A 143,303-nucleotide genomic window follows, 5' to 3' on the forward strand; every position below is an offset into this window, starting at 1 on the left:
AGAGAGAGAGAGAGAGATACCTTTATTATCTTTATACATAACTCAACGTGGTGAACATACCTAATCCTCTTTCCTCTTATTTTTCCCACAACAAGCATACTATGAGATGTTTTATCTTTGAAATAGGCAAACTGTTCTAGCCATCTTTAATCTCTAGCAAACAGACCTAAATGTTTATGTAAATAAAAACGTCGCTGGTGGGGAACCAAATCATCTGTGCCTCCTCCTGGCCCCTCTAAGCTTTCCAGCCCCTCCGCCCAGCATCCCTCCCTTCATTCCTTCGCCTTGCTCCCGATTTCTCTTTCCCCTGCTCCTGCTCCGGGAAAGAGGAAGAGGGAGGGGCCGCCGTCTAAGGCAGAAGCGAGGAAAGAGGAACCCCCGTTTCCCGCAAGAGGGAGAGGGAGGTCAACGAGGGGCAGCGCACGTCGTGCGGAGGCTCTTCCGCTTCTTTTCCCGATTCTATCCCCTCTAGGAATCCATCTGCTCGGTGGTTTGAATCCGCAGGAAACCGAGCCGCGCGAGCTGTACGGGAGGCGGCTTCCCTTGCGGTAAATAGCTCAGGCGCTGAATGCAGGAATTTTGCCGGAAAAGGGTCTTTCCGTGCAAAAGTGCATGGTGGCCAGGAGCAAAACTCCTAACTGAATAATGAGTAGTGGATGGAAGTGAAGCAAACAAGGGATGCTGCAATGGCATTTGGGGGGAAAGGAAGAAGAAATCAGTAAAAAAAAAAATAATAAAGTGGGGGGAGGGGGGGGTGCGGGCAGAAAGCGCAGTGAAATGGCCCAGAATTCTGGTTGCCTCCGAAGCCAGGACTTTTCCTTTGAACATTGATGGATAAATAGGGGGGGGGAAGCCGTGGAAGATTATTCCAACATATTTATTTATTTATTTATTTTATTACATTTATATACCGCCCTTTCCCGGAGGACTCAGGGCGGTTTACAGGGTAATTAAAAACCAAAAAGTACAAAAGTTAAGACCAAGTTTTAAAAAGATGGTTACTGCTGTGGGATTTATGCCCAGTGAATCAGAATAGAATAGAGCTGGAATGGATTTTGGAGGTCTTCTAGTCCAGCTTCTCCCCCCCCTCCTCTTAAGCAGGTGAAACTATACCATTTCAGACAGGTAGCTGTCTGTTGTTGTTAGTTGCGAAGTCGTGTCCGACCCATCGCGACCCTATGGACAATGTTCCTCCAGGCCTTCCTGTCCTGTACCATCTTCTGGAGTCCATCTATGCTCACGCCAACTGCTTCAGTGACTCCATCCGGCCACCTCATTCTCTGTCGTCCCCTTGTTCTATTGCCCTTGATCTTTCCCAGCATTAGGCTCTTCTCCAGTGAGTCCAGGTAGCTGTCTCGTCTCTTCTTTAAAAAACCTCCAGTGACAGAGAGCACACGATTTCTGAAGGCAAAGCTGTTCCACCCACTGTGGAGAAATAATGGATGATTTTTTCTTGATGAAATCGATTAATTTCTTTTATCTACATTTATTGGGGACTGGAAACCCTTTATGGAGGTTTTGTGTAAAAATGAAAAAAAATTGTGATTTATGGTTTTGACGATTAGGCAGGATAAATTGTAGAAAGAAGAGTCACGTAACTTTAGAAAGAGATTAATATGTATTTGTTCGTATAACTGCTGTGAATAATAGTGGGAGCTTTAAATCTTTGTATCTTGCCTTTTTCTACTTTTTCTATTCTTATTGTACTTTGCCTTTTTCTGTTATTTCTCTTTCAATTTTTTTGTTTGAATTTAGTTTGTATTCTTACTGCTTCTCTATATAAATACATAAATACATACATATACATATATACATATACATACACATACACACAAACACACATATATATAGGGACGCGGTGGCTCAGTGGGTTAGGAGGCTGAGCTTGTCGATCAGAAGGTCGGCAGTTTGGTGGGTTGAATCCTGACTGCGGTGTAACAGAGTGAGTGCCTGTTAATCGTCCCAGCTTCTGCCAACCTAGCAGTTCAAAAGCACGTAAAAATGCAAGTAGAAAAATAGGGACCACTACAGTGGGAAGGTAACAGTGTTCCGTGCGCCTTTGGCGTCTAGTCATGCCGGCCACATGACCACGGAGACGTCCTCGGACAAGCACTGGCTGTTTGGCTTTGAAACAGAGATGAGCACTGGCCCCTAGAGTTGGAAACGACTAGCACGCATGTGCGGGGGAAAGTTTACCTTTACCTTATATGTGTGTGTGTATATATATATGTGTGTGTGTGTGTGTGTGTGTGTATACCTATATAAAATGGTTGCCTCATGGTTTTGGACAGGCATCTCTCTTATCATGTTTACTTATGAGTTAATTTCTTTCATAAGTTCAGAGGTTCTGTTTAGCCATGTTGGTTTATGGTTACTCAAACCCATGCCAGATTAAATTAGCTCAATTCTGGACTCATGCCACAGTGCAAACAATGGCACAATGAACCTGGAGTAGGCTTTCATAAAACTGACCCAACGGCTTGCCAACTGAATTTCAGCTAAGTGATGGGAACTGATCTGAAGATAACAAACATTTATGCTTGATTGTCAAGGTCAGTGATGGCGAACCTTTTAGAGACTGAGTGCCCAATCTGCAACCCAAAACCCACTTATTTATTGCAAAGTGCCAACACGGCAACTTAACCTGAATAACTGAAGCTTTAGTTTAGAAAAAAAAACACCAACTCCTACATTAACATCTTTTGTCCTGAAAGAAAAACACAATAACAAAGCTTTCAGTGATATAAAGAACTTTTTATTGAAAGGTAAAAGTTTGCAGTTGGCATGCTTTTGAACAATTAATGTGATTTTTTGTTGTTGTATGCATGCTGATAATTTGTCTAACCTTGGCTCATATTTTGTAAGTTTGAGAGCAACACGTGTAGCACTCAGGTCATGGGTTAGTCTCTTTCTGGTGTCAGATTTGCTATAATTCAAAATCAGAAAACAGCTGCTCACAAGCATAAGATGATCCAAACAAAGTAAGGAAAGCAATCCCAAGTGCTTAATTTGACTTAAAATTATTTGGCAGAGAATTCCACACTTTTAAGGATTTCATTTTCAGAACTAACTGTGCTGTCCTTTGGCATCCTTTTTTTTTTCACAGGATTGCTCTCAATAAGAGCGAGGTGCACTTTGGCTCCATTTTTGCCAGGAAGTGGCTTGAGAAATCGCTTTTTCCTGCAAAAACCTAGCCAAAGAGCAAGGTGCGCGTGCCCACAGAGATGGCTCTGAGTGCCCGCCTCTGGCACGCGTGCCATAGGTTCGCCACCACTGGTCAAGGTCAATGTTTTTTTTCCTCTGTGGTGGTATGAGGGTAAAGTGGAAAGCTTGGAGGCACAAACAGTAGAAATATTTAAAAGTGGCAGCAGAAAAAGACCTAGTGGTCCATCGAGTCTGCTTTTTAAAAAAAAAAAACTTTTTTTTTGGTTGGATGATGGATGTTTAGCCCAAGCATGTTTAAATTCAGTTGTTGATAGTTGACCCACTACCTCTGCTGGAAGTTGGTTCCAAGCTTTCATTACTCTTTCTGTGAAGTGACGCTTTCTAACACCAACAAGTGGCACAAAATTAAAGTTAAGGAAGATTCTATCGCAAATTAGAAAGGACACATCAACAGTGGATGTAGGTATATTTACCTTAAACAGTGATTTGTTGAGCGACTGTTCGATGCCATTGAAAAAAGTGGCTTGTAATTTTTCACACCTAACGACTGTTGCGGCATCCCCGTGTTTACGTGATCAAAATTTGGACGCTTGGCAACTGGCACGTATTTAGGATGGTTGTGATGGACCGGGATCATGGGATCAGGAATCTGATTTAAAAAGAGGCATTAAGGCAAAACGAATTAACCGTGAGGAGCCTAGTGGAACAGACCAGCTTCCTAAACACCGAAATACCTTGGCTTGTGATCTGATAAATTATTTAAAAGGGCAAACATGAAATTTGGACTTACTGCCTGAAAAATATGTTATAGGCTATATAATCCATATCCTCTATGTCAGAGCTTTTCAACCAGTGGTACGGGTACCACCTGTGGGACATTGGCACCTGGCAGGTGGTACGCGACCATCCAGAAAAGTAGCGGGGGAGGGGAATGAGCTGAACTGGTGGCTGCACCGCACAAGCCTGAGTGAGAGACGGCTGGAGCTGCAGGGCTGTCAGGGCTCAGCGGAAGCGCCAGGATCAGCGCCAGGCTCCAGCTGGAGCTCGGCACTGATCCCGGCGCTTCTGCTGAGCCCAGAAGAAGTGCCGATCAGCTGGAATGTTGCAGCATCTCCAGGGTCTTTGATTTACATTCAGATGCTTGGCAACTGATTCATATTTATGATGGTCACAGCGTCCCAGGGTCATGTGAAGTTGACCAAAACCTGCTGCAACCACCCAGAAGATGGTGGGGGGAAATAAAAACCAAACTCCACCCCACCCCACCCCAGCTGCCAATCTTCAACAGAAATGCTCACAACAATGAAAACCTCGGACAGGGGGAAGAGGGCCACCAGGCAGGCAGGTGTCTTCCTCGGCTGTGGCTTGGGGGGGCACTTTTTTCAGTGCCATTGTAACTTCAAACAGTCACTAAGCTAACTGTTGAAAGTCGAGGACTACCTGTACTTCATCACTTTTTCCTTTTTCTTTTTTTTTGGTCATCAACTTTTTGACACCTTGCTAGGCGACTGGTGGTACTCGGATGTTATCATATCCTAAAAGTGGTACGATGGGTGACAAGGTTGAAAAGCCCTGCTCTATGTGGTTGCTAAGAATTGACAACAGGTGGGAGGGCACAAAACTAATTTGTATGTTTATGAAATGGACAAAGAAATGGAGACATCCATAGACATTCCACAGCTGTCTGCGGAGAACAAGTGTATTGTCCAGCGTGTGGAGTCGCGGTTTTTTTCTGATCTGGTTTACCTCAAAAGGTGTTAAAGGTAGTCCTCAACTTACACCCATTCATTTAGTGACCATTTGAAGTTACAAAGGCGTTGAAAAAAGAGTTGTCATGGTTCTGACAGATGAAACTCTTCAAAAGAACTTCAAGGCATTTTTTACCTTAAAGGATCTTCAAGTAGCATAATAGGGGCACTACATAATCGAAGCCAAAAACTGAATTCCCTTCCCCTGGGCACATAGTATCAAAGCACAATTCCCTCCTCTAATTAACAGTCATAAATCACATTCCCCAATTAGCTTGAAGCACGGGCTTCCTCTCGAACTCTCCAGCCCGCCAATTCTTTGTTAGCTCTGGACTCAATAACCTTGATTCTCACGTTACGTTTAGTGTTGTTATGTCTAGCTGGACTCTCATCCACATCCCCCCCCTCCCAGCGTCATCTAACTCTAAAAAGTGAAAGGGAAAAGATGGCTACATTTCCATCTGTTGTCAATGCAAAAACATCCAATGTTAGCAGCATTAATAAGTGTCTTTTGACCATTTTTTCACACTTATGAAATTGCAGCATCCCGTGATCACGTACTCAAAATTTGGACACTTGGCAACTGGCATGTATTTAGGACAGTTGCAATGTCCTGCGGTCACGTCAGTGGTGGGATTTAGCCTATTCGCACCACTTCAGCAGAACCAGTAGCAAATCTTTTGTTGCCCAGGCCCAGAGTGGACTTCCGGAAGCGGCATCCACACAGAGAACCGGTTGCTCACATAATTGAATCCCACCGCTGGGCCACGTACTCACTTTGCGACCTTCTGACGAACAAAGTTTCACAGATTCACTCATGTTACTAATGACAAGCAAAGTCAATGGGGAAGCCAGATTCACTTAGCAAACCGTGTTACTAACTGCAAACTTAACTGCAATGATTTGATTAATTTGTGTGACAATGGTCGTAGAATGGGGCAAAACTCATCTTAACCTAGCAATGAAAATTTGGGACTCAACTGTGGTCCTAAGTTGAGGACTCCTTGCACCTCAACCTTTGTATGCAGACCAGGCTATGTTGTTGGTTGACAGCCGAAATGATTTGCAGCTCAGGTTAGCCAACGCTAATTGGGTTTTGTTCACAGATTCTTTTTGCTTTTCAATTAGCAGAGCAGGAACAGCTTGTGAAAACAAACAGGACTTATACAATGCATAAATCCTCTTTGACAAAGTAGTTGGAGCACAATAATGACAAGAACACAAAGGGGTTTCCATAGCCAGGGAAGGAACAGGAAGCGTCATCTGTGTCGCAATCCAGGAAAAGCAATAATTGACCCATCAGCCTTTCTACACTATTGACTTTGATTTCTGCGCCAAAAAAAAAATCAGTTTTGTAACACATCAGCTCTTTGCTGAAGACACGTCCAGACTAAACAGAGATATTTCCAGGATCCTTGAACCTGTTGGGTCCATTTGATCTGGCGAATCAGAGAACCAGACCAGAATGGGTAGAGCAGAGCTTACAGTCTTAGCACACTGAAAATAATACTCCCAGATTGAAGACAAAGAAAGAAAAAAACAATAGAGCGCAAATATGAAGTACAGTGAACAAAACCATCAATCAGAAGTTATCAGATGTCGTGAGCTGACCTGGGACTTCCAAGCACATAAAACACATTTCTCAAGATCTCTTATCAGAGCCCTTGGGCGCCTTCTCATGATCTTTCACTTCCTTCCCCATAATGGCATCCCCAACTTTCTCCGCTTCTTTTTCTCTTCAACATTTTGCAAATGTCAAATAGCAAGGTCAAGTGCCGTGGCATCATGGCGGCTGTCTTGCTCTTTTTTTTTCATGCATCTCGTACACCAGGGGTGTCAAACTCAATTTCAGTGAGGGCCGCATCAGCATTGCGGTTGCCCTCAGGGGGCCGGGTGGGTGTGGCCAGGGTGGGCGTGGCCTACTGGGTGGGCGTGGGTAGAGTGCGTATGGCCTACTGGGTGGGCGTGGCCAGCTCTACATCATTCGCATCAAGGGTGCCTATGGGGGCCTGGGCAGGAGTGGGACAGATCTGAGGGTCTCTGGCAGGAGGAGGGTCTCTGGGCCAGGGCCAAGGCAGTGGGGGCCGTTCCCTCACTGTTTCCAGGATGGCTTCGCGGGCCGCATGAAACCACTTCGCAGGCCGGATCCGGCCCCCGGGCCTTGTGTTTGACATGTCTATCGTGCACCCAAAGGCCAGACAAGGAATAACGGATGGAAAATGATCAAGGAGAGATGCAACCTAGAAATAAAGGGAGAATTTTTCTGACAGTGAAAAGAACCAATGGAACAACTTGCCCTCAGAACTTGTGGGTGCTTCATCGCTGGAGGCTTTCAAGAAGAGACAGCATAGCCACTTGTCGGAAATGGTGTCGGTCAGGATCTTCTGCTTGAGCAGGGGGTTGGACTAGATGACCTACAACAGGCATGTCAAACTCGTGACGTCGCGCGACGTATCGGAGCTTTTTTCCATTGCCGGCAATGGGGTGGGTGTGGTTTCGTTGTGACGTGTCCGGCCCGTGGGCCGGCAGTTTGACACCCCTGACCTACAAGGTCTCTTGTTATTCTTGTCAGATATTGTAATCTGTATAGATCCTGGGACATCTGTATTTTGCTGAATAGAGACAAGGTGTCACTTTCAGTGTCAGAAAGAATGAACACTAACAGCACTTATTGAAGTTATTTATTTTATTTATTTATTTTAATTCCATTTATATCCCGCCCTTCTCCGAAGACTCAGGGCGGCTTACAAGCTTAGCAGTAGCCTTCATTCTATGTATATGCCTGCTTATTAGGGTTTTCACACACACCCCAAGCGGCATTATTACAAAGTCAGCTTAATTGCCCCCAACAATCTGGGTCCTCATTTTACCTACCTCGGAAGGATGGAAGGCTGAGTCAACCTTGATTGAAAGTTGAGCTTTCAATCTGTTCGTCACTTGCATGTTGTTACCTGCTGTCTGAAGGAGAGACTGTACTTCAGATACTGGTTAGACAGCTTGTTCTTTGTCCTTTGCCACTTGAATGCATAAGTGCATGCCTTCTGCATGTCTCCTTAAAGTCATTCAATAAACCCTCTTTGCTGGTGACCATGACTGACGCACAAAGACAGCAATTTACAATTGGATGCTGAACAAATTGTCAGGCATTGCTATGCTCTTCAACCTGACTATCAGCCTAGACAAGACTGATCCAGCCCGTGCCAAGCACCAAGTCCGTAGAACCAAAAAAAATTATTGTTGATGACACCCAACTGACAAACAGTTTCAAATACTTGGGAAGCGGCACCTCAACTGATGGGTCCTTGGACAAAGGCATAGACACCAGGATCACCGAGGCCAGCTGGATACATGCATGTGGCTACATAGCACCGGAGTGCCTAATCAAGACAACATCTGTATCTCTACAAAGGTGAAAGTTTACAGAGCCCCAGTTATCTATCCCTTCTCTCCTATAGGGATGTGAGTTCCCAACTCTGTACCAAAGGCGCATCAAACAACTGGATAAATTTCACAGGCACGTTCTCTGCTCCATCCTTGGTATTTGTTGGCAAGACGGTGTCTCCAGCCTAGAGGTCTAGGATCGTGCGGAGGTAACCAGCAGTGAGTCCCTGATTATCAGAGCCCAGATGAGATGGATGGGACACATGCATCATCAGATGAAGGCCTTATGCCTGAAGTTTGAGAAGATACCTCAAGGTTGACCGCATAAGCGCTACAAAGATAACTGTGACATCCAGCCAAGGGTGCTGGAAGTGGCAGGTGCTGAGAGGACCTGCTGGCAAGCCCTTTACTATGAAGCCTTCACTGACTTTGAAGACGGGCGCGGCCAAAAACTGAGGGCACGACACGAAGCAATGGGTGGTGGAAGCCAGTCAGAGAAAGACCGTCCTTATCTGTGGAGAAACCTCCTGACAGTGAGAACTTGGACAATGGAATATGGAATAGCCTTCCTCCTGGTGTTGTCAAGTGATCCATCGCTGGAGGTTTTTTTTTAAAAAAAAGATTGGACAATCCATTTATCTAGGATCGAATAAGGACACCTGCCTTGGGTATGGGGTTGGATTAGAACAGAGTTCCCCAATGTTTCCAGCTTTGCAGACCAACGGGGAGAGGGGCTGGTTTTGTGCGAGCGGCTGGCAGGCGTGTGTGCACATGTGTGCGTGCAGCTCCATTTGTGCAAGCAGCACCCGCACGCGCCTGCTGCTCAGTTAAATGGAGCAGGTGTGAGCGTGCTCACCTGCTGCTCACACAGGTGAGGATTTGTGTGCGTGGATGCATGCTCGCCGGCCATTTCTGCAAACCCCTCCCAGCCCACAGGTTGGGGACCTCTCTTCTAGCAGACCTCCAAGCTTCTTTCTAGCCCTATGATTCCATGATAATCAATGATAGAAAACTCCGAATGACATCACAGAGTCACTGTCGACATCCAGCTTGAGAATCTAAATAAAGCTCCAGGTTCATTCTGTTTCTGAAAATCTTACTGCTTATTGAAGACACTGCATGATTATGTCAAAACAAAACTAACTCTGAGGTTCCAACCCCAATTCCTAGACTTAAACGATCATTTTCCCAGCCAAACCCACAACGTCTTACATAGTCCATATCAACAAGCTCACTTTGTTATGGGAGCTGTCTGCTTCAAATCAAACACCTGTTCTGGTGTCCTTGAAAAGGCTTCAGGCTCTCACAGTCTTCAGCTGAATCGTAGAGGTTTCGTTTCTCCATCTAACCCACTTGAAAGTAATATCTCCCCACATTCATCTAAAGGCAAATTGAAACGCAGAGACACATAGCTGCCAAAGTTTCATCCTTGACAGTAACACCCACAGTTATTGTAATAATGGACTTTAGCCCTCATTGTCTAAACTCTGCAGAATCACCTCCGTGGCCATAGATGAACTGCAGAACAGCCTGTCTTCAAACCAAAAGGACTATACAGAAGACAGTACCCATCAGTTCAAATTTTCTCTCTTTTTTCCATTTCCTTGGATGAACATCAGAACCATTAAATTCCAAACAAGTTGGCAGGGGTGAGCCAATAGTGTCCCCTAAACAGCCATCTCTCTTTCTTCGAGCACTTTTGTCTCCATCTTTGGACTAGCTGTTTTTCTTGCTGTAGTGGGGCAGTGGTTAGGATGCAGTTGTTGTTAGTTGCAAAGTTGTGTCCGACCCATCGCAACCCCATGGACAATGTTCCTCCAGGCCTTCCTGTCCTCTACCATCTTCTGGAGTCCATTTAGGCTCATGCCTACTGCTTCAGTGACTCCATCCAGCCACCTCATTCTCTGTCATCCCCTTCTTCTCTTGCCCTCAACCTTTCCCAGCATTAGGCTCTTCTCCAGTGAGTCCTTCCTTCTCATTAGGTGGTCAAAGTATATTTGAGTTTCACCTTCAGGATCTGGCCTTCTAAAGAGCAGTCAGCGTTGAACTCCTCTAGGACTGACCAGTTTGATCGCCTTGCAGTCCAAGGGACTCGCAATACTGCCAGTAGTTCGATCCCGACTGGCTCAAGGTTGACTCAGCCTGTCCATCCTTCCGAGGTTGGTAAAATGAGGACCCAGATTGTTGGGTTGTCTCTGTAAACCGCTTAGAGAAGGCTGTAAAGCACTGTGAAGCAGTATATAAGTATAAATGCTATTGCTATTGCTATGAGAGGGCTTGAAGATCCAGCATTATCAATAATCATTATGGAGTATGAGGATTTCTGGGAATCCACAGAAACTTAAAAGTTGGATGCAACACAGAGAGGAAGCCAGCTCCTGACCTTCATGCAAAGTCACAGCTCCAAGTGCAGCATGACTTGGTCAGTGTCTTTCTGCAAAGCCCTTATGCCCAATTGCATAACGTAGGGAAATATTTGTTACTATTGCTTAAGGATAAAGAAGGAAGCCAACAGAGAGTCTTAGAAGAGACTCATATCCAGCCCTAGGTAAATTATGTAAATTAAGTCAGACTAATGAATGAGGAAAAAGAATCGTCCCAAAGCAAACAAACTGTGCAAATCAAAGAAGGCCCAATGATGTCATGTCTTGCCTCAGCTATTCCCTCAAGAAAGCAGAGCTCTTGAATCAAAGCAGCCTTTTGAAAAGGCCTTTTATCGAGACAAAGTGATTGCAAGAGGAAACAGGCAGGATCGAAAGTTCCCACACAAAAACGTTAGGTTTAACCCCGTGGTTCAAAACCCTTCCCAGCTACCCAGTCCATCGAGAGCCAATCCAGAGGTGTGAAGGTGTTGTGACAACTCCGAGCCGAGAAGGCCCGATAACAAGTTGTTCTCAGGCCCCGCGACCTTGATTCTCCCGGGGATGAGACAAAGCCGATAAACCCAGGCTCACCCCTCCTCCTTCCCAATTCCCAGGAAGATACATCAAAGAAAAAACGGAACAAAGCAAAATGGATGCCATCATAGAAAAGGTTTCTCCCCCCCCCCACTCCCACCAGAATGGTAGTGTCCTGTTAGGGATTTATGGGAACCTGACAAATGGCTTCTGTTTCTCAGTCATCGGAGAACATCTCTCCTTCTTCCGTGGCTCCACAGAGCTTGCTAGGCCCTTGAGGAAGGACACTCTCTTGTTTGCTGGACTTAACTTGGCTGATCGTCCAAAAAGGTGCTTTTTCAAGAAGCAACTGGACTTTCTTTTTCTTTTTGGACTTTCTTTCTGCAAAGCAAGTCTAGTTGCCTCTTGAAAAAGCACCTCTGGGACAACCATGATCCTGGATGACTGAGACTCTCCATACTGTTAGATATTTGGTTGATCAAATGAGCCTCCAAAGATGGCTTCTCCCACAGTGCTGATTTCAGTTCTCTCAGTTTTGTGTGTGTTTTTTTAAATAGTTTCCCCAGGGCAGCTTACAGAACAGGCCCTTTATCTATCTCCTGTTTCCTCAACCTTGGCGACTTGAAGATGTGGACTTCACCTCCCAGAATTCCCCACTCAGCAAGGGTGTCAACATCCAGCTCGAGAATCCAAATAAAACTCCAGGTTCATTCTGTCTCTGAAAATCTTACTGTTTATTGAATCCTCCGCATGGTTATGTCGAAGCAAAGCTACTGTAACTCTGAGGTTCCAACACCAATTCGTAGACTTAAACCATGATTTTCCCAGCCAAATCCCCCAACATCTTATGTAGTCCATATAAAGAAGTTCACTTAGTTATGGGAACCATCAGCTTCAAATTGACACCTGTTCTGGTGTCCTTGAAAAGGTTTCAGGCTCTCCCGATCTTCAGCAGAATCGTAGAAGTTTCATTTCTAAAACTAACTCACTTGAAACTAACACTCCCCCCCACACCTTGCTTGAAAGGCAAGTTGAAACGCAGAGGCACGTAGCTGCCAAAGTTTCATCCTTGGCATGCCGAGACTCTGATATCCACATATTTTCAAGTTGCTACGTTTGAGACACCCAGATCTGTCTGTGACCAACCTACATCCAACCATGGAACTTCTAAAATGCTCTGGCACTTAGCCAAGTCTGGATGCAACAGTGGTCCCCAACCTTTGCAGCTTGGTGGCCCAGCTGGGGAGGGGGCAGAGAGGAACATATATTGTTAAGTGAGACATTTGTTACATGAGTTTTGCCCCATTTTACGACATTTCTAGCCACAGTTGTTAAGTGAATTGCTGCAGTTGATAAGAGTAGTCTTGTTGTTAAGTAAATCTGGCTTCCCCATTGACTTTGCAAGGTCGCGAAAGGTGATGATATGACCTTGGGACACAGCAAGGGTCATAAGTGTGAACCAGTGGCCAAGCATTTGAATTTTGATCACGTGATCATGGGGAGGCTGCAAAGAGCGTAAGTGTGAAAAACAGTCATAGGTCACTTTTCCCAGTGCCGTTGTAACTTTGAACGGTCACTGAATGAACTCTTGTAAGTCGAGGACTACCTGTATTTTCCCCACACTATGACACGTGACAGCACTCCATTGCAGATTTGTTAAACTATTTCAATATTAAAATTACCTAGGAGAGGCACATTACTTTTAATACTATTTTTATGATGAGGTCCCAAAGGTGCTTTTTCAGGAGGAAACTGGACTTTCTTGTTTTTCTTTGAAGACTTCAAAGACTTCATCCAAGAAGCTTCTCCAGCTCTGACTGGATGGTGGGGGAAATGGAAGGATTTATACGCCTTGCAGATAGCTGGTCATAGCTGGTAAGGTTCTACATTTAGGCAGGAAAAATCAAATGCATAGGTATAGTATAGGTGGTACCTTGCTCAATAGTAGTAACTGTGAGAGGGATCTCGGAGTCCTAGTAGACAATCACTTCAATATGAGCCAGCAGTGTGCTGCAGCTGCCAAAAAAGCCAACACAGTGCTAGGCTGCATTAACAGAGGGATAGAATCAAGATCAAGTGAAGTACTAATACCACTTTACAATGCTTTGGTAAGGCCACACCTGGAATACTGCATCCAGTTTTGGTCACCACGATGTAAAAAAGATGTCGAGACTCTAGAAAGGGTACAGAGAAGAGCAACCAAGATGATTAAGGGGCTGGAGGCTAAAACATATAGGGAACGGTTGCTGGAATTGGGGATGTGTAGTTTAATGAAGAGAAGGATGAGGGGTGACATGATAGCAGTGTTCCAATATCTCAGGGGCTACCACAAAGAAGAGGGAGTCAAGCTATTCTGCAAAGCACCTGAAAGCAGGACAAGAAGCAACGGATGGAAACTAGTCAAGGAGAGAAGCAACCTAGAACTAAGGAGAAACTTCCTGACAGTTAGAACAATTAACCAGTGGAACAACCTGCCTCCAGAGGTGGTGAATGTTCCAACACTGGAAGTTTTTAAGAAGAGACTGGACAGCCATTTGCCTGAAATGGTATAGGGTTTCCTGCCTGAGCAGGGGGTTGGACTAGATGACCTCCAAGGTCCCTTCCAACTTTATATTATTATTATTATTATTATTATTATTATTATTATTATTATTATTATTATTATTATTATTATTATTATTATTATTATTATTTGCATCCTTTTAGTAAGTTGTTGAGGCCACTTGGAGGTTTGATTGTATCCTCAGGGTCACCTGAGTAGTGCAAATGGGTGTGGAGCCTTCTTGGAACTGCTGAAAGGACTCTGTTGTAGATTGGAGATAGATGATGTTGTATCCCCCCCCCCGCCCCCCGTTGAGAGAAAGCAGTTCAGTTTTGACATAGGTGGCCTCTTTGACCCCTCTTTCAAACTGGTGGTCCTCTCTGTCCAAAATGTGGCCTTCGAAAGGGTGGCTTTTATCTTTTAAACGCAAGACAAGAGTGTTGAATCTTGTGGTGATGGGTTTGTTCTCCTCTGTCTGCAAGGAGTATAAATCTTTCCATTCCCCACCGTCCAGTCAGAGCTGAAGGAGCTTCTTGGAGGAGAAGAGAAAAGTCTTCAGAGAAAAACAAGAAAATCCAGTTGCCTCTTGGAAAAAAAGCGCCTTTGGGACAAACCCTGACCTGGATGACTGAGAACCTCCATTGTCATTTGTAGTGAGGGATTGTGTCAACCCTTTAACCTGAATGTCCAGTTCCTCCTCGTACGCTGTATCTGTCATCTCCACTTCTGATTCAAACCCTTGACAAATTTTGAGCTCTTAAACCCCTGGAGGGTTTGACTCTGACCAGGGCTGACCAGGCCAAATGGAGTTTCAAGGAGCAGTTGGCAATGGCACCGGAAGTGGGGGGGGGAGAAGTGTGTCCCCTTCTTGTCAGGTGTGGGGAATGAGGCTGCTCCGTTCTGGTCCTGCTCTGGTTCTGCTTTCACGCCAACAGAGCCGATCTAATCCAGCGAATAGATTTTGTCACTGAATCAAATGAACAAGAGGTCACGACCGCTTCAAGGTCCGGCTGAGGCTTTCCCAGAAAATCCTAATTGCTCAGTCCCCTCCTGAAGTTCCCGAAACAGTTTTTACGTTTCGTTTGGCCAGAGGCGTTTAATACCCTTCCCTCGGTCAGTAAAATACTGTGCAGGTAGTCCTGGACTTACGACCGCAGTTCAGCCCAAACTTTCGGTTGCTGAGTGAGGCAGTTGTTACACTTTACACGGATGGAAAGTGAATCTGGCTTCCCCCCCCCAGACGGTTGCAAAAATGGATCACGGGACCCTGGGACGCTGCAGCTGTCATACATATAGGTAGTCCTCGACTCCCAACAGGCCACACCTGGAATACTGCATCCAGTTTTGGTCACCACGATGTAAAAAAGATGTCGAGACTCTAGAACAGGGGTGTCAAACTCAATTTCATTGAGGGCCGCATCAGCATTGCAGTTGCCCTCAGGGGGCCAGGTGGGTATGGCTAGGGTGGGTATGGCCTACTGGGTGGGCATGGCCTACTGGGTGGGCGTGGCTAGAGTGCGTATGGCCTACTGGGTGGACGTGGCCAGCTCTACATCGTTCGCATCAAGGGTGCCTATGGGGGCCTGGGCAGGAGTGGAACAGATCTGAGGGTCTCTGGCAGAAGGAGGGTCTCTGGGCCAGGGCCAAGGCAGTGGGGGCCATTCCCTCACTGTTTCCAGCATGGCTTCGGAGGCCACATGAAACCACTTCGCGGGCTGGATCCGTCCCCCGGGCCTTGTGTTTGACATGTCTGCTCTAGAAAGAGTACAGAGAAGAGCAACAAAGATGATTGGGGGACTGGAGGCTAAAACATATAGGGAACAGTTGCTGGAATTGGGTATGTGTAGTTTAATGAAGGGAAGGGTGAGGGGTGACATGATAGCAGTGTTCCAATATCTCAGGGGCTGCCACAAAGAGGATGGAGTCAAGCTCTTCTCCAAAGCACCTGAAAGCAGGACAAGAAGCAACGGATGGAAACTAGTCAAGGAGAGAAGCAACCTAGAACTAAGGAGAAACTTCCTGACAGTTAGAACAACTCACCGGTGGAAGGAACAACCTGCCTCCAGAGGTGGTGAATGCTCCAACACTGGAAGTTTTTAAGAAGAGACTGGCCAGCCATTTGTCTGAAATGGTATAGGGTTTCCTGCCTGAGCAGGGGGTTGGACTAGATGACCCCCAAGGTCCCTTCCAACTTATTATTATTATTATTATAGTTCATTTAGTGACAGCTCAAAGTTACAACGGCACTGAAAAAAGTGGCTTATGACCGTTTTTCACACTGTTGTTGAATCTTGCCCCATTTTATGAGCTTTCTTGCCTCCGTTGTTAAGTGAATCACTGCAGTTAAGTTAATAACATGGTTGTAAAGTGAATCTGACTTCCCCTATTGCCTTGGCTTGTCAGACGGTCGCAAAAATGGATCACATGACCCTGGGACACTGCAACTCTCATAAATACAGGTAGTCCTCGGCTTACAACCGTTACAACGGCACTGGGAAAAGTGGCTTATGACCGTTTTTCACATGACCATTGCAATATCCCCATAGTCATGTGATCAAACTTCAGATGCTTGGCAACTGGCTCATCTTTATGACGGTTGTAGCATCCCGGAGTCATGTGATCCTCTTTTACAACCTTCTGACAAGAAAAGACAGTGGGGAAGCCAGATTCCTTAACAGCCATGTCACTAATTAAACCACTGCAGTGATTCACTAAACAACTGTGGCAAGAAAGGTCGTAAAATGGGGCAAAATTCACTTAAGAAATGTTTCACTTAGCAACAAAAAAATTGGGTTCAATTGTGGTCATAAGTTGAGGACTACCTGTACATGCCAGTTGCCAAGTGTCTGAATTGTGATCATACAATTATGGGGATGCTGCAAGGGTGATGTGTGAAAAACCGTCGTAAGAGCACTTTTTTCAGTGCTGTTGTAACTTTGGATGGTCACTAAACGAACCATTGTAATTTGAGGACTACCTACATTTGCAGCATTTTCTCTCTTTTTTTAACCATGGAAGCATTTTGTCCTGCTCAAAAGTACTGACGTTCATTCATATTTGCAAGGTAATTCTAGGTAAAGGTAAAGGTTCCCCCGCACATGCGTGCTAGTCGTTTCCGACTCTAGGGGCCGGTGCTCATCTCCATTTCAAAGCCGAAGAGCCAGCGCTTGTCCGAGGACATCTCCGTGGTCATGTGGCCGGCATGACTGGATGCCAAAGGCGCACGGAACGCTGTTACCTTCCCACCGTAGTGGTCCCTATTTTTCTACTTGCATTTTTATGTGCTTTCGAACTGCTAGGTTGGCAGAAGCTGGGACGAGTAACAGGCACTCACTCTGTTACGCGGCACTCGGGATTCGACCCGCCAAACTGCCGACCTTCTGATCGACAAGCTCAGCGTCCTAACCCACTGAGCCACCGCGTCCCTAAGGTAATTCTAACTGGACCCTTTATAAAATAAGTGGTGTACAGCTCCTGCAAACACCTTCCTTCATCTCCATTTAGAAGCGACAGAAAATGGATAACAGCGATTGATTTGAAAGTTTCCAAGTTCATCAAAATCAACTCCCAAAGAGGTGTTGGCATGTTGGTTTTGTTGAAAATGCTCCGGCCTTGTCCCAAAGGTGCTTTTTCAAGAGGCAACTGGACTTTCTTGTTTTTCTTTGAAGACGTTTCGCCTCTCATCCAAGATGATTTAGGGGAACGGTTGCTGGAATTGGGTATGTGTAGTTTAATGAAGAGAAGGGTGAGGTGTGACATGATAGCAGTGTTGCAATATCTCAAGGGCTGCCCCAAAGAAGAGGGAGTCAAGCTGTTCTCCAAAGCACCTGAAAGCAGGACAAGAAGCAACGGATGGAAACTAATCAAGGAGAGAAGCAACCTAGAACTAAGGAGAAACTTCCTGACAGTTAATACAATTAACCAGTGGAACAACCTGCCTCCAGAAGTGGTGAATGCTCCAACACTGGAGGTTTTTAAGAAGAGACTGGACAGCCATTTGCCTGAAATGGTATAGGGTTTCCTGCCTGAGCAGGGGGTTGGACTAGATGACCTCCAAGGTCCCTTCCAACTTTATGATGATGATGATGCTTCAGCTCTGACTGGGTGGTGGGGAATGGAAGGATTTATACTCCTCGCAGACAGCCGGTCATTTGCATTCTTTTTAGAGAGTCAAGCTGAGGCCACTGTTCTGTACCAGCCTGCTACCGGCCCTGCAGAAAAGGCAGGGACAACCCCTTTTACCAGAAGGCAAGAGGCTGGAATTAAGCCTGCCAAATTTATTAATACAAAAACAAACGGAAGAAGACACGAACCAAGAAACGGGAGCTTTTCAAGCGGTTGCCTTCAGCAAACCAGCCCTCCCACGCATTCCCCTTTTATACAGTTCAGGGCGTGGCTTCTCTCTGCCTCCTTCCGAGGTGCCCCATTGCCTTCCTCTGTTTACTCCTGATTGACTGCCTCCTGCGTTGGGCGTCCTTGAACAGGGCCAGCTGTGGTTCATCTTCATCCACGCTGTCAGGCTCACACAGCTGGGTCTCCGTCGTGACCAGGTGGGAAGGGCCTGGCTGAGGGCTCTCATCAGCAAGATCTTCAACCCCCTCAGCAAGCTCTTCAACACCCCCCTCCTCCTCTTCCGACCCAACTGACGAACCCACAGGCTGACCCTGAATCACAACAGCCACTTGGAGGTTTTTCAGGTGTCCTCAGGGTCACCTGAGTGGTGCAAATGGGTGTGGAGCCTTCTTGGAACTGTGGAGAGGACTGTGTTGTCGACTTGAGATAGATGAGGTCATACCCCTCCCCCTCTGTAGAGAGAGGGGTGTTCAGTTTTGACCTAGATGGCCTCATTGACTCCTTTTTCAAACCAGCGGTCCCCTCTGTCCAAAATGTGGAGACTTTGCTGTCTTCGAAAATGTGGCCTTTTAATTGCAGATGGACTGCTGAATCTTGTCCTGACGGGTTTGTTCTCCTATGTTGTGCGTTTATGAAGGGGTTGTTTTGTTTCCCCAATTTCTCCCCGTTGGAGAAATGCGGCCCCCCGTAGAGGGGGGGTCCTCCTAGACTCACAGCTCTCTTTAGAAAATCATATAGGAGTTGTGACTAGGGGGGCCTTTGCCCAGGTTCGCCTGGTTCGCCAGTTGCGGCCCTATCTGAACCGGGATGCCTTGCGTACAGTCACTCATGCACTCGTGACCTCTCGTTTGGACTACTGTAATGCTCTCTACATGGGGCTGTCCTTGAGGACCACTCGGAGGCTTCAACTGGTGCAGAATGCAGCCGCGCGAGTTGTGTTGGGAGTCTCCCGATACTCCCATGTTACACCTCTGCTCCGCGAGCTGCATTGGCTGCCGGTTGCCCTCCGGGTGAGATTCAAGGTCTTGGTAATGACCTACAAAGCCCTACATGGCATGGGTCCGGATTACCTACGGCAGCACCTACTGTCGGCGTCAACTTCCCTCTGTCCTGTACGCTCCCACAGAGAGGACCTCCTCAGGGTGCCTCCGATCAGAGAATGTCGACTGGTGGCCCCCGGGGGGAGGGCGTTCTCTGTGGGCGCGTCAGACCTGTGGAACCGCTTGCCGGTTGAGCTCCGGATGGCCCCCGACCTTCGCTCCTTCCGGCGGGATCTAAAAACCTATTTATTTGAGCAGTCCGGCCTGGTCTGATGGGTTTGGGGTTGGGTTTTTAATATGGTTTTAACTATTGTATATATCGGGCATAAATTATTTAATTGTTTTTTAACTTTTGTACTTTGTTTTTTAATATTTATGGCCCTGTACACCGCCCTGAGTCCTTCGGGAGAAGGGCAGTATAAAAATTTAATAAATAAAAATAAAATAAACTTAACAAAGAAACAGTGCATTAAGGAAAATGTTCCTGAGTTGGTCAAATTTAGCCACAGTTATCCACCCTAGCACTGATAAATGTTTCCCAGTTGGGTAATGAAATGCCTGCACAAAAACAACCAAGCTTAGAGACCCCTCATTTCAACCCTGAGCTACAAATATTCTCTTTTATTAGTTATCCACCCGCTTGGTCACATCCCGTCCTGACTATTTCGAGGTGCTCTGCATAGGGTTACTTCTAAAAATAAGTAGAAATTATACTTGGTGCAAAATATGGCAGTTTTCGCTGCTGTCCAGTTCAAGGATCACACCATGTTTATACACACCAGCTTTAAAAGCCTGCTCTAAGTTAGCTGCTTATTGTTAGTTCCCACTTATGACAGTTGCAGTATCCTATGGTCACTTGATCAAAATTCAGTCACTTGGCAAGCGGCTCAGATTACGACGGTTGCAGTGTGATCACGTTTTGTGGTCTTCTGACGAGCAAAGTGTATGGGGAAGCCAGTTTCACTTAACAGCTGTGTGGAACAACTTAACAACTGCAGCTATTCACTTAACAACTGTGGCAAGAAAGGTCGTAAAACGGGGGGGCGGCAAAACTCACTTAGCCAATGTTTTGCTTAGCCACGGAAATTTCGGGCTCAGCGAGCGGTGGTCGTAAGTCGAGGACTGCCTATGCATCCTTTCAGTCCCAGAAGCACCCTTCGGTTAGATGTGTCGGGGCTTCCGACACCAACCCAGACCCCTTCCCTTCAACCTGCTTATAAAGCTGAGTTTGCTGTATCCGCCCTCTTTGCAGGAGCCAGGTTTTAACGACGACGGCAAGGGAGGTCACGGAAGGGTGCAAAAACTCACAACTGTCTCGCTTAGCAACGGAGATGTTGGGCTCCGTTGTGGTCGTAAGTCGAGGGCTACCTGCATGGCAGCCCTTTTTAGGTCTTGAGAAATGGATCGAACCCGGGCCCGGAAGGGCAGCGGGGGGTGGGGGTGGGGTGAAAAAGGAGATAGAGAAGAGCAAAATTTCTATTTGCACACACGGAGTTCTTCCCGGTGCGTTGCTCAAGCCATGCTCCTATTTCTGACCTTGGCACGTTGCCTAGTACAACAGATGACAAAGGTCACACACACACACACATACCTACACAGGTATGCACACACCGGGCGGGCAGGCATCCTAGTTGTGCAAATAGCCAGCATAAGCTCTGCCTCCCTGTCTGAGGGCAATGAGTATAAAATTGCTCACTGGTTAGGGAAGGACCGGAGCAGGAGAGGTGGAGAGCAACAATTGCCATCTCCTCTGACCCACCAGCTTTGACTCCTCCACCAGCTGACCTCTCAACGCTATGGGGAAGAACCGGCTACTTGCAGGACCCTGCCTTTTCCTTCTAGGCCTCTTCCTCCTTCCCGGGGGGACCTCGGCATCGACCCCAAAACCGTAAGCAATCTCCTCTCTGTGTCATCTTTGTTCCCCCACTCCCTCCCTCCTCAAAGTTCATTCTGGTTGTTCAGAAGGGAAAAAGGGGTTTTTCTCTGCTGTGTGTGTGTGTGTGTGTGTGTTTGTGTTTTAATATTATTTTTCCTCACCCTGCTGAAGCTCAAGGCAAGCACGCACAGCCCTCCTTTTTTCCGTCTTTTGTCCTCACTACAGCCCTGCAAGGGAGGCTGGGTTAAAGAAAGAGCAACTTGGCTACCCAGCGTCCTTTGGTGACTGGCCAAGGGGTGGTTTTGAACCCGGGTCTCTTTGTCCTTGGCGCAACATTACCCCATCCTTTTCTTTTTTTGCAAAACTGACTAATACAGGCAGCCCTCGATTTACGGCCACAGTTGAGCCGAACGTTTAGGCCGCTAAGCGAGTTTTGCAGAACTGACTGAGACAGGCAGCCCTCGATTTACGGCCACAGTTGAGCCGAACGTTTAGGCCGCTAAGCGAGTTTTGCAGAACTGACTGAGACAGGCAGCCCTCGATTTACGGCCACAATTGAGCCGAACGTTTAGGCCGCTAAGCGAGTTTTGCAGAACTGACTGAGACAGGCAGCCCTCGATTTACGGCCACAACAGAGCCAAACGTTTAGGCCGCTAAGCGAGTTTTGCAGAACTGACTGATACAGGCAGCCCTCGATTTACGGCCACAGTTGAGCCGAACGTTTAGGCCGCTAAGCGAGTTTTGCAGAACTGACTGAGACAGGCAGCCCTCGATTTACGGCCACAGTTGAGCTGAATGTTTAGGCCGCTAAGTGAGTTTTGCAGAACTGACTGAGACAGGCAGCCCTCGATTTACGGCCACAGTTGAGCCGAACGTTTAGGCTGCTAAGCGAGTTTTGCAGAACTGACTAATACAGGCAGCCCTCGATTTACGGCCACAATAGAGCCGAACGTTTAGGCCGCTAAGCGAGTTTTGCAGAACTGACTGATACAGGCAGCCCTCGATTTACGGCCACAGTTGAGCCGAACGTTTAGGCCGCTAAGCGAGTTTTGCAGAACTGACTAATACAGGCAGCCCTTGATTTACGGCCACAATTGAGCCAAATGTTTACGCCGCTAAGCGAGTTTTGCAGAACTGACTAATACAGGCAGCCCTCGATTTACGGCCACAATTGAGCCAAACGTTTACGTCGCTAAGCAAGTTTTGCAAAACTGACTAAAACAGGCAGCCCTCGACTTATGACCACAACTGGTCCAAAGTCTGTGATGTGTCAGGCCAGGAATTGCTTGGAAAGGAATCTGCAGTCCTGGTGAGGAGTCTGAACTAAGCTTTTAACTCTTTCATGAAAGGAAATAAACTGCTTGCTGACTGGGGAATGCTGGGACTTGAAGTCCATGCATCTTAATATGGCCGAACTTGAGAAACAATGCTTTTAAGTCTTTGCGTTGTTTTCAATTCAAGAACAAATTTTGTATCCCTCCCCACAAAGAATAGGTACGAGTAGTGCTCCATCTACCACCAAAATGGGGCCTACCCATTCCAGTCCTAACTTGTGACAGTCATATGACCGATCCAATATTATGACCTTTTTGGGAGCGGCCACACAGTCATTAAACAAAACTAGCTATGGGCTAGTTTTGCGGAAAAGCAGAAGTAAATGTTGGTTTTTGGCAAAAAGATTGTAAAAACGTGGACGTGGGACTGTAAATGCAACCCAGTTGGTGCCTAAGTGCCCAGAGTGTGGTCATGTGACCGCAGGGGGAGGCTACTGTCGGAACTTCAAATCTGGGCCTGTTGCTAAGCAACTTGTCGTAAGTCGAGAACTACCTGTAACTGATTTGTGACCAACAGAAGTTTTTGTGAGGCGTAGCCCACTGATGATGACAGCAAGAAATATGAAGAAAGGGTGTGTTACATTTTTGCACTGAGTATCTAGTTTACACATACATGATGCGACAAGAAATTTAAGCCAGGAAAAGGGATGAGGAAATCCCCGGGTTAATTTTACTTCCATCTCTTTCACAACGAAACTGTTCTTCGTAATTCCTGTTTCTCAAAAGTATGCATGCCTTGAGGTCAGCATCAGAAAGTCTGGAAGAGCTAAAAGGTTTTCCCCACAACTGGTTTTGCGAGTTTCACTTGCTATTTCAAGCAAGGGGGCGGGTGTGTGTGTGTGCGCGCGCTGGAAAACAAATCTCTGAAAAAAAAACAGAAAATGAGGTTTGTACACCCATGGAAAGACGATACATGAGGCATTTTCAAACACCTGAAGGGCTGTGATGTAGAGAACGAAGCCAGTCAGCTTTCTCTGCGCTAATACGGGTAGTCTTCAACTTACAACAGTTTATTTACCACAGCACAGGAAAAAGTGACTTATGACCATTTTTCCAACTTATGACTGTTGCAGCTTCCCCATGGCCAGCTGATCAAAATTCGGACGCTTGATCACTGACTCCTATTTGTGACCCTTGTAGTGTCCCGGGGTCATGTGTTCACCTTTTGTGACCTTTGGGCAAGCAAAGTCAATGGGGAAGCCAGATTCACTCGACAATTGTGTTCCTAACTTAACAACTGCAGTGATTCACTTAACGACTGTGGTAGGAAAGGTCGTAAAATGGGGGCCAGAGACACTTAACAAATGTCTCACTTAGCAACAGAAATTTTGGGCTCAGTTGTGCTTGTAAATTGAGGATGACCTGTAGCTAGGACTCATACCAGCCCAGAGGATTTCGACTCCAAAAGACTTCACAACTATAGCTAGCACAACATGCTAGCTGGACCCTGTTTGACTTTTCTACACCTGCAGGGAAAATTATACAGGTAGTCCTTGATTTATAACCCACAGCTGAGCCCCAAATTTCCCTTGCTCAGCGAGACAGTTGTTAAACGAGTTTTGTCCCATTTTATGACCTTTCTTGCCACGGCCGTTAAGTGAATCGCTGCATTTGTTAAGTTAGTAACACGACTGTTCAATGAATCTGGCTTCTCCGATGACTTTGCTTGTCGGAAGGCCGCAAAAGGCGATCACGTGACCCCCCGGGAGACTGCAACCGTCATAAATGTGAGTCAGTAGCCAGCGTCCAGCTACAGGGATTGCCGCAATGGTCGTAGATGTGAAAACTGGTCATAAGTCACTTTTTTCAGTGCTGTTGTAACTTTGAACAGTCACTAAGCAAATGTTTATGTTTATGTTTTATTTAATTTATATACCGCCCTTCTCCCTGGGGACTCAGGGCGGTTCACAGGGCATATAAATAAAAATACCATACTATACAAAAGTTAAAACAAAGATTAAATCAGTGCCCAATTAAAAAAACAATAATGCAATCTAAAATAACAATTTAAAACCCAGCTCCCCCATCAGGCCAGACCGGCCAATTCAAACAAATGGGTCTTCAGACCACGACGGAAAGTTCGGAGGTCCGATGCCGTCCGGAGCTCCACCGGCAGTTGGTTCCACAAAGCCGGGGCACCCACAGAGAAGGCTCTCCCCCTGGGGGCCGCCAGTCGGCATTCCCTGACCGGAGGCACCCTGAAGAGGCCCTCTCTGTGGGAACGCACATGGTTGCAAATGGTTGCAAGTCAAAGATTACCTGTGTCAACTTTCAAGTCTCTGGCAATACGATTTGATGAAAAGTGAGATGGGCAAAATTTCCCCTTTTAGTAAGGATAAACTCTTTAGGAGCAAATATATCATTATCTGCAGGGTTGTCTGGGACGCTACACCACTCCTTCACGAACTGTTTTCCTTGTTCCCTTCTGGGAGGAGGGGGCTTTGTGGCATCCGAAGCAGAACATCCAGATTCAGTCACAGTTCATCGATCTTGTGAATTCTCAACCTTCCTTTTTCCACTATGTGTTCAAAACAAAGAGCCTTGGTGGAGCAGTGGGCTAATGCCTCCTTAAGTAACACCGGCTGCCTGCAAGTAGTGCAGGTTCGCATCCCACCAGGTTCAAGGTTGACTCAGCCTTCCATCCTTCCGAGGTAGGTAAAATGAGGACCCAGATTGTTGGGGGCAATAAGCTGACTTTGTAATAATGCCACTTGGGGAGTGGGGGGACGAAAGCCCTAATAAGCAGGCATATACATAGAATGAAGGCTATTGCTAAGCACATTGATTTGTGCTTTAGATTGTAAGCCGCCCTGAGTCTTCGGAGAAGGGCGGGATATAAATTTTATTTTTATTTTATTTTAATTCCATTTATATCCCGCCCTTCTCCGAAGACTCAGGGCGGCTTACAATCTAAAGCACAAATCAATGTGCTTAGCAATAGCCTTCATTCTGGGATTAAATGGGATTAAAAAAAAGGACAGTGATTAACATATATGTATATATGTATATGTATGCATGTATATGCATATTTGTGTGTGTGTGTGTATAAAGTAGGCATATGTGTATAGCATGTGTATATGTGTGCTATATATGTGTATGGGTTGATACATACTTGTTTTTTGAGAGCAGACAACAGAATTTCATTTTTAATGTGTGCCTGTGTGCTCGAGTAAAAATGACAATAAAGGTTACCTTATCTGCCAATTATTTGTCTTCAACCACTAAAAACCTTCCTTCCTTCCTTCCTTCCTTCCTTCCTTCCTTCCTTCCTTCCTTCCTTCCTTCCTTCCTTCCTTTCCTCCTCCCTCCCTCCAACCTGATAGAGGATATTATAAAGTTAAATTTAGTTTAACAGATTTTATGTATGTATGTATGTATGTATGTATGTATGTATGTATGTGTGTGTGTGTATGTATTGCAACCAGAATTGGGATGTGCCAGTCATACAGTATGGTGGGATGGCTGTCTTCGTTCTCTGGTCCTCTGACTGTTTCTGTTTTCTCCTTCCCAGGGAATACCTGGTTTTGGTGCCTGTAGTTGTCCCCACGGAAACCTCCAGGAAGATCTGCGTCCAGCTGAACCACCTGAATGAGTCGGTGACGCTGAGCATCACCCTGGAATACGGGTTGCAGAACAGGAGCCTCCTAAGGGAAGAAGTCTCCAAGAAAGACCTCTTCCAGTGCACCGAGTTCCAGGTGAGAGCCTTTGGCAGCTCTTGTGTTTGTGACTCTGAGTAAGGAGGTTGACGGAGTGTCCCGTGTATAAGTACAGTCCGAAAAGAATCACCAGATTTTTTTTAAAAAATAGTTTAGATGTACTTTTTGGTACAGTGGAAGATGATTTTTTTTCCCCATCGTGATTTTACGTAACGTTACTACAGTATGACTGTGCTACTGGGTTAATTGCAACGTCAACAATACGTAGAGCCATCAAACCAGCAATAGGAGATTTCGTGTTTATTTGGAACTTTGGCAACTGTATTCACCGAGTTGTGTGACTAGATCCTCTCCTCTCCTCTCCTCTCCTCTCCCCTCTCCTCTCCTCTCCTCTCCTCTTGTCTTCTCTCCTCCCCTCCTCCCGTCCTTTCCTCTCCTCTCCTCTCCTCTCCTCTCTCCTCTCTCCTCTCTCCTCTCTCCTCCCCTCCTCATGTCCTCTCCCCTCCCCTCCCCTGCTCTCCTCTCCTCCTCCTGTTCTTTTCTCCCCTTTCCTCTCCTCCTTCCTCTCCTCCCCTCTCCTCTCCTCTCCTCTCCTCTCTTCTCCTGTCCTCCCCTCCTCTCCTCTCCTCTCCTTTCCTCTTGTCTTCTCCCCTCCTCCTCTCCTCTCCTCTCCTCTCCTCTCCTCTCCTCTCTTCTCTCCTCTCCTCTCCTCTCTCTCCTCTCTCTCCTCTCCTCTCCTCCCCTCCTCTCCTCTCCTCTTGTCTTTTCCCCTCCTCCCCTCCTCTCCTCTCCTCTCCCCTCCTCTCCTCTTCTCCCTTCTCCTCCCCTCCTCCTGTTCTTTGTCCTCCCTTCCCCTCCTCTCCTCTCTCCTCTCCTCTCCTCTTTCCTCTCCTCTCCTCCCCTCCTCCTCTCCTCCTCTCCCCTTTCCTCCCCTCTTCCTGTCCTCCCCTCTCCTGTCCTCTCCTCCCCTCCCCTCTCCTGTCCTCTCCTCCTCTCCTCTCCCCAACTTTGTTCTGGCTTGGCCCATTAACAGACACAGTACTCATCTCTAGAAAAGCTAAAGCCCCTCCTTTCTCCTTACTCCAGATCCCCAAATGGGAAAGGTCCTTCAACTCCCACATAGCGCTTTTCACAGTAGAGGTAACAGGAGCAACCCTGAGGTACCTAGATCGGAAAAGAGTATATATTGAAAATCAGGAGAGCCTCACCTTTGTTCAGACTGATAAACCCATCTACAAGCCAGGACACAAAGGTAAGAGCGCATGGCTCCCGAAAGGGGATAACTTTCTGCCGATTGTGTATGATCTCAGTTCAGGATTTTGTGCTCCTTGGGTATCTTAACAGTGGTCCTGCTTTTAGCTGGGATGGGGGTATGTAAACCCATAAGCCATAAGCCCCACGCAGCCCTGGTCCCATGTTCCTGGCCGGGGCGTCCCTTTTGTGGTGCACATTTGAGGCCAAACTGCAGCCTTAATGAGCCAAAAAGTACATTTATATATTAAATGACTTAGCCCTTTATAACTGAGTCACAACTGAAACAGCCAATAACCCCAAACAAGTAAATACTTGGATGGATGGATGGATGGATGGATGGATGGATGGATGGATGGATGGACGGACGGACAGACAGACAGACAGATAAATTTATTAGGTCCCCACTGGCTGACGAATTCTGGGAGGTGGAGCCCCCAAATCTGAAAGCTGCCTGAAACTTGAAAAGTGCTGCCTTAGGTCAACAGTTGATTTTTTATTATTATTATTATTGTGGACCTTCATTACTAAAATAATATTAAGCAGGATTCATGGTTGAGGAAAAAAAAAAGAGTTCATGTGGCAGTGATCCAAAACATTTCAGGTCTCCTTTTCCTGGTGATTTTTTCCCTGAATCTGGAAATAAAAATAATATTATAATAATTGATTGAAGTTGTATGCTGCCCGATGCTCAGTGGCCCTGGGCAGTTTACAACTATTTTTATTTTATTTTGGGCTTACACAAGGAGGTTTTCCACCTCAGAGAAGAGAGTAATTGTGCCGCTGATTTTGAACAAAATTGTTCTGTACCAGCCTGCTACTGGCCCTGCAGAAAAGGCAGGGACAACCCCTTTTACAAAAAGGCAAGAGGCTGGAATTATGCCTGCCAAATTTATTACCACAAAAACAAACGGAACAAGACAAACCAAGAAACAGGAGCTTTAAGAAACATGAACTATCCAAACGGTTGCCTTCAGCAAACCAGCCCTCCCACACATTCCCCTTATATAGAGTTCAGGGCGTGGCTTCTCTGTGCCTCCTTCCGAGGAGCCCCATTGCCTTCCTCTGTTTACTCCTAATTGACTGCCTCCTGCGTCGGGCGTCCTTGAACAGGGCCAGCTGTGGGTCATCTTCATCCACACTGTCAGGCTCACACAGCTGGGTCTCCGTGGTGACCAAGTGGGAGGGGCCTGGCTGAGGGCTCTCATCAGCAAGATCTTCAACCCCCTCAGCAAGGTCTTCAACACCCCCCTCCTCCTCTGAGTCGTCCGACCCAACTGCCGAACCCACAGGCTGACCCTGAATCACAACACAAATAGTGCAAAATAGTGGATTTGGGAAGATATCGGTCTTACCGTATAGAGGAAGAGTGGCATTAAAATATAACCTGATTCAGTATAATACTTTTTATAGCTATGGATATTCTCAATCATCTAAGTCATGGTTGTCACAAAGGTGCTTTTTCCAAAAGGCAACTGGACTTTCTTGGGGCTTTTTTGCTTTAAAGACCTTTCGTTTCTCATCCAAGAAGCTTCTTCAATTCTGAAGAACTTTTATCCCTATTAAAATGGTTTTCTTCTTGCTTTCTCAGTTCTGTTTCGTGTTGTCTCTCTGACCAAGGAATTCATTCCCGTAACCGAGAAGGTAGGTTCCGCTGTGCAGCAATTTTTTTGAGATAGTTGTTCAGTTCATGAGAATATTTGGGGATGATGTGAACGGAGACACTTCTCTTGAAAGCTTGTTAATCGGTAACCTCTGTGTTAAAGTTCTATTTATCCAGTGGGCCTCGGAAACAGAATCCAGGAAACTGGGTCTGTGCCATCATCTAGGGCAGGGGTAGGTCACCTTGGCTCTTTTATGACTCATGGACTTCAACTCCCAGAATTCCTGAGCCAGCATGGGTGAAACTTTGTCCCCCTTCATGACTCACAGACTTCAACTCCCAGAATTCCTGAGCCAGCATGGGTGAAACTTTGGCCCCCTTCATGACTTGCAGACTTCAACTCCCAGAATTCCTGAGCCAGCATGGGGGAAACTTTGCCCCCCTTCATGACTTGCGGACTTCAACTCCCAGAATTCCTGAGCCAGCCATGCTGAGGGGAAAGAGAGAGGTTTCCAAGCTGAGCCATGCTGGCTTAGGAATTCTGGGAGTTGAAGTCCACGAGTCATAAAAGAGCCAAGGTTGACTACCCCTGTTCTAGGGCAAGGTGTAGTGAATATGGTCTACCTCAGCCTCCCCTACTTTGATTCCTTCCAGATGAGTTGGGACTACAGTTCCCAGGACTTCCCAACTCTATTCTATTCTAGGATTATAATCTTGGGATTTTGAAATTTGGAAAAGTAGCAGATTTGAGGGCACTTCCACTTAGGTCAGGGATAAGGAACTAGGGCCCTTTTATGACCTGTGAACTACAACTCCCAGAATTCCGGGCTGGCTCAGGAATTCTGGGAGTTGAAGTCCACATGTCATTAAAGGGGCAGCAGTACCTCACCTTTGACTTAGGTAGACCTGAAGCGCTTCTCTCCCATGGGTCAACGAGACGGGAATTAAACCAATATAAAAAGGTCCCTTTCCAGATTTCAAAACTCCTTTTTATCAGAGATGGGTGGGACCTCTGTCCAGATCACAATCAACGTGGCCACCGGTTGTAGTTTCCCTTGTGGGCTGTCTTCCTTTTCGGGATAGGATATCCCGTTAGTCCTCCTAACCACAGTCAGTGAAACCAGCAACTCTGTTGCTAAGGATTACAGTTTTAAACTGTGTCATTATGTGACCGTGCCGACTTACAGCAGCAATTGAGACAGCCCTCGCTAAGCAGATCCCAGTTGCAGTCATTAGGCTCAAGGTCACATGATCGCCATTTGCAATCTCCTGTTGGCTTCCCAGATAACTTTGCTTGTCAGAAGCGGGCTGTGAGGGTCGCAAAAGGCCATCATGTGACTGTGGGACGCTGCAACTCGTAACTGCGAGTCGGGTGACAAATGCCAGAATGCCTGATTATGTAACTACAGGGACCCGGCAAGAGTTGCAGTTATGGGGTGCAGTCATAAATTTCCTTTTTCAGTCCGGTTGTAACTTCAGACAATCACTGAATCAGCAGTTGTTGAACGAGGTGTCAACGCTGCTAACATCGGATGTTCTTGCTTCGACAAAAGTCGAAGAAGCAGCTATTTTATATTTCTACTTCTGTATCACTTTTAGAGTTAAAGTTAGATGAAGAAGGGAGGGGGAAGGAAGAATGTGCATGGGGGAGTAGTTAGACATAATAACACAGCAGTGGGAGCATTTTCAAGGTTGCATGTAATAACAGGCGATAAGAAGGAACTGGGGATTAAGCTAAGGACGGAAAACTGACCTTTCTTTTTTTATTGAAAAGTTTTTCAATACATTTTATCTTTAACAAGATAAGTTTTTCAATACATTTTATCTTTAACACCCCCTACCCAACCCTCCCCGACCCTCCTCCCCTCCCCTTCCCCCCTCCCCGTCCCCGACTTCCCAGAGCTAAATACAAGGTATAAAAGTAAAAACAATCATAAACAACCATATGCTAACAAAAATAAGCTATTAAGTCTATCGCACTCTAGCTCATATAAAATGACTACAAGCAATACTAGTATCACATCAAAACTTATCCAAATGCTAAATGAAACTTTTTAGTCCCATATTTATTCTGGATGTAATCAATCCATTTTTTCCACTCTGTAATATAACGTTGTTGCGAATGGTCTTTCAAGTACGCCGATATCTTTGCCATTTCCGCCAGGTCAGAAACTTTTAAAGTCCATTCTTCTATAGTCGGCAGTTCCTCCTTCTTCCAATATTGACCTACTAAAAGTCTTGCTGCCGTAATTAAGTTCAACATCAACTTGGTGTCCACAACAGTAGTATCAGTAATTATGCCCAGTAAAAACAATTGCGGACAAAACTTTATCCTTTTCTTAAATATCTTCTGACCTTTCAAACTAATTGGAGAATGTGATTTATGACAGCAACAAAAGGAGGGAACTATGTTTTAATATGGCTTAGGGGAGGGGAATCCAGAATCCGGCTTTAACCAAGCATTGCCGATGTTATATTGCTCTAATAAAAGACTTTTAAGGTAAACAATGCCTCAGAGTTCTTTGAAGAGCTCATCCCTCGGAAACTTGACACAAGGGCTAGATGCGTTTGTTTTGTTTTTTGGAAAAAGCTAACGCTGCTTAAAAGCAAAAGCATCCTAATGCACATATACGTCGGCCGAGACATTCCTAGAAGTCAAGATGGTGCTTGCGACTGGGCGATTGAAGCCGAACTCCTTTTCACGCGCGCCAGTGGCGCACGCGAAAAGGGCAGTGCTTCCGTTGTGCAACATTGACCACACAACTTTGACTTTTCCGATCCCCGCCCGCCCTGTTTGAAAGATGAAAGTTCCTTTCCTGCAGGTGCTAAAGGGATACCTCCTATCACGGATGGCCCTCGGGGAGCATGTCTCGATAACCAATATTTCTTCAGATATTTCCAAATCTGTGGGTGATGAAATTGTGTCACTGGATGAACTCATCTGTGGTTGGGGCAGGGGGGGTGGGGGGAGAAAGGATCCACCCATTGTCCCTTATGGACCTTGGATGTGTCCCCAAGACCTGCTTACTAGTCCTACTGTAGCCACGGTCTGATGCCGTCAAGGACACAGCCTCCTTGACGGCGTGAGACCACGTCACAGAGAAGTACAGGACGGACCAATATATGTCTTGAAGTAATTCTAGCTCAGTGTTTCCATACCTTGTGGACTTCAATTCCCAGAATGCTTAACAGTGGCCGTGCTGGCTGGAGAATTCTGGGAGTTGAAGTTCACTCATCTTGAACTTAATTGATATCCAAATCAGTGTAGTGATTCCCTTAGGTGTGGTCAGGTTGAAAAATCCTGCTCTGATTCATTCCTGTTTCTGATTTTGTTCTAAATGTGTTTTATTCCACAGGTCCCCTTGATCTACATTGAGGTAAGTAACTAAGTCTTCTTCCCACGTAATTGTTAACAGATTAGCCAGTAACGGGACCTTCCAATCAGGTCACTTTTCCAAAGACCTGAACTTTAATTCCCTTATCACTCCAGCAGGGTCATCAAGTTCAAGATGACACCCAGGCCTGGGCATCTGAAGCCCCGCCCCCCTCTCCCTATGTCTTATTTGCATAAATCAATATACAGTTAGAACAATTAACCAGTGGAACAACCTGCCCCCGGAAGCTGTGAATGTAGCAACACTGGAAGTTTTTAAGAAGCGACAGCCATTCGTCTGAAGTGGTGTAGGGTTTCCTGCCTGAGCAAGGGGGTTGGACTAGATCAGGGATCCCGAGCCCCTAATCCATGGACCGCTACCAGTCCATGGTATGCCAGAAACCGGTCCGTGCAAACAAGCGAAGCCCCATCCGCAGGATGCAGGCAGCACGCAAAGCCACGCCCCCTCCGCTCCACGGAAAAAACTCTCCACGGAGCCAGTCCCTCGTGCCCAAAAGGTCGGGGATCTCTGGACTAGATGACCTCCAAGTTCCCTTCCAACCTTATTATTATATAACTTTTATTCATTAAACATGAAACTGAACACTCAAATTGACTGGCACTAATGGCTGCCAGCATCCTAGGTATCAACCAGGTATCTCCTTAAAATGTAAGATCTTCCGAGTAACGCAGTTTTTTGTAGCTTCGCTGGAGTTATTGCAGGAAGCTGCAATTTCTTGATGTATTTTGCAAAGTTTTTGGACATAGTTCCCAGTGCCCCGATGACAATGGGTATCACATTATTATTATTATTATTATTATTATTATTATTATTATTATTATTATTATTATTATTACATCATCATCATCATCATCATCATCATCATCATCATCATCATCATCATCAGGTTGGTCTAGACCAGGGGTCTTCAAACTTGGCCCTTTTATGACTTGTGGACTTCAACTCCCAGAATTCCTCAGCCAGCTATGCTCAGCCCACAGGCCTTAAAGGGAACCCTAGTTGCCCACCCCTGCTCAAAGTTCATCTTTGTTTTCTTGCAATCTTCAAACCACCAAGGCCTTGAACTGCTTGCAACAGGTTCCCCAAATTGGATATTGTCCAGGTGCACCAGAATTCCATTTTCCTGGACTCTAATCTGGTCAGAATGGATTATTTAAAGGGAGAAGGAAATCTGGATGAGATTCGCTTATGCCAAAGGTGGGGGACGAAGGCCTCTTTTATGACTTGTGGACTTCAACTCCCAGAATTCCTCAGCCGTCGTTGCCCACCCCTGGTTTACGCATTCTGATGAACCAAAAAGGCTCCAGGATTCTATAGGAGACAGTCTACTTTTTTCCCTATTCCTCCAGTCATGTCCAATTCTTGGAGACTGACTGACTATACAGAACCTGGCAGTTTTCTTGGCAAGGTTTTTCATTGCCTGCTCTCCAGCTGCCTCGAACTCAGAGCCTCCCCGTCTCTAGTCTGATATTTTAAGCACTACTCCACTGGCTCACTTATTATGCCCTAGAACAGGGGTAGGCCACCTTGGCTCTTTTATGACTCGTGGACTTCAACTCCCAGAATTCCTGAGCCAGCATGGCTCAGCTTGGAAACCTCTCCCTTTCCCATCAGCATGGCCGGCTCAGGAATTCTGGGAGTTGAAGTCCACGAGTCATAAAGCGGCCTAGGCCAGGGGTAGGCAACCTTGGCTCTTTGATGACTCGTGGACTTCAACTCCCAGAATTCCTGAGCCAGCATGGCTCAGCTTGGAAACCTCTCCCTTTCCCCTCAGCATGGCCGGCTCAGGAATTCTGGGAGTTGAAGTCCACGAGTCATAAAGCGGCCTAGGCCAGGGGTAGGCAACCTTGGCTCTTTGATGACTTGTGGACTTCAACTCCCAGAATTCCTGAGCCAGCACGGCTCAGCTTGGAAACCTCTCCCTTTCCCCTCAGCATGGCTGGCTGAGGAATTCTGGGAGTTGAAGTCCACGAGTCATAAAAGAGCCAAGGTGGCCTACTCCTGCGGCCTAGAAGATGGCGTACAGATAGCCCTTGACTCAGAACAGTTCATTTAGTGACCGTTTGAAAAATGACTTACGCTTTTCACACCGATGACTGTTTAACGGAGATGGGCAGTTCAGAAATGTGAAATATAAATGAATAAAGTATCCACATGTACCTGTGGATAAGTTGACCCTCAAATTTGATCAAGCACAGGCAGTCCTCGACTTACCACAGTTCATTTAGTGACTAAAGTTACAACGGCAGTGAAAAAAGTGATTTATGATCCTTTTTCCTCCTTGTGATTGTTGTGGCATCCCCGTGGTCACATGATTGAAATTCAAAAGTAATTGACTCATATTTATGACGGTTGCAGTGTCCCAGGGTCTGGTGATCACCTATTGTGACTTTCTGACATGCAAAGTCAATGGAGAAGCCAGATTCACTTAACAACCGTGTTAGTGACTTAACAACTGCAGTGATTCATTTAACAACTGTGGCAATAAAGGTCGTATAATGGGGCAAAATTCATTGAAACAACTTAGCAACAGAAATGTTGGGCTCAAATGTGGCCCAAATTACCTCACGTCATCTATAACTGTATCCAAAATTGTGTCCATGGAGACAAGTAGTCCTCAACTTATGACGCTAATTGAGCCTAGAATTATGGTCATACGTCGTGCCAGTCATTAAGCAGATCACCCTGTGACTCTGCCCGATTTTTATGACCTTTTTTGCAGAGGTCATTAAATGAATCACCACAGTCACTAAGGGAACATGGCAGTCACTAAGCAAATCCATTGTCCACAATGGCTGGTTTTGTTTATTTTTGCCAGAAACCTGAAGTAAATGCAAAAAGTACAGGCAAAAAAAATTGTAAATTTTGTTGCCAGTCACGCAGAATGCGATCCCGGGATCATTCAGAACTTTGAATCTGAGTCGTAAGCAGCTCTATGGAGGTCTGTCATAACTTTGAATGGCTGCTAAGCAACTGGTCCTAGGTTGAGAACTCTCTGTAGAAGATAATAAAAAGGACTTTTTTTGCCTTTTACTTTAACGACAATTTACCTGATTAGAAAAAAAATGGGCAGACTGAATCAGTCCTGTGAGTTGAAATGAAATTACAATCAATGTTCCCACTTCATTTTGCAGTGCAGTGATATACAAATCAAACTACTGCACTTCTAGAGAAGTGCATAGCAGAAGAAGGCGCGGGTCCCAAATATGCATTAATAAAAATAAGGGAGGGGAATAGGTTTGTCAGCCGTACAATTCAGCGATGTGAATTGCAATTTGAATTTGAAAATGAGAAAGGCTATAGAAAGAAGGTGAAATGTTATTTAAGACTATAGAAATTTAGAAACTCAGCCAAACCAAATTATTTGTATGTGATAGCAAAATGTGGACATCGGCCCCCCGGAAATGTTGGAATTAAATGTTGGAAATGATTTCTGCAATATTTGATCTGCTGCTGCCTGTCTTATTTTAAGAAGCTGCTGGTGCCTCAGATCACCTATCTATGGGCTATCTTAAGTAAACAGATTTTTTATGCTGAGAACAAACAGAAAAGCAAAATGGCATTAAATATTAACCGTAGCAGCCACATTGAACAGAGTTACTTGGCAGTAATTTCTCTTTAACTAAGCCGTGGGCATTTGATGGCAGAAAGCCCAATTTAACCTTTGTTGCATAGATAAGATTTAGAAGTGATGATGCGAAAGTGATGATGACTGAGAGTTTTTCCCCCTCCTTTTTCAAAAGGGAATAAAACTTTTCCTTTTCTTAATTTGGAGTGTTTATCATTAATATCCACTTTCGGAATTTATATACTGATGTCCCAAGGTGAATTACTAGGAGTAGCCAAATCACTAGAATTCGGAAATTTGGATGCTTGGTTATTCACAAAGGCAGGGGTGGGCAACTATGGCCCCTTTAAGACCTGTGGTGGTCAACTCCCAGAATTCCTGAGGCAGCCATGCTGGCTCAGGAATTCTGGGAGTTGAAGTCTACAGATCTTACAGGACTCATAGTTGCCCACCATTGCGAAGATGACATAGTTGAATTTGCTTTAATCATCATCACCTTTAACCATTTGTTTTAGATAGATGGGTTACAAAACTTTTTTATTATTGTTTCAGAAGGAATGATAATTCTGTTTAATTCTGGTGGCTATTAGAAGCTGATTTTAAAGATGAATGAAAAAAGTGGTTCTGATTCATTCATTCTTTAAGAAAAAGATTCATAACCTTTCATGACTGGCATTAGGGGGCTGTCTCATTCATACAACAGAACGAGCACAATCAGCAGACTAAATTGAGAATAAGTCAATAATTAAATGTTTTAAATGTGTCAAGACTGAAGCACGCCTATATTCCACTTCGCTTTCAGCTTGACAATGAAAGGGGAGGGGGAATGAAATCCAAATATCTTTGAGTTCTCTGAGACATTTCTCCCACCTAGCTGGTTCCCATAACACAGGGGTCTTCAAAAACGTGGCCCTTTTATGACTTCTGGACTTCAACTCCCAGAATTCCTCAGCCAAGACCCCTGGCATAACAAAATGAATAAAATTGGAGCTAATGGACTGAGGGTGGCTCGTGGGGAAAGGGGGAAATTAACTGCTTGTTTCTGCATGGGAAACCCAGAGGTGGTTTTGCTTTTTTTTCTTTGCAAATGTAGTATATTCAGTAAAGTTTTGTACTCTTGGGAAAAAATGTTCCAGGAGTTTCTTTTCTCTGGATTCGCCAAATGGACAGCTGACAAAATGCTTTTCAGAATCAAGTGGCACTCCAAGGCAATGGGTCCTTTAAGGCTTGATTAACAGAATTGGGGCCTTGGAGGTCTTCTAGTCCAACCCCCTGCTGAAGTAGGAAAACCTATACCATTTCAGACAAATGGCTGTCCAACCATTTGCTAAGCACATTGATTTGTGCTTAGATTGTAAGCCGCCCTGAGTCTTCGGAGAAGGGCGGGATATAAATGGGATTAAAAAAAATAAAAAATAAAACCTCTTCTTTAAAACTTCCAGAGTTGGAGCATTTACCATTTCTGGAGGCAGGTTGATTAATTGTTCTAACTGTCAGGAAATTTCTCCTTAGTTCCAGGTTGCTTCACTCTTTGGTTAGTTTCCATCCGTTGCTTCTTGTCCTGCCCTCGGGTGCTTTGGAGAACAGCTTGACTCCCTCTTCTTTGGGGCAGCCCCTGAGATATTGGAACACTGCTATCATGTCACCCTGGTCCTTCTCTTAATTAAACTAACCTTGAACAAAACTTTGATCAGCTTTGAACAAATGGGCAGAAAACAGAGCACCTAGGATGGATTAGAGATTTTGGAAATTAGCAAATGACATGGACTTTGTAACTTGTTAGCTAACATAGTTACTTTATATTTTACTTTGTACTTTAAACTTAAGTACTTTGTATGTTGATTTGGCTTAATTTGCTCTCTTTCAAAACAGTGATAAGGTTAGACTGGAATGTAGGAAAGCATCTTATCCTATGGCTGTATGGATTGATTAGATAGCTTCAAACATCCCTAAACTGGAAAGATACAGAAGCATGGCTGGGTACTTCCTGATCAGAAAAAGTTTCTTAGTGTCAACTGGCATTTGGTTATCTTATTTTCCAGCAATCTTTCCGGTTGATTTACTGTGAAAAGGAAGGGCTATTTTTATCTTGTCCCTCAAAACTCTCCTCTTTCATTTTTCCTTTGGTTATGTTAACTATTAAAGGGGATGTAAGCTAAGGATCAAGGGACGCGGTGGCTCAGTGGGTTAGGACGCTGAGCTTGTCAATCAGAAGGTCGGCAGTTTGGCGGGTCGAATCCCGAGTGCCGTGTAACAGAGTGAGCGCCTGTTACTCGTCCCAGCTTCTGCCAACCTAGCAGTTCAAAAGCACGTAAAAATGCAAGTAGAAAAATAGGGACCGCTACGGTGGGAAGGTAACAGCGCTCTGTGCGCCTTTGGCGTCTAGTCATGCCGGCCACATGACCACGGAGACGTCCTCGGACAAGCGCTGGCTCTTCGGCTTTGAAACGGAGATGAGCACCGGCCCTTAAAGTTGGAAACGACTAGCACGCATGTGCGGGGGAACCTTTACCTTTACCTTTTAAGCTAAGGATCGGGGTCCCCTCTTGAATGAGAGGAATCCATTTTGTCTGGATATCCTGATACAACGTAGTCAAATGATCTTCCTGTCTTGGTTTGTCTCATTGAAAAATACGCCTGCCGAGGCATGAGCCTAAAAGAGCCATCTTTGGCCTTCAACTAGCAATGCTTCTTCCTTACGTTTTGTTCCTCTGCTTCCTTGGGATATGCAGGACCCCAAGAGAAACCGGCTTTTCCACTGGAAAGATGTGGAACTGAAGGGGGGCCTTGTCCAGCTTGAATTTCCCCTGTCTTCCGAGCCTGCCTTAGGCACCTACAAAGTGGTGGTTCAGAAGGATTCTGGAAGAACGGTTGAACATCGCTACACGGTGGACGAATATGGTAAGAGGGATTCGATGCCTCTGGTGCCCAGCGCCCTCTTACCCATGCCCAAATGAAATGGGCAGTGGTGGGATTCAAATACCTGAACATCCGGTTCTTTGCGTGGATGCAGACCTGGGCCTCCGAGGCCTAGAATGGGCTTCCTCAAGTGACATTCATGCACTTCCTGTGGGCTGTTTTTTCCTTCTTTCCTTCTTTCCTTCCTTCCTTCCTTCCTTCCTTCCTTCCTTCCTTCCTTCCTCCCTCCCTCCCTCCCTCCCTCCCTCTCTCCCTATTTTCTTTAGCCATCCATTTTCTCAGTCAATGACTCTGGGCAGCTTACAGTCCCAAAATTTAGCTGTCTCTTTGCTCCCCGGTGGTGGGAAGGAGGGTGCAATGAAGTGGAGAGCATTCTGGTTTTGTTTTGTTTGTTTCTTCCTTTTTTTTAAAAAAAAATCTGACTTTATCCTGATACTTGATTCTTCCTTGTAGAGTTGCCCAAGTTTGAGGTTACAGTGAAGTCTACCCCAGTGATAACAATTCTGGACAATAAACTGGACGTAACCGTCTGCGGGAAGTAAGTGGCAGTGATCTGGCTTTCTTTTTTCATCTTTATTCCAAGCTAGGATTTTTTTTTCCTGACAAGATTCTTTGCGTTGGCAATCCCCTTACCCCCATCCCCTTCTGTGCCAGCTGTGATCGTGTGACCATGAATTATGATGCTTATTTGGTAGAAACCAGCATTTATTTCTGGGTTCCAGCAAAAATAAAAAAGCCCATTGAAGACAATCGATTTATTTAACGACCACCATAAAAAAGACGTCAAATTCCAGGCTCTCTATTTGGTCATAAATGGAGGACTATGTGTCCTAATATTTTATGGGTATAGCTTTCGTTTCTACAAAGGCCACCGATGTTTTCATTCTCCCACATTTTTTTTTCATTTTATTAGCATAGCTAAGTTTTGTGTTGTACTTTATCATATCTTCTCTTTGTCAATCTCCAGCTCGAATATCCAAATAAAAGTGTCCAGGATTACTTTCATTTCTGAAAAGCTTAGTTATTATAAAGCTTACTTTACTGAATACATGGCAAGGTATAGGCCAGGCATGTCAAACTCACGATGTCACATGACGTCGTGCAATGTATCGGGGACGATTTTGCCATTGCCGGCAATGGGGTAGGCGTAGCTTCCGCATGACACATCCAGCCTGCGGGCCGGCAGTTTGACACCTGTGGTATAGGCGAAAGAAAACTGACTCTAAAATCCCAAGGCATCAAACTGTAGCATATAATAATGGCACTCCCAGCCAACCCCCCCCCAGAGGTCCACCTAGCTCATGTAATTAAATTCTCTTTGTTATGAGAACCATCTGCTATCTTCTTCACACTTGCTAAAATGTCCTTGAAAGGTTTCCAGACAGCTGTCTCTTAGCAAACTTCTGAAGACAATGGAGAGGTTTCGTTTCCCTAACTCATTTGAAAGCATCATCCTTATTCTAACAACAAGATGAAAACAAATTTTCACTCTTGACACTATTATTCTTACATACATACGTACAATTATATATTAAAATTATATATAACTTTAAAAAAATGATGTAGATGGGGAAAAAAGGAAAAAGAATGTTCCATATGTTGCCTTTGTTTATTACGTTGGTCAATTCCAGGCAGTGAAACATATCTTGTCTCCTATTTTCCCCAGAACAACAACCTTATGAGGTGGGTTACTACGTAGCTACAGCTAGTCCTCAACTTACTTCAGTTCATTTAGTGATCGTTCAAAGTTACAACAGCACTGGAAAAAAACGGCCTTCTTACCATGTTGCACACTTAACAACTGTTGCAGCGTCCCTCCGTGGTCACGTGATCAGAATTCAGAAGCTTGGCAACTGACTCATATTTGTGACGGTTGCCGTGTTCTGGGATCATGTGATCCCCTTTTGCGACCTTCTGGCCAGCAAAGTCAATGGGGAAGGCAGGTTCACTTAAGAACCAGGTCACTAACTGAACAATTGCAACGATTCACTTGAGAACTGTTGCAAGAGAGGTCGTAAAATGGGCTAAAATTCACTCGGCAACTGTGTCACTTAACAACCGAGGTTTTGGGCTCAGCTGGAGTCATAGGTCGAGGACTATCCGTAGCTCAGTGCTTCGGCCTGTTATTCAATCTTGGCCAAAGAAGTGTTGTGATTCAGGGTCAGCCTGTGGGTTCGGCAGTTGGGTTGGACGACTCAGAGGAGGAGGGGGGTGTTGAAGACCTTGCTGAGGGGGTTGAAGATCTTGCTGATGATAGCCCTCAGGCAGGCCCCTCCCACTTGGTCACCATGGAGACCCAGCTGTGTGAGCCTGACAGTGTGGATGAAGATGACCCACAGCTGGCCCTGTTCAAGGACGCCCGACGCAGGAGGCAGTCAATTAGGAGTAAACAGAGGAAGGCTGTGGGGCTTCTCGGAAGGAGGCAGAGAGAGGCCACGCCCTGAACTCTTTATAAAGGGAATGTGTGGGGAGGGCTGGTTTGCTGAAAGCAACCGCTCAGATAGTGTTTCAAAGCTCCTGTATCTTGGTTCGTGTCTTGTTTGTTTTTTGTAGTAATAAATTTGGCAGATGTAATTCCAGCCTCTTGCCGTTTGTAAAGGGGTTGCCTTTTCTGCAGGGCCGGTAGCAGGCTGCTACAGAACAAGAAGCAGCAAATTACTCATTTTGACATTATTTCAAAAACAGGCCAAAGAACGCAGTGCGTTTTTTGAGCTCTGGAGTCTGCCTTTCTCTCCACCTACATAGGATAAGTCTCTTAGCAGAACCCCAGCCAGTGGAATTAATGGCAGCCAGCTGTGGTCTCCATACCACCGTGACACTGTGTAGGATACCAGTAGTAATTAGATTTCCTTTCCTGCCATCCTTTGCCAGGGTGCTGCTGAACAATCATCTCCTTTTTTCTAATGTTCTGGCTGCTTCTGGTTGCAGGTACACCTTTGGAAAGCCAGTTCCTGGGCTCGTGAACATCAGGGTTTGCCGGAAATTTTCCTTTTTTGAAAGCACGTGTTACGGTGAAGAGTCAAAAGCCATCTGTGAGGAATTTCATGGAAAGGTGAGTCCCCAAAGTTGAAGCCGTGACCCCATGACCAGGGCTGGTGAAGATAACCGCTGGAGTCCACACAATCAGGGTCAAGATTTGTCTAAAGGGAGTGCCTAGAGCAGTGTTTCTCCACCTCAGCAACCTGAAGTTGTGTGGACTTCAATCCCCAGAATTCCCCAGCCAGCAATGTCCTCAGGTTTCAAACCTTGCTGGCTGGGGAATTCTGGGAACTGAAGTCCACACATCTTCGAGTACCAATAGGAGAGAACAATTGTAGCTCAGGGTTGAACTGCTAGTTTAACCCCATTCCCTCCTAGCACCGATGAGGTTACCTCAGTGAAGGTGAACCTTTTACAGACCGAGTGCCCAAACTGCAACCCAAAACCTACTTATGTATCGTCAGGTGCCGGGTGGGCGTGGCCCATTGGGTGAGTTGGGCAATTGGATGGGCATGGCCCATTGGGTGGGCGTGGCTGTGTTGGTAACGGCACACAGGGCAGGACTAAAAAGTTCAATCAATCAATTCCAACTTGGCGAGATCTTTTTTTTTCCCCGAGAGAAGTTGAAATTGATTGAACCTTGGTTTTTTTGTTTATTTTTTTGCACTTGGTGGAGGCCTAAAGAGAAAAGGTTTTATAAAACCCAGCTGAAGGCCTAGGAGTGGGGAAATGGCGCACGTGCCCACAGAGAGGGCTCTGCGTGCCACCTGTGGCACGCGTGCCATAGGTTCGCCACAACGGGCCTAGAGCAGTGTTTCTCCACCTCAGCAACCTGAAAATGTGTGGACTTCAACCCCCAGAACTCCCCAGCCAGCAGTGTCCTCAGGTTTCAAACCATGCTGGCTGGGGAATTCTGGGAACTGAAGTCCACACATCTTTGAGTACCAATAGGAGAGAACAATTGTAGCTCAGGGTTGAACTGCTAGCTTAACCCTATTCCCTCCTAGCACTGATGAGGTTACCTAGTTGGGTAATGAAAAGTCTGTAAAAAAACAACGAGGCTCAGAGAGCACCAAGGACCCCAGACCTTCAGGTTGCTGGGGTTGAGAAACACTGGTATTGAGGAATTAAAAAGATAACACTGAAGAAGAAATTCAAAAGCCATTCTATCAACACCGGCGTATTTGCTTATTCGTTTATTTAAAATATACTGAGTGATACACAATTTATATTTTATTTATTTATTTATTTATTAATTTAATTTATATACCGCCCTTCTCCCGGAGGACTCAGGGCAGTGAACAGGGCAATACATAAAAACTAGATACAAAAATTAAAAATTATTAAAACGTGATTAAACAATGCCCATAATAAATTAATACAGATTAAAAATTGAAGTCCATTTATAAAAATCCCACCCCGTCCCATCAGGCCAGGCCAGCTTGTTTAAAGAGATGGGTTTTAAGATCGCGCCGGAAGGAGCGGAGATCGGGCGCCATCCGGAGCTCGACCGGAAGATGGTTCCATAAATCCGGTGCACCCACAGAGAATGCCCTCCCCCTGGGGGCCACCAGTCGGCATTCTTTGACCGGTGGCACCCTGAGGAGGCCCTCTCTGTGGGAGCGTACTGGGCGGAGGGAAGTTGACGCCGGCTGCAGGTGCTCCCCAAGGTATTCCGGACCCATGCCATGAAGGGCTTTGTAGGTCATTACTAACACCTTGAACCTCACTCGGAGGTTGCCACCCATTTCATAATTGTGACATTAGGTTGTGAAAGAGGATTAAAACCAGCGCTTAGGCTTGGAAGGGAAGAAACTGTGAGGAGGAAACTCAGGTTTGTCCCAATTTGATTCTCTTTGGTATAAGAAGAAGGGAAGGGAAAACACAGGCTTTCAAAGTTCTTGTCAGTGCTGCAAACATTGACATGTTCTTGCGCTGACAATATAAGAGGCAGCCTTTTGCTTTAGCTGTTGGGTTTTGAATCACTAAAACGCGGGAGGAATGCAATCCGGATGTTTTGACCAGATAAGGGAGCCGCCTCAGAAGGGTAGTGAAACTTGGTATGTTGAATTAATTGGTAAATGTGATTCATGACGTGTAAAAATGGGAGGGGAAATTCTGTATGATGTGGGGGTCAAGGGGAGGAGAATTCAGATTCTGGCATCCATCCATGAGTGCCGATGCTTCGTTCTCATTATTATAGACTTTTTAGATAAAACAATGCCTGAATGTTGTTTGAACTGTCTCATTAATCGGAACCGTGACAGTTCTGTTATTATACTCTTTAAAAATAAAGCTGCAGTAGTTCTTACAGAATGTGTTTCCTGGCCTGGCCTCAAAGGGCTGCCAGTGGGAATAGAAGAACTGTGGGACAGTGATAAATATTAGATTAGAAACCAGGAGAGACCCAGACCAGCCATAGTTTCATTGCAACGTTGCTGGCCACTCTCTCAGCCCAGCCTATCTTATTGGATGCTTGTAAACATAATATTAGAGGGACGCAGTGGCTCAGTGGGTTAGGACGCTGAGCTTGTCGATCAGAAGGTCGGCAGTTTGGCGGGTCGAATCCCGAGTGCCGCGTAACAGAGTGAGCGCCTGTTACTCATCCCAGCTTCTGCCAACCTAGCAGTTCGAAAGCATGTAAAAATGCAAGTAGAAAAATAGGGACCACTACGGTGGGAAGGCAACAGCGTTCCGTGCGCCTTTGGTGTCTAGTCATGCCGGCCACATGACCACGGAGACGTCCTTGGACAAGTGCTGGCTCTTCGGCTTTGAAACGGAGATGAGCACCGGCCCCTACAGTTGGAAACGACTAGCACGCATGTGCGGGGGAACCTTTACCTTTACTTTTACCTAAAGATAATATTAAGAGAGGTTTCCATGGGTCCCCTTTGAGCACCCGGTGGAAAAGTGGGAGATGAAGGTTATAAGTGAATCATAGGGCCAAGGTTTCTCAGGGGTATCCTGAAAAGGATTAAAAAAAAATCAAGATGGCAGCCACAATTGAAGTCCACCCCCTTTTACCTGCATCATGACACACATTAAAAAGGGGCAGGGCCTCAGTCATGTGGTCCTGGCTACCATTTTGACTTTTTTTGACCCCATATGGACACTCCTGGTCCAGGATAATGGGTGAGGAAGCCTAACATGTTCTACGCAGCTTGAGGCTGACCTTGGATAACATTAGATCAAGGGGGAAAGTGCTGTAATGTAAAATTACTTAAGCCTCTTTCAGCTCACGGGCTGGAATCAAGTGGAAAGCAACATGGACAGGGAAATAAATGGCAGAAGAATCTCTCGCCGGGCGTGTTTGTCATGTGGTTAGGTGCAAACATGGACACCCCCCTCAGTTAGTCTTGATGGTCAAAATGGCTTCTTTGCTAGAGTCTGAAAACTTAAGTCAAGGGTGAAGGTGAGCCCCCAAGTTCTCCATTGTTCCGCAGTCTTAGTAAACCATATGGGCCAATTTGCAGAGCATGAGAGGTGCCTGCCGGCTACAGGCTGAGAAGGCTTAGCCTAGAAAAATTATTGAGGAAAACAGGAAGAATTTAAAAAGAATTTGCCGCTGCAGCTTGTTACTCTCTGATTTCGAGATGGACAGCATTTAATAATTACTTCATATGTCGTAGTTTTCAATGCTGTCTACATGGGGCTGCCCTTGAGGACCACTCGGAGGCTTCAGCTCGTGCAGAATGCAGCCACGCGAGTTGTGTTGGGTGTCTCCCGATACTCCCATGTTACACCTCTGCTCCGCGAGCTGCATTAGTTTCCAGTTGCCCTCCGGGTGAGATTCAAGGTGCTGGTGATGACCTATAAAGCCCTAAATGGCATGGGTCCAGATTACGTACGGGAGCACCTGCTGCCGGCGTCAACTTCCCTTCGTCTAGTGCGCTCCCACAGAGAGGGCCTCCTCAGGGTGCCGCCGGTCAGAGAATGTTGACTGGTGACCCCCAGGGGGAGGGCATTCTCTGTGGGCGCGCCAGACCTTTTGAACCGCTTACCGGTTGAGCTCCGGATGGCTCCCGACCTTCGCTCCTTCCGCCGTGATCTAAAAACTTATTTATTTGAACAAGCCAGCCTGGTCTGATGGGTTTGGGGTTTTTAATATTGATTTTAATTAATTTTATTGTATCGGGCACAATATTTAATTTTTCTTAACTTTTGTATCTTGTATTTTTAATATATTTATTGCCCTGTACACCGCCCTGAGTCCTTTGGGAGAAGGGCGGTATATAAATCAAATAAATAAATAAATAAATAAATAAATAAATAAATAAATAAATAAATAAATAAATAAATAAATAAATAAATAAATAAATAAATAAATAATATTTGAAGTTACAACTCCCAAAACATCTTAGGGAGATATTTACGCGAGCGAGATTCGAACAGCTTGACACAATGATCAGATATGGGAGATTTCATGCTGTACCCTACAATGAGCATCTCTGCATTTGCAGAGTGGCAGAGGTAGAAGACCTGGCTCACATCCTATTTGACTGTTGCCTGTATAAGAGGGTGAGAGACAGGTATCTTGGTCTATATACCAAATGAATGACCCATTGGGATCCCCGTATCAAAACAGCTTACCTTATGTCCGGCCAGAACTTGAAAATAACATTTAACGTAGCACAGTACTTAAACAAAATAGGGTTCGGTTGAGATCTGCATATGTGGGACTGATTGGGGTAGATTGCAAAGGCGACTCCGAAATATAATTTTATCATATTTTATCTATATCTTAAATTATTGTACACTATTACAATTTCATTTTAGATTGTATTTTATTACCGTTTCATTTTAAATCGTATTTTATTCAAATTTCATTTTAAATTGTATTTTATCAAATTTCATTTTAAATTGCTTTTATCAAATTTTAGTAACAATTTGTTGCTGGAACTTTGCACTTTGATATGGCCCAAGGGCTAATCAATAAAGACTTTATTATTTATTATTTGTTATGTATAGGTAGGGGCGGGTGGGTCTACACATAGGTTGTACATAGTATCTTTAGGTGTGTGTCATGTATGTGTTTCACTTTGAGAGCGGGCAACTAAATCTCATTTTTGACATGCGCCGTTGTGCCCACAGTAAAAAAATGACAATAAAGCTTATCTTATCTTATCTTTTTTTAAAAAAATTCCATTTATATCCCGCCCTTCTCCGAAGACTCAGGGTGGCTTACAAGCTTAGCAGTAGCCTTCATTCTATGTATATGCCTGCTTATTAGGGCTTTCATACACCCCCCAAGCGGCATTATTACAAAATCAGCTTAATTGCCTCCAACAATTTGGGTCCTCATTTTACCTACCTGGGAAGGATGGAAGGCTGAGTCAACCTTGAGCCTGGTGGGACTCGAACCTGCACTAATTGCAGGCAGCTGGTGTTACTTAAGGAGGCATTAGCCCACTGCTCCACCGAGGCTCTATCTTATCTTATCTTATCTTATCTTATCTTATCTTATCTTATCTTATCTTATCTTATCTTATCTTATCTTATCTTCTCATCTTATCTTATCTTATCTTATCTTATCTCATCATTTTCATCTCATCTCATCTCATCTCATCTCATCTCATCTCATCTCATCTCATGCAGGCTGATATTCACGGCTGCTTCTCACAAGAGGTGGATCTGAAAATATTCCAGCTGAAGAGGAATGGATTTCAGATGGAGATTCAAACGGAGGGCACAATCACAGAAGACGGGACAGGTAAATAGTTTGGGGGGGGATGTGATGGGCCTCTTGGCTGGAGGTAGCCTGCTTTTTATTGCAAGGGCTTGCAACTTCCATCTTCAGCTTTTCATCTAAAACGGTTTTTTTTTCAAAGTTAGTGAGTTTAAAATGGGTAGATTTTGACTCCCGGAAGCCCCCCGGCCGTTCACCAAAAATCCACACATCTGAAAGTCACCCAGTTTGAAAAACGCTGATCTAAAAGGTTGCTGAGGATCACCCCGGGATTGGAAAAAACTTGGCCAAAGAGCTTTTTGGGGCCCAGAACACAGGTAGTCCTCCACTTACCACCACAATTGAGTCCAAAATTTCTCTTGCTAGGCGAGACAGTTGCTAAGTGACTTTTACTCCACTTTTAGGACCTTTCTTGCCACCGTTGCTAAATGAATCGCTGCAGTGGTTAAGTGAGTCACACGGTTGTTGAAGTGAATCTGGCTTCCCCCCTTGACTTTGCTTCTCTGAAGGTCGCCAAAGGGGATCACGTGACCCTGGGGGGGACACGGCAACCTTCATAAATATGCCAAGAATCCAAATTTTGATCACATGACCATGGGGGACGCTGTAACGTCCGTTAAGTGTGAAAAATGGTCACAAGTCACTTTTTTCTGGACGCTTGTAACTTGGAACGTTTACTAAAGAAACGTTTAGAAGACGAGGTCTACTTGTATGTCAGACAGCTGGACTAAACGATACAATTGTCTGAATGGTTAACAAAGAAAACTTTGAATTTTTCTCCGAGCCCAAGTAATGAAAATTGCCAAATCAGCTGGTTGGGGAGTTTGGCTCCAGGGATGAAAAAAAGGCATCGAAGGCTGCTGTTGTGTTCCTCCTAAGCTTTGTATGTGTCTGTTTCCTTTTGGCAGAGATTGTGCTGACAGGCTCAGGCACCACACAGATAACTTCGACAATTAGTGTCGTTTCCTTTGAAAATGTGGACGCTTACTACAAACCTGGACTTCCTTTGTCTGGGGAGGTAAGGCAAACTGGTTGATGGCCTCCCTGGTTGAGCATTTTATTCAAACCATGTCTTGCATCAGAGGGTGAGTAAGACAGTCCCACAGGGTCTTCCCACCCTTTAGATGCAGCCCACTCTAAGCCTCAGAGATGTTTCTCCTGAAGCCTTGGAGAAACGTAGATGAGTGGTTCCTCTTCCCCCTCTGACCCGACTCCTGTTCGCACAACTACCCTGGCATAGCATAGCAATTGAATCCGTTCCTAAGCCGGTGTTTGCTTTGTAAATTTAGATCAAGCTTGTGGATGGCCGAAAAAAGCCAATAGCCAACCAGGTCGTTGAGCTTCAAGTATCAGGAGTGAAGAACAGTACCTACCACAACACTGATGATCAGGGACGAGCCCACTTTTCCATAGACACTTCCGACTTCACAAATGATGCCGTTCAGCTCACTGTGAGTATTCTTAGTGATGTGGGTGTTGGCCATAAATCATGGCAAGGTTCTTAGCCTGGTATGTCCTTTGCCAAATAGGATCTGGGGTGGAAAGGTACTTTTTATGTAGGCATAAGAGGGGGCTCAATGGCTCAGCGGTTAAAGACTCTGAGCTTGTCAGCTTTCCAGCTGACAACCAGGGTTCAAGACCCGAGTGCTGCCTGACGGGGTGAGCTCGTGTCACTTGCCCCAGCTCCTGCCAACCTAGCAGTTCGAAAGCATGCAAGTGCGAGTAGATAAATAGGCACCACTTGGGTGGGAAGATAGCAGTGTTCCATGGGCCTCGGCATATAGTCACGCTGGCCTACATGGCCTTGTAAATGTTTTTGGATAATGCTGGCTCCCTCTGCTAAGAAACGGGCATGAGCACTGCCCCCTAGTATTGGACATAAGTGAAAAGATAGTTCTCCCACAAGTGCAAGGAGAAAGGACCCTTGGAAAGAGGAGAAATATGTTTGAACTGTACATAACCATGAGGGTGAAGGTCCGTTCTCCGAGTTTGTGGGTTGGCTTCTGAATGTTTCGTTACCAGGCTAGGTAACGTCTTCAGCGGCCTTTAGGGAAGGTCAGTGTCAGTGTTTGTTTTGTCCCAGCCCACGCGAGTCCTTGTTATGCTCACAAGGAGAAACCCCTCTTCCAATCAAGCAGGCAGGAACCGCAGGAAAAACCCAAACCCCTTTAATTCTTCACAGACCTGAGTCAGTGTCCAAGGCAAACAAACACAGTCCACAGAAACTCGATCCTCAACATGAATGGTTGCCTTCGGCCTTCGGCCTTCAGCAACCAGCACCTCCCACACCTTCCCTTTTATTATGCAGCCAAGGCGTGGCTTTTCTTACACCTGCTCCTTTGCCTTTGGAGCCACCCCATTGCATTCCTCTCTCCTGCTCTCTTTGCTTGCCGGCGCTGTCGCACCTCCTGGATATTTCCCAGCTGTGCTTTGTCACTGTCCAACTCAGGCTCCCAGCATAGCTGTGTCTCAGCCGGAGCGCAGGTAGAGGGGCCAGGCTCCTCATCAGACTGTTGGGGGCAATTAAGCTGACTTTGTAATAATGCCGCTTGGGGGTGTGTGTGTGAAAGCCCTAATAAGCAGGCATATACATAGAATGAAGGCTACTGCTAAGCTTTTAAGCTGCCCTGAGTCTTCGGAGAAGGGCGGGATATAAATGGAATTAAAATAAAAAATAAAAAAAATAAAAAAGTAAGTCTTGGAGCTCTTCAGAGCCATCCTCTGACTCTAATGTCACTTCAGTTCCCTCTTCCTCATCTGAGTCCTCAGACTCAGTGCATCTTCTTCACTGTCCTTCAGATATTCTTCCAATGCCCTTTTTTTTCTTTAACTGTCCAACGTATGTGGTGGCGGTGGTGGTGATTTACAGTTATGATTATGATTGGTATCCTCTTTTTTTTCCAGGCAACCTATAAAAAATTAGATTACTGTTATGATTCGAACTGGGTCTCCCCTCAACACCAAACTGCCTTTGCCTCACTATCGCGTTTCTATTCTCAAAGTCAAAGCTACCTCAAAATTGAAAGGCATCTTGGCTCACTAACTTGCGGGGAACATGCTGTCATCCCAGTCCATTACATTCTCAAGCCAGAACTCATCAAGGACAAAGAAGTTGTCTTTTACTACTTGGTAAGTGTGAACAAAGTACTCTTCAGTTCACTCACAAGGGCTGAAGCAGGAAGGGGGAGGGCGTATCTGAGGAGTAACATTCAGCGTGGTGGTAGTGGCGTATAAGAGGAGCGTGGGGGGAACATATTTGTTCTGTTCCAGCCTACGACCGGCCCTGTTCGAATGTCAGGGACAACCCCTTTTTATAGTCAACAGGCTGGAAAAACCCAACAAAATTTATTTACAAAGAAATCAAAAGTTCAAACAAGAGTTAAACCAAAAGTTCAAACAAGAGTTAAACAGGAATAACAGACCAGGACTCTAGCAGAAGATCTTCAAACGGTTGCCTTCAACAACCAGCACCTCCCACACCTTCCCCTTTTATCAGCAGTCCCAAGGCATGTCTTCTCATTGCCTTCTCCTCCTCTCACCGAGTTGCCTCATTTCCGTTCTCTTTTCTGCTCTGCTGGATTGTCTCCTGCTCCTAGCGTCCCTGAATAGATCCAGCTGTAAATCATCTTCGTCCAATACCTCGTGCTCACACAGCTGAGTCTGATGAGGAACATGATGGGAGGGGCCAGGCTGAGAGTCCTGCAGTGCATCAGAGCCTCCCTCTTGACACCAAAGGCTCTCCAAACCCCTCCTCCTCCTCCTCTTCAGAATCATCAGACTCAGCTGCCGGTATCACAGGCTGACGCTGAATCACAACAATATTCTAGTAACTGTGGTGTCATGGTGGTTAGAATGCAGCATCGCAAGCTTACTCTGCCCACAGCCTTCGAGTTCAATCCTGACCGCCTCAAGGTTGAACTCAGCTTTCCATCCTTCCGAGGTCGGTAAAATGAGGACCCAGGTTGTTGGGGGCACTGACAATAGGCTGACTCTGTAAACCCTTTAGAGAGGGCTGGAAAGCACTATGAAGCAGTATATGAGTCTAAGGCCGTGGTGGCAAACGGGGCTTCTGACACCAACACAGACCCCTTTAATTCAACCTGCTTATGAAGATGTGTGGCTGTATCCAAGTCTTGGCAGGAGCCAGCTTAAGAAAAGCCTCTTCTTTTAAATCAGGGGTCTTCAAACTTGGCCCTTTTATGACTTGTGGACTTCAACTCCCAGAATTCCTCAGCCACGCCTGGCTGAGGAATTCTGGGAGTTGAAGTCCACAAGTCATAAAAGGGCCAGGTTTGAAGACCTCTGTTTTAAATTCTGATGTTTTAAGTGTCCAGGTGATATGCAGTTATATTTCCCCAGCACTATGTATACTGTCCAGAAATTATAGTGACTGAGCCAATTAAGAACAGAAGAGAATATTACATAATGTAATATAACAACAGCACCACAGAACATCAGGAATCTATGCAAGCGGAAAATGTAGACTAATTGATACCCGTGCATAAGATTATAGTCAATTCTCCTGAATTTCATGATACTTTACTAAAGGCTGATTGGTCCTGCCTGTCCCAAGGAACCTTCTTTTCGAAAAATTGCCGGTTGCTTTTTTTGTGCTTAGCTAGAAATCCATTTTTTAAAGTTTTTTTTTTAAAAAAAACTAAAAAAATATAGTTTTTCCACCTACTTTTGTATCTTAGCCTGCTCATTCCCACCCAGTCCAAAACGTCCAGACCTCTTAAACTAGCCAAGTTTATCTACCGGTAAATAGTTCTTCTTTCTCTGATCTTATCCAACTGCAGAGATCTTGACAATGTCCTTTTTTGGGGCTATGGGTTCGATCTCAGAGCTTGGCAATTTGGCTGCAAACGCTTTGTCTTTGTTTGGGGGCGGGGGGGGCATCTTCAGTGGACTATTTATTTATTTATTTATTTATTTATTTATTTATTTATTTATTTTATTACATTTGTATACCGCCCTTCTCCCGAAGGACTCAGGGCGGTGAACAGGGCATATATAAATAGAAAATACAAAAATTAAAAGAAAATTAAACAATTGCCCAATAAAAACGATAACAGTATAAAAACCCATTAAAAACCCTAACGTCCCCCATCAGGCCAGGCCAGCTTGTTCAAATAAATGGGTCTTCAGACCGCGCTGGAAGGAGCGAAGGTCCGGTGCCGTCCGGAGCTCAACCGGCAGCTGATTCCATAAAGCCGGAGCGCCCACAGAGAAGGCCCTCCTCCTGGGGGCCACCAGCCGGCATTCTCTGACCGGTGGCACCCTGAGGAGGCCCTCTCTGTGGGAACGCACAGGGTGGAGGGAAGTTGACGCCGGCAGCAGGTGGTCCCTGAGGTACTCCGGACCCATGCCATGTATGAATTGTGCTCGTCTGTCAGATAAGTAGAAAAATAAATCCTTTTGCTTTTTTTCCATGAAGGTGGTGGCCAGAGGGGATATTGTGAAGACAGGAACTCACCCCTTGAAAGGAAAGGAAAATAAAGGTAAAAAATGTTTTCTCTTCTCTTCCCACTTTCCCTCCCCCCCATATTTCTCCTTTGGAAATGAACGGATGAAAAAAAAATCAGCCTCTTATTCCTTTTTTTTTGCCCAAAATGCTAATGAAAACTCCTCTCTAAAGAAGTCCCCCCCCTGCCATGTTAATTGGAAGAGGGCATTCCAAAATGGGGTGATGGCTGCTATGTCGATGGTAGGAAAATTCATGCAGGCAGGTTCTCTGAACTTTTATTATTTTATTTTATTTTTATTTTCATTCCATTTATATCTCGCCCTTCTCCGAAGACTCAGGGCGGCTTACAAGCTTAGCAGTAGCCTTCATTCTATGTATATGCCTGCTTATTAGGGCTTTCACACACACACACACCCCAAGCGGCATTATTACAAAGTCAGCTTAATTGCCCCCAACAATCTGGGTCCTCATTTTACCTACCTCGGAAGGATGGAAGGCTGAGTCAACCTTGAGCCTGGTGGGACTCGAACCTGCACTAATTGCAGGCAGCTGGTGTTACTTAAGGAGGCATTAGCCCACTGCTCCACCAAGGCTTATTAATCGACACCTCAGCTGCATGAATAGAAATAGAAATAGAGTAGAAGCTGGAAGGGACCTTGGGGGTCTTCTAGTCCAGCCCCCTGCTCAAGCAGGAGAACCTATACCATTTCAGACAAGTGACTGTCCAGTCTCTTCTTAAAAGCCTCCAGTGATGGAGCACCCACAACTTCTGAAGACAAGCTGTTCCACTGGTTGATTGTCATGTCTGATAGGAATAGAATAGAATAGAATAGAATAGAATAGAATAGAATAGAATAGAATAGAATAGAATAGAATAAGGAATAGAATAGAATAGAATATAGAATAGAATAGAATAGAATAGAATAGAATAGAATAGAATAAGGAATAGAATAGAATAGAATAGAATAGAATAGAATAGAATAGAATAGAATAGAATAATAGAATAGAATAGAATATTTATTTATTTATTTATTTATTTATTTAATAATATTTCTATACCGCCCTTCTCCCGCAGGACTCAGGGCGGTGAACAGGGCAAGAATAAAAATACAAATTACAAAAGTTAAAACTAAATTAAATAAATGCCCACATACTAAAATACATATTTAAAACCTAATAAATAGCAATAGCAAACCCACCCCCCGATCCCCTCATCAGGCCAGGCCAGCTTGTTCAAAAAAGTATGTTTTTAGCTCGCGGCGAAAGGAGCGAAGGTCGGGCGCCGTCCGGAGCTCAACCGGGAGCTGATTCCATAGCTCCAGGGCGCCCACAGAGAAGGATCTCCCCCTGGGGGTCACCAATCGACATTCTCTGACCGGAGGCACCCTGAGGAGGCCCTCTCTGTGGGAACGCACAGGGCGGAGGGAAGTCGTTGCCGGCAGCAGGTGTTCCCTCTGGTACTCCGGACCCCTGCCATGTAGGGCTTTGAATACCATTACTAGTACCTTGAATCTCAGAATAGAATAGAATAGAATAGAATAGAATAAGGAATAGAATAGAATAGAATAGAATAGAATAGAATAGGGAATAGAATAAGGAATAGAATAGAATAGAATAGAATAGAATAGAATAGAATAGAATAGAATAGAATAGAATAGGGAATAGAATAGAATAGAATAGAATAGAATAGAATAGAATAGAATAGAATAGAATAAGGAATAGAATAGAATAGAATAGAATAGAATAGAATAGAATAGAATAGAATAGAATAGAATAGAATAGAATGGAATGGAATGGAATGGAATGGAATGGAATGGAATGGAATGGAATGGAATGGAATGGAATGGAATAGAATAGAATAAGGAATAGAATAGAATAGAATAGAATAGAATAGAATAGAATAGAATAGAATAGAATAAGGAATAGAATAGAATAGAATAGAATAGAATAGAATAGGGAATAGAATAGAATAGGATAGAATAGAATAGAACAGAATAGAATAGAATAGAATAGGGAATAGAATAGAAGAATAGAATAGAATAGAATAGAATAGAATAGAATAGAATAGAATAGAATAGAATAGAATAGAATAGAATAGAATAAGGAATAGAATAGAATAGAATAGAATAGAATAGAATAGAATAGAATAGAATAGAATAAGAAATAGAATAGAATAGAATAGAAAAGAATAGAATAGAATAGAATAGAATAGAATAGAATAGAATAGAATAGAATAAGGAATAGAATAGAATAGAATAGAATAGAATAGAATAGAATGGAATGGAATGGAATGGAATGGAATGGAATGGAATGGAATGGAATGGAATGGAATGGAATGGAATAGAATAGAATAGAATAAGGAATAGAATAGAATAGAATAGAATAGAATAGAATAGAATAGAATAGAATAGAATAAGGAATAGAATAGAATAGAATAGAATAGAATAGAATAGAATAGAATAGAATAGAATAGAATAGAATAGGGAATAGAATAGAATAGGATAGAATAGAATAGAACAGAATAGAATAGAATAGAATAGGGAATAGAATAGAAGAATAGAATAGAATAGAATAGAATAGAATAGAATAGAATAGAATAGAATAGAATAAGGAATAGAATAGAATAGAATAGGAATAGAATAGAATAGAATAGAATAGAATAGAATAGAATAGAATAGAATAGAATAAGAAATAGAATAGAATAGAATAGAATAGAATAAGGAATAGAATAGAATAGAATAGAATAGAATAGAATAGAATAGAATAGAATAGAATAAGGAATAGAATAGAATAGAATAGAAAAGAATAGAATAGAATAGAATAGAATAGAATAGAATAGAATAGAATAGAATAGAATAGAATAGAATAGAATAAGGAATAGAATAGAATAGAATAGAATAGAACAGAACAGAACAGAACAGAACAGAATAGAATAGAATAGAATTAGAGTAGAGTAGAGTAGAGTAGAGTAGAGTAGAGTAGAGTAGAGTAGAGTAGAACAGATTAGAACAGAACAGAAGAGAATAGAGCTGGAAGGGACCTTGGAGGTCTTCTAGTCCAGCCCCCTGCTCAAGCTGGAGAACCTATACCATTTCAGACAAGTGACTGTCCAGTCTCTTCTTAAAAGCCTCCAGTAACGGAATGCCCACAATTTCTGAAGGCAAAGCTGCTCCACTGGTTGATCGTCTTCACTGTTAGGAAGTTTCTCCCTAATTCCAGGTTGCTTCTCTCTCTGATCTGTTTCCAACCATTTGTTTCTTGTCCTGCGCTCTGGTGCTTTGGAGAATAGAATGCATTTGAAGAGATCCTTGTTGCGGTTGCAGGGTTGGGCGACGTGCAGACATACCAATAAATGAGGATATTTGTAACTCAGGGTTGAAAGGAGGAGTCCTTGGTGCTCTCTGAGCTTGGTTGCTTTTTGTAAATGTAGACGTTTCACTACCCAAACCAGGTAACATCATCAGTGCTAGTAGGGAGTGGGGCTTACTCTCAGTTTATATTCTAGTGCAGTGATGGCGAACCTATGGCATGTGTGCCAAAGGGGGCACTCGGAGCCCTCTCTGTGGGCACATGGGCCTCACTGTTTGCCTAGGTTTTCGCAGGAAAAATCCATTTCTCAAGCCCCTTCCTAGCCAAAACAAGCCTCCGGAGCGAGCACGCTGTTTTCAGCTTTGAATTATATCAAATCGGACACCAGAAACAGACTAACAGATGACCTGAGTGCTGCATGTGCTGCTTTCAAACTTACAAAGTATAAGTCAAGGTTAGACAAATTGTCAGCATGCATACAACAGCAAAAATCACATGAATTGTTCAAAAGCATGCCAAACTTTTACCTTTCAGTAAATAGTTGTTTGTATCACTGAAAGCTTTGTTATTGTGTTTTTCTTTTAAGACAAAAGATGTTAATGTAGGAGTTGTTTTTTTTCTAAACTAAAACCTCAGTATTCAGATTAAATTGCTGCGTTGGCACTTTGAGATAAATAAGTGGGTTTGGGGTTGCATTTGGGGCATTCGGTCTCTAAAAGGTTCACCATCACTGTTTGAGTGGCTTGCCCTGTCAGTATTTGTGTGTGTGTGTGTGTGTGTGTGTGTGTGTCTTACGGCTACTTTGGTTGAGCTGTTTACTCTCAGCTTGTTTGGCAGTTCCTTGATTGGGGTATTGTTTGCTTGTCTCAAAGGTGCTTTTTCAAGAGGCATCTGGACTTCGTTTGGTTCTGCTGGAAGACGTTTCGCTTCTCATTCTTGGATGGGAAGTGAAACCTCTTTAAGCATAAACGAAGAAAATCCAGTTGCCTCTCGAAAAAGCGCCTCTGGGACCGCCGTGACTGAAAATCTCCATAGACACATATTGCTTACCTCTTAATTGCTGGTCCGCTGTTAATTTTAACTCCAAGATTAAGGTCAGCTCAACCATCCAAAAAAGTAAACGATGTTCCAGACAAGAAACTACCAACCCAAGCCCACAGCAAGCAGCCCAGCCAAAGAACCACGTCTGACAGAAAACAACCAAGCTCAAGAGAGCGTGAAAGGCCCGTCAGACATGATCATTTGGTGCACAAACCTCCCTGGCAAAGAAGGAATAAGATTGATATATAAATCTATGTTAAATCTGCTTAGTTTTTCTGAAGCCAGACAAAGCCACTTGCTACGGCCCATAAATGGCGCCTCGTGGAAAGTCCCATGTACGGGACGATGTTTACATCTTTTTCGATCAGGGGACTTCAAACTTGGCAACTTTATGACTTGTGGACTTCAACTCCCAGAATTCCTCAGCCAGCCAGGGCTGGCTGAGGAATTCTGGGAGTTGAAGTCCACAAGTCATAAAAGGGCCAAGTTTGAAGACCTCTGTTTTAAATTCTGATGTTTTAAGTGTCCAGGTGGTATGCAGTTATATTTCTCCAGCACTATGTATACTGTCCAGAAATTACATTGATCGAGCCAATTAAGAACAGAAGAGAATATTACATAATGTAATATAACAACAGCATCACAGAACATCAGCAATCTATTGCAAGCGGAAAGTGTAGACTAATTGATACCTGTGCATAAGATTATAGTCAATTCTCCTGAATTTCATGATACTGGCTGAGGAATTCTGGGAATTGAAGTCCACAAGTCATAAAAGGGCCAAGTTTGAAGCCCTCTGTTTTAAATTCTGATGTTTTAAGTGTCCAGGTGGTATGCAGTTATATTTCCCCAGCACTATGTATACTGTCCAGAAATTACATTGATTGAGCCAATTAAGAACAGAAGAGAATATTACATAATGTAATATAACAACAGCATCACAGAACATCAGCAATCTATTGCAAGCGGAAAGTGTAGACTAATTGATACCTGTGCATAAGATTATAGTCAATTCTCCTGAATTTCATGATACTGGCTGAGGAATTCTGGGAGTTGAAGTCCACAAGTCATAAAAGGGCCAAGTAGGAAGACCCCTGTCTTCGTTGTTGTTAGTTGCGAAGTCTTGTCCGATCCACCGCCACCCCATGGACAACGTTCCTCCAGGCCTTCCTGTCCTCTACCATCTTCTGGAGTCCCTTTAAGCTCACGCCTACTGCTTCGGTGACTCCATCCAGCCACCTCATTCTCAGATCCATTATATAAAGGCAGTGTTGAATTTTATGTATTTAAATAGTTCGGGTGGCTGGTTGCATCGAAAGGGCAACTTTTAAACGTATCTCGTGATACAGTCAAGAACAAGCACAGTTTTCATTCTATAGGCACGGCTATTTGCCCTTTAGAGCATTTCCTTTATTGCAGGGGTGTCAAACTCAATTTCATTGAGGGCCGCATCAGCATTGCAGTTGCCCTCAGGGGGCCGGGTGGGTATGGCCAGGGTGGGCGTGGCCTACTGGGTGGGCGTGGCCAGAGTGCGCATGGCCTACTGGGTGGGCGTGGCCAGCTCTACATCGTTCGCATCAAGAGTGCCTATGGGGGCCTGGGCAGGAGTGGGACAGATCTGAGGGTCTCTGGCAGAAGTAGGGTCTCTGGGCCAGGGCCAAGGCAGAAGGGGCCGTTCCCTCACTGTTTCCAGGATGGCTTCGCGGGCCGCATGAAACCACTTCGTGGGCCGGATCTGGCCCCCTGGCTTTGTGTTTGACATGTCTGCTTTATTGTATAAAGACAGAGCTAATATTTTGGGATGTGCTTCTTGTCTGGACCAGCTCTTAAGGCTGACAGAATGTCAAAAAAAAAAAAAGTCAAGGTGGCAACTGATTGCACAATGGTCTACGGAGATCCCCCATCATTCAAGCTCGTGGTTGTCCCAAATGTGCTTTTCCAAAAGGCAACTAGACTTTCTTGGGGGGGGGTCTTTTTCTCTCCTTGAAAATGTTTTGCTTCTCATCCAAGCGCTGAGGAAAGCTTCTTTGACGAGAAGCGAAACATTTTCAAGGAAATGAAAAAAAAAAACAAACCCCGAGAAAGTCCAGTTTTGGAAATTAAAAAAAAAAAAACCTTTGGGACATGGTTGCGTAACTGTGGTTTCCTCCTTGGCTATTTTGACATCCTCTGCGGAGGTTCCCCGATAGGGCTACTGATTTATTCCACTTAATCAGGCTCCACGTTTCTTTTCTTTTTTTTTATTGAAAAGTTTTACAATACATTTTTGAATACAACCCCCCCTCCCCCTCCCCTCTCCCCAACCCCCCAACCCTCCCCTCCCCTCCCCCCTCCCCGACTTCCCAGAGCAAAATACAGGGTATAAAAATACAAACAAACATAATCTAAAATATGCAAACAACTATAAAATATTAAACAGGCTCCACATTTCTATGCACCACAAGAAATGTGCTGCTCTACCATTTCCCCCAAAGGGACGCGGTGGCTCAGTGGGTTAGGATGCTGAGCTTGTCGATCAGAAAGTCGGCAGTTTGGCGGGTCGAATCCCGAGTGCCGCGTAACAGAGTGAGCGCCTGTTACTCGTCCCAGCTTCTGCCAACCTAGCAGTTCGAAAGCACGTAAAAATGCAAGTAGAAAAATAGGGACCACTGCGGTGGGAAGGTAACAGCGTTCCGTGCGCCTTTGGCGTCTAGTCATGCCGGCCACATGACCATGGAGACGTCCTCGGATAAGCGCTGCCTCTTTGGCTTTGAAACGGAGATGAGCACCGGCCCCTAGAGTCGGAAATGACTAGCACGCATGTGCGGGGGAACCTTTACCTTTACCTTTACCTTACCATTTCCCCCCCACACACATCCCTTCGGGGCATGGGGCCGCCGCGGTCGTCTCTTATTGCTCTCATTTCTGACCCGTCTGTCCCATCTCCGTCTCCCCCTGTCTTCACGGAGCCTTGCTCCCGGCGGAAATGTAGACAACCGTGTCTACATTTGACTTAGTGGAGGGGGGGTGTCAATCCCTGTGTCGGCAGGTTAGGCATATTTGGGGGGGGCAGTTTTCTCAGGCAGCGGTCCCCAATCTTTCCAGTTTGGTGGACTGGGGTGTGGTGGTGGTGGTGAGAGGAGATGGTTCTGTGCGAGCGGTGGGCGCTTGAACCGTGTGCGCACAACGCCATTTGCGCAAGCATGAAGCAAGTGAAGCTGCACGCACGGCCGCCTGCCGGGCCTGGTTCTGAACGGGCCACAGCCCGGGCTCTGTGTGTGTGTGTGTGTGTGTGTGTGTGTGTCGGAGACCCCTGTTCTAAGGTCGTTGTTAGACCTGCTTCAGTGTTATCATCTCTGGCTGAGTTCACAGGGAACTGAGCGGATGCCGCCGGCCTTAATGCTTTGTGGTTTCTCTCCAGCTTCGCTGAAATGTCTTTCCTTTAACCAGGAACATTCAACCTGAACCTTTTGGTGGATATCAAGAGCGCTCCTTTGGCCCGCGTGCTTCTCTACACCATTTTGGACAACGGAGAACTTGTGGTGCACTCCGCCGACTTCCCCGTCGAGCCCTGCTTCGCAAATAAGGTAAGGCTGACAACAGGCTTCGTCCGTACACCCTCCTTGCTCCAAAAATGCGCCAGACCCCACTTAACCATTAGCTTCGCTGAGGGACTCGCATCTCATTCCCAGCTTGCGGCTAAGACGGGCTTTCAGTAACAGGGTAAGAGAGTTGGAAGGGACCTTGGAGGTCTTCTAGTCCAACCCTCCCCCCCCCTCTCAAGCAGGAAACCCCCTTCCATTCTGGAGAAATGGCTGCTCAGGCTCTTCTTGGGAAACCTCGGTGAATCAAGGGGAATCGACGAGAAGGCGAGGTTTCCTCAGGAGAACCAAACCAGACCACCTGCACAGGGGTTCTTGGTCATGCAGGGGAGGAGCCTAAGGGAGGCCGCTGATCCACAGGGCTGCCATTGGCCCACTGCAGGATCGCCCTTCTCACCTGACAGGAAGATCCCGCCTCCGTAGGCGGTTGTCCTGCAGCTGCCAGAAAGACTGGACACCCTTGTTTATGGGGCATTTGCTTGTGGGAATAACAACTTTTTGGGAGGCTGATTGCCCGTTTCAGAAAAAAGGAGGAAGGAAGGGAAGAAGGGAGGGAGGGAGGGAAGGAGGGAGGGAGGGAGGAAGGAAGGAAGGAAGGAAGGAGAGGAAGGAAAGGGAAGGAAGAAAGGAAAGGAAAGAAGGAAAGGAAGGAAGGAAAGAAAGAAGGAAAGGAAATGAAAGGAAGGAAAGAAAGAGAAGGGAAGGGAAGGAAGGAAAGAAGGAAGGGAGGGAGGGAGGGAAGGAAGGAAGGAAGGAAGGAAGGAAAGGAAGGAAGGAAGGAAGGAAAGAAAGAAAAGGAAGGAAGGAAAAGAAGGAAAGAAAGAAGGGAGGGAAGAAAGGAAGGAAGGAAAGAGAAGGAAGGAAAGGAAAGAAAGAAAGAGAAGGAAGGAAAGAAGGAATTAGTTTCAACAATGAGTTTTGGGAAGGAAGGAAGGGAGAAAAGGAAGGAAGGAAGGAAGGAAGGAAGGAAGGAAGGAAGGAAGGAAGGAAGGAAGGAAGGAATTAGTTTCAACAATGAGTTTTGGGAAGGAAGGAAGGAAAGAGAAGGGAGGGAAGGAAGGAAGGAAAGAAAGAAGGAAGGAAAGGAAAGAAAGAGAGAAGGAAAGGGAAGGAAGGAAAAAGGAAGGGAGAGGAAAGGGAAGGAAGGAAAGAAGGAATTAGTTTCAACAATGAGTTTTGGGAAGGAAGGAAGGAAGAAAAGGAAGGAAGGAAGGAAGGAAGGAAGGAAGGAAGGAAGGAAGGAAGGAAGGAATTAGTTTCAACAATGAGTTTTGGGAAGGAAGGAAGGAAAGAGAACGGAGGGAAGGAAGGAAGGAAAGAAAGAAGGAAGGAAAGGAAAGAAAGAGAGAAGGAAAGGGAAGGAAGGAAAAAGGAAGGGAGAGGAAAGGGAAGGAAGGAAAGAAGGAATTAGTTTCAACAATGAGTTTTGGGAAGGAAGGAAGGAAGAAAAGGAAGGAAGGAAGGAAGGAGGGAAGGAATTAGTTTCAACAATGAGTTTTGGGAAGGAAGGAAGGAAAGAGAAGGGAGGGAAGGAAGGAAGGAAAGAAAGAAGGAAGGAAAGGAAAGAAAGAGAGAAGGAAAGGGAAGGAAGGAAAAAGGAAGGGAGAGGAAAGGGAAGGAAGGAAAGAAGGAATTAGTTTCAACAATGAGTTTTGGGAAGGAAGGAAGGAAGGAAGGAAGGAAGGAAGGAAGGGGGCAAAATTTTCATCCTGCAGTATCTATAAAGAGAGGAAGGACCGGGACCCCTTTTTTAGGAGAGTCATCACCTTCTTGCTCCTTCTCCCTCACTTTGCAAAGCAATTGGTCTGTTTCCTTCTTTTTCAGCTTTCATTATTAGGTTGCCTCCCATCTTTTTCTTTTTTTTCTTTTTATGCTTTCCCTCTCTCCCCTCCTTTGGCTCCAACCGGAGAGAAGAGGACAGGCGTGGGGGCTTCAGGCATGGGCTGCGGAAAGGGAGGGGGCCAAGGTCTTCTGCCTGATCTCACAAAGATTGGCTGGAGTGGGGGTGGGGTGGGTGGGGGGCAGCCCTAGAGGGAGAAGCCCAGTCCAGGACGGTATTTTGTGGATGTTCCCCGGTGAGTTCACTCTCCTTTACGGTCCTCCAGGTGAACCTGCGATTTGCCGAGCCCGAAGGCTTGCCCGGCAGCAGCATCAACCTCCAACTTTCCGCCGCCCAGAACTCCCTCTGCGCCATCCACGCGGTTGACCAGAGCGTCTTCCTCCTGAAGCCCGAAGCTGAGCTTTCTCCTCGAACGGTGAGGCCAAGTTGCCTTCCAGGTCTGGGCAGGCTGTGAAGTCCTCCGGCCCCTTCTGCGGCGGCCTTCTCGGTCCCAGAGGTGGAAGGGACCTCGGAGGTCATCTAGTCCAGCCCCAACCCCCACTCAAGCAGGAGACTCTTTTTTTTTACCATTCCTGGACAAACGGTTGCCCCAGTCTCCCTGTTCTGTACCAGCCTGCTACCGGCCCTGCAGAAAAGGCAACCCCTTTATAAACGGCAAGAGGCTGGAATGACGTCTGCCAAATTTATTACTACAAAAAACAAGACACGAAGCAAGATACAGGAGCTTTGAAACACTATCTGAGCGGTTGCTTTCAGCAAACCAGCCCTCCCCAAACATTCCCTTTATAAAGAGTTCAGGGCGTGGCCTCTCTCTGCCTCCTTCCGAGAAGCCCCACAGCCTTCCTCTGTTTACTCCTACTTGACTGCCTCCTGCGTCGGGCGTCCTTGAACAGGGCCAGCTGTGGGTCATCTTCATCCACACTGTCAGGCTCACACAGCTGGGTCTCCATGGTGACCAAGTGGGAGGGGCCTGGCTGAGGGCTCTCATCAGCAAGATCTTCAACCCCCTCAGCAAGGTCTTCAACACCCCCCTCCTCCTCTGAGTCGTCCGACCCAACTGCTGAACCCACAGGCTGACCCTGAATCACAACACTCCCACGAAAGGTTGGATTTAAAAAATACCTCCAGGGATGGAGGAGCCACGGCTTCTGGAGGCGAGCCAGTTCCACACTGGCTAATTTGTTTTCAAGGTCTCTTCCCAGAGGCCGCCTGAATTGCCGGTCACCCTCTACGTCGGAGCGGGGGGGGGGAGAGGAGCCTCCCCTGAATTTCCCCGTAGAACAATTTGGCTGCTGTGCCGTAAAAGCGAAGGAAGAGAGCTGCATGGAATCCCAGAGGCATTCTTGGCTATCAAAAGGCGGGGAAGGAAGGAAGGAAGGAAGGAAGGAAGGAAGGAAGGAAGGAAGGAAGGAAGGAAGGAAGGAAGGAAGGAAGGAAGGAAGGAGAAAGAGAAAGAAAGAAAGAAAGAAAGAAAGAAAGAAGAAAGAGAAAGAGAACGAAAGAAAGAAAGAAAGAGAAGGAAGGAGACTTCTGGGATTGCTGGTTTGGTTGTAACTTTGGCACTTTGGCAGCTCTTTTGTGTGCACAAGTAACTAGGCCAGGGGTAGGCCACCTTGGCTCTTTTATGACTCGTGGACTTCAACTCCCAGAATTCCTGAGCCAGCGCGGCTCAGCTTGCAAACCTCTCCCTTTCCCCTCAGCGTGGCTCAGCTTGGAAACCTCTCCCTTTCCCCTCAGCGTGGCCGGCTCAGGAATTCTGGGAGTTGAAGTCCATGAGTCATCAAAGAGCCAGGGTTGCCTACCTCTGAACTAGGGGAAGAAGCATTTCATCTTGCAAAATCCAAAACTGGCACCAAGGCCCAGTCCTTGATGACCCACACTGGCCCCTTCTAGGGATTTGTGGGAACCAACGATGTTGATCCCATTTAGTCAGTTCCCGTTAGTTTTTCCACCGGTGCTTCTCAGCCTCCTTAGCCGTAAGACGTGTGGACTTCGACTCCCAGAATTCCCCAGAACTGACCTTCCGACAAGCAAAGTTAATGCGGAAACCCGATCCGCTTGTCAACCGGGTCGCTAACGAGACAACTGCAGCGACTCATCTAAACAACCGTGGCGAGGAAAATCATGAAATGGAGCAAATTCACTGAACGACTTGTCTCGTTTAGTGACAGAAATTTTTGGACTCTATTGTGGCCGCAAGTCGAGGGCTACCTGTACTGAACTAAAGGTCATGGGCAATTCCCTCCCTCCCATCCAGGCCATAGCACAGAAGCGCTGTTTGAACAGGGGTCTGTAAGATTATCTGGGACATGACACACCCTCTTCATGACCTGTTTTCCTTGTTGCCTTCTGGGAGGAGGGGGCTTCTGGGAGGAGGGGGCTTCTGGGAGGAGGGGGCTTCTGGGAGGAGGGGGCTTCTGGGAGGAGGGGGCTTCGTGGTATCCGCAGCAGAACATCCAGACTCAGCCATAGTTTCATTCCCTACAGCATTAACCTTGTGAACTCTCTGGCTTCCTCCTTCCATTATATATTCAAGATGGACAGTACTTAATATTTTATTGTTATGTACATATAGAGGTGTGGGTCTACACATATGTCGTATGCAGTATGCTTTAGGTGTGGGTCATGTATGTGTTTCACTTTGAGAGCGGGCAACTAAATTTCGTTTTTGATATGTGCCGTTGTGCCCACAGTAAAAAATAAATAAAAAAATGACAACAAAGGTTACCTTATCTTATTTTCAGGTTTATGATCTGCTGCCCGTAAAAAACCTCAGGGGCTACTACTACAAAAGTGAGAACTTGGAAGACCCGGACACAAACCCCTGTGTGCCTCCCAGAAAGATCATTGTGGATGGAATTCGCTACCAGACCGATACCTATTCTTACGGTGAAGGAGACGCCTATACAATTCTCAAGGTAAGCCCCCCCCCCCAAGGTCCCCAAACTCTTGGCAGAAAGTGGAATTTCACTCTAAGATTGATTAGAAAAGGAAGTCGTTTTAGACCGAAAAGGGACGCGGTGGCTCAGTGGGTTAGGACGCTGAGCTTGTCGATCAGAAGATGCCACATAGCAGAGTGAGCGCCTGTTACTGGTCCCAGCTTCTGCCAACCTAGCAGTTCGAAAGCACGTAAAAATGCAAGTAGAAAAATAGGGACCCCTATGGTGGGAAGGTAACAGCGTTCCGTGCGACTTTGGCGTCTAGTCATGCTGGCCACATGACCACGGAGACGTCCTCAGACAAGCGCTGGCTCTTCGGCTTTGAAACGGAGATGAGCACCGGCCCCTAGAGTCGGAAATGACTAGCACGCATGTGCAGGGGAACCTTTACCTTTACCTTTTTAGACCGAAGCATCCCATTCCAAAGAGCAAAGAATTTTTTTTTAAAAAAATGTACTTAATAAACAAAGATAAAAATGAGTGATAATAGAGGGATTTTTTAAAAAAAGAAAAATACGATTAAATGTTCTGAGGTGATTCCATCCCTGGTCTCTGATGTGGCATGCCATTTGGCATAGACATAGGTATAGAATAATAGTGTTGGAAAGCACCTTTGAGGTCTTCTAGTCCAACCCCCTGTTCAAGCAGGAGAGACCCTATACCAGGGGTAGGCCAACGTGGCTCTTTTAGGACTCGTGGACTTCAACTCCCAGGATTCCTCAGCCAGCACAGCTCAGCTTGGAAACCTCTCCCTTTCCCCTCAGCATGGCTGGCTCAGGAATTCTGGGAGTTGAAGTCCACAAGTCATAAAGCAGCCATAGTTCCCCCATGTTGGCTCAGGAATTGTGGGACTTGAAGTCTACAAGTCATAAAAGGCCCAGGTTTGAAGACCCCAGGTTTAGTGTATAGGCCAGGGGTAGGCCACCTTGGCTCTTTGATGACTCGCGGACTTCAACTCCCAGAATTCCTGAGCCAGCATGGCTCAGCTTGGAAACCTCTCCCTTTCCCCTCAGCCTGGCTGGCTCAGGAATTCTGGGAGTTGAAGTCCACAAGTCATAAAGCAGCCATAGTTCCCCCATGTTGGCTCAGGAATTGTGGGACTTGAAGTCTACAAGTCATAAAAGGCCCAAGTTTGAAGACCCCAGGTTTAGTGTATAGGCCAGGGGTAGGCCACCTTGGCTCTTTGATGACTCGTGGACTTCAACTTCCAGAATTCCTGAGCCAGCATGGCTCAGCTTGGAAACCTCTCTCTTTCCCCCTCAGCCTGGCTGGCTCAGGAATTCTGGGAGTTGAAGTCCACGAGTCATAAAAGATTCAGGTGGGCTGAATCTCAGCCTTGGTATCATAATTTTCGTAACGGATTGTAGTTTTAACACATTGGTGGCGGCTTAGTGGTGAAGATGTTCGCCTCCCAGTCAGAAGGTTGAGAGTTCAATCCTAGGTAGCGGCAGATGTTTCCCTCCCAGGGTGCAAAGAGAAAAAAAAATCTGCTGCAAAACTCTGTGTGGTGTCAGGAAGGGGCCCGTAAATGCTCAACTCTATCCAGTGACCCCGACTCTACCCTGAATTAAGGGGATATTAGAAGATCATAAAAAGGGTGTTTTATTGTGTTTTTGACACAACCCCCAATTGGAAAGGGTGCATTGTTGCATCCATCTTTATTTTTAACTAGTTTAATACAGCAAGCACTCTGGGTGGATAATAGATGGATAATAGATGGACAGGTGTATGGATCGAAGGGGTGGGGTGGGTGGAGGGAGAGAGGGTGTGTGTGTGTTTCTTTTCCATTCTTTCTGTAATATTCCATAATGAATTTCTGTTCATTTTACAGGACATTGGTTTCAAAACATTTACTAGCACCCAGATACACAAGCCTAATATTTGCAGCAGACCGCACGCGGACGTGTACTGTAAGAATCTTAAGTGGAATGATAGGGTGGGAGCGGGCTCCTCTGTCTGTCTGTCTGTCTGTCTGTCTGTCTGTCTGCCTATCATCTATCTATCTATCTATCTATCTATCTATCTATCTATCTATCTATCTATCTATTTATCTATCATTTATCTACAGTATCTATCATCTATCTATCTACAGTTTCTGTCTATTTATAACTATCATCTATCTATTATCTATCTACAGTATCTATCTATCATCTATCTATCTATCTATCTATCTATCATCTATCTATCTATCATCTATCTATCTACAGTATCTATCTATCATCTATCTATCTATCATCTCTGTGGTCATGTGGCCGGCATGACGGAGATGAGCACCGGCCCCTAGAGTTGGAAATGACTAGCACGCATGTGCAGGGGAACCTTTACCTTTTTTTCTATCATCTACCTATCTATCTATCTATCTATCTATCTATCTATCTATCTATCTACCTACCTACCTACCTACCTACCTACCTACCTACCTATCTACACCTATCTATCATCTACCTACAGTATCTCTAACATCTATCTACAGTATCTATCTATCTATCTGTCTATCTGTCTATCTAGCTGTTTGTCTGTCTATCTATCTATCTATCTATCTATCTATCTATCTATCTATCTATCTATCTATCTATCTATTGCATTTGAAAGTCAAAAAAAGTCAAGAGGGTGGCTACAACTGCCCCATCCAAGTCCTGCCTTCTCTTTATGTCCATAAGATGAGGCAGGATAGGAAGACCCTTGGCGCCTTTAAACTCTGCTGTTGGATGGGACTCCTGAGGGTAGCCTGGACGGCTAAAAAAAAACCAAACTGATGAATCATTGAACAGATCAACTCCAAGCCGGCACAAAGGATCAGGCTCCGACGATCCTATTTCGAGACACCTTATGTAAAAAACAACCCCTAGCTTTCTTCAGAAGACCCTACTGCCAGGAAAAGTGGTGGAAGGAACAAGAAGTAGACCACAAGCAGCAAGGGGGGAACGGAGTCCCTTACCGGGTTGGTGGAGAGACTGCTAGAAAAGCTGGAGGACCAAGTTAGGGACCGATTGTCCTGCAGAACATCTATGCAGTCAGTAAGAGTCGACAAAGTGCGGTGGCTCAGTGGCTTAATAATAGGGGAGATGGTCTGTGCTCCAGAGGTTTGAGTCCCAGCACTAGGTGGCGGCGTGAGCTTCCATCGCTCACCTCAGCTTCAATCCACCTAACAGTTCTACGAGAGTAGATAAGAAGGTACCACTTTGGTGGGGAGGGAAGTTGGTGCTTTCTGCAGACAGGCAGACTCCTGCTGGCTTTGAACCTACCCGTTCGTGGTACCCGTTTGTGAGGCGGCTCCGGGGAAGGGAAGGGAAGGGAAGGGGTCTTGGGTGTGCTACAGGAAAGCCGCTCATGGTTTTGTTTTGGTTTTTTTGGTGCAAAGCCAGCCCACCCTCCTGTGGCACACCTTGGGAAGCGCATGAGTGTGTCCTACAGCAGAGCTGGTAAATTGGCAAGGCAAACTACTACTCTGCAATAACATTGTGGTCTCCTGGCTTACGTACAAATGCCATAGGATAAGGATGAAGATGAGGAGGAGGAGGAGGATAAGGAGGAGAGGGAGGAGGAGAAGGAGAAGATAAGAGCATAAGACCGTGGTGGCAAACCTATGGCACGCGTGCCGCAGGTGGCACGCAGAGCCCTCTCTGTGGGCACGTGCGCCGTTGCTCCACTCCTAGGCCTTCAGCTGGGTTTTATAAAAGATTCTCGCTTTAGGCCTCCGCCATGTGCAAAAAAAAAAAACAAAAGCAAGGTTCAATCAATCAATCAATTTCAACTTCTCGCGGGGAAAAAAAAGATCTTGCCAAGTTGGAATTGACTGATTGAACTTTTTAGTCCCGCCCAGTCTGCCATTACCAACACAGCCACGCCCACCCAATGGACCATGCCCCCCCAATTGCCCAGCCCCTCCCCTAATGGGCCACGCCCACTCGGCACCCGCCGATACATAAGTGGGTTTCGGGTTGCAGTTTGGGCACTCGGTCTCTAAAAGGTTCGCCATCACTGGCATAAGAGGAAATGAAAAAGACCCTGCAACAAATGGATGACATATATAATCGTCAATCAAAGAGGCAGGACTTTGCTTAGTTTGCAGCTACCCTCTTGACTTTTTGAACCCGCAGCGGACACTCTGGTTGCAAGGGAATATTTCAGTAGACCTGGAAACTAGGCCAGTGGGAGAAAGTGTCCTTAGAATTTCATCCCCTGTGTTTCCTTCTTTTTGTTTAACAAGTGCTTGCCGTTCTCAGAAGTGGCAATTATTATCTTTGAATTTAAACAGTGGGTAAGGGTGATGGGTATCCCCTTGGAGAATTAATCTCGGAAGAACAGCTTGGAGGTGCTAAAATACTAAAGGCGTGAAAGAAGTGCAAGCTTCTTCTCTTTGCAGACTCGAGGGCCTATGACGTCGGAGCAGGTATGCCTGCACCATTAGTCGCAGAATTGAGCAGGGACAGCGCAGAAGCAGTGGAAACAACCATCCGGAGCTTTTTCCCAGAAACCTGGTTATGGTCCATCAAATCTCTCAGGTATCCAGGATCCCTTCCAACTCTGTTCTTCTGTTATACATATGGATAATTTATTTTATTTTATTTGATTTTAATTTTATTATTTTATTTTTATTTATTATTTTATTTTATTTTAATTTTATTTATTATTTTTTATTTTATTTTAATTTTATATTTTATTTTATTTATTATTTTATTTTATATTTTATTGTATTTTAATTTTATTTTATTTTATTTATTTTATTTTATTATTTTATTTTTATTATTTTATTTTTATTATTTTATTTATTATTTTATTTTAATTTATTAATTTTATATTTTATTTTATTTATTATTTTATTTTATTTTAATTTTATTTATTATTTTATTTTATATTTTATTGTATTTTAATTTTATTATTGTATTTTAATTTATTATTTTATTTTATTTTAATTTTATTTATTATTTTATTTATTATTTTATTTTAATTTTATATTTTATTTTATTTATTACTTTATTTTATATTTTATTGTATTAATTTTATTTTATTTTATTTTTATTATTTTATTTTATTATTTTATTTTTATTTATTAATTTTATATTTTATTTTATTTATTATTTTAATTTATTTTATATTTTATTTTAATTTTATTTAATTATTATTTTAATTCATTTTATATTTTATTTTAATTTAATTTAATTTAATTTTATTTTATTTTATTTGTTATTTTAATTTATTTTATATTTTATTTTATTTATTTTATTTTATTTTATTTTATTATTTTATTTTATTTTATTATTTATTTATTTATTTATTTATTTATTTTAATTTAATTATTTTTCACATTTCTGAACCGCCCATCTCGACTTATACTCAGAATTGAGCCCAAAATTTCCGTTGCTAAGCAAGACATGTGTGAAGTGAGTTTTGCCCCATTTATAACCTTGCTTCCCACAGTGGGTTGAGTGGATCGCCATGGGGATGGCGATCCACTAGTAACACAGCTGTTCAAGTGAATCTGGCTTCCCCATTGATTTTGCCGGTCAGGAGATCGCAAAAGCAGTTCACATGATTCCCCCCCCCCCGGGGACACTGCGACCGTCATAAATATGAGTCAGTGACCGGGGGCGGGGGATGTCTGAATTTTGATCACGTGGCCTCAGGGATGCTGCCACGGTTGTCAGCGTGGAAAAAAAAATGGGTCGCAGGCCGCTTCTTGCAAGGCTGTCGTAACTTCGAACGGTCACTAACCGAACTGTGCAAAGTCGGGGACTTATGTGTTATTGTTTTCTCGCCTGGTCAGGCCGTGAAAATTATCGCTTTCTGAAACTCATCTTCCCCTTCACTCCTCTTGCCTCCCTCAGCAGTGAGACCGAGGTCACTCTGCCCGTCACGATCCCAGACACCATCACCGAATGGAGAGCAGGAGCTTTCTGCCTGTCCCCGGCAGTGGGTTTCGGCTTGGCCCAAACCACCTTCCTCAAGGCCATGCAGCCGTTCTTCATTGAGGTCACTCAGCCATACAGCGTCGTCAGAGGGGAAGCCTTTAACCTGAAGGCCACCGTCTTCAGCTATCAGAAACGCCCTATCCAGGTGAGGAACTCTTCCACCTCCATTCTCTCTCTCTCTCTCTCTCTCTCTCTCTCTCTCTCTCTCTCTCTCTCTCTCTCTCTCTCTCTCTCTCTCTCCTCCCTCTCCCTCTCCCTCTCCCTCTCTCTCTCTCTCTCTCTCTCCCTCTCTCCCTCCCTCCCTCTGGAGGCAGGTCCATGTATGCAGGTAGGCCTTAACGTACCGCAGTTCATTCAGGGACCGTTCAAAGTTACAGTGGCTGCAGCGTCCCTGTGGTCATGTGATCAAAATTTGGGCACTTGGCAGCCGGCGTGTATTTATAACGGTTGCGGTGTCCCGGTCTTGTCCCCATGGTCACTAACTTAATAACTGCAGCGACCCTCTTCTCTTTCTGGCAGCCCCTCAAATATTGGGACCTTGCTATCGCGTCACCCCCTAACCCTTCCCTTCATTAAACTAGACACACCCAGTTCCTGCAACCGTTCTTCACACGTTTCAGCCTCCAGGCCCCTGATCGTCTTTGTTGCTCTTTTCTGCACCCTTTCCAAAGTCTTGGTCGGCATCTTCTTTTTATAATGTGTTGTTGTTAGTTGTGAAGTCGTGTCCGACCCACCGCGGCCCCATGGGCAACCTTTCTCCAGGCCTTCCTGTCCTCTACCATCTTCTGGAGTCCATTTTAAGCTCACGTTTTTTAGAATATTGTGACCAAAACTGGATAGAGTATTCCAGGTGCGGTCTTACTAAGGCTTTATAAAGCAGTGCTAGTCTATACATGTGTTGTATGTAGTATGTTTAAATGTGTGTTATGTATGTGCACACTTTGAGAGCAAGCATCTAAATTTTATTTTTAATGGCCATAGTGCCCACAGTGAAAAATGACAATAAAGGTCATCTATCTATCTATCTATCTATCTATCTATCTATCTATCTATCTATCTATCTATCTATCTATCAATCATCTATCTATCTATCTATCTATCTATCTATCTATCTATCTATCCTGAAACTTAACATTAAGAAAACCAAGATCATGGCATCTGGCCCTCTCAATTCCTAGCAAATAGATGGGGAAGAAATGGAGGTAGTGACAGATTTTATTTTCCTGGGCTCCAAGTTCACTGCAGATCGGGACTGTAGCCCAGAAATTAAAAGACGCTTGCTCCTCGGCAGGAAAGCCATGGCAAATCTAGACATCACACTAAAAAGCAGAGACATCACCCTGTCAACAAAAGTGCGTATAGTCAAGGCTATGGTCTTCCCAGTTGCAATGTATGGCTGTGAAAGTTGGACCATAAGACAGGCTGAGCGCCAAAGAATTGAGGCCTTTGAACTATGGTGCTGGAGAAGACTCCTGCGAGTCCCTTGGACTGCAAGGCGATCAAACCGGTCAGTCCTAGAGGAGATCAACCCTGACTGCTCTTTAGAAGGCCAGATCCTGAAGTTGAAACTCAAATATTTTGGCCACCTAATGAGAAGGAAGGACTCACTGGAGAAGAGCCTAATGCTGGGAAAGATTGAGGGCAAGAGAAGAAGGGGACGACAGAGAATGAGGTGGCTGGATGGAGTCACTGAAGCAGTAGGCGTGAGCCTAAATGGACTCCAGAAGGTAGAGGACAGGAAGGCCTGGAGGAATGTTGTCCATAGGGTCACAATGGGTCAGACACGACTTCTCAGCTAACAACAAAATCAATCCATCCATCCATCCATCCATCCATCCATCCATCCATCCATCCATCTATCTATCTATCTATCTATCTATCTATCTATCTATCTATCTATCTATCTATCTATCTATCTATCTCTTCATGTGATCTTGGTTCTATCCCTCTCTTCATGCCATTTAGGATTGATATTGAACTACACTTCCCAGCCTCCCTCAGAGTTAACTGCTGTCCAGTGCTGCTGGGAATTGTAGTTCAACCAGATTGGGGAAGGGCTCAGATTCTCCACGTTTACTCGAGTCCCATCTGCTTGACCTTTTGTGTGGCATTCATCTCCTCTTCCTCCTTGTCCTGTGAGTCCGTGATGCCCGTGGTGGTCTTCTCCTTCTAAGTCCTCTCTGGCTGTTAACAGGTTAGCCTATCGCTGTTGCTTTCTCCTGACTACGATGCTTCCCCCGTGGAAAAGGAACAGGATTCCTATTGCTTGCCAGTGGACGGAAGGAAAACGGTCTCCTGGAAGGTTACTCCCAAAACTCTGGGTAAGTAGTGAAGGCCAAATATGGCTTCCTGGGCTGGTTGTCTCACCATGCATAGTTCCCAGTGGGGCAGACCGAGACTGGAAGATAGATCATTTTATTAAGCATTTATTCAGAACGTTCTGATAAAGGGGATTCCTCTCAAAGCGGTTTATTAGGGTACCCTGATAAAGGGGGGGATCTCTCTCTGAAAAGGAGAAAACCCCGAGACCAAGTTACATTCCTTTTGAGAATTAACACAACAAAGAAAAAAGAAAGAGGAAAGTTGGTTGGACAAGGTAAGAGTAACCCCTCCTTGCACAGGAAATCAACTACAAGGCTCATTTGAAATTAGATAACCAGATGCCAGTTGACACTAAGAAACTTCTCCTTAGCAGGAGATAGCCTCCAGATGCCCTTCTGTATTAAATTACCTTTTCAGTTTAGGAATGTTAAAAGCTATCTGATCAATCCGTACAGCCACAGGATAAAAGCTCTGCTACTTCCCAGTCTGCATAATCAACCTGAACGTGATTTTAAAAGAGAGAAAAATAAGTCAAATGAAAATACAAAATGACTGCGTTGGTTCACAGATCACAGAACCCGTGTCACAATCTCATAATCTCGAGAGCCTTTTTACATTCCCTTTTTAAGACATCGAAGAAAATGCAAGAGAAAAAGGTGATTGGACGGGACAAAAAATAGTGCATAGGAGGCCACTTACTCGTAGTCAACAACGTGTTGCGTATTTGCATCCCATCATGCCACCCGTGTTAGTTACAATGAAGTCTTGACGACAGAAGGGGCGTCGATTTTAAGGTGTGAATAAGGGGAAAAAAAGTTATCTGGAGTTCACGAAGGGACAGACCAGATAGCAATTAATGCTAACAAGTTTCCTCTTATCAGGAGAAATTCTCTAGACATCCCATCCCATCACTTATCTTTTCAGTTTAGGAATGCTAGAAGCTATCAATCAATCCTGTGACATGCAATTTTTCCTAGGCAGCCATTTTATTAGTGTCCCCACCAGCTCTTCTTCCAATTCACAATATGCCCCTGACTCGAAATGTTTGCTGCCTCTGTGAAATTTTCAGCCATTTGCTCTTAAATAGCTGGGTGAGATATTATGGAAAGGAACAAAACAGAGAGAGTGAGTGAGAGAGAGAGAGAGAGACAGACAGACAGACAGACAGACAGACAGACAGACAGACAAAAACAGTCAAGAGGCATAAAGACAGTTTGATGGCTGTTTACGTCATAAGTAGCAACTGACTTGAAAGCCCTATCAGGCAGTCCTTGACTTACAACAGTTCCTTTAGTCGGCATTCAAAGTTACAATGGCACTGAGAAAAGGGACTTGGGATCGTTTTTCCACACAACCGTTGCCGCATCCCCGTGGCTATGTGATCAAAATTCGGAGGCTTAGCAACTGCCCCGTATTTATGATGGTTGCCGTGTCGCAGAGTCTCGTGACCCTACTTTTGCGACCTTCTGACGAGCGAAGTCCACGGGGGAGGCCAGATTCACTTAACAACCGGGCTACCAATGTAACAACTGCAGTGATTCACTTAACATCCATGGGAGGAAAGGTCGTGAAACGGGGCAAAACACTTAACAACTCTCTTCCTTACCAGTGGAAATGTTGGGCTCGAGGCCTACCTGTCATTCTTACCGCTTAGAGTCCAGGGGTAGGCAACCTTGGCTTTTTTATGACTCGTGGACTTCAACTCCCAGAATTCCTGAGCCAGCCATGCTGAGGGGAAAGGGAGAGGTTTCCAAGCTGAGCCATGCTGGCTCAGGAATTCTGGGACTTGAAGTCCACCAGTCATCAAAGAGCTCCATTCTATAGGAGACAGTCTACTTTTTTTTCCTTTTCCTACGGTCATGTCCAATTCTTGGAGACTGACTATACAGAACCTGCCTGTTTTCTTGGCAAGGTTTTTCGTTGCCTGCTCTCTAGCTGCCTCAAACTCAGAGCCTCCCTATCTCTAGCCTGATATTTTAAGCACTACTCCACTGGCTCACTTATTATGCCCTAGTCCAGGGGTAGGCCACCTTGGCTCTTTGATGACTCGTGGACTTCAACTCCCAGAATTTCTGAGCCAGCATGGCTCAGCTTGGAAACCTCTCCCTTTCCCCTCAGCATGGCTGGCTCAGGAATTCTGGGAGTTGAAGTCCACGAGTCATAAAAAGAGCCAAGGTTGCCTACCCCTGGCCTAGACCTAGACCCTGCTCAGCTCCCTCGGGTTTCACGAGCTGCTTATCCTTACTCAGATGGGGAAAAAAAAACAAGAGACAAAGGGGGGGGAAGCATGAAATTTCCCCCTTTGCTCCTCCGCAAGCAGGCTGGAAGAAGCGAGAGATGGTCAGGCATCCTGGGGAATACCCCTGACTTATTAAGTGTCCATTTTGGTTCGTAGGGAAAGTCAACTTCACAATAACTGCAGAGGCCCTGAAATCCGCCCAGCTCTGTGGCAATGAAATCGTGGAAGTGCCCACCAAGGGACAGAGTGACATTGTGATCAAAACCCTCTTAGTCGAGGTACGTATGGGCTGCTTTCAGGCGTGGGGGCGGGCAAGGCTGGACCAAGAGTAATGAAATACTAAAGTCGGAGTAACGCCGAGGGCGAAGGTGCCTTCTCCGAGCTTGTGGGTTGGTTAGGCTAGGTCAGGGGTAGGCAACCTCGGCTCTTTTATGACTCATGGACTTCAACTCCCAGAATTCCTGAGCCAGCTTGGTTGGCTCAGGAATTCTGGGAGTTGAAGTCCATGAGTCATAAAAGAGCCGAGGTTGCCTACCCCTGGGCTAGGTAACATCTTCCGGGTAACATTTCCCAGTAGATTGAGGCCTAGGGTTTTCTTGGTGACGGCGTAAGAGTGGGTTGGCGGCCACTTTCTTCCAGAAGGGTTTTTTCACCTCTCTCTCTCTCTCTCTCTCTCTCTCTCTCTCTCTCTCTCCCTCTCTCTCTCTCTCCCTCTCTCTCTCTCTCCTACAACCTTTTGTCTTCCTTTGATCCTCCCATCCAAGTAGAAAGTGGGTCCAACCCGGCCTCGTTTGCTGGCACCCATCAAGTTCAGCTGACTCGGTGTTTCTCAAACTTAGCAACTTTTATTATTTATTTTATTTATTTATTTAATCCCATTTAATCCGAAGACTCAGGGCGGCTTACAATGTAAAGCACAAATCAATGTGCTTAGCAATAGCCTTCATTCTATGTATATGCCTGCTTATTAGGGCTTTCGGGGGGGCCCCAAGCAGCATTATTCCGGCGTGACTTAAAAACCTACCTATTCCAGCAAGCCGGCCTGGCCTGATAGATTTTGGGGTTTCATTTGTTTTACTATTGCTTTACTGTACCTTGCTCTGTACACCGCCCCGAGTCCTTCGGGAGAAGGGTGGTATATAAAACAAACAAACAAATAAATAAATAAATAAATTATTACAAAGTCAGCTTATTGCCCCCAACAATCTGGGTCCTCATTTTACCTACCTCGGAAGGATGGAAGGCTGAGTCAACCTTGAACTTGGTGGGACTCGAACCTGCACTAATTGCAGGCAGCTGGTGTTACTTAAGGAGGCATTAGCCCACTGCTCCACCAAGGCTCTTTTAAGCTGAACGGACTTCAGCTCCCAGAATTCCCAGCTAGCATTCACTGAAGTCCTTCAAGGCTGAGGAACGCTGAGCGAGATGCTTCCTTGGTGGACCCATGACTTTAAAAAGAGATTAAAAAACAAACAAGCAAACAAACCCACTTATCCCTTGCCTGGCACTTGGGAGGCCATTACAAGTAATCCCACCATTTACGATAATTCGTTCAAAATCAGGATGGCCCTGAAACGCCTGGTCCTCACACTTTACGACCGTCATAGCATCGCGCTGTCAAAAATGTGCCTGCTTGGCCACGGGCCTGCATTTATGACGGTCGCAGCATCCTCGGGGGAGGTGGCGGTCAAAGGATCTCCATTCGCAACCTGCCCAGCCAGCTTCTGATAGGCAAAGTCAGTGGGGTCAGCTGGATTCACTTAACAACTGTGTGATTCAATGAACAGCCAGGATGTTCCACTTAACAGTCAGGATGATTCATTTAACTGTGTGTGGCGGGGTGGGGGGTGGGCGGGAGAGAAGTCACAAAATCAGATGCAACTCACTGAACCAGCGTTTTGCTTAGCCATGGAAGCCCCAATCCCGGTTGTAATTCATCGAGGTTGATTAATGATCTCTTCACAAGTGACTTCAGAAAACGAATTGCGCGTATTCTTAAAAAACAAAATCAGACACTAGGAAGCAGGAAGATACTAGGATGGCGGAATGGAAAGAGCTCGCCTGGGTCAGGGTGCCGCCGGTTAAAGACTGCCGGCGGGTAACACCCAGGGGTAGGGCCTTCTCAGTGGGTGCGCCTGCCCTGTGGAACCAGCTGCCTGCGGAGCTTAGGACTGCCCCCAACCTCCGTTCAATCCGCCGGGACCTGAAGACCTGGCTCTTCGAGCTCTCTGGCCCAGGCTAAGAATATTTTTAATTTTAATTTTAACTGGGTTTTAATTTTCTCAGGGTTCTATTTAATCTCTTTTCATTTGTTTTAACGTTTGTATTGACTGTTTTTTAAATGCCCTGTAAACCGCCCTGAGTCCTTCGGGAAAGGGCGGTATATAAATCTAAATAAAATAAATAAAATAAATAAAATAAATAAATAAATATCCAGACTAAAGGAAGACTTTCCTGCTTCTGTTAAATTTCATTCTGCGATTTCTCAGCCCCTGTTTTTGACCCATCAGGGTCATTTTATTTCAGGGATAGGCGTTTGGTATCACATCTGATTTTATGTCCTCTGCAAATATCCTGTTGATGGGAACATTCTCGCCACTCTTCCGTTCCAAACATTAGCCAGAGTACTGAATTTATATAGTTGCACATAATCTACACTCGGCTTCAGTGTCCCTCAAAACGGTATCCCAACCTCGCACCGCTGCTTCCTTTTTTTTTTTTTCTTCCACCCTTCCACCCCTGCACTATCTTGCGGGTTCGACCGCTGTCCGTCTGCCTCTCCCAATATTTCATTTCTTTTGTGGCGACATCACATTTTTTTTTCTCTACCCGGCACAGGAGATTTTTATTTATTTTTTTAAGAAAAAAAAAATTCAGATGATAACTTAAGAACTTTTAAAACTTATCTAACATTCCTTTTCACTTCCCGCCTTTTTCTTCTTCTCTTATCGTAAAGCCTGAAGGAATCGAGAAGGAAGTGGTGATCAACAATTTGCTCTGTGGAGACAGTAAGTATCTCTTTCCTGCAGTATGCCTTCCACAATTAACGCACAAAGTCAGCTCCAAAGTGAGTTCTGCCCCCTCTGGCCTCCGAACATGTTGGAAGACAAATCTCATCGTCCCCAGCCCACACAGATTATTGTGGATCAGAGCGATGGGGATTGAGTCCCTGCTCAGCTGGAGGATGCCAAATTGGGAATGGTTGAATAAAGTAACGAATGCTTATTTATCCAGCCACACGATGAGAGAGTCACACAATCTTCCACACCCTGGTTACTGAACTGGCTGTTTCCCAAGTGTAAATCAGGATAGGCTCACACTGATGTATAAAGCTTTGCCAGTCGCCTCAAAGGTCCTTTTTTGTTCAAAAGGCAACTGGACATTTTTTTTCCCCCTCGAGGAAGGAGAAGTCATTTTGCTTTTCTTCCAAGAAGCTTCATCAGTTCTGAGTGGATGGCGGGTGGTGGTGGGGGAATGGAAGAAATAAGAACTAATTCCTTCCATCTCCCCGCCATCCACACACACACACACACACATACATACACACACTATATATATACACACATATATATATATATATACAAAAGGGACGTGGTGGCTCAGTGGGTTAGGACGCTGAGCTTGTCGATCAGAAGGTCAAATCCCGAGTGCCACATAACAGAGTGAGCACCTGTTACTCGTCCCAGCTTCTGCCAACCTAGCAGTTCGAAAGCACGTAAAAATGCAAGTAGAAAAATAGGGACCACTCCGGTGGGAAGGTAACAGCGTTCCGTGCGCCTTTGGCGTCCAGTCATGCCGGCCACATGACCACAGAGACGTCCTCGGACAAACGCTGGCTCTTTGGCTTTGAAACGGAGATGAGCACCGGCCCCTAGAGTTGGAAACGACTAGCACGCATGTGCGGGGGAACCTTTACCTTTACCTTTATATATATACACATACATATACATACACACACACATATACATACACACACATACATACACACACATATATACATACACACATATATACATACACACAAAAACATTTATTTATTTATTCATTTATTTATTTTATTAGATTTATATACCACCCTTCTCCCAAAGGACTCGGGGCGGTGTACAGGGCAATTAAAACATGGCATACAAAGTTAAAATTAAATTAAATTAAATATATAAATATTATATATACACACACATACATACACACACACATATATATACACACATATATACATACACACACACACACACACAACCTTTTCCTAGAGAAAGACAACCATATGGCTCCCTATAGAATAGGGGTGGAAAAACGTGCTGCCTTAGAGCTACAGGTGGGTCCTAGAGCCTGTGAAATTCTTAAATACCTCCATGCATTGGATTAAATAATGGGCAGAGAGAGCAGGAAGTGAAAAGGTTAGCAGTGAAAGAACCAAGAGGCTCAATCTAGACTGTCTCTTTTTCTTTTTCTCCTTTCTTGCAGAAGGCACCCCATCCGCAACTATTTCCTTAAAGGTCCCAGAGAAAGTGGTGGAGAAATCCGGAAGGGCTTTCTTCTCTGTGTTGGGTAAGTGATGCACTATTGCAAGAATCTGCGTGCAGGTAAAGGTTTCCCCGTCCGGTCACGTGTGGCCTTACCAAGGCATTGCAAAGTGGTGTCAGTACTTCACGTGATCTTGATTCTGTCCCTCTGTTAATGCAGCCTAGCCTTCCCTGTGTTGGCTTTTTTTGGCAGCTGCAAGCACACGGCTGGCTCCTCTTTAAACTCTTGATACCTGTTGCATCTTTCTTACCTGCCACAGGTGACATCTTAAGCTCAGCCATTCAGAATGTGCAGCAGCTGATCCGGTTGCCCACCGGGTGTGGGGAGCAAAACATGGCCCTCTTGGCCCCGAATATTTACATCTTGGACTACCTGAACGCCACAGGTCAGCTGAACGAGGACATGAAGTCGAAGGCGATTGGATTCTTAGTGGCTGGTAAGAGGAACCTCAACTTCTTTTCCTTGGAGGGAGGAAGATCGAGAGGAATTTGTTTGTTTGTTTGTGTGCATTTGTTTGACGCCCGTCTTGCCCCAAGGCAACTCCCCAGGAATTGACTGACAAGAGGAATAATCAGGGCCCAACAGAAAGGATCAATACATTAATCCAATAATGTATGTCTGTCAATTTTACTGGAAACGTGACCTTAGCTGAGTGATCAGCAAACCATCCATTATATTAACTTGTAGTGGTCAGTTCTGATCATTGTAGTTTCAGCTGCAGGCCATGCCTGCTTATCTTTTGAACCTGTTTTCCATTTCATTATACCATGGAGAATGAAAAAAAAAGATAATAACGGTAATTTCCCTTTTTATTTAAGAGGGATATTTCTATTTGGTAAATATTTTATCTTACCACGCAAAAGGCATCTCTGAGGTAATTAGTGAGTCTTCTACTCTAACTGTAATCTTTAGTTCCCTCGAGTTCCCTCTCTCTCTCTCTCTCTCTCTCTCTCTTCCAGTTTTTAAAGTCTTATTATGTTTTTTAAAGAATTCAAAACAAAAGCATTTTCCCAATGGGAAGGATCGTTTCTAACTAATTACAAAATCTTATTTCAGATTTATCTCGGCCCCTAATCCAGGGGTAGGCCACCTTGGCTCTTTGATGACTTGCGGACTTCAAGTCCCAGAATTCCTGAGCCAGCCACGCTGAGGGGAAAGGGAGAGGTTTCCAAGCTGAGCCATGCTGGCTAAGGAATTCTGGGAGTTGAAGTCCACGAGTCATAAAAGAGCCAAGGTGGCTTACTCCCTGCCCTAGTCTATTGGTAGCTTTCTAAAATCCAGGTTTTAACTAATTAAAAGTTCTTTCGCTGAGGATTGAAAGAAGCTCACCATGTGTTTTCAGACTTGTCAATCCAAAGGTTTCTAATACAGGTAGTCCTCCACTTCTCACCACAACTGAGCCCAAAGTTTCCGTCGCTAAGCAAGACAGAGGTTAATTGAATTTTTGCCCCATGTTATGAACTTTCTCGCCACAGTTGTTCAGTGAATCGCTGCAGCTGTTACGTTAGCAACACCGTTGTTAAGTGAATCTGGCTTCCCCCATTGACTTTGCTTGTCAGAAGGTTGCCAAAAAGCGATCGCGTGACCCCGGGACATGGCAACCGTCATAAATATGAACCAGTTGCCCAAGTGTCCGAATTCTGATCACGTGACCACGGGGATGCTACAATTTCGTAAGTGTGAAAAATGGTCATAAGTGACTTTTTTCAGTGCCCAGTGGTCACTAAGTGAATGGCTGTAAGGCAAGGACTACCTGTAGCTAAAAAGCAGTTAACAAGCAATTTCCAAAAGTGATTAGTAAAGGGAGCACATTATATGAACCCAGTATCCTGTAAAGATGCTGACCATAGATTCAGCGTTCCCTTATTTCCTAGAGCAGGGGTCTTCAAACCTGGCCCTTTCGTGACTTGTGGATTTCAACTCCCAGAATTCCTCAGCCAGGCACCCTGGCTGAGGAATTCTGGGAGTTGAAGTCCACAAGTCATAAAAAGGCCAAGTTTGAAGACCCCTGTCCTAGAGCTTTAAACCGGATGGAGACCGCTGTCTGGAGGATCTCACGTCTTCTCCTTGCCTGAGAAGAATTATCAAAAAGCCAATCTACCTTCAGAGCAATTATTGGTTCTGCATTTTGCGGAGCCATTTCTTCCTCAGAAGTCTGGACGTGGTCACATTTAAACAGCATTTAAACTTAGAAACCATAGTGCTTGACAGCCCTCTCTGGGCGGTTTACAATGTGGAAACATTATTTGCCTATTTTCCCCCAACAATCTGGGTCCTCGTTTTGCCGACTTCGGAAGGATGGAAGGCTAAGTCAACCTTGAGCCAGTCGGGATCGAACTCCTGGCAGTTGGCAGAGTTAGCTTGCAATACTACAGTTTAACCATTTGAGTCACCAGAGCTCAGGGATAGGAGTCGGCCCAAAAGGCCCAAGCTACCGGTTAGACTCGGAGGTCCGTAAACAATTCCAGAAGAAGGCAGTGACAAACAGTTTGTCAAAACACAAACTTGGAGGCGGTTTGCCAAGGTTCACCAAGCTGTGAGCTTGACTCCAGTAAGTCCCCCCCCATTTATTGAACAAGTACAAACTAACATTCCCCCTCCATTGCAGGCTACCAGAGACAGTTGAACTACAAGCACGCTGACGGGTCCTACAGCACCTTTGGGGAACATAACAATGAGCCTGGAAATGTCTGGTAAGTTTCACAACGTTTTAGCCTCTGAGGTTGTCACTGCAGGTTTGCGCGTGTGTGCCTGCAGAAACTATATTGCTCATCTTTGCCAGTATCATTCGCAAGGCAAGTTTTTTCCTGCTTTACAAGGGAAGCTGTTGTAGGCAGGAATAGTAGACCAGAGAAATGCTGGTGTCTGTTCTGTACCAGCCTGCTACCGGCCCTGCAGAAAAGGCAGGGACAACCCCTTTACAAACGGCAAGAGGCTGGAATTACGCCTGACAAATTTATAGCTACAAAAACAAACAAGACACGAACCAAGAAACAGGAGCTTTAAGAAACACGAACTATCCAAGCGGTTGCCTTCAGCAAACCAGCCCTCCCCACACATTCCCCTTATATACAGTTCAGGGCGTGTCTTTTCTCTGCCTCCTTCCGAGAAGCCCCATTGCCTTCCTCTGTTTACTCCTAATTGACTGCCTCCTGCGTCGGGCGTCCTTGAACAGGGCCAGCTGTGGTTCATCTTCATCCACGCTGTCAGGCTCACACAGCTGGGTCTCCGTGGTGACCAAGTGGGAGGGGCCTGGCTGAGGGCTCTCATCAGCAAGATCTTCAATCCCCTCAGCAAGGTCTTCAACACCCCCCTCCTCCTCCTCTGAGTCGTCCAACCCAACTGCCGAACCCACAGGCTGACCCTGAATCACAACAGTGTGGGTATGGCTAGTCCAGAGAAAAGAAGGACCGGGGTGACATGATAGGAGTGTTCCAGTATTGGGGGGCGGGGGCTACCACAAAAAAGAGAGGGTCAACTTATTTTGCAGCAGTTATTAAGCGAGACATCACGTGATCGTGATTTGTGATCGCCCCTGTTGGCTTCCAACCAGCAAAGGTCAGTGGGGAAGCCAAAGGAAGAAAATAAATAAATAAATCACAAAAACACAGCGGTGTGATGTCTCACTTAAGAACCGTGCCACTTAATGACAACTTTTCCAATCCCAGTTGTAGTCATAAGCCAAGGACTAGCTGATTACATCTGGCACAGGAGCAGAATAAAGTTGGGAGGGACCAAGAGTGAATGTGTGGCTGAAAGTAGCCTGGGTTCTGTTGTAGTTCTGCTCAGGATTATTTTATCCCCTTTTCTCTCTTTCTTTCATCTCTTTTTCTTTCTTTTCTCTTTAACCTCAACTGGTAGATTGGGGGAGTTTGGGGGTGGGGTGGGGGTGGCTCTAGGAAAAGCATGTTTCCAGAATCAACCCTCAAAGCTGTAAATGAGGTTTTAGATGAAAAACAAATTAATGGGTTTTTTGCTGCCTTGCAGGCTGACAGCTTTTGTCTTGAAATGCCTTTCTCAAATGAAGAGATACATCCCTGTGGAGGAACATCACCTGATCGACGCACAGATCTTTTTAGCCTTAAAGCAGAAAGCAAATGGCTGCTTCCAAATCACCGGCACCCTCCTGAACAATGCGCTAAAGGTACAGGAAAGCCAGCAACGAGAGGTCAGCGTAGCCGTCGCTAAAGAACACAAGGGGCTAGACCAGGGGGTAGGCAAAACCTTGGCTCTTTTGCGACTCGTGGACTTCAACTCCCAGAATTCCTGAGCCAGCCATGCTGAGGGGAAATGTGAGAGGTTTCCAAGCTGAGCCGTGCTGGCTCAGGAATTCTGGGAGTTGAAGTCCCCGAGTCGTAAAAGAGCCAAGGTGGCCTACGTCTGGCCTAGGCCGCTTTATGACTCGTGGACTTCAACTCCCAGAATTCCTGAGCCAGCCATGCTGAGGGGAAAGGGAGAAGTTTCCAAGCTGAGCCATGCTGGCTCAGGAATTCTGGGAGTTGAAGTCCCCAAGTCATAAAAGAGCCAAGGTGGCCTACGCCTGGCCTAGGCCGCTTTACGACTCGTGGACTTCAACCCCCAGAATTCCTGAGCCAGCCATGCTGAGGGGAAAGGGAGAGGTTTCCAAGCTGAGCCGTGCTGGCTCAGGAATTCTGGGAGTTGAAGTCCACGAGTCATAAAAGAGCCAAGGTGGCCTACGCCTGGCCTAGGCCGCTTTATGACTCGTGGACTTCAACTCCCAGAATTCCTGAGCCAGCCATGCTGAGGGGAAGAACTGAGGAAGCTTCCTGGAGGAGAAGCGAAATCTTTTCAAAGGAGGGGGGTGGGGGAAGAAGGGGTTTTTTTGCCTTGTGGGAAGAAAAAAATCAGGTCTGGTTCCAAGTCGGGGGAAAGACACTGACAACGAAATGGAGGCTGCAGGAAAGAAGGTCTCTGTTTATTTGGGAGCCAGAAACTAAAATGGCAGCAGCATATTTCTGGGGTTAGGGTTAGGGTTAGGGTTAGGGTTAGGGCTAGGGTGGCTGACAAATTAGGATTTTTGTACAGTTTACAGTAGTATTTTTGCAATTTTGAGGCTTGCTTGGTGTGCTTTTATTATTTGAGTGGCTTTGCTCGTTTCACAATGGCTTGTGATGGGTCTTAAGCATCGGCTTCCCTTGGTCTTAATCCTGTCAAGCGAATGTAATCGATTTTATCCTGTTACTCTTTTAGTCTGCCTGTTGCCTCTAGTGTGCCTCCTTTATTTATTTTATTTTATTTTTTTATTTTAATCCCATTTACATCCCGCCCTTCTCCGAAGACTCAGGGCGGCTTACAATCTAAGAAGCACAAATCAAATGTGCTTAGCAATAGCCTTCATTCTATGTATATGCCTGCTTATTAGGGCTTTCGGCCCACCCCCAAGCGGCATTATTACAAAGTCAGCTTAATTGCCCCCAACAATCTGGGTCCTCATTTTACCTACCTCGGAAGGATGGAAGGCTGAGTCAACCTTGAGCCTGGCGGGATGCGAACCTGCACTAATTGCAGGCAGCTGGTGTTACTTAAGGAGTCATTAGCCCACTGCTCCACTTTTAGTGAATAGGCAGGCTTGAGTCAATGTTTGGTTACTCAAGCTCACGAATAGAGAAACATTTCTTTCTGTATTTCTTTTTCCTGAGTTTTATCCTTGTGATTTGGGAGGCATAGTGAAACAGGACTGGGGGCGGGCGCGTTCTTACCACAGGCTTTTGGAAAAAGTACCCCCTCGGGACAACCAGGACCTGAATGATTTAGAACAGGGGTCTTCAAACTTGGGCCCTTTTATAACCTGTGGACTTCAACTCCCAGAATTCCTCAGCCAGGCACACGTGCCTGGCTGAGGAATTCTGGGAGTTGAAGTCCACAAGTCATAAAAGGGCCAAGTTTGAAGACCCCTGATTTAGAATCTCCGTAGACAACCTGAGCAGCACCTCTCTCTCCATTTTTGTGCATCACATGGTCCTGAGGGGAACACCAAATGGTGACCTTACCTTCGCCCGCCTGAGGCACCCTTGAAATAAGTAGGCTACAGGTCCCAGGATTCCCCAGCCACAGGTACATCAGTGAGAATTCTGAGAATTGAGGTCCACCTATCTGGAGGTTGGGAAAAGCCACTTGGGGAGATGGGAGCTGCCCTTCCCGTACTTATGGCTGCATCCCATTGTCTTCCTTAACAGGGCGGAGTTGACGATGAGGTCACTTTGTCAACCTACATCGCCATCGCTTTGCTGGAGATGTCCTTGCCTGTCACGGTAAGAAGCCATCTTCACCTCCCACAGACTTTGTTTAGTACCTGATCTCTTCAAGAAAGCTTCCTACAAAGCCGATTGCCCCTGAGCATAATAAAAGTCACGATGCTCTCAGTTGAGCTTCATTGACTGCATCCAAGCAAGAGCTTTACAACTGCCCTCTTGGCCACATCAGCTCGAGTTCAGTTTGTTTTTCCATCTTTATCTAAAACAGAGGTGGTGGTGGGGGGGGAAACAATGGCCCCTTTTATGACTTGTGGACTTCAACTCCCAGAATTCCTGAGCCAGCCATTACGGCTCAGCCATGGCTGGCTTAGGAATCCTGGGAGTTGAAGTCCACAAGTCATAAAGGGGCGGGGCATCGTTCCCCATCCTTGATTTAAAACATTAATGGTAATTTATGCAATTACTATAGAATTTATCTACCGTACTGTACTACACAAAGCCTGCTGTACAGTTAGTCCTTGACTTACAACCACAATTGACTCTAAAATTTCTTTTGCTAAGCGAGACAATTGTTCAGTGGGTTTTTGCCCCATTGTACGTGCTTTCTTGCCAGGGTTGTTAAGTGAATGCAGTTGTTAAGTTAGTAACGTGGTTGTTATAAGTGACCCTGGCCTTCCCATCGACTTTGCTTGTCAGAAGGTCGCTAAAAGTGATCACATGACCAGCGCAACCAGCATAAATGTGAAACAGATAAGAGTCCAAATTTGGTCACATGACCATGGGGATGCTGCAGTGGTCAAAAGTGTGTAAAACAATCAGAAGTCACTTTTTTTTAGTGCCATTGGAACTTTGAACGGTCACTAAATGAATGGTTGTAAGTTGTTGACGACCTGTTTACAAAACCTACCATATTATACTATACTATAGCATGCTAGTATAGCATGTATAGTATAGTATAGTATAGCTAGTATAGTAGGGACGCGGTGGCTCAGTGGGTTAGGACGCTGAGCTTGTCGATCAGAAGGTCGGCAGTTTGGCGGGTCGAATCCCGAGTGCCGCGTAACAGAGTGAGCGCCTGTTACTCGTCCCAGCTTCTGCCAACCTAGCAGTTCGAAAGCACGTAAAAATGCAAGTAGAAAAATAGGGACCCCTACGGTGGGAAGGTAACAGCGTTCCGTGCGCCTTTGGCGTCTAGTCATGCCGGCCACATGACCACGGAGACATCCTTGGACAAGCGCTGGCTCTTCGGCTTTGAAACGGAGATGAGCACCGGCCCCTAGAGTTGGAAACGACTAGCATGCTAAACATATCTATAGTATACTATCTATAGCACAGTATAGTATCTACCATACTGTATTTATCTCCTATACTATAATATTTATCTCCTATAATATCTATTTATGTGGTCACTAGGAGTCAAAATGACTTCATGGCTCATAATCAATTTATCAAATAAGAAACATCTGCCTGAAACGCAACAATACTTGTCCACAAATACATTACCCATTTCAAGAGCTACAAATGTGAGCAGTTTGGGACCTGTTAGGATGTGGAGGTCACAGTTTTGGTAGGAATAATTCCTAGTGATGATGGATAATATGAATGTTATAAGCAGTGGTGGGATTCAGCCAGTTCGCACCAGTTCGGGAGAACCGGTAGCTAATTTTTTTTGTTGCCAAGGCCCAGAATCGACTTCCGGAAGCGGCATCCACACAGAGAACCAGTTGTTCACATATCTGAATCCCACCGCTGGTTATAAGCCTAGATGAGAAGTTTCAATCAATACTTCTGTCTGCTTCCTTAAATTGGCTTGATTCCCCTGAAGCTCAGTCCCCAAGAAGCAAAAGAACTTACGAGTGCAAAAAAGAGGACTCCGGTATCACCCACCTTTTCCATCTTCACTTCTCTCCTACCTGTGTCAGTGGGGCATTGTTGTCCTCTGTCCAACATCACAGAGAACATGGCAATAGTAATAACACTTAGACTTATATACAGCTTCACACGACTTTTCAACCCTCTCTAAGCAGCTTACAGAGTCAGTATATTGCCCCCCAACCACAACAATTTGGGTCCTCATTTTACCCACCTTGGAAAGATGGAAGGCTGAGTCAACCTCGGGTCGGTCAGGATCGAACTCTTGGCAGTCGGCAGAGTTAGCCTGCAGTACTGCTCTCTAACCACTGGGGCACCACCGCTCATAGCAGTTCCAGATCTCACCGACCCTATACAAATGGCGGAGATGCTCTAGATCCGGAGTCCCCAATCCCAGTCTGTGGCATGCCAGAAACCGGGCCACACAAATAAGCGAAGCTCCATCCACGCACAAAACTACGCCCTCTCTGGTCCACGGAAAAACCTCTCTCTACTGAAACCGGTCCCTGGCACCCCAAAGTTGTTTTTTTTTGGGGGGGGGTGTCACTGCTCTAAGATGAACTTCTTCCTTTTTTTCCTCCCTGCAGCACTCTGTGTTGCGAAATGCTTTGTTTTGCCTGGAGACGGCATCCCAGCAGAAAGACATCCCCGTATACAACCTGGCCTTGTTGGGATACGCTTTCGCTTTGGCGCACAAACAGGACAAGGTGGCAGAAATACTCCATACCCTTCAAGGCAAAGCTGTGAAAGGGGGTAAGAAAAAGATTTGTGAGAGAAGTGTGTGTGTGTGTGTGTGTGTGTGTGTGTGTGGACACAGCAACTGTCATAAATACATACCGGTTTCCCAAGTGCCCGAATTTGGATTCAGTGACCTGGGGATGTCGCAACAGTCACAAGAGTGCAAAACGGTCATAGGTCAGGGCAGTCGTAACTTCCTGAGCTGTTGTATGTTGAGGAATTACCAGTAGCCGTGTTGGGATGATCGGAACCCAAAATACTTAACTTTTTCTTTCTTTTGGGCTCCGAAGAGGACGGCTCCATTCACTGGGAGAGGCCTACAAAGCCAGAGGCGAAGAAGCCTCTGTACTACGAGTCTCGTGCTTCTTCAGCCGAGGTGGAATTGAACAGCTACGTGCTCCTTACTTACCTGAAGAGAAACCCGTCACCCACCCAGGACGATCTGGCAACGGCCAGCAAGATTGTGACATGGCTTACTAAACAACAGAATCCTTCTGGAGGATTCTCTTCCACACAGGTTGGTGGCTCCCCTTTGTGGGTTCGATGCGTTGGGGTGCTTTGGGGTGGGAGAAGGAGACTTCTCTCAGAGAGGTGGGGTTCTAAGCTGGAACGCAAAACACACTAGTGCAGGGGTCCTCAACCATGACAACTTTAAAACTTGTGGACTTCAACTCCCAGCTTCGCTGACTGAGGAATTTTGGGAGTTGAAGTCAACAAGTCTTAAAGTTGCCAAGGTTGGAGACCCCTGCACTAGTAGTACATGAGGTACTGTAGAGCAGGGCCAGACCAGCAGTTGGCATCTTTGGATAAAATGACTCTCCTTTGTCCCACTTGCTCTTCCTTGGCCTATTACAGAATAGAACAGAACAGAACAGAACAAAATAATAGGAATAAAATGGAATAGAATAGTAGAATAGAACAGAACAGGAGTAGAATAGAATTAGAATTAGAATTAGAATTAGAAATTAATAGAATAGAATAGAATAGAATAGAATAGAATAGAATAGAATAGAATAGAATAGAATAGAATAGAATAGAATAATAGGATAGGACAGGACAAAACAGAACAGAATAGAATAGAATAATAGGAATTAAATAGAATAGAACAGTACAATAGAACAGAACAGGAGAATAGAATACTGTAGAATAGAATAGGATAGGATAGGATAGGATAGGATAGGATAGGATAGGATAGGATAGGATAGGATAGGATAGGACAGGACAGAACAGAATAGAATAGGACAAGACAGGACAAAACAGAATAGAATAGAATAGAATAGAATAGAATAGAATAGAATAGAATAGAACAGGACAAAACAGAACAGAATAGAATAGAATAGGACAAGACAGGACAAAACAGAACAGAATAGAATAGAACAGGACAAAACAGAACAGAATAAAATAGGACAAGACAGGACAAAACAGAACAGAACAGAGTAGAGTAGAGTAGAGTAGAGTAGAATAGAATGGAATAGAATAGAACAGGACAAAACAGAACAGAATAGAATAGGACAAGACAGGACAAAACAGAACAGAATAGAATAGAACAGGACAAAACAGAACAGAACAGAATAAAATAGGACAAGAGAGGACAAAACAGAACAGAGTAGAGTAGAGTAGAGTAGAGTAGAATAGAATAGAATAGAATAGAATAGAATAGAATAGAATAGAATAGAATAGAACAGGACAAAACAGAACAGAATAGAATAGGACAAGACAAGACAAAACAGAACAGAATAGAATAGAACAGGACAAAACAGAACAGAATAAAATAGGACAAGACAGGACAAAACAGAACAGAACAGAGTAGAGTAGAATAGAATGGAATAGAATAGAACAGGACAAAACAGAACAGAATAGAATAGAATAGGACAAGACAGGACAAAACAGAACAGAACAGAATAGAATAGAACAGGACAAAACAGAACAGGACAAAACAGAACAGAATAAAATAGGACAAGACAGGACAAAACAGAACAGAGTAGAGTAGAGTAGAGTAGAGTAGAGTAGAGTAGAATAGAATAGAATAGAATAGAATAGAATAGAATAGAATAGAATAGAATAGAATAGAACAGGACAAAACAGAACAGAATAGAATAGGACAAGACAGGACAAAACAGAACAGAATAGAATAGAACAGGACAAAACAGAACAGAATAAAATAGGACAAGACAGGACAAAACAGAACAGAACAGAGTAGAGTAGAGTAGAATAGAATGGAATAGAATAGAACAGGACAAAACAGAATAGAATAGAACAGGACAAGACAGGACAAAACTGAACAGAACAGAATAGAATAGAACAGGACAAAACAGAACAGAATAAAATAGGACAAGACAGGACAAAACAGAACAGAGTAGAGTAGAATAGAATAGAATAGAATAGAATAGAATAGAATAGAATAGAATAGAATAGAATAGAATAGAATAGAATAGAATAGAATAGAATAGAATAGAATAGAATAGAATAGAATAGAATAGAATAGAATAATAGGCAGGGCTTTTTTTCTCATAGAACGCTCAGAACAGAGTTCCGGCACCTTTTTTGGATAGAACCTGGTAGGGTAGGCAAGGCGGGTTGTATGACATGTGTGAGTTCCGGCACCTTTTTCTTTTACAAAAAAAGCACTGATAATAGGAATAAAATAAAATATAATAGTAGAATACTGTAGAACGGAACAGGATAGTTAATAGAATAGAATAGAATAAGAACAGAACAGAACCAAAGTTGTTGGAAGGGACCTTGGAGGTCATCTAGTCCAACCCCCTGCTCAGGCAGGAGACCCTCTACCATAGCATTCACAACTTCCTGATGTGAAGAAAAACATTGAGACCATCTTCTGGCTTCCTACCATGGCATAAGAGCGATCTGGGGAGCCGGTTTTCATATTTGTGCCCTTGGGAGAAGGAAATCACCCCGATCTCTTTATCTCTCCTCGCAGGACACCGTCGTGGCCCTCCAGGCCCTCTCCTTGTACGCAGCTGCGACTTTCTCCAACAGCGCAGAGGGCATCAGAGTGACCCTGAAGTCTGGGGAGAACAATCTGAAGGAATTCCAAGTAGACAACAGCAACAGGATTCTGCTCCAGACCCAGGACCTGCCCAACGTGCCCGGGGAGTATTTGGCAGTTGTGACCGGGAAAGGTTGCGCCTACGTGCAGGTGAGGCCCCCCTAAAAGATCCTTGGAAGAGAACAGGGGGTGACAGGGTGCAAGGTGACTTACTGTCGTGGGTCAAATTAAGATACTTTAAATATGCTGCCCGCCAGCATGGCTTCCAGGCTTCCTTCGTGGAAAGAAAACGGAGCAGCAATAGCAGTATCATTTACAGTAGGCTTATACACCACCCCACAGCGCTTGACAGAGTCAGCATATGGCCCTCAACAATCTGGGTCCTCATTTGACCGACCTCGGAAGGACGGAAAGGCTGAGTCCGTCAGGGCTGCGGGCAGAGCTTGCCTACAATACTGCATTCTTACCGCTGCCCCCCCCCCCGGCCTCATCGACCGGAGTGCACAAAGCTCGTTCATAAATTGAAAGGTGTTTGGGCAGGGGGAAGGAATTAAAAAAACAACAACCCACTTTTGTTGTTGTTCATTGCAAAGTCGTGTTCGACCCCTGGCGACCCCATGGAGAACGTTCCTCCAGGCCTTCCTGTCCTCTACCATCTTCTGGAGTCCCTTTAGGCTCATGCCTACTGCTTCAGTGACTCCATCCAGCCACCTCATTCTCTGTCGTCCCCTTCTTCTCTTGCCCTCAACCTTTCCCAGCATTAGGCTCTTCTCCAGTGAGTCCTTCCTTCTCATTAGGTGGCCAAAGGATTTGAGTTTCAACTTCAGGATCTGGCCTTCTAAAGAGCAGTCAGGGTTGATCTCCTCTAGGACTGACCGGTTTGATCGCCTTGCAGTCCAAGGGACTCGCAGCAGTCTTCTCCAAAACCATAGTTCAAAGGCCTCAATTCTTTGGCGCTCAGCCTTTTTTATGGTCCAGCTTTCACAGCCATACATTGCAACTGGGAAGACCACAGCCTTGACTATACGCACTTTTGTTGGCAGGGTGATGTCTCTGCTTTTTAGTGTGCTGTCTAGATTTGCCATGGCTTTCCTCCCCAGGAGCAAGCGTCTTTTAATTTCTTGGCTGCACACACACACACACACACACACACACACGTGTATGTATGTATATGTATGTATATGTATGTGTGTATGTGCATATATATGTGTGTGTGTGTGTATAGGGACGTGGTGGTCCAGTGGGTTAGGACGCTGAGCTTGTCAATCAGAAGATCAGCAGTTTGGCAGGTCGAATCCCGAGTGCCGCTTAACAGAGTGAGCGCCTGTTACTCGTCCCAGCTTCTGCCAACCTAGCAGTTCGAAAGCACGTAAAAATGCAAGTAAAAAGATGAGGGATTTAGAGAGAAGATTCTGCTATCTGTGCTAAACACACCTGTCTTAGCCCACTTAGGGGGAGGAACATGGAGGACAGCTGCCAAAGGGGATCCCAGTTTGCAGTCAGCAAGTAGCTCTTCCTTTCTGAGACGCTCAAAATGTAGGAAGCATCCCTGCTCCTTCAGGAGACTCTCTGAACGGCTTGAGTGAGGTGGACCTGGAGTTGAGGCTATGTCCATTGGTCAGAGAGAGAAAAACTCTCTTCCCACTGTGGACTTCAAAGGGCAGAGGAAGAGTCCCACAGGTGCTTTTTCAAAAGGCAACTGGACCTCGTTGTTCCTTGTTTTTTTTCCTTGAAGACGTTTCGCTTCTCATCCAAGAAGCTTCTTCAGTTCTAACTGGATGGTGGAGGATGGAAGGACTTGCATTCCCCGCCGTCATCTGGTCGTTCGCACTCTTTCTGAGAGTCGCCGAGGCCTCTCGGCGGTTCCCAGAAGATTCCACCACCCACTGGCACTACCCGGGTGACCCTGAGGGCCCAGATCAACCTCCCAGGGGCCTCCACGGCTCTCTGCAAGAGTGCGAACGATGGGTGGATGAATCCCCCCACCCGTCCATCCTCCTTCATTCAGTCAGAACTGAAGAAGCTTCTTGGATGAGAAGCGAAAGGTCTTCGAGGAAAAAGAAGGCCCGGATGCCTTTCGAAAAAGCACCTTTGGGACAAACCGTGAGCTGGAAGACTGAGAATCTCCGCAGACATGCAGAGAAAGAGGCACCATAGAGAAACGTGGTCCAATAAGGAGAAACACCCGGAACAGAAAAAAAAGTGGCAGCCAAGGAAACAGAAAGCAGAAAAGGTTAAGTGAGAAGGCCCAAGAGTCCATCCTTGCATTTCTACCATGACAAGGTGATGCTGAAGAGCTGCTATTAATCGGGCGATAGCGCTGACGTCAGTCCGTCACGTTCTAAGGTTGCTCTTCCTGTGTTCTTCTACCGTGGACACACATTTGCTTCTCTGGTTGGCTTGCAAGAAGAAAGCATCTTTCAACAGCGAGGAAGAACTGCGGCAGCTTCTCTTCCGTCAGGTGCACTCTGTTCTGTACCAGCCTGCTACTGGCCCTGCAGAAAAGGCAGGACAACCTGACGGCAAGAGGCTGGAATAAAGCCTGCCAAATTTATTAACATAAAACAGACACCAACCATGAAACAGGAGCTATGAAACAGGAACTATCCAAGCGGTTGCCTTCAACAAACCAGCCCTCCCACACATTCCCCTTAAATACAGCTCAGGGCGTGGCCTCTCTCTGCCTCCTTCCGAGGTGCCCCATTGCCTTCCTTTGTTTACTCCTAATTGACTGCCTCCTGCATCGGGCGTCCTTGAACAGGGCCAGCTGTGGGTCATCTTCATCCACGCTGTCAGGCTCACACAGCTGGGTATCCACCAGGTGGGAGGGGCCTGGCTGAGGGCTCTGCGGAGCCTCAAAGCCATCATCAGCAAGCTCTTCAACACCCCCCTCCTCCTCCTCTGAGTTGTCCGACCCAACTGCCAAACCCACAGGCTGACCCTGAATCACAACACACTCCAGAAGTGTCGGTATTCAGCTCCTCATTGGCAAGCTTGGCTGACAATATTGGAAGCTGAAGGCCAACGCATCTGCAGGGCCTCAGACCGGAAGAAGGCTGAGCCAAGGTGGATCTAGGAAATTATGGCACCATGAGTCCAAGTGGACAGAGTGGTCTTAGACTTCCTCGAGCAGCAGAAAATCTGCAAGGCCTGGAGTGGCCAATTCACCAACAAAGACGACCCGGTTAACCAAATATTTCCTCCTAGACCACCTTGAGGTACAATGTGCTCCCACATCCAGAGGACGACCCATTTGCAGTGACTGTCGACACAATTCCCGAAATGTGTGTTGGAGTCAAGGCCCACAAAGAATTCGAGATTGTAATGAACGTCAGGTACTTCTCTCATCAATAAGTCACAGCTGAAGGGGGGGGGGGTCTGGCTGCCATTCAAGGGATACCATAATGTCAGATGGTGTCTTTGGGTCTGAAGGTCCATGTCCCGCTCCTAACAGCCTCGCTTCCTATCATTTGCTAATCTAACCTAAGAGAAATGTGATTTGTTTGGGGTTCCATATATTGTGGGGACCTAATAATGTCTTGGCAAGCTGTGTGGACTATTAAGCTATGATATGGCTTATTTATTTGGATATAGCAGCGGTCCCCAACATTTTGGGCACCAGGGACTGGTTCCGTGGAGAAAGGTTTATCCGCGAACTGGAGGGGGCGTGGTTTCGTGTGCTGCCTGCATCCCGCGGCAGCACGGACTGCTTGCTGGCGTGCCACGGACCAGTGCTGGTCCACAAACCCGGGGTTGGGGACCCCTGGGGTATACACACAAAAACAGATGTGTTTTCTTAATGAGTTGGTTGCATGAATCCAGCCACCTTATGCATGACACGCTTGACTGGGTGAAGGAAGGGCGTAGTCAACTCATTGAACCAGCCTGACAATTACTGTAATTCACAGGGAGTTAGTTTCTAGTTTAAAACACCTTCAGCACTGCGCGGAGTTAAACACACACAAACCACTACATCACAAAAACAGCTTGTTAAGGACCCACTTCAATCTCCATCTTGAGAAAACAGAACTCTTGGAAACGGTTTATTAAGAGAAATTGACAGTAGGCACGCTAGACAGGTTTCTGAGGGATTCCCCCCCACCATTCAGTGTTTTAAAAGTGTTCCCAAGCAGCCACCCCCACCCCACCCCGCAGTTCTTCCCGAGGATTCAAACTGGCAGATTTCTAGGTGTTAACTCCAGAAAAGATAACACCAGTCCGGCTCTCTCGGCACAATCGGCACAATCGTTCAATCCTCTCTTTACCCAGATCCCAAGTGTTGCATCTTTCCCCCCCCACACACACACACACTTTTTCCCTCGCTGCCGGTAAAGAGGAGAAGTTCAGAGGGGCATAGGATGAAAGGCAGATGGCCACATCGTTATGGTTAGCAGACCCAAAGTGAATCAACAAAAGGTTACTTTGTAATGAATAGAGGAAGTGAAAGTAATAAAACCCCCATACATACCCCCTTCCCCCTTAGTAGTATGACGGAATCCAAGAGATAGTAAGAATTGGTTTTTATATCAGAGAAGATAGAAATGAAATATAACCGGATTCTGACATGACTTATAGGTTAACCGCCCGTCCTCCTTTCTGAGACAAAGTTGAAGTCCTAGGTGGCCCCACGAAAACAGGACTTCTCTAGGCCCTCTACGCCATATCTCCCTACAAAGGTTGAAATAGGAACGGCAATGAGGAAGTCCCTCCCCTGGTCTGTAATTGCAAGAATCATAATGGCACCACTGCAGGTATTTTGAGGTGCTTCGGAAAATGACAAGCTCCCAACCGTCTTTGTGAAGATGGGGAGGACACAGAAAACAATCAGTGATTCTGTGTTGCTGGCCTCCAGGGCTAAGTCAAGTGTCTGGGAGCAGAGGATAGTGATGTCACTCAAACACCGCAACTTCATCCGGATAGATCTGGACTCCCACGGCCTAGTTAACCTTCAATGCAGGGAGAACCACCTTTGGATGGGCAAATGTAGGCTAAGTGGTGGAATCGCATCAGACCGCTGACATTCAGACAAACCAGCCATCAACAGACACACAGAGATCAATCCAGTTTACATGCCATTTAAAAGGTACAATTCCAAGTCTAGGAAGCAAACAGCCTAGATTCTAGAACATGTACCCTCCATCATCTATCACATAGATAAGCAAGGAACAGCACCAGAGAAACAATAAAGGAGGAAAACAATACCCTTTTTAAAGGAGACAACAAAGAGATTGGCAGGACTGACTACCACACAGAAACAACTAACATACTCCCCTTCTCTCTGCATTGATGATGTTGCCTAGTATGGTCAGGAAACGTCAGCAGGAAAGCGGCATATTCAAGAGAGCACAAAGAGCACAACCGACCAAATGTCCGTCCCAATCAGAGACTAGAACTTGGATCTCCTTGGTAGGAATCCAATCCCTCTTTGTTGCCTCCTTTAACAGGGTGTAGTGATCGTGGGATCAGGAATTAAAAACCCCACAACCATCCTAACCGGGGCTGACATTGTCTCTTTTCCCTCTCATTCGTCCAGTTACACCGGCAAGCGTCCAGCCTCCAACATGGCGATTATTAATGTCAAGATGGTCTCTGGATTTGTACCAAATACGCCATCTGTGAAAAAGGTAATGGAGAGTTGTTGCATTGGGCCTTTCCCCCCAAATAGCTGTTAATCTCTCTTGACTATGACATACCAAAGAATTAAGAGCTGCTGGGTGGGATTTGGACGCAAATGCCACCACTCAAGATTTATAGCCGAGACCTTGAAATAGAGCCTCTCTGTGTGGGCAGAGGAAGGGATGGGGAATGGAAATGTGCCCCACATTGTGTTATGATAGGCCATGCCCTCCATAAGGGACGCGGTGGCTCAGTGGGTTAGGACTCTGAGCTTGTCGATCAGAAGGTCGGCAGTTTAGCGGGTTGAATCCCGAGTGCCGTGTAACAGAGTGAGCGCCTGTTACTCGTCCCAGCTTCTGCTAACCTAGCAGTTCAAAAGCACGTAAAAAATGCAAGTAGAAAAATAGGGACCACTATGCTGGGAAGGTAACAGTGTTCCGTGCGCCTTTGGCATCTAGTCATGCCAGCCACATGACCACAGAGACGTCCTCGGACAAACGCTGGCTCTTCGGCTTTGAAACGGAGATGAGCACCTAGAGTCGGAAACGACTAGCGCGCATGTGCGGGGGAAACTTTACCTTTACCTTTATCATGCCCTCCATGGCAGTATCAACCATCCCAACACGGTCAGTTAGAAAAGAAAGACCCTTGGAGCCATGGTTAGTCAAAAGTACGCTTTACTAAAGCCAAGTGGTTGCAGAAGAAGCAAAGCTGGATCTGGTGTTTCCGTGCCCAAGCATGAGGTTAACTTTCCCTTGTTGCCATACACACACACACGTCGAGCATCATAGTGTGACCTTGGAACGTGTGTCGGCTCCCGCAGGACCGTACGGTTCATGGTTTCATTTTGCCCCAGGCTAGCTCTCCCTTTGCCCCCCTCTGGCCGATCTGCCCCCCTCTCCCCCATTGTTTACGGCAGGCTGACAGCAGGCAACGCAGCGCGTAGCAGGATGGCAACCCTTGATAGGCAGCCCCTTTCGTGAGAAGGACCGCAGCCTACTTCCCGAAATTGCAAGCGTGCCGAATATCCCAAGGATGATCTCTGTCGGCCCAGGGCACTTCGCCTCACCAAGATCAGGGCCAGGTTTCAGCTGTCCCAACGGCCGGTGGCGGATCGGGGCCCCTGACCCATCCTAATGGAAGACATCTCCGTTTTGTTTTTCTGCAGCTGAAAAAGCAGGCTCCGATTCAGCGGGTAGAGGTAACGGCCACCAACGTGATGCTGTATTTGGAGGAGGTGAGTGCAGAAACCAAAATGAGGGAACGGGCGAGCGATCATGATCGTGATGACCTTTAATGATAATGGAAAGGCCAATAAAGAGAGGAAGGGAACTGCTGGGAGTGGGGGGGGGGTTTGCCCACTGAATCTTCCTGTGGAGCATGAAAAGGCTAACGCTCCACATGAAGACAGAGAATCATATAACAAAGGAAAAGGGGATTGCTTCGTTAAAGTATTTGGGAAAAGGTAGAAATAATACAGTAAGCCAATGGGTGCGGTCCAGATATTTTGGGCTCCATTCCTTTATTCCCCCTTGGTCAGGTTGCGTGGAGCTAGTCCGAAACATCTCAGCCACTCATTGGGTGCCTGGCGGGCTTCCAAATTTCAACCTTCTAAGCAGTACGGGTTGTCCTCGACTTACAACAGTTTAGTGACCGTTCAAAGTTTCTATGGTGCTGGGGGAAAAAAGTGATTTATGAATGTTTTTCACACTTATGACCATTGCAGCCGTCTCTGCAGTCATGTGATCAAAATTCAGATGTTTGGCAACTGGCATGTGGCCTTTTGACGAGCCAAGTCAATGGGGAAGCCAGATTCCCTTAACAACTGTGTTACTAATTTGACAACTGCAGGAGTTCACTTTAGAATAGAATAGAATAGAATAGAATAGAATAGAATAGAATAGAATAGAATAGAATAGAATAGAATAGAATAGAATAGAATAGAATAGAATAGAATAGAGGAATGAAGAATGGAATGGAATGGAATGGAATGGAATGGAATGGAATAGAATAGAATAGAATAGAATAGAATAGAATAGAATAGAATAGAATAGAATAGAATAGAATAGAATAGAATAGAATAGAATAGAATAGAATAGAATAGAATAGAATAGAATAGAATAGAATAAGGAATAGAATAGAATAAGGAATAGAATAGAATAGAATAGAATAGAATAGAATAGAATAGAATAGAATAGAATAGAGGAATGAAGAATAGAATAGAGGAATGAAGAATGGAATGGAATGGAATAGAATAGAATAGAATAGAATAGAATAGAATAGAATAGAATAGAATAGAATAGAATAGAATAGAATAGAATGGAATAGAAAGGAATGGGATTAGAATAGAATGGAATGGAACGGAACAACAGAATAGAATATAGGAATGAAGAATAGAATGGAATGGAACAGAACAGAGGAATGAAGAATGGAATAGAATAGAATAGAATAGAATAGAATAGAATAGAATAGAATAGAATAGAATAGAATAGAATAGAATAAGGAATAGAATAGAATAAGGAATAGAATAGAATAGAATAGAATAGAATAGAATAGAATAGAATAGAGGAATGAAGAATAGAATAGAGGAATGAAGAATGGAATGGAATGGAATGGAATGGAATAGAATAGAATAGAATAGAATAGAATAGAATAGAATAGAATAGAATAGAATAGAATAGAATAGAATAGAATAGAATAGAATAGAATAGAATAGAATAGAATAGAATAGAATAGAATGGAATAGAAAGGAATGGGATTAGAATAGAATGGAATGGAATGGAACGGAACGGAACAGAACAGAACAGAGGAATGAAGAATAGATTGGAATGGAATGGAATGGAACAGAATAGAATAGAATGAGATTAGAATGGGATTAGAATAAAATGGAATGGAACGGAACAGAATAGAATATAGGAATGAAGAATAGAATGGAATGGAACAGAACAGAGGAATGAAGAATGGAATGGAATGGAATAGAATAGAATAGAATAGAATAGAATAGAATAGAATAGAATAGAATAGAATAGAATAGAATAGAATAGAATAGAATAGAATAGAATAGAATAGAATAGAATAGAATAGAATAAATGAAGAATGGAATGGAATAGAATAGAATAGAATAGAATAAATAGAATAGAATAGAATAGAATAGAATAGAATAGAATAGAATAGGAATAGAATAGAGGAATGAAGAATAGAATAGAGGAATGAAGAATAGAATAGAGGAATGAAGAATGGAATGGAATGGAATGGAATAGAATAGAATAGAATAGAATAGAATAGAATAGAATAGAATAGAATAGAATAGAATAGAATAGAAAGGAATGGGATTAGAATAGAATGGAATGGAATGGAACGGAACAGAACAGAACAGAACAGAGGAATGAAGAATAGATTGGAATGGAATGGAATAGAACAGAATAGAATAGAATGAGATTAGAATGGGATTAGAATAGAATGGAATGGAACGGAACAACAGAATAGAATATAGGAAAAGAATAGAATGGAATGGAACAGAACAGAGGAATGAAGAATAGAATAGAATAGAATAGAATAGAATAGAATAAATAGAATAGAATAGAATAGAATAGAATAGAATAGAATAGAATAGAATAGAATAGAATAGAATAGAATAGGAATCTGGAAGGTACCTTGGAGGTCTTCTAGTCCAGCCCCATGATCAAGCAGGAGAACCTATACTATCTCAGACAAATGACTGTCTAGCCTCTTCTTAAAAATTTCTAGTGATGGAGCATCCACGATTTCTGGAGGCAAGCTGTTCCACTGGTTAATTGTCCTCACTGCTTAACAATGCTCTCATTTAGCGACAGACATTTTGGATCAATTGTGGTTGCAAGTCAAGGACTCTCTGTATTTTACCGAGCCTTTTCCCCTAGTGCCGCACACGCAAGGCTTGAACATGGGCTGGAAAGGAAGAGAACCGTTTTTGTAAATCTTGGGGCCTGCCTGTGCAGGTCATCCTCAACTTACAGCTGAAACTGAACCCAGAATTATGGTCGTAAGTCACTGTGGTCCTTAAGCAATTCACTGGACCTGACTTTGCCATATTTAAGGGCTTCAGGCATGGATGTGTCGACTGAGGGGCTTGTGGTGGGTCAGGTGTGAGTCATCAGTGAGACGCTTGTGATGGGTCTTGCGATGGGGAGGTTACATCAGTTCCGGGCCATTGGGAGGTGAAGTGCTAGTTGGGGGGGAGGCGGGGCTTGCGTGGGTTGGTTGTGGGTCGGTGCTGTCTCTGGATGGCTGTGCGGTTGGTTTGGATTCTGAGGAGTTCGTAGGCCGATGGAATTGCTTGTGGAGTGCCAGACTTCGATGGACGTACGAGTGTGGCGAGTGGCTAGGTAGCGTGGGCCAATGATTTTACTGTTGCTCCAATCAAACTGGTGCCGTTTGGTGTCGGTGTGGGTAGATTATATATGCTGCAAGGGGACAAAGGTGCAGTACGCAGATGGCTGTCTAAACCTCAAATCTTATCTGAACCTTTTGTCTGCAGGTGACCAACGTCACCATACCGATCTCTTTCACGGTGGAACGGAGCTTCGATATCCAGAATCAGAGGCCAGCATTTGTGCACGTGTATGACTATTACGAAGGTGAGCTCGGAATATGCAGCTGTGGGTTCTGAATTCAATCCCGCACCACCGCCAATGTATCCTCCCTGAGGACTCCAAAGCCAAATCCCGAAAGATGGTAAAAGAACAGCTCGTGTCCCTTTGGGACGTGAGAGAAAGCCCATTTGATATTAACCAGTTTTCCTTCATGTTTCCAGATGAATCCACAGTGGTTCCATACAGCGCCCCCTGCAGCAAAGGTATAGTATGAACTCCTTTTGAACTCTACTACTCTCTTCCAATCTTCTTTCTTTTTTTTTCTGAGTAGAACATGACCAATTCTAAACATGACCAATTTACATTTTTATTCTATTGAATAGAATATTATCCCAAAAATCTTTTCTTCGGCTTTAGACCAGCGGTCTCCCAACTTGGTAACTTTACAACTTGTGGACTTCCATTCCCAGAATTCCTCCAGCCATCCTCAACCTCAACGGTTTTTAACATGTGAGGACTTGAATTCCCCAGCCAGCAGAAGTTCACACTTTTTAAAGTTGCCGAGGTGGAGAAACATTGCTTTAGCATTGTCTGCGTCTTTGAAATCTGTTTGCTTCGAAAGGTGTTCAGAAAAGCATGTAGAAGTATGAATTCACCGAATAGCAAAAGCATTTAAGACTTTTGTACTGCTTCACAGTGCTTTACAGCCCTCTCTAAGCGGTTTAAAGAGTTAGCATATTACCCCCCAACAATATGGGTCTTCATTTTACCGACCTCGGAAGGATGGACAGACTGAGTCAACTTTGAGCCTGTGAGAATTAAACCTGCTGAACTGCTGGCAGTTGGCAGTCAGCAGAGGTAGCCTGCAGTACTGCATTCTGACCACTGCACCACCACAGCACCCTAATTTACTTTGAACATGGCTCATGTGTCAGGTTTACAAGTTATTGTTCGTAATTTACATTAGTAAGTGAAGCTAGCCTGTGTTTTTATTCAAGAACTACACTTAAACCAGGTCCTAGTGCAATGCATAACCTCAACAATTAGAAGGGGTGGATGGACTAATTCAGCTCCTTCCTGCAATTGTAACAACCTGCTGGTGTTCAAATGTGTTGGACTTCAGTTTCTTTCGTCAATATGCCACGCTAGCTGAGCAGGACACGTTTTTGTCCAATGTAACAAAAGGTTTTAATTATAGGCACCCCCATCCAATTTCTGTTTAACTAGTCCAGCAAGAGGGATGTGAACTTCACCTCAAATGATAAATCATCGTAAAAGGAGAAGCCAGTTTTGGCTTGGAGAAAAGGTCCAACACCCAAATTTCTTTGTCCACCTTTGGTTGAATGCTTGGCTTAGTTAGCTGAACTTTTGATGGGTCTTTTCTCTCCCACAGCTAAGTTTGGGAACGCATGAAGAACAGAGCTGCCCTCCACCGTCTCCCAGTCAGTCCCAATGATGCTTTCCTACCCAACCTGATCAGAAAACAACAGGCAGAAGACGGCCACCCTAAGACCCAAGAAGAATCAGGTTGCCCTCTCGGCGCCGCCCTTCATTCACTACTTTATGAGGCCCAAGGAATTAGAGACACACCACCGGCTTCACCTTCTCTCCAGCTGGGTCTGGAAAAACCAACCTCTGGCATTTGCTGTTGTCTCCTCTGGGGTTGGGGGTGGAAAGAACGAAACAAATAAATAAATGCATGGATTTCATCAGCTGTGCTTCAAGTCCATCTCTCATGTGGGTTTCCCTAATAGAAAAAGGCTTGCTGTGAGTGAAAATGCAACAACCGCTCTAGAGGGCCTGGAGAAGATTGTTCAAACTGATTGGAATTTGACGGCTTGTAAAATCCGTTTTGTTCCAATGGGGATCCTCAAACCCAAAACTCTGGGTCCTGACTGGGTAAAAACGGAGGAAGTGGTAGACCAGGCTCAAGAGTCACCGAAAGTAGTTCACCTGGATATGCCTATGGAGATTCTCAATCATCCAGGTCCTAGTTCTTCCAAAGATGCTTTTTTCACGAGGGGATTGGACTTTTTCCTTTTAAGACGTTTCGCTTCTCATCCAAGAACCTTCTTCAACTCTTCGGCTTCTTGGATGAGAAGCAGAAAGTCTTCAAAGAAAAACAAGAAAATCCAGTTGCCTCGTGAAAAAAGAACCTTTGGATCACCTGGATAGTTTCCACCTTGCGGGTTACCCAAGGACCTGTGAGCAAGCTACTATGATTACTTAAAGGTAAAGGTAAAGGTTCCCCCGCACATGCGTGCTAGTCGTTTCCAACTCTAGGGGCCGGTGCTCATCTCCGTTTCAAGAGCCAGCGCTTGTCCGAAGACATCTCCGCGGTCATGTGGCCGGCATGACTAGACGCCAGAGGCGCACGGAACGCTGTTACCTTCCCACCATAGCGGTCCCTATTTTTCTACTTGCATTTTTACGTGCTTTCGAACTGCTAGGTTGGCAGAAGCTGGGACGAGTAACAGGCGCTCACTCTGTTACGCGGCACTCGGGATTCGACCCGCCAAACTGCCGACCTTCTGATCGACAAGCTCAGTGTCCTAACCCACTGAGCCACCGCGTCCCTTTCAGGGTTTCATCACCTTGGCAATTTTCAATGCCCAGAATTGCCCAGCCGGCAACTTCAGCAGGGGTTCAACCCACAAGTTAAAGCTTGCCGGCTGGGGAAGTCTGTGAATTCAAGTTCTCACGTCAAAGTTGCTAAGGTTGGGAAAGATTGATCCAAGCCAAGAAAAATCCTCTTTTCTACTGCCTGCTAGATGCCATGGAAGAAGAAGGAAAAAAAAGCACACCATCTCTGTTTCAACAAGTTTTGGAAATCTGGTGTCTTACTGACATTTTTAGGCTCCTTCCTTCCTGTCCACCAATCAGTGTATCTATGTGTTGTGTATGTGTGTGTGTGTGTGTGTGTGTGTGTGTGTAGTGTGAGGGTATGAGAACTGACACCCAAAGTTTCTGGAGGGCAACACGTTCATTGTCTCACGCTTCCAGATTGCCCCTTTTTTTAACGTCCTCCACAGTTAAGAACTGCTTGCATAGAAAAGGCAAATGAAATTTTGCTTAAATTCAAAGATTAGGAGGTCCGGCTCTTGACAACAGAAAAAAACTACCAGTAAACTCACCGTTTTCTGTCTGTTCCCATCACCTCACCTCTCCCGTTGTACAAAAGCAGCGATAACCGCAAAATCAGGAATTCAAGCCAAAGAAGGCGAAAGGGAAAAAAAACACAGGGAACACCAGGAAAATTCTGAGGATAGAGGGTAACTGTAGAAAGTGAATTCATTCATTTATTTAAAGGACAAACCTGTCACTCGTGTATTATAAGCCTGGGTGATTCACAAAAGCAGCCAAAAAAAAAAAACCCCTCCCCGCACTTTGAAAAAAACCTACCCACACAAGTTTCGGTGTCCCAAAATATATACTCCTCCAGGCATAAACATCTAGATTTACTGGGCTCCAGCCTCTCCCTGACCCCAATGTTTGGGGTATTAGAAAATCAGAGAAAGTTGTTTCAACTTGCATTTAACAAGATGGCAGGAAGGAGAGACGGAAAATGATTAACTTGCTGGCAGCTTTTTTGCAAAACTACTAAGACTTATCGGCTCCAGAAGTTGCTTACTGGTGCTTTATGGCATAATGCTTTTTTTAAAAAAAAAAATTATCGTAAACATAATACGGTTGGTAGAGGTATGTAATTGTTTTGAATTTCAAAAACGGGCTTTGAAAAGCAGAGTTTAAATTCAGTCTCTGACTACAGCTCTTTAAAGTAGCTTTTTGTGGGCCGTGCCAGGGAAAAGATGCAGCTGCTTTAAAGAGCTGCAGACCTAGGTTCTCTTTACTCTTCCACATCTCGGAAATATCTTTTCCAAATTATCTCTGAAATTCTTTATTGGGGGGGAGGGGGAAGGGAACTAAACCTAACGAGACACGAAGCCCTAATAGTTTATATTTAGGTGAATAACGTGGAAAATAGAGAGGGTTCTGTGAATGCATTGATCCTGGGGTATAAGAAGTACTTATCTGTACGAGAACGACTGGCAGAAGCGGGGGTGGAATCAAAAGAGGAATCAGCCTAGAATCTCTACATAGCTACGAGCAAAATCCAACCTACCAAAATAGCACTGTTAGTTGACTAGATTCCTGTGCATATATATGCATGAGCAATTAATCAGTTTAATTAGCCCTGGTCATTCAAGTCTCACATTACCCTTCACCTTGAGATGAAAACCCATAAAAACTAGGAAACCTGGGATTAAAGTTGACACAGGCAATATGGACCTTTCATAACCAAAGTTGGTTCAACCAATATGGACAATTCATCGGGGTAGACAAATAAACAAGGATATCCGGAGAGGTATTTTTCGAGGCAGCTTATTTTGATACGCCAAAATAATAATAATAATAAAAAAGTGACACTCTTGACTTACATTTTTAGCCAGACTTTCTCAATTTTGGCAGCTTCAAGAGCTGTGGACTTCAACTCCCAGAATGCCTGCTAGCTAGGGAAGTCTGAGAGTTGAAGTTCAGATGTCTTAAAAATTATTGAGATTGACAAATACCGCTTTAGGGCTAAGAGCATCTAAGCGTAGCTGGGATTAGGGTCACTTTTGAGTACGATCTATTTAAAGAAAGATACTTTTAAAACAATCCAGTCTGTTCCTGGTATTATTATTATTATTTATAATTTTTTTAAACATTCTCTGGATGCAAGGATTCTTTGTCTGGTTCTCATATTATTCTCCGACCTTGGCAACTTTCAAGACTTGTGGACTTCAACTCCCAGAATTCCTCAGCCAACAAGCATTCTGGAAGTAGAAGTCCACACATTTTTCAAGCTGCCAAAATAGCATGGCTGGCTGAGGAATTCTGGGAGTTGAATGAATGAACCTTTATTATCAAAGTACAACATGTGTACAGTGAGATCGCCTGAGCCGCCCTTTGTGCCCACCCCACCCCCAACTCACAGTGACAAAAAACCCGCCATCTTGTTACACCATGTGAGCTAATTGCACAACACACGGCCTTGCAAGTTAATCATACATAGAGTTATTTCCTGTTCAGGAGCCTGATAGCCCATGGATAGAAGCTGTTCTTCAGCCTGTTGGTATGGCTGGCTATACTCATGTATCTCCTACCTGACGGTAGGAGAGTAAAGAGGTACCGACCAGGGTGTGAGTCGTCCCTGAGAATTTTCCTTACTCTTCCAAGGCAGCGAGCCCTGGCGAGGTCATCCAGTGGTGTCAGGGGACAGCCCGCGATGTGCTGTGCTGTGCTGACCACCTTCTGTAATTTCTTCCCATCCGCGGCTGTCAGGCCAGCATGCCAAACCACAATACAGCGCGAGAGGACGCTCTCCATAGTAGACCGGTCCACAAGTCTTACAAGCTGTCAAAGTCGGAGACTCCTGTTTGACACCATTCGTGCATTTTTACACCCTGCGGATCCATTCTTATCATGTCTCCCCTGTGTGAATGGTCTGGTGCTTCTTCAAATTTCCCATCTGGCTGAAGTCTTTCCCGCACAAAGAACATTTGTACGGCCTCTCGCCTGTGTGAACCCTCTGATGCTTTTTTAAGTCTCCTCCCAGGTTGAAACCTTTCCCACACTGAGGGCATTTGTAGGGTCTCTCTCCCGTGTGAGTCCTTTGATGGTTCTTCAGAAGGACCGCCTGGATGAAGCACTTCCCGCACTGCGAGCATTGGTAGGGCTTCTCTCCAGTATGAATTCTCTGGTGGGTCTTTAAATTTCCCTTCTGGTTGAAGCATTTTCTGCAGTAAGGGCATTCATACGGTTGCTCGCCGGTGTGAATGCGCTGGTGATTCTTCAGATCCCCTTTCTGAGTGAAGCCTTTCCCACACTGAGGGCATTTGTTGATTCTCCCTTCCGTCCTGGGATCCCGAGTTCTGTTCAGAGGCTGCATAGAACTAAGATTCTTCCCGCTTTCAGCATCGCTACTTGGCTTCCAACCTTCCCAGAGGGTCGGAAAGATCTTCAAACTGCTCCCTTTCCCGTGTTCGGAGACTTCATAGCTTTGATTTGCGGTTAGGATTCTTTCTGGTTTATTGAAGCCCGAGTTTTGCGGCAGGTTTTCCTCTGACACAGGGCATATTTTGCATTCCTCCCTGGAACGCTCCGTTCCAAGTTCAAACCTGTAGCGATATTTCCGACCGTAACAGGAGAACGATGGCATTTTATCCCAAGTGGGCTTTGTTATACTTTCGAGGGCGGCAGCCGTACTGCTCCCAGCGTGCCGAGTGTGTTCATCCTGGGTTTGGGATTCACTTCTCCCCTCTGGTTTTTCCATGGCTGGTGCACCGTTCCCCGAATTGAGCCGTGGAAGGGCCTCTTGGGCTTCTTCTGGTTTCTTTTCTTCATCCTGAATATTCTCCACTTTCACCAAACTTCTCTTTCCATCACCTACGGCAACAAAGAAAATAATTTTTCTCCTGATCTGCCAACTCTTTTCCAGATTCCTATTCCGCCTAGTCACTGGCTTTTTTCTCGCGAATTTGTTCGTTAAATTCAGCCTGCCTGAGGGTATCTAGACCAGCCCCTCCTCATCAAGCTTCTGAACAACTAGATAAGCATAGCTTGACAAACACCGGGGAAATCAGGGAGATTCAGGCAGTTCAAATGAGCATAAAGATGTATCGCAAGTTTAAGCGCTCTACAAAAATCTGAGCTACTAACAGCCACGGGAAATGAACAGGGGAATAAGAGAGGCATTCAAGGTGGGCTAGACTTAGTGTTGTGATTCTGTGTCAGCCTGTGATTCTGGCAGCTGAGTCCAGGGAATCAGAGGAGGAGGAGGAGGGGCTTGGGGAGCCATCAGAGTCGGAGGAAGGCTCTGATGAGTTACAAGCCTTACAAAGTGAGGAAGAACCTGGCCCCTCCACTCGTGATCAAGCTGAAAGCCAGCTGTGCTGGAAGGTTGAGTCAGACTCAGAGGAAGCACAGCTGGAAGACCTCAGAGACGCACATAAATGCAGACAGGTCACACGAGTAAATCAGAGGGAGGCAATGGGGCGACTCCAGGGGAGAAGGAGAAAGCAGTGAGAAGCCACTCCTTGGGGGCTGCGTAACAAAAAGCGAATGTGTGGGCAGGGATGGTTGCTGGAGGCAACCATTTGCAAAGAACTTCTGTGTCAAGAGATCATGGTCTGTTTATTTTGCCTGAGAGTTATTTCCTGTTTTGGCTCGTGCTCCGTTTTGTTTGTGGACAAGGTCTGTAACTCAAAATAAAAAAGGGTTTATTTTTCCAGTCTACTGTTAAAAGAGAGGTTGCCTTGTGAAGTAACAAGGACTTACGTAGGCTGGGACAGAACACTTAAGATCTCTAAAGGACACGTAGAGACTCATGACTGATGACATGTTTGACCCCTCCCTTGGTCTCAGCCTTGTCATCTCCAATATTGCTCTTGGGAAGAGCATTTGGGGACATGTGAAAATCATACTACCCTGAGTGGAGGCACACTGGACTAGCATATAATGGAATCTGTCTGTTATTCTTTATAATATACATAGTCCTCGGCTTACAATCACAGTTGAGCCCAAATTTTCTGTTGCTAAGGAAGCATCTCAAGTCTTTTTTTTTCACCAGGCAACTGGACTTTCTGGTTTAGCTATGACCTGGATGACTGAGAATCTCCATAGACCAGGGGTCCACAACCCCCGATCCGTGGACCAGTACCGGACCGCGGCATGCCAGCAACCGGTCCGCACAAACAAGCAAAGCCCCACCCGCAGGATGCAGTCAGCACACAAAACCACCCCCTCTCTGGTCCGCGGAAAAACCTCTCTCCACGGAACTGGTCTCTGGCGCCCAAAAGATTGGGGACCCTCTGCCAGAGACCGTTGTCATGGTTCCGACAGATGAAACTCTTCAAAAGAACTTCGAGGCATTGTTTTACCTTAAAGAACCTTTTATTCGAGTAGCAGAATATCGGCGCTTAGATAATCGAAGCCAAAAACTGAATTCCCCTCCCCTGGGCACACAGTACCAAAGCACAATTCCCTCCTCCAATTTACAGTCATAAATCACATTCCCCAATTAGCTTGAAGCGCTGACTTCCTCTCCAGCTCTCTAGCCCGCCAATTCTTTGTTAGCTCTGGGCTCAATAACCTTGATTCTCACACTAGGTTCAGTGTTGTTATGTCTAGCTGGACTCTCATTCACATCCCCCCCGCCTCCAGGCATCATCTTACTCTAAAAGCTAAAGGAAGAAAATGGCTATATTTCTATCTGTTGTCAAGGCAAAAACATCTGATGTTAGCAGTGTTGACAACAGTTGCTAAGAAAGACAACTGAGTTTTGCCCCATTTTACGACCTTTCTTGCCACGGTCATTAAGTGAATCGCTGCAGATGTTAAGTTAGCTACACGGTTATTAAGCGAATCTGGGCTTCCCCATGGACTTTGCTTGTCAGAAGGTCGCAAAAAAGGGGGTCACGTCACCCCAAGACGCTGCAACCGTCCTAAATAAATTCCAGTTGCCAAGTGTTCAAATTCTGATCCCACGACCGTGGGGATGCTGCAATGGTCATGTGAAAACTGGTCATCCGTCACTTTTTGGAGTGCTATTTTAACTCAGAATGGTCACTAAAGAATTGTAGATCCAGGATTATCTGTAGAATTTCTATTTCCTGGCAAAATTCACCCAACTGCAAATAATAGGTTCGCTTAACGACAATGATGTTCACCGTGCCATTCACTTATCAACCACCACAAAACAGATTGTAAAATCAGGCCCAGTCACGTGATAGCCTGCTTAACAACCAACAAGACTTATAACCATAATTCCGGGCTCAATTACAGTCACAAGTCAAGGACTGCCTGTAGATCTGTACTACACATCTTCCCAAGGCAAATATGGGTGACACACACTTTTAAAAACGTAAGGACAAAAAATATAAGTACGGGTAGTCCTCGACTTACAACAGTTCATTTAGTAGCAGCCATTCAAAGTTACAGTGGCATCAAATAAAGGGAATTAGGACCCTTTTTCACACTTATGACCGTTGCAGCATCCTCATGGTCAGGGGTAAGCCACCTTGGCTCTTTTATGACTCGTGGACTTCAACTCCCAGAATTCCTGAGCCAGCCATGCTGAGGGGAAAGGGAGAGGTTTCCAAGTTGAGCCATGCTGGCTCAGGAATTCTGGGAGTTGAAGTCCACGAGTCATAAAAGAGCCAAGGTTTAATTTTAATTTTAATTTAATTTAATTTAATAATATTTCTATACCTGAGGACTCAGGGCGGTTCACAGGGCAAGAATAAAATACAAAGTTACAAATATTAAAAGGAAATTAAATAATTGCCCGATTTTAAAACAGTTGATATATTACAATTATAAAACCCCAAAAATAATATTAAGAATACAAGAATAAAAAACCCCACCCCTGCTCATGGTCATGCGATCAGAATTCAGACGCCTGGCAACCGACTCGTATTTATGACGGTTGCCGTATCCTAGGGTCACGTGCTCCCCTTTTGCTGCCTTCTGACAGGCCACGTCAATGGGGAAAGCCAGATTTGCTTAACGACCGGGTTACTAACTTAACAACTGCAGTGATTCACTTAACAACCATGGCAAGAAAGGTCGTAAAATGGGGCAAAACTCACTTAACAAATGCCTTGCTTAGCCACAGAAATTTTGGGCTCAATTGTGGTCGTATGTCGAGGATTACCTGTATAACAAACGGGCAAGCAGAATGGCAACCGAGGGAACATCCGTCCAATAACAGCTCATAGGGTTGACCAATCTCCTAACTTTTATGCTTGGGGAAACAAGAGACGTCCGAACAGGCTATGACTCTTGAGCCAGTTGGATCAGGTGAAGCTTCTCAGATTTTCTGAGGAGAAAATTCTTACCAAAACCTCCAGCGTTTCCACTGTCCTCTTGGAGAACTTTCCAAGTGAAGGTCCCTTGGCTCGGCTGGGTGAGGTGCCGCTTGACGATCTGCAAACACGCAACCGTTTTGGGATGTTCTGTAGAACTCTGCGGTAGGAAAAAACATACAGGTCATCCTCGACTTGCGCTCATAATGGGAGTCTGCCCATTACAGTTGTTAAGCCATAAAGGTCATAAAACAGGTCAGGCACGCAAATCCACTGCTCACTACTAGGGAGCAGTTTTGCCGAGCACCCAAAGCATGATCGTGCGAAGGGGAGGGGTGACCACTGGAACTTTGGATCCAGATCCTAAGTCCTCTGTCTCAGATAGGTCAGGGGTGGGGAATCTTGACTATTTTATGACTTGTGGACTTCAACTCCCAGAATTCCTGAGCCAGGCATAAAAGAGCCAAGTTTCCCCACCCCTGTCCTAGACCAACCTCTCCATCGCTTTTCTTAAACAGGGCAACTTTAAGATACGTGGACTTCAATCCCCAGAATTCCCCAGCCAGCATGGCTGGCTCAGGAATTCTGGGAGTTGAAGTCCACCAGTCATAAAAGAACCAGGATTCCCCACCCCTGTCCTAGACCAACATCTCCATCGCTTTTCTTAACTAGGGCAACTTTTAAGATGCATGGACTTCAATTCCCAGAATTCCCCAGCCAGCATGGCTGGCTCAGGAATTCTGGGAGTTGAAGTCCAGAAGTCATAAAAGAGCCAAGGTTCCCCACCCCTGAGATAGGCCATAACTTAAGCATGGCTGGCTCAGGAATTCTGGGAGTTGAAGTCCACAAGTCATAAAAGAACCAAGATTCCCCACCCCTGTCCTAGACCAGGGGTCGGCAACCTAAAAAAGAAAAAGAGCCACTGGGAACCGGTTCCATCACAAATTAAAAAAAGAGGGAGCCGCGTGCGTGTGTCCATGCACGCGCATGCGCAAAAAGGTTTTTTGCGCATGCGCGGACGCACGCGGCTGCCATTTTTTAAAAAATGAGATGGAACCGGTTCCCGGTTGCCCGATGGCGACGGCCCGTCTGCAAAGCTGCCGCTTTCGGCAGCTTTGCAGACGGGCCGTGGCAGCTTCCTCAAAGAGCGGCGCCCCTGCCCATTCCGAGAGGTGCGCGCGCACCTCTCCGAACGACCGGAGGTGCGCGCGTACCTCCGCGCGAATGGGCAGCGGTGCCGCTTTCAGGAAGCCCGCCGCGGCCCGTCTGTGAAGCTGCCGAAAGCGGCAGCTTAGCAGACGGGCCGCGGCAGCTTCCGCAAAGAGCGGTGCCCCTGCCCATTCCGAGAGGTGCGCGCGCACCTCTCTGAACGACCGGAGGTGCGCGCGTACCTCCGCGCGAATGGGCAGCGGTGCCGCTCTTTCAGGAAGCCCGCCGCGGCCCGTCTGTGAAGCTGCCGAAAGCGGCAGCTTAGCAGACGGGCCGCGGCAGCTTCCGCAAAGAGCGGCGCCCCTGCCCATTCCGAGAGGTGCGCGCGCACCTCCGGTCGTTCGGAGAGGTGCGTGCGCACCTCTCGGAATGGGCAGGGGCGCCGCTGTTTGCGGAAGCTGCCGCGGCCCGTCTGTTAAGCTGCCGCTTTCGGCAGCTTCACAGACGGGCCGCGGCAGCTTCCTCAAAGAGCGGCACCGCTGCCCATTCGCGCGGAGGTACGCGCGCACCTCTCCAAAGGTTTGGGGAGGTGCGCGCGCACCTCCGCCCATTCGGGGAGGTGCGCGTGCACCTCTCCAAACGGGCGGTGCCACTCTCCATTTGGAGAGGTGCGCGCGCACCACTGCCCGTTGGAAGAGGTGCGCGCGCACCGGGCGGCTGGGAGCCGCAAGACCAACATCTCCATCGCTTTTCTTAACTAGGGCAACTTTTAGGATGCATGGACTTCAATTCCTAGAATTCCCCAGCCAGCATGGCTGGCTCAGGAATTCTGGGAGTTGAAGTCCAGAAGTCATAAAAGAGCCAAGGTTCCCCACCCCTGAGATAGGCCATAACTTAAGCATGGCTGGCTCAGGAATTCTGGGAGTTGAAGTCCACAAGTCATAAAAGAACCAAGATTCCCCACCCCTGTCCTAGACCAACATCTCCATCGCTTTTCTTAACTAGGGCAACTTTTAAGATGCATGGACTTCAATTCCCAGAATTCCCCAGCCAGCATGGCTGGCTCAGGAATTCTGGGAGTTGAAGTCCAGAAGTAATAAAAGAGCCAAGGTTCCCCACTCCTGAGATAGGCCATAACTTAAGCAGCCGGTGGTAAATCAAGGACTGTCTGTAGTTCTTTACCTATAATGGACAACCCAAGAAGCAAGATTCACAGTTTTGTTAACTGGGTTTAATGGCAGAAGGGAAAAAGGGAGTAGGTATGGGGTATAGAATTTTGGAAACCCAATAAGCAAGACTTCAAATCCTCACTGATGAGTGATGGGGGGTGAGGTGTTACCCCCCATCCATAGGGCTCGCAACTTGGGCGTCCTCTTGGACTCACGGCTCAATTTTGAAGATCATATAGGAGCCATGACCAGGGGGGCTTTTGCCCAGCTTCGTCTGGTGTGCCAGTTGCGGCCCTATCTGGACCAAGATGGCCTACGCACAGTCACCCATGCGCTCATGACCTCCCGGCTAGACTACTGCAACGCTCTCTACATGGGGCTGCCCTTGAGGACCACTCGGAGGCTTCAACTGGTGCAGAATGCAGCTGCACGAGTTGTTATGGGAGTTTCCCGATACTCCTGTGTAACACCTCTTCTCCGTGAGCTGCATTGGCTTCCGGTTGCCCTCCGGGTGAGATTCAAGGTGCTGGTAATGACCTATAAAGCTCTAAATGGCTTGGGTCCGGATTATCTAAGGGAACACCTGCTGCCGGCATCAACTTCCCATCATCGTGTGTGCTCCCACAGGGAGGGCCTTCTTAGGGTACCACCGGTTAAGGAATGCCGGAGGGTTATTCCCAGGGGAAGGCCGTTCTCTGTGGGCGCGCCGGCCCTTTGGAACCAACTTCCCACGGAGCTTAGGACTGCCCCCGACCTTCACTCATTTCGCAGGGACTTGAAAACCTGGTTTTTCAAGCTGTCTGGCCCAGACTGAGGGGTTTTAATTATTTAATTAAAGGGGTTTTAGTCTAAATTCAGGGATTTAATTTAATCTTAGTTTTAATTGATTTTAATTTTGTATGTGATGTATTTTAATTTTTTAATTTTTCCCTGCAAACCGCCCTGAGTCCTACGGGAATAGGGCGGTATATAAATTTAAATAATAAATAAATAAATAAATTTGTGAGTCAGGACTCTCTCCAAATATCCGAACATTTTTTTTCTTAGTTCACTTCACTTTTTTCATCAGGGAAGACTGAAACACTGACGTGCTCTTTATTTTGAGAAAGATGCAACTGCTTTCATGAGCTGCAGGTGGATCGTTCGCAATCCATTTCTTGTGTCCGCAAAGGGAACAATAGAAATGCATTAACGAGTTGGCTAATTACCTTTCTCTCACCATTTAGGGCCCTCGCTTGTCCTTCTGAAGAAAAAGATGAAGTAGCTTCATTGGGAGACTGGATTCCAAGGCCTGCAAGTGATGGAAAACAGAATTTAGAAGGCGAGTTGGCCCTTCAGTTTTGTTCAAAATGAAGACACAAAATATGACAAAGAGCTCTCATACACCGCTAGAAAAAAGGGATTTTTTTCCCAAAGGGAGACCAGCAGCTGAATGGGAAAAATTTGCTTTTCTGAAACTTAAAATTCTCTGTGGTCTTGTCTTCCTCCCTACCACAAAGGAATCTAACTAGTAAGTCTCTTACTATTTAATTTGATCCTTTCTTGCAATAAATATGAGGCATCTCTCTCTGTGTGTGTGTGTGTGTGTGTGTGTGTGTGTGTGCATACAGCTAGTCCTTGACTTACAACAGTTCACTGACCGTTTGAAGTTACAAAGGCACTGAAAAAAAAATAACCATTTTTCACACTTATGACTGTTGCAGCCACCAAATGGTCATGTGCAGCTGCTTGACAACTGACTCATATTTATGACGGTTGCAGTGTCCCGGGGTCATGTGATTATCTTTTGCGACTTTCTGACAAGCAAAGTCAATGGGGAAGCCAGATTGACTTAAGAACCGTGTTACTAATTTAACAGCTGCAGTGATTCACTTAGCAAATGTGGCAGGAAAAGTCATAAAATGGGGCAAAACAAATTTCTCACTTAGTGACCAAAATTTTGGGCTCCATTGCAGCCGTAAGTTGAGGACTACCTGTATGTATCTATGTATAGCAATAGCAATAGCATTTAGGCTTATATACCGCCCCATAGTGCTTTACAGCAATCTCTGGACAGCTTCCAATGTAAGCATTATTTGCATATTTACCTCAACAATCTGGGTCCTCATTTTATCGACTTAGGAAGGATGGAATGGTGAGTCAACCTTGAGTTGGTCAGAATTGAACTCTAGACTGTGGGCAGAGTCAGCCTGCAATACTGCATTCTAACCACTGCGCTACCACTGTAATTAGAATTGTTTTGATGAAGTTTTGTCTATCAGCTCACAAGCTTTATCCAAGGAGAAATAAACGCCAGTGGAAAATAAAAACAGAACAACTTGCAAAAAATAAAAAATTCCACTTCTGCAAAAACAGAGGCGGGTTTGGTAAGTCAGAGATTGCTTTTCAAGAGGTCAATCAGAAACGACAGACTCCCATCCGACGCCCAGTGACTTCTGAGGCAGCCATTCTACGCTTCACATCACCTCTTTGACGGCCATCTTTAAAGCGTCTCCTCTCCGCCTCTTCGTGTAGCCCCAAGGACTCCGGGCGCTCCGCCTTTAAGGAGCTCTGAAAGAAGTAAGAATGGTCCAGTTCAGAACACAAGGACACGGCAGGGAAAGTAATGCCTTCAATCTTTTTTTTCCCCCAATAAACTGATTTTCGCCACGAAATGGAATATCTCAGCAGCTACATCACAACCTGTACTAAAAGATGTAGTCCTTGGCTTATGACTGAAATGAAACTTGCTCGTTATAGTCATACGTTGTGATGGTTGTAAAGTGGGTCATCACGTGACCGAGCTGATGTTAAGACATCAAGATAGAAATCAGGAGACTGTGAATTCTAGTCCGTCCTTCCTTCCTTCCTTCCTTCCTTCCTTCCTTCCTTCCTTCCTTCCTTCCTTCCTCCCTCCCTCCCTCCCTCCCTCCCTCTTTTTATTTATTAAATTTTTATGTCACCCATCTCCCCTACAAGGTGACTCTGGACGACCTTAGGCACAAAGCCAGCTGGATGACCTTGAGCCAGTCACTTTCTCTCAGCCCTAGGAAGGAGGCAATGGCAAACCACGCCAAGAAAACTGCAGGGACTTATCCAGGCAGTCCCCGAGAATCGGAAAAGACTAAACAGGGGGGGTGGGGGGGAAAGTAAAGGCTATCTTAATTTTCAGGTAGTAGGAACAAGTATTCATATAGATTAATAACTGGTACACATCACCTGCCACCTGCCTGGCTTGAAGTCTTGGTGGCTCCTCAGGGACTCTTCCACCAGGGCCACCGCCTGGGAACACGTGTCCGGTCCTCCTGCCCGGATCCAGCTCTGGAGATCCGATGGGAGGCTGGCCAGGAACTGCTCCAGGATCAGCAGCTCCAGGATCTGCTCCTTGCTGCGTCTCTCCGGCCTCAACCACTGGTGGCAAAGCTCCTGGAGCTGGCTGTGGATCCTCCGGGGGTCTTCCGTCTCCTGGCAGCAGAATTGTCTGAAGTGTTGGCGTTGCGCCTCCATCTTGATGGCTTCCTCTCTCAAAATGGCGGCCTTGACCTTCCTATAATCCTCTTGGTCTTTGGCATCCAGGCTCCGGAAGGCCTCTTCCACCCCTCCGCTCAGAGCCGGCCGGAGACGGGCCGTCCATTCTCCACAGGGCCACCGGCAGGCAGTGGCCACCTGCTCAAAGGAGGCCAGGAAGGCCTTAGGGTCTTCCCAGGGGGATGCCTCTGACGTCATCACGGGGTTTCCTCCCCTTCCAGAATGGAGCATCCCGAGGAACTCCTGCCACTGGGCCTCCCAGTGTTCTTCCGTCCCCCGCCCAGGTTCCGCTTTGATTTTTTGTGACGCTCCACATGCTGGCAGCTCCGTCATATCATATACAGAGGCTGAACCAGGCTGGTTGGCTTTCCCGCTCTGTCTTCTGTTTCCGCTTCCGCAAAGTGTTGCTCTTTCATCGCCGTTCCTCCCGGTTCTTTGCGCCGAGGCTCTACGGAGAGAGCATTTCAAGGGTCGATCAGTTTCGGCAGAGTATCTTGCAAACATTTTAACGGTGAAGAGATTGCACGGAGTTGGGAGGGGGAGGAAAAAAAGACCGTGGTTATTATTGAAGAACCTTTCTCAATCTTTTTTTTCTGAATAAAATGGGTAGACTCTTAAAAAACAAAAGTTCTTCCCACCCAGAGATTCGTCCCTTAATTACAAGATCATTCGATAACAATAGAAGCGAATATCCATCACTCACGGTTGAGCGGGGGAGTCCCTGGTGCTCTCTGAGCTTAATTGTTTACTTGCAGACGTTTCTTCACTCAACTAGGTCAGGGCTTTTCAACCTTTTCACCCGTTGTACCACTTTTAGGATATGGCAACATATCACCAGTCGCCTAGCATGGTGTCAAAAACGTGATGACCAAAAAAAAAAAAAAAAAAAGGGATGAAGTACAGATAGTCCTCGACTTACAACAGTTCGCTTAGTGACTGTTCGAAGTTACAATGGCACTGAAAAAAGTGCCCCCCAAACCACAGCCGAACAAGAAACCTGCCTGCCCGCCCGGCGACCCTCTTCCTCCTGTCTGAAGTTTTCATTGTTGTGAGCATTTCTGTTGAGGATTGGCAGCGGGGGTAGGGTGGGAGGGTGTTTGGTTTTTATTCCCCCCCCCCCTCGTGCTGGGTGGTTGCAGCAGGTTTTGGTCACTTCATATGATCCTGGGACACTGTGACCGTCATAAATATGAATCAGTTGCCAAGCATCTGAATCTAAATCACAAGACCCTGCAGATGCTGCAACATTCCAACTGATCGGCGCTTCTTCTGGGCTCAGCAGAAGCACCAGGATCAGTGCTGAGCTCCAGCTGGAACCTGGCACTGATCCTGGCGCTTCCGCTGAGCCCCGACAGCCCTGCAGCTCCAGCCATCTCTTGCTCAGGCTTGTGCCGTGCTGCCACTGGTTTAGCTCATTCCCCTCCCCTGCTACCACTTTTCTAGGATGGTTGCGTACCACCTGCCAGGTGCCAATGTACCACAGGTGGTACCCGTACCACTGGTTGAAAAGCCCTGGACTAGGTAACATCATCAGCGTGTGGGAGGAGAAGTTTTGCTCCCTACTTAAATGCACTAACTTGCCCTGCTACTGGTAGTTTTGGTGGGGGCGTGATTTTTTTCCCCCTCTCCCTGAGAATCCTTGATAGGATATTTATTTTTATTTATTTATTTTATTACATTTATATACCGCCCTTTCCCGAAGGACTCAGGGCGGTTTACAGGGTGATTAAAACAAAAAATAGAAAAGTTAAAAACAATTTTAAAAATTATATCCGTCCCTGAACAAATAAAACCCCAGTTAAAATTAAAAGTAAAAGTAAAATTCTCAGCCTGGGCCAGAGAGCTCGAAGAGCCAGGTCTTCAGGTCCCGGCGGAATGAACGGAGGTCGGGGGCAGTCCTAAGCTCCACTGGCAGCTGGTTCCAAACGGCAGGCGCCCCCACTGAGAAGGCCCTATCCCTGGGTGTCGTCCGCCGGCAATCTCTTACCGGTGGCACCCTGAGAAGACCCTCCCTGTGGGAGCGCACTGGACGAAGGGAGCTTGATGCCGGCAGCAGGTGTTCCCTCAGATATCCCGGACCCAAGCCATTTAGGGCTTTATAGGTCATCATATTATTTTCTGCTTCAATGTTGACTGGCGTAAAGCGGGTATTAACGCCAGACAAACGATCCAGCAGAAAACAATATCCTATCAAGGAGAAAAACCACATACCCCACCGACAATGGCAGGGCAATTTGCAGTATACACCCAGGGAGGAAACCCCATACTGTCTCTCTCTGATGAAGTTACCTAGTCAGGTAACGAAATGTCTGCAAGCAAACAAGGACTCCACACATTAAGAGACAGGAGGATCTGGACAGACTCGAACACTGGGCGCTATCTATAACAAAATGAAATTCCAAAGAAAGGCAGTGCCAAAGAATGTCCAAACTATCGCACCATTGCACTCATTTCTCATCCTAGTAAAGTTATGCTTAAAATCCTACAAGCTAGACTCCAGCAGTATGTGGATCGAGAACTACCAGAAGTACAGGCAGGATTTTGAAGAGGCAGAGGAACTAGAGATCAAAATGCCAACATATGCTGGATCATGGAGAAAGCTAGGGAGTTCCAGAAAAACATCTACTTCTGATTCATTGACTATGCTAAAGCCTTTGATTGTGTGGATCATAACAAACTGTGGCAAGTTCTTAAAGAGATGGGAGTACCAGACCATCTTATTTGTCTCTTGAGAAACCTATATGCGGGTCAAGAAGCAACAGTGAGAACTGGACACGGAACCACTGATTGGTTCAAAATTGGGAAAGGAGTCCGGCAAGGCTGTATACTGTCGCCTTGCCTATTTAACTTATATGCAGAGCACATCATGAGAAAGGCAGGGCTAGATGAATCAAAAGTTGGAATTAAGATTGCCGGAAGAAATATCAACAACCTAAGATGATACCACTCTAATGGAAGAAAGTGAAGAAGAACTAAAGAGCCTCTTGTTGCGAGTGAAGAAGGAGAGTGCAAAACTTGGGTTGAAACTAAACATTAAGAAAACCAAGATCATGGCATCCGGCCCTCTCAATTCCTGGCAAATAGATGGGGAAGAAATGGAGGTAGTGACAGATTTTATTTTCCTGGGCTCCAAGATCACTGCAGATGGAGACTGTAGCCAAGAAATTAAAAGACGCTTGCTCCTCGGGAGGAAAGCCATGGCAAATCCAGACAGCACACTAAAAAGCAGAGACATCACCCTGTCAACAAAAGTGCGTATAGTCAAGGCTATGGTCTTCCCAGTTGCAATGTATGGCAGTGAAAGCTGGACCATAAGAAAGGCTGAGCGCCAAAGAATTGAGGCCTTTGAACTATGGTGCTGGAGAAGACTCCTGCGAGTCCCTTGGACTGCAAGGCGATCAAACCGGTCAGTCCTAGAGGAGATCAACCCTGACTGCTCTTTAGAAGGCCAGATCCTGAAGCTAAAACTCAAATACTTTGGCCACCTAATGAGAAGGAAGGACTCACTGGAGAAGAGCCTAATGCTGGGAAAGATTGAGGGCAATAGAAGAAGGGGATGACAGAGAATGAGGTGGCTGGATGGAGTCACTGAAGCAGTAGACGTGAGCTTAAATGGACTCCAGAAGATGGTAGAGGACAGGAAGGCCTGGAGGAACGTTGTCCATAGGGTCGCGATGGGTCGGACAGGACTTTGCAGCTAACAACAACAACTTTTGGGGTGTGTCTGACTTCCCAATCTGGCCCGGAGATCTCCCATCCGAGTTCTAACCTGGCCTTACCATCCTTGTTCAGGTATGTTTATCAGGTACGATGGTGAGAATGTCACACACGTTATAGCTGGGGTTTTCTCAACCTGGCCCACTTTAAGATGGCTGGCTGTGGCATTCTGGGAGTTGAAGTCCACCCATCTTAAAAGTGGCCCAGGTCGAGAAACACTTCTGTAAAGATACAAACCTGTTAAATCTGAGCCACCAGTCCCTTAAAAAACAATTATTTTAAAGGCTGGTGCAGGGGTAGGCAACCTTGGCTCTTTTATGACCCGTGGACTTCAACTCCCAGAATTCCTGAGCCAGCCATGCTGAGGGAAAAGGGAGAGGCTCAGGAATTCTGGGAGTTGAAGTCCATGGGTCATCAAAGAGCCAAGGTTGCCTACCCTTGGGGAATCGGGTGGGACGATGATGATGATGATGATGATGATGATGATGATGACCTTGCTGAGGAGCTTCCATCAAGATTTATCATCGGCAAGAAGGATCGGATACCGACGACACACACACACACACACACAATATACCACCTCATCCCACACCACCACCACCACCACCCCCCCCCCGAGGGAAGGGACGGTGCCTTGAAGGAGCAGGATGGATGGATCGCGGTGATCTCCTTCCGCCTCCCGCGACCAGAAGCCAGCCCCACCCCCACCCCCAGGCCCCCACTCCCGGCACACCAAGGATCCAGCCTGCCCCGCTTGTTGGAAGTGCGAGCGAAGTGCGCGACGCAACTCAACTCAACGCAAAGCATGCAATGCAATGCAATGCAATGCAACGCAAAGAATGCAACGCAACGCAAAGAATGCAATGCAACGCAAAGAATGCAATGCAATGTAACGCAAAGGATGCAATGCAATGCAACGCAAAGAATGCAATGCAATGCAACGCAAAGAATGCAATGCAACGCAACGCAAAGAATGCAATGCAATGCAATGAATGCAATGCAATGCAACGCAAAGAATGCAATGCAATGCAACGCAAAGAATGCAATGCAATGCAATGCTATGCCACGCAATGCAGGCAGCCTAGGCATGGGTTAGGGCCGGAGGAAGGGGGTTCGGGCATCCGGGCCGAAGGCCAGAGATCGCAATGCGACCTTCTTTGCAACAAGCCCCCGCTTTCCCCGCGCCGGATTGCAAGCTAGAGGCCGCCCTGCTCCAGCCGCAGCCCCCCCCCCCGCCTCCAGGTTAGCTCGTAAGGACAGCGCCCGCTCCCCCTTACCTGGGCTCGGCTAGGTGCGGAGCTGGGCGCCCAGCGGATTTCCCCCGGCTGGCGATCCCTCCTGCTCGGCGGACTGCAGCCACAGAAACGGGTCTCGAGATCGCCCCCTCCCGGGCGGCGCTAAAATGGCGCTTGGCACTTGGCGGCGCCAAAATGGCGCTTGGCACTTGGTGGCGCCGAGTAAAAGGCGGGATGGATTTCCCCCAATCCCGGATCCTTCCTCAAGTGCGGGGACGGGGGGGGGGCGGGGAAAAATATTTTTATTTATTTTTTATTTTAATTCCATTTATATCCCGCCCTTCTCCGAAGACTCAGGGCGGCTTAGCAGGGAGGGTCTCTCTGCTGGCTATCCCAAAGGTGCTTTTTTTCAGGAGGCCACTGGACCTTCTCGTTTTTCTTTGAAGAGGTTTCGTTTCTCATCCTAGACAGGATGATCCCTAGACCAGGGGGTCTTCAGACTTGGCCCTTTGATGACTTTGTGGACTTCAACTCCCAGAATTCCTCAGCCAGCCAGCCTGGCTGGCTGAGGAATTCTGGGAGTTGAAGTCCACAAAGTCATCAAAGGGCCAAGTCTGAAGACCCCCTGTCCTAGACAGTCACTTCTCTGAAATGGTATAGGGCAGGGGTAGGCAACCTTGGCTCTTTTATGACTCATGGACTTCAACTCGCAGAATTCCTGAGGGAAAGAGAGTTGTTTCCAAGCTGAGCCATGCTGGCTGAGGAATTCTGAGAGTTGAAGTCCACAAAGTCATCAAAGGGCCAAGTCTGAAGACCCCCTGTCCTAGACAGTCACTTCTCTGAAATGGTATAGGGCAGGGGTAGGCAACCTTGGCTCTTTTATGACTCATGGACTTCAACTCGCAGAATTCCTGAGGGAAAGAGAGTTGTTTCCAAGCTGAGCCATGCTGGCTGAGGAATTCTGGGAGTTGAAGTCCACAAAGTCATCAAAGGGCCAAGTCTGAAGACCCCCTGTCCTAGACAGTCATTTCTCTGAAATGGTATAGGGCAGGGGTAGGGAACCTTGGCTCTTTTATGACTCGTGGACTTCAACTCGCAGAATTCCTGAGGGAAAGAGAGTTGTTTCCAAGCTGAGCCATGCTGGCTGAGGAATTCTGGGAGTTGAAGTCCACAAAGTCATAAAAGGGCCAAGTCTGAAGACCCCTGTCCTAGACAGTCACTTCTCTGAAATGGTATAGGGCAGGGGTAGGCAACCTTGGCTCTTTTATGACTCATCGACTTCAACTCCCAGAATTCCTGAGTCAGCTACGCTGAGGGGAAAGAGAGTTGTTTCCAAGCTGAGCCATGCTGGCTGAGGAATTCTGGGAGTTGAAGTCCACAAGTCATAAAAGGGCCAAGTCTGAAGACCCCTGTCCTAGACAGTCACTTCTCTGAAATGGTATAGGGCAGGGGTAGGCAACCTTGGCTCTTTTATGACTTGTGGACTTCAACTCCCAGAATTCCTAAATCAGCTATGCTGAGGGGAAAGAGAGAGGTTTCCAAGCTGAGCCATGCTGGCTCAGGAATTCTGGGAGTTGAAGTTTACGAGTCATAAAAGAGCCAAGGTTGCCTACCCCTGGTACAGGGTCTCCTGCTTAATCAGGGGGCTGGACTAGAAGACCTCCAAGGTCCCTTCCAGATTCTATTCTATTCTATTCTATTCATCCAAGAAGTTTCTTCAGCTCTGACTGGATGGTGGGAAATGGAAGGTCATTTGCCTTCTTTTAAGAGTGTCGTTCAGGGCACTTGGATGTTTACCTGTGTCCTCAAGGTCACTTGAGTAGTGCAGATGTGTGTGGAGCCTTCTTGGCTGCAGGATGGTTTGTGCCCTGTGTCCCTTCACTGCTCAACACAGGCGCAGGCAGTTGTGGACAAGTCTGTGTTGTCTGCATCTCAAAACTGAAGGGCAAATGGTTCCTGTGGTGTTTCCTGGAAATCCATTCATACTCCTGCACCATTCAAAGGGTGCTCATCCCAATGTGCATAGCTAGATATCTATGGATATTCTCAGTCATCCGGGACACGGTTGTCCTAAAAGTGCTTTTTCAGGAGGTAGCTGGACTTTCTTCTTGGATGATTCCTTAAAAAGCACCTTTGGGAGAACCATGACCTGGATGAGAATCTCCGTAGACATCCCTGCTGGCTGAGTTTGTTGCGAGTCAACCTTCTTCCTTGCATGGCAGAGAAAATGGCTGCTAGGGAAGAGAGCCAATCCCCTCGCCCCTCAAAGTCAGGGCTGCAAAACACCAGGTGACCACTAGGTGGCACCAAAGAGCGTGGGTCTTATTGCAATGCAGTGTTTCTCAACCTTGGAACTTTTTTTGGATGGGCGGGGTGGGGGGGGGAGGACAAAAAAAAATATCACTTTTAAATAAAGCACTGAGATTTAATCACCCATATTGTATTTGTTAAAAATGTTATTGTAGGCTATGGAAGTATTCATATAAATAAAGGCAGTGCTTTTTTTGTAAAAGAAAAAGGTGCCGGAACACAAACATGTCATACAACCCACCTTGCCTACCCTACAAGGTTCCATCCAAAAAAGGTGCCGGAACTCCGTTCTGGGCGTTCTATGACAAAAAAAAGCCCTGAATAAAGGCAACAAGAGGTTGGAACTCTGCTTTGCAGGTCACCGAGTTTTTATTAAATCTTTTGTTTTCATTATTTGTTAACGCTCAAATCAGGGATGGCAAACACTTTGGGGACTGTTTAATGTACCCTGGTTGCCGGTCTTAGTTTGAAATGCAGATAAATTCTGCCTTCGGTCCTTCCGCCGTAACCTGAAGACCTGGTTCTTCCAACAAGCGGGCCTGGACTGACTACGATTTTTAATTAGGTTTTTACTGGGTTAAATTGTTTTGTAATTTTGTATTTATTGTTTAATTCTTTTAAATTTTTTACTCTTTGTTTTTTAATTTTTATTGTTGTGAGCCTCCCTGAGTCCTCAGGGAGAAGGGCGGCATATAAATTTAATAAAATGAAATGAAATGAAATGAAATGTTGTTTTAAAGTTGGGAATAGCAATAGTTGAGCTTGTTTTTTAAATGAAACCTCTTGTGATGACTGCAAATCTTATTTGTACAATTGTGGCCCCATACGGCCTCACAAACAAGGTATTGGATAAACTGATAGGAAAAGCAATTCTGACATTTGGGAACAGTGAGGAGAAAGTCACGACACATTATACTTGGATATAACACACGTACTTCCTTACGCATGTACTGCATATATGATAGAACAGTAGTGGTGATAAGATTTTTAAAAAAAAGGCAATTCTACAAAAAAATTGTTTTATTTATTTATGAAATTTCTATACTGCCCATCTCACCTGCATATCTCTGGGCAGTTTACAAATAAAAACACATTACAGTATCTGGAAACATAAAAGTGGCATTTTGTTCCAAGCGTGATGCAGGTCCAAGCAATCAGAGGGACGTGTGCGCTGTTGTATATTAAAAAGATAAAGGTAAAGGTTCCCCCGCACATGCGTGATAGTCGTTTCCGACTCTAGGGGCCGGTGCTCATCTCCGTTTCAAAGCCGAAGAGCCAGCGCTTGTCCGAGGACGTCTCCGTGGTCATGTGGCCGGCGTGACTAGACGCCACCAAAGTCGCACGGAACGCTGTTACCTTCCCACCGTAGTGGTCCCTATTTTTCTACTTGCATTTTTACGTGCTTTAGAACTGCTAGGTTGGCAGAAGCTGGGACGAGTAACAGGCGCTCACTCTGTTACGCGGCACTCGGGATTCAACCCACCAAACTGCCGACTTTCTGATCAACAAGCTCAGCGTCCTAACCCAGAGCCACTGCATCCCTGTTGTATATTAGTGCCACTCAAAAACTAGCTAAATAAATAAAACCCTGCACAACTGAATGAGATATATCTGATTTCATTTTTCAAAATACCTTTTCTTTTACTACAGATGTGTTTTGTGACTTGGGGTAGTGGTCCTTGACAAAATGGAAAATAAGAATAGTTTATAAAATATGTCGTTGTCATAAAAATGTCTGAAATTCCCTTTTTGAGTTTAATTTAATTTAATTTAATTTATTAATATTTCTATACCGCCCTTCTCCCGGAGGACTCAGGGCGGTGTACAGGGCAAGAATAAAACACAGAAATTTACAAAAACTAAAAGATAATTAAATACATGCCCGATTAAAATACAATTGATACATAGTAAAAACCCCAATAGAAATGATAAAAACCCCACCAATCCCCCCTCAGGCCAGGCTGGCTTGATCGAACAAGTATGTTTTCAGATCGCGGCGAAAGGAGCGCAGATCGGGCGCTGTCCGGAGCTCAACCGGTAGCTGGTTCCATAGCTCCGGGGCGCCCACAGAGAAGGATCTCCCCCTGGGGGCCACCAGTCGGCATTCTCTGACCGGTGGCACCCTGAGGAGGCCCTCTCTGTGGGAACGCACAGGGCGCAGGGAGCTTGATGCCGGCAGCAGATGTTCCCTGAGGTACTCCGGCCCCGTTGAAAGGCCTACTGGCAGCACTCGAGGTCCAACCATACCTGAGCCTGGCAAGTATGGTTATAAGTTAGAAGGGTCATAAAGCAGATCACCAGATTACCCAACCCAGTTTTACAATCTCTTCCGTGGCATTTGTTATGCAATCATTTGTTCTCTATGGGGCTTTTTTTTCTGCTGGAAAAAGGAAGTAAACACCATCTTGGTGAGGGGTAGGCAACCTTGGCTCTTTTATGACTCGTGGACCTCAACTCCCAGAATTCCTGAGCCAGCCATGCTGAGGGGAAAGGGAGAGGTTTCCAAGCTGAGCCATGCTGGCTCAGGAATTCTGGGAGTTGAAGTCCACGAGTCATAAAAAAGCCAAGATTGCCTACCCCTGAATTGTTTAATTCTCTTTGTTTGGTTTGGTCTCTCATAATGCCCTATACAAACAACATACAGGAAATCTCAACTTGCATCCATTTGTTTAGTAACCGTTCGAAGTTACAACAGCACTGAAAAAAGTGACTTATAACTGGTTTTTCACACCTACTGGTAGTGTTTCCATGGTCACATGATCAAAATGTGGGCGCTTGGCAACTGGCATGTATTTAGGACAGTCGCACTGTCCTGTCATGTGATCACCATCTGTAACCTTCCCAGCTGTTTCTGACAAGCAACGTCAATGGGGGAAGCCGGGTTCGGATAACCACCTACAGATTAGATTGGATTGGATTGGGTTAGATTAGATTGCGTTGGGTTAGACTAGACTAGACTTGGTTAGATTAGATTAGGGTTTGGCTAGTTGGCGGGTCGAATCCCGAGTGCCACGTAGCAGAGTGAGCGCCTGTTACTCGTCCCAGCTTCTGCCAACCTAGCAGTTCGAAAGCACATAAAAATGCAAGTAGAAAAATAGGGACCACTACGGTGGGAAGGTAACAGCGTTCCGTGCGCCTTTGGCGTCTAGTCATGCCAGCCACATGACCACGGAGACGTCCTCGGACAAGCGCTGGCTCTTCGGCTTTGAAATGGAGATGAGCACCGGCCCCTAGAGTCGGAAACGACTAGCACGCATGTGCGGGGGAACCTTTACCTTTACCATTAGTCTAGAGAGAAGATGGACTAGGGGTGACATGATAGCAGTATTCCAGTATTTGAGGAGTTGCCACAGAGGAGGGGGTCAACCTATTTACCAAAGAACCTGTAGGTAGGGCAAGAAACAACAGATGGAAACTAATCAAGGAGAGAAGCAACCTGGACTTTAAGGAGAAACCTCTTAACAGTGAGGACGATCAACCAGTGGAACCGCTTTGCCTTCAGAAGTTGTGGGTGCTTCATTACTGGAGGCTTTTAGGAAGAGACGGGACGGTCACTTGTCTGGAACGGTATAGGGCCTCCTGCTTGAGCAGGGGGCTGGACTAGATGACCTCCAAGGTCTCTTGCAGCTCTATTCTGATTGATTTGCTTAACAACTTTGGTAAGAAAGGTCGTAAAATGGGGCAAAACTCACTTCACAACTGCCTTACTTAAAAAAGGTAAATTTTGGACTTAACCGTGGTCGTAAGTCAAGGACTGCCTCTAAACGAGCGTTGAAGCAGTGACTTTATTAAGTACGATGGTACAGACAGACAGAGAACCCATTTGGGAACGGGCTGCCTTTAAAGGCCTTTTATATAACTCCAGGCCCAGCAGCGCCATTTTTCCTGTCAGCATGAAGGTTGACTTTTGAGGGGAACATCCTTTCACATCTTCACTGAGACATATTTCAATGCCCATCGCTGCATCTTTCTGAATGAAACCCTGGAACTATTTCCCAAACTTCTTGAAGTCAGCTCCTTGATGGGATTAATGAAGTAAGCACAGGTAGTCCTCGACTTCAGTGACCATTCAGTTACGGCACCGAAAAAAAGTGACTTACAACCGTTTTTCCACTTACGGCCACTAGGTGGCCATATGATCAAATTTCAGACGATTTGACAACTGATTTACATTTTGACAGTGGCAATGTCCCCAGGATCACGTGATCCTCTTTTGTGAGCTTCCGAAAAAGCAAAGTCGATGAGAAAGCCAAGTTCACTGAACAACTGTGTTACTAGTTTAACGACTGCAGGGATTCACGTAACAACTGGGGCAAGAATATTCGTTAAATGGGGCAAAGTTCACTTAACAAAAGTCTCACTCAGCAACAGAAACTTTGGACTCAATTGTGGTCAGTTGAGGACTAGCAGTGTACCTCACGTCTGACCTCTCCTCACAATTCTTGCTTCCCAGGCATCTTCCCCACACTGGGAACGTCTGTATGGCCCTTCAACAATATGACATCTGGTACCGTATTAAGGCTGTCTCTAGCATGAATTCTCTGGTGAGTTTTTAAGTTTCCCATCTGACTGAAGCTTTTCCCACACTGGGTACATTTATATGGCGTCTCCCCAGTATGAATTCTCTGGTGTATCTTCAAAACATTAGTATGAGTAAAGCATTTCCCACACTGAGAACATTTGTACGGTCTCTCTCCGGTATGAGTTCGTTGATGTCTCTTCAGAATCCCCGTTTCCCGGAAGCATTTGTCGCAATGGGAACACTTGTATGGCTTCTCTCCGGTGTGAATTCGCTGGTGCTTCCTCAACGTTCCCATCAGATTGAAGCCTTTCCCACACTGCGAACACTTGTACGGGGTCTCCCCGGTGTGGATTCTGAGATGCCTCTTCAAAATTCCCGTCTCTCTGAAGCATTTCCCACACTGAGAGCATTTGTAGGTCTCCCCGGTGTGAATTCTCTCGTGTATCTTCAAACAGTTGGTGTGACTGAAGCATTTCTCACACTGGGAGCATTTGTAGGGTCTCTCGCCAGTGTGAATCCTTTGGTGGGTCTTCAGATTTCCCGACTGATTGAAGCATTTCCCGCAGTGGGAACATTTGTACGGCTTCTCCCCCGTGTGAATTTTCTGGTGCTGCTTCCAGTATTTTGCTTTATTGAAGCATTTGCCACACTGAGAACACTCGTACCAGCCTTCTTCGGTTTTGCAAGCAAGGGTTTTGCTCAGCGAGTTCACCCTGCTGTTGGTTTTGGCATGTTCAGGAGAGTTATGTGTTTCTCCAAGATGGTTACTCGGAGGTGTATTCGCGTTATTAACCGCTGCATTCCCAGTGATTTCAAACCTTTTCTCAATTACCATGTTTTTTTTATTTGTGCTTGTATGCTGGTAGCTGTCCTCAAACCTCTGAGGATGTTGCTCCAATTTCTCCATAGAAGGCACTGGATTCAGCTCCATGTGGTAGAGGTATCCTCTCTCATACTGGGAAAACAAGGGCATGTTATTCTCCTTGGAAATAGTGGCCTTTTCAGTAATAGCAGTAGTAAATTCCTGTTGTAGTGAAGTACGTTGGTTCTCACACCCCAGGGCAGGCTTTTGCTGCTGCTGCTCTCTTGACTTGTAACCTTTTTCTTCCATTTCTATTCTTATTGGGAGATTCCCAGAATTAAACTGTGGATCTCTTTTGCATGCTGACTCCGGTTCCTCTCGATTCTCAGAATTCTCCATTTTTATCTCTGTTCCTAGTCGGTTCTCTACAGAGGAAGAGAAAGAAATGTTAAAAGTGAGATTATGTTGTGATTCAGTGTCAGCCTGTGCTCCCAGCAGCTGAGTCCAATGAATCTGAGGAGGAGGAGGAGGGGGGGGTTGGAGAGCCTTTGGTGTTGGAGGGAGGCTCTGATGCATTGCAGGACTCTCAGCCTGGCGCCTCCAGTCATGTTCCTCATGAGGCTCAGCTGTGTGAGGAGGAGGTGTCGGACTCAGAGGAGTCACAGCTGAATCTGTTCAGAGACGCTAGAAGCAGAAGGCAATCCAGCAGAACAGAGCAGAGAAAATCAGTGAGGCAACTCAGTGAAAAGAGGAGAAGGAAGTGAGAAGCCACGCCTTGGGACTGATAATAAAAGGGGAAGGTGTGGGTGGGGCTGGTTGCTGAAGGCAACCGTTTGAAGACACTCAAAGAGAATCCTGGTCTGTTCTTGCTAATCTGTTTGACTCTTTGTTTGTTAACTCTTGTTTGATGTTTTGAATCATTTTTGAAGGAAATATTCTGTTGCCTTTTTGTTTGAACTATAAATAAACTTGGGTTGGGTTTTTCCAGCCTATTGATTGTTTAAAGGAAGAAGGGGTTGTCCCTGACACACAAACAAGGCTGGTCGTAGGCTGGAACAGAACACATTACTTGCCTCCAAGATGTTTCTAATCTTCTTCGGAATGGTTTTTCCTTCCTATGCCTGTCTTTCTGACTCAATGATTATATTAAAATCCCTCCTTACTAGTAATCACATCTCAGCCTTTTGAGTCAGACCCGGTTAAGGTAACAGACCCGAAGGAATACCGCAATCCTGTTTTATTGATTTAAATCAGTGTTTCTCATCCTTGGCAACTTTAAAGCTGTGTGGACTTCAACTCCCAGAATTCCCCAGCCAGGCTGGGGAATTCTGGGAGTTGAAGTCCACACAGCTTAAAGTTGCCAAGGTTGAGAAACACTGATCATATTGAAGTTCTCCACCAGAAATGTGGATTTTTACATTACAGTCTTCGACTTGCAACCCATAACTGAGCCTGATTGTTAAGTTGGGCCAGTTGTTAAACAAGACCGTGCCCGATTTTATAAATTTTCTTTTTTTTTTTTTGAGGCGGTCGTTAAGCAACTGCTGTGGTCATTAAGCCAATCCATTGTCCACAACGGGTACTTTTTGCCGGAAACCAAAGCAAACATTGGTTTCTAGCAAAAATAATTGTAAATCATGTTCGTGTGACCGCCGGTTGCTGCAGATGGCCAGAAATGTGGGCACTCAAAAAGTGATCATGTGACTGCAGGAGAGAGGAACTTTGAATCCAGATCCTGCTGACTCAGGAATTCTGGGAGTTGAAGTCCATGAGTCATAAAAGAGTAGAGGTTGCCTACCTCTAAGGCCATGCTGTAGATCAGGGGTGTCAAACTGCCAGCCCATGGGCCGGATGTGTCAGGGCGAAACCGCCCCCACCCCGTTGCCGGCAATGGGAAAAAAGTTGAGATACGTTGCGACACGTCACATAAGGTTGAGAGTTTAACACCCCTGCTGTAGATACATCACCCAATGAAACGTTACTCGCTAAGAAGGTTAGAAACTCTGGGGGGTGTCTTCTGAGGGCACGATAAGCCCTTTGCATAAACATGTGTATTCTGGATTTTCCTTCACTATGCAGTGTCTCCTTCTTTCTCTCTCCTAAAGGATCACACCAACTCCTGCTTTTGTCTAGAGTAGGGGTCCCCAACCTGAGGACCATGGCCCACTAGTGGGCTGTGAGGAGTTTGTAACTGGGCCGTGGAAACAGCCGGTACATGCGCGCATCCTTACGTGTGTCAGCAGCGAGCGAGCTTGTGCATGCATGTTGTCAACGCTGCTAACATTGAATGTTCTTGCTTGACAAGAGATGAAGAAGCAGCTCTGTGTGGGCAGAGTCTAACGATCAGAACATGGGTGATCTTGTCAATGTTATATGGGACGAGTTCGACCCTGTGACCCCAAAGGAAGTGGACAGAATTATGAAGAAGCTGAGCTCCACCACTTGTTTATTAGATCCGTGCCCTTCTTGGCTGGTTTATTCAGCTCGAGAGGAAACACGAACCTGGCTCCAGGCAGTGATATCTGCCTCCCTGAGTGAGGGTTGTTTCCCCTCCGTCTTGAAAGAAGCGGTGGTGAGACCCCTCCTCAAGAAACCTACCTTGGACCCAACTATATTAAACAACTTTCGTCCGGTCTCCAACCTTCGCTTTCTTGCTAAGGTTGTTGAGAGTGTGGTGGCACATCAGCTCCCTTCGGTTCTGGAGGAAACTGACTATCTAGACCCCTACCAATCGGGTTTCAGGCCCGGACACAGCACAGAAATGGCATTGGTCACACTAATAAATGATCTCTGGAGAGCTCGGGACAGAGGCTGTTCCTCTGTCCTAGTTCTTCTAGACCTCTCAGCGGCTTTTGATACCATCGACCATGGTATCTTGCTGCAGCGTCTCAGGGGATTGTGAGTGGGAGGCACGGTTCTCCAGTGGTTCTCCTCCTATCTCATGGGACGTTTGCAGTCGGTATTAACAGGAGCGCAGAGATCGAGTTCGAGGCCTCTCACTTGTGGAGTCCCTCAAGGATCGGTCCTCTCGCCTCTCCTATTCAACATCTACATGAAACCGCTAGGTGAGATCATTCGTGGTTTTGGAGTCGGGTATCACCAGTATGCTGATGATACCCAGCTTTTTATTTCGACCCCAAACCACCTCAGTGATGCCCTGGATGTGATGTCCCGTTGCCTGGAAGCAGTTCGGGTCTGGATGGGGAAGAACAGGCTTCAACTCAACCCTGACAAGACTGAGTGGCTGTACGTACCTGCATCTCGGGATACTCAGAACATTCCATCTCTTTCTATAGGGGGTGAGTTATTACCCCCCACAGATAAGGCTCGCAACTTGGGAGTCCTCCTAGATTCACAGCTTTCCTTGGAAGACCACATAACATCTGTGACTAGGGGAACCTTTGCCCAGGTTCGCCTGGTGCGCCAATTACGGCCCTATCTAGACCGAGATGCCCTACGTACGGTCACCCATGCATTCGTGACCTCTCGTTTGGACTACTGCAATGCTCTTTACATGGGGCTGCCCTTGAAGACCACTCGGAGGCTCCAACTGGTACAGAATGCAGCCGCGAGAGTTGTGTTGGGAGTCTCCCGATACTCCCATGTTACACCTCTACTCCGTGAGCTGCATTGGCTCCCAGTTGTCCTCCGGGTAAGATTCAAGGTGCTGGTAATGGTTTTCAAAGCCCTAAATGGCATGGGTCCGGAGTACCTTAGGAATCCCCTGCTGCCAGCGTCAACGTCCCTCCGTCCAGTGCGCTCCCACAGAGAAGGCCTCTTCAGGGTGCCGCCGTTCAGAGAATGCTGTCTGGTGGCTCCCAGGGGGAGGGCGTTCTCTGTGGGCACGCCTGACCTATGGAACCGTTTACCGGTTGAGCTCCGGATGGCTCCCGACCTTCGGTCCTTCCGACGCAACCTAAAAACACATCTATTTAAGCAATCCGGTCTGGTCTGATGGGTTCTGTTGTAATTATTATTTTAAGGTAACTATCTTCTACATTTGGGCTAAATTAGGGTTTAATTTGTTTTCAATATCTGTATTTGTACATTCTATTATTTATGTCACTGTTCACCGCCCTGAGTCCTTAGGGAGAAGGGCGGTATACAAATCAAATAAATAAATAAATATTTCATATGTTAAGCTTGTGTATTGTTTTTAAGAGATAGGGTTAAGGCTGGGAGGAGGAAGATTGTACCTCAAGGCCATCTGAAATTAAAGAAGATAAGAACTTGGCCGGTTGTCTAGTGGAAGGGAAACTGATTCTTTATATTAATTGGAGAATATGATTAATGACAAAATTATAAAGGTGGAGAATGCTCTGCAAGGGGGCGGAGATTTCAGATTCAAGCTTCCTTCGAGCAAGTTTTTGCTGTTGTATTAGGCTAAATAAAGGACTTTTAAGGTAAAGAATGCCTCAGAGTCACTTGAAAAGCTCATACGTCGGAAACCTGACACATGTTCCATTTGCGTGAGCGGCAGGCGTGAATGGAGCGCTGTGTGTGTGTTTGCTTGCCAGCAGCTGGCCCCAACGATCCGCTTCCCTTCCCCGCCAGTCCGCAAAGCCAGAAAAGTTGGGGAACTCCGATCTAGAGCAGGGAGTCTCCAAAGTTGGCAACTTTAAGACTTGCGGATTGCCACTCCCAGAATTCCCCAGCCAGACCCCTGATCTAGAGGTGTGCAGCGTGAGGTAATTTATTTTGCTGATAGCTATGTTAAATGGCTAATAAGGATTAAAAATATTTTAAAACACCCAAAATTAAGCTTTTTTCTATATAAGGTAAAGGTTCCCCCCGCACGTGTGTGCTAGTCGTTTCCGACTCTAGGGGCCGGTGCTCATCTCCGTTTCAAAGCCAGCGTTTGTCTGAGGACGTCTCTGAGGTCATGTGGCCGGCATGACTAGACACCAAAGGTGCACGGAACGCTGTTACCTTCCCACCGTAGTGGTCCCTATTTTTCTACTTGCATTTTTACGTGCTTTCGAACTGCTAGGTTGGCAGAAGCTGGGACGAGTAACAGGCGCTCACTCTGTTACGCGGCACTCGGGATTCAACCCGCCAAACTGCCGACCTTCTGATCGACAAGCTCAGCGTCCTAACCCACTGAGCCACCGCGTCCCTTTTTTCTATATACTACAGGCTATTCTAGAATATCCTATTGCCATTAGATAAAATTTTAAAACAGGATATTGATATATATTAGTGAAAATATATTTTGAATTTTATTGACTGACTGGCCTATAACTAGAAATATACTAACTTGTTTATTTTGAGTATGTAATTACTAAGGGAACTGGAGAGGGCATCTCTGTTGATGTAACCTGAACTATTTGTAACTGGTTATTTTTTATTTTAACTACCCAACCACCATATTGTTTCACAAATACATTTACATGTAAATATTAAAAAATCAATAAAACTTGTATATATATAAAAAAATTTAAAAAAACCTTGTGAAAATTCTTTGCGTGGTTACTTTTTCCAGCTGCCTTCCTAACACGTCCATGTGAAATTACTCAGCCTACCTAAGGACCTTTTTAACTCCTGCCTTCGCGTTTGAGAAGAAGCTTAGGGAACGTTCGCAGGGTGCTATTCAGCTCCCAGAAGGAAAACTGGATCCTTTGCTAGGATAGCTGGGTTAATGCATTGTTCTCCTTACCTAAACCACCTACGTTGTCGTGTTCCTCCTGTAGGACTTGCCAAGTGACCGGCTGTTGAACTGGCTGTGTCACCTTCCACTTGGTTGCCTGCAAACCCGCCTCTGACTCCTTGCGACCCATGAATTCCTACAAAGAATAAGAGGCAGCCAAGGCCTTCCCATCAGAGATTCTGCTGCAGAAAAACAGGATGAAGGTAAAGCTTCGCATTCGCTACAAAATCTGGAACAATTCACATTACAAAAAATCAAGACCACTGACCACGGTTTATAGTTTCGGGAGCAACAGAGATCTCCTCTCCTATTAATATTTGGGGTGGGTGGGTGGGTGGGGTAAACAGCAACCCATATTTTAGCACGTGACCCAAATTTATTTTTCCCGAGTTAAGTTGGCTGAAGTTCCGTGTCCAGAACGGCCCTCAATTTACACCCATTTGTTTAGCGACTGTATTGAACATACAACGGCACGGAAGAAATTTTACTTATGATCATTTCCCCCACTTGTGACCGTTGCAGCCATTGCTGTGGTCACATGATTAGCAACTGGCATGTATTTATGACCATTGCAGTGTCCCAGGGTCATGTGACCAACTTTTGCGGCTTTCTGACAAGCAAAATCAATGGGGAAGACACATTCACTTAACAATCGTGTTACTAACTTAACAATGGTAGTCATTCACTTAAGAACTGTGGCAAGAAATGTCGTAAAAATGGGGCAAACCTCACTTGACAACTGCTTAGCAATGGAAAAATCTAGCAATCTAGATTAATAGTATGAGGAAATGATAGTATGAGGGAATAGAATAGAATAGAATAGAATAGAATAGAATAGAATAGAATAGAATAGAATAGAATAGAATAGAATAGAATAGAATAGAATTGGAAGGGACCTTGGAGGTCTTCTAGTCCAACCCCCTGCTCAGGCAGGAAACCCTATACCATTTCGGACAAATGGCTGTCCAATCTGTTCTTAAAAACTTCCAATGTTGATCAAGGTCAAGCACATATAAAAAGAATATATCTTGCATTGATAGAAATTGATTCAGAGACAGAACTTGTTAAAGATTGTATGATAAAGTGGGCTCAGAATTTTCAAGAAGTTATTACAATGGATACTTGGGAAAAGATCTGGGTGAGAAATGTAAAATTTACACAGGCCCAAAATTTAAGAGAGAACTTTTACAAAATGTTTTATAGGTGGCACTTAGATCCTAAAAAATTAGCATGTATCCGAATTGCCAGCCCAAATGTTGGAGGTGTGGCTGTGAGGATGCAACATATTTTCATATATGGTGGACTTGTAAAATGGTTAAAGCTTTTTGGATTAAAATTTGGTGGAATATGCAAAAAATATTCAAGAAAAGGATAAAGTTTTGTCCGCAACTGTTTTTATTGGGTATTATCACAGATACTACCGTTGTGGACACTAAGTTGATGTTGAATTTAATTACGGCAGCGAGACTTTTAGTAGCGCAATATTGGAAGAAGGAAGAACTGCCGACTATAGAAGAATGGACTTTAAAAGTTTCCAACTTGGCGGAAATGGCAAAGATCTCAGCGTATTTGAAAGACCAATCGCAACAGAGATACATTGTGGAGTGGAGACGATGGATTGATTATATCCAGAATAAATATGGGACTAAAAAGTTTCATTTAGCATTTGAATAAGTAGCGGATATAATGTATAACTAGCTTGTAGTCATTTTATTAAGAGTTAAAGTGCGATAGAACTTAATATTTTATAGTTGTTTGCATATTTTATATTATGTTTGTTTGTATTTTTATACCCTGTATTTTGCTCTGGGAAGTCGGGGAGGGGGGAGGAGAGGGGAGGGTTGGGGGGGTTGGGGAGAGGGGAGGGGGAGGGGGGGTTGTATTTAAAAATGTATTGTAAAACTTTTCAATAAAAAAAAATTCCAATGTTGGAGCATTCACAACTTCTGGAGGCAGGTTGTTCCACTGGTTAATTGTTCTGTCAGGAAATTTCTCCTGAGTTCTAGGTTGCTTCTCTCCTTGGTGAGTTTCCATCCGTTGCTTCTTATCCTGCCTTCAGGTGCTTTGGAAAATAGCTTGACTCCCTCTTCTTTGTGGTAGCCCCTGAGATACTGGAACTCTGCTATCATGTCATCCCTAGTCCTTCTTTTCATTAAACTAGACATACACAATTCCAGCAACCGTTCCTTATATGTTTTAACCTCCAGTCCCCTGATCATCTTTGTTGCTCCTCTGCACTCTTTCTAGAATCTCAATGTCTTTTTTACATGGTGGTGACCAAAACTGGACGCAATATTCCAAGTGTGGCCTTACCAAGGCCTTGTAAAGTGCTAGCAACACTTCAGGTGATCTTGATTCTACCCCTCTGTTGATGCGGCCTAGCACTGTGACTGTGAGAGACGGTAGGAAGAGCCACAGACTAGACAAGGAAACAGAGAAGCAGAAGCTAAGTCTACAGCAGGAATGGGATGGGTAAAATAGCAATAGCACGTAGACTTATACGCCGCGTCACGGTGCTTCGCAGCCCTCTCTAAGCGGTTTTACAGAGTCAGCATATTTGCCCCCAACCATCTGGGTCCTCATTTTACCAACCTCGGAAGGATGGAAGGCTGAGCCAACTTTGAGTTGGTCGGGATCGAACTCTTGGCAGTGAGCAGAGTCAACCTGCTGTACTGCATTCTAACACTGCGCCACCATGTTTCCCAACCATGTCTTCTAAAAAGGACACCCCCTAGTTTTTTGGATTGTAAATGTAAGAGGGGGAGAGAGATTTACTTTCACACTTGCCAGATTTTGTTAATAGTTAGAGCTAGTACTTCTGGGTCTGCTTTTTGTCTGGACTACCTCACAAGGCTGACGTCACTGTTGCAAGTCTGTCTGTCCTCAACTATCCACAAATAAATAGCTGGCATTCTAGTTAAAAACAATGCCAACCAATTATTGTTTAATCCGAAACGGTATTTTCCAACCTGGGCAATTTTTAAGATGTGCGGACTTCAACTCTCAGAATTCTCCATCAAGCATCCTGGGAATTCTGGGAGTTGAAGTCCACACAAGTTAAATATTGCCCGGGTTGAGAATCACGGATCTAAAGGGAGCAGTGCAAGCAGCCAAGAACAGCTCTTTATCTTGATGCAGCCTTCTCCCAAATCTGGTACCAAGCAAACTGTTTCACATGGTTGACATACACACCTCTCTCGGTGCGGATTGGACCATCCCAAATCGTTCAGAAGGAAATAATTGGATGGAGTGATTCGAGGATTTGACTTCATGTCCTGCGGGTGAGAATCAAGGCATTACAATAAGAACATGTTTACCCCTTTTCTCTTGGTGGTTAGAAATGCAACAGCATAAAAGATGTGTCATTTTTAAAGGACTGAGTAAGACAGAATTCTTGCAGAATAATTTTTACAGCAGTGGGAAAAAACCCCTAATTTTGAAATCTGTGTGTGTATCACAACTTTGACATTTTTGATGCCTACTTTCTCAGATCACAGTTTCTACTCTAGGGAACTTCCCAGATGTATGACTCCTGGACTTCAAATCCCAGAATTCCTCAGTCCACCCAATCACTCATAAACATTCTGAAAGTTGGAAGTCCAGATATTTGAGAGCTGTCAAAAGGTACATACAGTAGGAAAAACTGCTTTAGAATTCTGGCCCTCACAAAGGTGGTTTTTTTTCCTTTCATTTTCTGTTCATTCAAATTCACGAATCTGAATACGGAAGTCTTGTACATTTATGGAAAAGCTGTGAGGTTCGACAGAGGCCGACTGTGATAGAGCAGCTGTCACCAACATTATTCTAATAATCTTAGAGAGAATATTATTCAAGTCAGGAGGACATTGTGCAAAAATGGCAATAATCCAATGACACTTTAGGTAGCTGAACTGCATTTACCAAAATTTACTCTAGAAAATCAGAGCTTGATCTTTAGGCGATGCAGGATATGAAGAAACCAACAATTTAATCCTACCCTAGAGTAAAAAAATATGAGGGCAGGGGTTAGGCAACCTTGGCTCTTGTATGACTTGTGGACTTCAACTCCCAGAACTCCTGAGCCAGCCTTGCTGAGGGGAAAGGGAGAGGTTTCCAAGCTGAGCCATGCTGGCTCAGGAATTCGGGGAGTTGAAGTCCATGAGTCATAAAAGAGCCAAGGTTGCCTACCCCTGCCCCAGGGGATACTTCAACAACTGCAAGTTCGAGCGCTGGCCATAAAAAATCTTTTTTTTAGCATGTCGTTAACTGTGAACGGTTGCTGAAGCAAAGACTGCCTGGATCTTAAAGAACAGAATTAGTGTGAATGTTATGCTAATGCTATAAGACTCTTCTCTTTGTTAAACGTTTAGTGTATTTTAGTGGAAGCTTTTACTGTATTTATTTAGCACTCTTGTTTATAAATTTTTATTGCACTTGTCGGGGCCTTTAATATTTGCTTTTTAAAAATCTCACTAGAATCTACAATAGAAATACATTAAAAGGCCTCCAGAAAACCAATCAAGGGAACAACACTTAGCCACAGATTTTGGCTCCCTGGCCTCAGCATCCCAAATATAAAAAGCTGCATTTTCTCCCTCCAGAGTCTTCTTACCTGACACGCTGATTTCCACTTCTTCATTTTCTCTCTTCACGGCCTCCAAGGTCTCTTTCTCTGAATATAAGAAATCGACATGTTCTTCATTCATTGAGCCCTGAAAGAGTAACACACTCCTTCTCACAACAAAGGGACTCCTTTGCTTACCCCCCCAAAAAAATCTCTCAGTGGTCCCCCCTCCCAACGCCTACGAGGCTTGTTGAAGGTGAATCAAGCCACAATATTAACCTGGTCCTTAAAAGTTTTGGATTAGGACAAGTGGTCCTCGACTTACGACCACAGTTGTGCCCCAAATTTCTGTTGCTAAGCAAGACAGTTGTTAAGTGAGTCTTGCTCCATTTTATGAACTTCCTCGCCACTGATGTGAAGCGAATTACTGCAATTAAGGGAGTCATTTTGTCACTAAGCGAATCTAGCTTCCTCCATTGACTTGTCGGAAGCCAGCTGGGAAGGTGACAGAGGGCGATCACATGACCCCAGGACAATGCTATTGTCATAAATACATGTCAGTTGCCAAGCGTCCAAAATTTTGATTGTGTAGCTATGGCAGGGGTAGGCAACCTTGGCTTTTATGACTCGTGGACTTCAACTCCCAGAATTCCTGAGCCAGCCATGCTGAGGGGAAAGGGAGAGGTTTCCAAGCTGAGCCATGCTGGCTCAGGAATTCTGGGAACTGAAGTCCACGAGTCATAAAAGAGCCAAGGTGGCCTACCCCTGGGCTATGGGGATGCTGCAATGTCATAACTGCGAAACATGGTCATAGGTCACTGTTTGCTGTGCCACTGTAAGTTTGAACTGCCACTAAATGAATGGTTACCTGTATTCTTCGTGTCCCTCCATCCCAGTGGTTTGTAAAATGTTTCACCCAATTAGTCCATTTTATGCACTTGAATATTAACTCCATTAAAAAAAAATGACAAAGAATTACAAATTGTTCCTCTACCCCAGTCAATGATATGATATAGGAAGCCCTGAACCAAGTTATTTAGTCAACCAAGTTGTGTCACTGAAAAAAGTGAATTTATTATTATTATTTATTATTATTATTTATTAAATTTATATATTTACACGACCATCGCAGAGTTCCCACAGTTTGGATGCTTGGCAACTGGTTGCAGTGCCCTTGGGTCATACGATCAGCTTTTGCGACTTTCTGACAAGCACAGTCAATGGGGGAAGTCAGATTCACTTAACAACCATGTTACCAACCCCTGGAGTGATTCACTTAACGACTGTAGCCGGAAAGGCTGTAAAACGGGGCAAAACTCAGTTAGCAACCGTCTCACTTAGCAACAGAAATTTTGGGCTCCAATAAGGGTCGAGGACTACCTGTATGTTGTCAAACATACCTGATGTGACCCTGATTCGGCCTCTTGTTGGTTCCCCAGGAAGTCCTCCACCAGGGCCACCACCTGGGAACACGTCTCAGGTCTTCTAACTTGAACCCAACTCCGGAGCTTTGGAGGCAAGCTAGCCAGGAATTGCTCCAAGATCAAGAGCTCCAAAATCTGCTCTTTGGAGCGTCTCTGCGGCTTCAGCCACTGGCAGCAAAGCTCCTGAAGTTGGCTTTGCACCCTTCGTGGGTCTTCCACCTCCTGGCAGCAGAACTGCCTGAAGCGCTGACGCTGGGCCTCCATTCTCACGGCTTCCCCTTTCAAGATGGCGGCCTTCACCTTCCCATAGTTGTCCCGCTCTCCGATTTCCAGCTTCTGAAAGGCCGCTTCGGCTTCACCGCTCAGGGCCGGCAGGAGGCAGGCCACCCAATGCTCTCTGGGCCACCGGCAGGCTTGGGCCACTTGCTCGAAGGAGGCCAGGAAGACCTTGGGGTCTTCCCAGGGAGAGGCCTCCGATAACCGGGACTTGCCGTCTCCTGGGTGAACCGGTTGCAACGTCTTGAGGAACTGTTGCCACTGCGTCTCCCAGCGCTCCTCCATCCCCGCGAAGAAGGCCCTCTCGCTGGTCTCAAAGGCGCCCCGTCCTGCTTGTTCAGACATAAACCGAGGCTGAATGGCAGAAGGGGGTTTTCCAGTGGCCTCCGGCCCTTTCTCTGGATGTAAGGCTGTTTTCTCCATTGCCAAGTTATCTGCCGTCAGCCCTCCGAAATCTAGAGGCAGAGCATGTTCAAAGTGGATCGTTTGGTTATCCTTTTAACCCCAAGCCACGTTTTAGAGACCCCACTAAATCTTAGGAAAAAAGTATTTTAAAAAAGCGGGT

General features: G+C 45.6%; 3 protein-coding genes across 5 annotated transcripts in view; 1 reads left to right on the plus strand and 2 right to left on the minus strand.

The window, feature by feature from the left end:
• The first annotated feature begins 502 nt into the window (after positions 1-502).
• Positions 503-104,219, plus strand: LOC310636462 (alpha-2-macroglobulin-like). 3 transcript variants are annotated; one of them, XM_083356320.1, is made up of 37 exons: positions 503-548; positions 20,907-21,014; positions 25,848-26,031; positions 27,079-27,244; positions 28,835-28,887; positions 32,203-32,223; positions 38,542-38,710; positions 39,182-39,266; positions 41,657-41,780; positions 47,303-47,417; positions 48,302-48,411; positions 48,683-48,844; positions 50,298-50,522; positions 52,831-52,894; positions 60,640-60,776; positions 62,897-63,046; positions 65,376-65,549; positions 67,402-67,480; positions 69,937-70,075; positions 71,399-71,627; positions 73,677-73,803; positions 76,200-76,321; positions 79,000-79,051; positions 80,508-80,591; positions 80,827-81,003; positions 83,176-83,260; positions 84,555-84,711; positions 86,765-86,839; positions 89,242-89,407; positions 89,683-89,909; positions 92,334-92,552; positions 95,610-95,737; positions 97,936-98,026; positions 99,187-99,255; positions 102,535-102,634; positions 102,811-102,852; positions 103,983-104,219. In XM_083356320.1, the coding sequence occupies exons 2-37, from the start codon at positions 20,923-20,925 to the stop codon at positions 104,000-104,002; spliced, it is 4,419 nt and encodes a 1,472-aa protein (XP_083212446.1). In that variant the 5' UTR covers positions 503-548; positions 20,907-20,922; the 3' UTR covers positions 104,003-104,219. The 3 variants fall into 3 exon arrangements, with proteins under 3 accessions (XP_083212446.1, XP_083212444.1, XP_083212445.1); XM_083356318.1 differs by having other exon boundaries at positions 504-548; positions 20,889-21,014; XM_083356319.1 differs by having other exon boundaries at positions 515-548; positions 20,830-21,014.
• Positions 104,131-119,286, minus strand: LOC310636492 (zinc finger protein with KRAB and SCAN domains 1-like). The gene is made up of 6 exons (XM_083356395.1): positions 117,954-119,286; positions 117,221-117,305; positions 115,964-116,046; positions 112,471-112,597; positions 105,724-109,018; positions 104,131-104,246 (listed from the first exon to the last, which is right to left on the minus strand). Exons 1-5 carry the CDS (start codon positions 118,764-118,766, stop codon positions 108,054-108,056), a joined length of 2,073 nt encoding a protein of 690 aa, XP_083212521.1. The 5' UTR covers positions 118,767-119,286; the 3' UTR covers positions 104,131-104,246; positions 105,724-108,053.
• Positions 119,287-127,737: 8,451 nt separating this feature from the next.
• Positions 127,738-143,303, minus strand: part of LOC310636482 (uncharacterized protein) — an 18,114-nt gene continuing 2,548 nt past the window's right edge. The window contains exons 2-6 of the mRNA XM_083356371.1: positions 142,439-143,193; positions 141,087-141,186; positions 139,688-139,770; positions 136,505-136,631; positions 127,738-131,273 (exon numbers count right to left, since the gene is read on the minus strand). Coding sequence (XP_083212497.1) covers positions 129,958-131,273; positions 136,505-136,631; positions 139,688-139,770; positions 141,087-141,186; positions 142,439-143,161 — 2,349 coding nt within the window. The 5' untranslated portion in view covers positions 143,162-143,193 and the 3' untranslated portion in view covers positions 127,738-129,957. The remainder of the gene's footprint in view (positions 131,274-136,504; positions 136,632-139,687; positions 139,771-141,086; positions 141,187-142,438; positions 143,194-143,303) is intronic.

The sequence above is a fragment of the Vipera ursinii genome, assembly GCF_947247035.1.
Source record: "Vipera ursinii genome assembly, chromosome: 2".
NCBI classification, from domain to species: Eukaryota; Metazoa; Chordata; class Lepidosauria; order Squamata; family Viperidae; genus Vipera; species Vipera ursinii.

Excerpts from the sequence above, each read along its gene's own strand:
- LOC310636462 (XM_083356320.1), top strand. The coding sequence starts at position 20,923 with ATGGGGAAGAACCGGCTACTTGCAGGACCCTGCCTTTTCCTTCTAGGC. Across the intron at positions 52,895-60,639 it reads GAAAGGAAAGGAAAATAAAG|GAACATTCAACCTGAACCTT; the intron begins GTAAAAAATGTT and ends TCCTTTAACCAG. Across the intron at positions 71,628-73,676 it reads ATCAGAAACGCCCTATCCAG|GTTAGCCTATCGCTGTTGCT; the intron begins GTGAGGAACTCT and ends GGCTGTTAACAG.
- LOC310636492 (XM_083356395.1), bottom strand. The coding sequence starts at position 118,766 with ATGTTTGCAAGATACTCTGCCGAAACTGATCGACCCTTGAAATGCTCT. Across the intron at positions 116,047-117,220 it reads TAAAGATGGCCGTCAAAGAG|GCCTTGGAATCCAGTCTCCC; the intron begins GTGATGTGAAGC and ends CATCACTTGCAG. Across the intron at positions 112,598-115,963 it reads CCCTAAATGGTGAGAGAAAG|AGTTCTACAGAACATCCCAA; the intron begins GTAATTAGCCAA and ends TTCCTACCGCAG.